The 111,839-nt window shown below is 36.1% G+C and overlaps 1 protein-coding gene across 5 annotated transcripts; it reads right to left on the reverse strand.

The window, feature by feature from the left end:
* Window positions 1-3,748: 3,748 nt before the first annotated feature.
* Window positions 3,749-87,979, reverse strand: LOC149769592 (uncharacterized). Of its 5 annotated transcripts, XM_089949836.1 has the most exons (15): window positions 87,809-87,975; window positions 84,689-84,810; window positions 73,936-75,751; window positions 71,744-71,908; window positions 64,059-64,271; window positions 45,741-45,986; window positions 45,194-45,424; window positions 41,669-42,892; window positions 38,600-38,781; window positions 26,280-26,364; window positions 21,231-21,356; window positions 20,456-20,521; window positions 17,459-17,638; window positions 12,882-13,049; window positions 3,749-5,283 (listed from the first exon to the last, which is right to left on the reverse strand). In XM_089949836.1, the coding sequence occupies exons 2-15, from the start codon at window positions 84,773-84,775 to the stop codon at window positions 5,138-5,140; spliced, it is 4,935 nt and encodes a 1,644-aa protein (XP_089805962.1). In that variant the 5' UTR covers window positions 84,776-84,810; window positions 87,809-87,975; the 3' UTR covers window positions 3,749-5,137. The 5 variants fall into 5 exon arrangements, with proteins under 5 accessions (XP_089805962.1, XP_089805963.1, XP_089805964.1 ...); XM_089949837.1 differs by lacking the exons at window positions 3,749-5,283; window positions 12,882-13,049; window positions 17,459-17,638 and adding an exon at window positions 18,258-19,116 and having other exon boundaries at window positions 87,809-87,979; XM_089949838.1 differs by lacking the exons at window positions 3,749-5,283; window positions 12,882-13,049; window positions 17,459-17,638; window positions 20,456-20,521 and adding an exon at window positions 30,153-30,217 and having other exon boundaries at window positions 21,227-21,356; window positions 87,809-87,979.
* Between the last annotated feature and the right edge of the window lie 23,860 nt (window positions 87,980-111,839).

A 111,839-nucleotide genomic window follows, 5' to 3' on the forward strand; every position in this document is an offset into this window, starting at 1 on the left:
ACTGGTTTCATTAGGTTTTTGAATTGTTAAGCCGAAGTAAACATTATCGGAAGTGTTACTTATTACGGATCCATGAGTAAAACCAGTAAATCATCTTTGTGATTGTCTTCCATGAATTCTGTATACAGTCGTTGCTCAAACAATAGCCGACATGGACTTCTTATTTAACTGCAATCACAGCCAAGCAGCAGACAAAGCTGTGGTTGATACAAGAGTCGCACAATTTAATAAACATCGAAGGACGAAAGCCGCCAACATGTATGCTGTGCTTGGCGGTGTGATCAAACAACAAACAGTTGAAAGTAAATAATATCCACTTTATTATCTGTAAATTAAAAGGGTATGAAATTGTACATCCGTTCAGCTTAATTTTGTTTTACATAAAAAGTGATTCGTAACCATTGCGGGCCTTCATTACTTAGTTATCGAGCTTTATCTGTGTACGTTGTTTGCTTATATAAAAAAATATTTTACTGTTATGGAAAAGCAAGTTCAAAAACCAAGTCGTTGTCTGCTAAAGAGAAACTGTATGCCCTAGATCAACTAAAGAAGGGCAAACAACAAACTCAGCTTGCCAGAGATCTAGGAATCAGCGAGTCCACTTTGCGAGGGTGGAAAACAGATGAAGGAAAGCTCCGTAGTCTACCCAACATTCTTGAAGAGGAAACTGGTTTACAGCGTAAAAGGGTTAAGTTAGCTAATGACAATGTCCTAGATTCAGCTTTGTACCAATGGTTTGTACAAGCTCGCTCAGAAGGTGTTCCAATTTCTGGCCCAATTCTGAAAGCCCAAGCAGAGAAATTTGATCGCCGTATCAATGGAGATGATTCCAAATTTAAGGCGAGTAATGGCTGGCTAGACAGATTCAAGAAAAGGCACGCTATCAGCCAAGTTCTTGTGTCTGGGGAAATCCACTCCGCTGACAAAGAGGCTGCCAATTCCTACCCGATTGGGCTTAAAAAGTTGCTGGAGGACGGTTGCTACACAGCCGACCAAGTTTACAACTGCGATGAGACTGGTTTATGTTATAAAATGTTACCCGATCACACCCTTGCAACCAAGACTGACATTCACAAACGAGAAGGTTTCAAGAAGAGGAAGGACAGAGTGACTCTCTTATTTTGTGTTAACAAGTCTGGCAGCCACAAAGTCAGACCTCTGATGATTGGAAAATCGAAAGCTCCCAGATGTTTTCATCATGTAAATATGAAGGCACTTCCATTTCAGTACACTAACAGCAAGAATGCTTGGATGAATAGCTCCATATTTGACGACTGGTTTCACAAAACATTCGTTCCAGATGTTCAGGCTCATTTACAAAAACTCAAGCTGGAGGAAAAAGCTCTCCTCCTGCTGGATAATTGCCCTGCCCACCCCCCAGCGGAAAATCTTGTCAGCAGTGATGGCAAGATCAAAGTTTCGTACCTCCCAAAAAACACTACGTCAGAAATCCAGCCACTTGACCAAGGCATAATTTCCGTATTTAAACAAAATTATCGCCGTGAAATGATAAAGGGAATGGTAGCAGATAATAACGCATCTGTCGACACATCATTGGCATTACTCAACTTAAAAGAAGTATGTCACCTTGGAGGTAAAGCCTGGGATGCTATCACTGCACGCTGCATTGAACGATGCTGGATAAAGGGTCTTGGGCCAGCTTTTACGCCCTCAACACAAAATGATAGTGACGATGAGCTTGAATTTACAGGATTCACTGAAGACGACGTACGTTTAGCAGAAGAAGCACTCAAAAAATACGAGCACAGTCATCATGATATCCTTAACTGGTATTCAGTAGATGACATCTGCCCTATATACGAACACATATCAGATGACGAAATTGTTACAAATGTCAGCAGGAAGAATGAAGCTGCACAATCAGAACCTGAAACCAGTGACGATAATGATAACGATGACGATGGCACCCCAACTCCGCCACCAAAAGTGTCTGAAGCAGTAGTACATTTAGAAGCAAGTTTAAGGTGGCTGGAAACACAAGATGTTGACAGCGTCAAAGTCCTTCAATTAAGAAACATTCTTGACTTTGCTAGAACCCAATAGTTCGCGGCAAAGAAGCAAACGTCATTGGATACATTTTTCAAGAAATGATGAAATTTAAATTTGGAACCACACTGACTTTGCACTTTGCGCAATGATTAATTTAGCAGTTTTCACATGTTTCTTTTGATGTTCACAAAATCTGAAATAAAAGTTATTTGCACGCTGAAATCATGCGTTGATTGTTAATTATTCTTGCAGTTGTCGCATATGATAAAATTTTAGCGGTATGAAATTTGTACAGACACCGTATGTAGACCCGGGAATAGCTGCATGCAATGACCATACGATATCAGACGGCAAGTAAATGGTTTCAATATTTTGTTCATCCTATATTTTACACGACGAATTCAGACTATTACAAAATTATTGAATATTTTAAATCTGTACGATTTTCAATGAAATTACATCCATTATGGATGAACTGCATGCCACGACGGCACGGTAACATACGGTGTTGATACACTTTTCATGATATAGCGATAGTCTGGTATTATCGGTCAATCTGTATTATCGTTCAAACAAATAAAAATTAGTAAATGTTTTTAATGCACAGTAATAACCTATAAATATATTAGCCATCGATTATTTTGAATATATCTTAATTAATGCATTCCAGTTAATATTCATCTGATGATAAGCCGACTTTTGATCATTGTACATGTATACACGTATATGTTCTCGGAAAAAAAGTTAAATATTGTAAAACCCCGCATTAACGCGACCTCGCTTTTAACGCGATCCGATTTTATGGACCCCGATCATCGCGTTATAGCAGGGTTCCACTGTACATATTTATAATATCACTATAATTATAGATTAGTCTAAATCTTAGCTAATTATTACCACAAAGGTGGAGATCACATAACAGATTATACAATTGCTCCCATGCAAGTAGCATTAAATAAGACAAGTTCATAGTTAAATTTTTACATTTTTATTTTCATTTCTGAAAGTAAGGTAGCGATTCTTTCTCTGAGGTCTTCACGATTTAAATAACTTCGTTTCTTTTTTTAAACAATATGTAAAGTATTTAACATGGATATATATATATATATATATATATATATATATATATATATATATATATATATATATATATATATATACATGGAAGGTGACAAAATAAATTTTCAATCTCTTTCAAGAATGATCATGAATAACATTTAAATATGTTTTGAAGGAAGTGAAGTGATTTTGGAATGGTAAACTAAACATTAAACATTTGCATTGTCTTTTCAAACAGGTAAACAGTAAAAGTTGTGTCCATGTTAAGTAGTACATGTTGCTGTAAGCATACAAGAAATGGGAGAAGATGCAGGATTCTTTGTGGAAGAGATATTTTAGAACAGGTGGTTCATTGTACTTAAAGTCCACTAATTTAACAAATTTAACAAATGGGGGGGGGTCTTCGACTTGGGTTGACAAATCAAGTGATGAAAATACATATGAAGCCACAATGAAAATATTGCGAAGATTTTTCTTCATATCAGAAAATTGGTCTGATAGGTTGTTTATACTGAAAAGTGTGCCCTTGAACAGATTTGCTTGGATTTCTGGAATCTTTCCTTAATAATTCGTTGGATATGATCCAGATGTACACCCACCAAGTCTGCTTTATCTGCTTTTTGTGCAATTAATTTGCAAGGAATGTAGAATGTTTTATTTAAATAAAGACACTGGAAAATCTAATTCAATATATTTTATTATGAAGTACTATTACAAAATACATCTGACAGCATGTCCATAACAAACTGTTAATTGTTATGATATAAACTAATATAAACTATCTAGATATTGCACAATTGTTGAAAGAATGTTTAATTTCGATAAATACTATTTTAGGCAATTATGATAAATACTCTTTGGAGCAATTATGAATTTGTACTCATTTCTTCCACTTTGTTTCCCTTTGTTTATTCACAGATTTTACAGATATCCAGTGAAACTGCATGATTAATAGCTTAATGTTAAAAGTAAACTTAAAGCTGCATAACATCCTTGAGGATATGTAGCTAGTTCTTTAATGTAAAACAAAATAGGTTAAAGCTAGACCCATGCAGTTTGAAAACAGTGACACTGGAAGTGCCCAAAGTCTATGGCCTTTTGTTTGCACAAGAAAAGAAAGGCATGAAGTGTTTCTAATGTTCATCATATAATTATTTTTATGGTCACTGGGCTTATTCACCATTAAAGTTTTCTGCCAACATGCTGGAAACCTACGCTTATCTGCAGCATTGATGACCAGTGTAGTTACTACATGACAGTGTGGACACTTTAGTAAAATGGCTGCCATATTTGTATGGGCAAGTCTACTTTTGCCGACAACAAATGTGATTTAGTTTGCCATTTTCATATGCTATGAACAATTCTATAAATGTCTGTGACTTCTGGAGTTACATCTGTTTGAACACATGTATGTAAGAGTTGCACCATCTAATTTTATTTCAATTTATTTTTAGAAATATTGAAACTGAACATTGCAAATATTGAATGTGGAAGACACAGTTTTCACTGAAAATGAACTGTTCTAGGAACTGGAAGAGGACAATGAGCCTGACAACTTCCATCTGATTTTAAATAAAACAAGACGACAATACAAGGAGCCACCTGGTGACTGAAAAGTTTTTATGGGGAGAGGGAGGTAACCAAAAACTATAGTGTCTATTTTCTGGTTGTAAGTTGTCTTTTACCCTGACAAATAGCTTGATTAACTTGAAATAACAGGAATTTGTTTTTGTAATTTTGTAGTTACCAATAGTTGTCTGATGTATATACAATATAAAAATAAAACTACAATATAAAATAAAACAAATTTGGTATAGGATTGAGATAATTATTTCACAGATAGATGAACCTTTCAAAATGTTTGTGATCATTTTTCTCTAAGATCTTGATAATTTGTACAAAATTATGAAATTCATCCTCATCTGGTACTTTTATATTTTTCATGTAGGCAATGAAATTCTCCTATCTACCAGTCTATATATGAAATTAATTACAAGAACATTTACAAAAAGATATTTAATGTTCCAAATTTTGGCAGTGTTCTCTTTTCCAAATCTTTTCACACTGTTCACATGAATTCATTCTTAATGAAGGCCTCAAGATCTTTGACTGCTGCTTGGAAATTTGACTCTGAATCTGTGGTTATACTAAACACAATGCTGTTTTGTTTGCTCCTTCCCTTAAATAATTTCCCAAATGCTGGAAGTTTACCCTCTGGAAAGAAAGAGATACAGTTATGTACATTCAACATTGCTGACACATTCCATGGAGAATTCAAGTGTTGATAGTGATCTTCAGTCATAAGACAAGAAAGACTATCAACAACAACAACAACAACAAAAGCAACCACACTGGACACATTAGACATCCTACGTTACGTGTTTAGGCTCGAATAAACAGTAACACAAGAAAGAGTGAAAACATCAAGCTCTGAAATATTTAACAAATAATTTATTTCCCTGGAAAAATATTGTAAAAAAGGAAAAAATAAGAACGTATGGTTTCAAGAATTGAATCCAAAATGATCCAAGAATAATCCATGAATAAAATTTTAGAAGTCCTAACAATGAAATGCTCTAATGATTTCAAGTTCGAGAACTGACGAAGAATCCAAGATGGAAGGCGATGACGTATGCTCTAACTTGTACTGTGTTGAAGTCTACAGTTCCTTGTAGAAACACAATAATTAATCCTCCAGTCTTGGAAATCCAAATAAAATTTTCAAGAAATGTCTCTGTTCTAGAACTCTGTATGAGCACAACATATTTCCAGAAAAACAAATTAATTTTATTGAATCTGAAAAATTAAAATAAAACTCAAAAACTCAAAACTAGTCGCAACAGAAGAAAACAACTTGACAGCAAGTGTTTAAAAGTCCCAAAACTCTCATGAGAGATCTCTCTCTAAACCTCACTATTAATGCTAAGTATTTTGCAATTCTGGAAATACCTGATTGCAAAAGTGAGGATCACATGATCATGTTTATATATAAAAATCATGTAGCCCCTGTAAGTCCTTGATAAGAACCAATCATTTTACTCCAAGAAAAAGTTGTTTATTTGACCCTCAATCAAGGTTAGGAACAAAGTCAAAAACTGAAACAAGTGTTTCTATTATTAGGTAGTTATGGAAAGATTCAGGTGAAACTGATATTTCTGGAAAATATAAAAATCCTTGTAAACAAAATTACATTACATTGACATGTAAAGAAAATAAAAAGATTCCCAAACCCCAAAACAATCAAATCAGATCAAACAGAAATTGAATCAAATATAAATTAAAGCAAATATATGTAACAAACACTGCTTACCGTATAGGAATTTTTTGTCTTTTCTGACTGGATTTTATCAGTATATCAAATTACTTCATATATAATGTTAATCATATTTTTATTCTTTTTCTGGGTGAACTCAGAAATAGGACTAATAACACTGAAACATAAGTCCCAAGTGGCCATGCAATCACTCATGTGGCTATCATCTGCATAATAACCAAATGCATGACTGACTGACCAAAATATTTGCATCAGCAATATGCTTTTAAATTGGCAGAAATTTATTTTAATGCTGATGACTGCATATGTTACAAACAGCCATTTCAAGGTTTATCTAACTTTTTTTATGTATTTCCATCCATGTGATGTCAAATCACATTTTTCAAATATTTAAAGGATTTTATTGTCAATATGAATTCTGTCAAAGTTCATCAAATTCTATTAAATGCAGTGCTTTCTATAAAGTTGTTTCAGTGTATTCTGGGTTGGGTTGCGGGGGGTAAATGCAGCCATACTGGGTGGGAGATAGGTATCATTTATACACACTTGAAATGCGCAGTGCCAAATGTGGTAAAATTCACTTGGTATATTTCTGAGAACTTGTTGAAAGGTATTTATATTTCTTGTAACTGCAACCATATTGATTATGGATTGGCATCACTGGTATAAATTTTAAACAACTGAAAGGTTTGAATTCCTGAGCAGTAAAAACATTTGGTCAAATTCTGCCATGCAAATATTTAAAAGTCATACAATTTGTTAAAATTTATTTTGTTTTATTTGTTCCAATGGCAGCCATAATGTATGACAGATCTGCATCTTTTATATATATATATATATATATATATATGAAATCCCTTTACATCAAAGTGCTTTCTGTCATGTTTGTTCTAATAATCTTAAGCAGTTTTTGAAACGTCATTTAAGAAGCCAAATGTCAAATTCTGTTCAGTAGTGTTTGGAGAAAAACTAAAAGTAAAGGCTTTTCTGTTCTGAATAATGGTGGCCATATTTAAAGGCTTTTCTGTTCTGAATAATGGTGGCCATATTTGATGGCAGATCAGCATTATTTGCATAAAGTTGAAATCCTTTGATGCCCGGTTGGTTTAGTTGAATGTGGTCCAGTTCTGTTCAGCATCTTGAAAAACAAGTAATTAATAGATTTATTTTTTTTAATAATAACTTACATACTTGAGAATGGATCTCTGTTGTTTGTACAAAATTGATAGGACATTATGGTAGGATATTTCCTGTCAACCTGATAAATTTCAGTTGACCATTATTTTGATAATATGTCCTTTCATATTTTTGTCTTCCTGTTTGCAGTAATGGAACAAATTACAGATGATGGAACATGCCATGATGCTCACTGCTAAGTGCTAATATTGGTTAAAGTTCATCCTTTGTTGTTGGTGAAGAAGTTTAAAATAAAAGTGTTGATTAATGAACACAAAAGAGATAATGTGCATGCATTGGGATGCCAGGCCATACAGTAAGCTCACTTGGCAATATGGGCAGAAGGAGATCATTTAAGAGAGGATATCTGAACTAAGAGTTTACTGTACTCTTTTTCGTTGACCTGCTGATGCTTAAAATATTGCTTAATATTTGCCCAGTGACTGTGGGCACATCGTTGCTAAATAATATCAAAATAGAATAAGTTGACCTAAATAAATATTTACCGCTAAAATATACAGCTCTTTTAACATAATTAACAAATTTATCTAACTGCTATCATTTACACTATAAATGCAAACAGTCCTGTAAGAATATATCAATCCTAAAAAGTCATTGTATAGAATGTGTACTGTGTCTGCCAAGACAATGAGGTAAATGGAGCAGAGTGCAGTATACTCTGTCAGACACTGAGGCAAATGGAGGAGAGTTCAATCTACTCTGGCAGACACTGAGGAAAATGGAGCAGAGTGCAATATGCTCTGGCAAAAGACACTGACTTAAATGGAGCAGAGTGCTATATACTCTTGCAGACGCTGAGGTAAATGGAACATTGTGGAATATATTCTGACAGACACTGAGGTAAATGGAGCAGAGTGCAACATACTCTAGCAGACACTGAGGTAAACGGAGCAGAGTGCAATATACTCTGCCAAGACCATAAGGTAAATGGAGCAGAGTGCAATATACTCTGGCAGACACTGGGGTGAATAAGCTGAGTGCAATATACTCTAGCAGACACTAAGGTAGATGGAGCAGAGTGCAATATACTCTGACAAGAGACTGAGGTAAATGGAGCAGAGTGCAATATACCCTGACAAGACACTGAGGTAAATGGAGTAGAGTGCATTATACTCTGGCATACACTGAGGTAAGTGGAACAGAGTGCAATATGCTCTGACAAGACACTGAGGTAAATGGAGCAGAGTGCAATATACTCTGTTAGACACTGAGGTAAATGGAGCAGAGTGCCATATACTCTGGCAGATACTGAGTTGAGAAAAACATTTACACACATCCTGTATATTCCATACGAATAAATTACCCACATCATGAAAACCAATTAAACACATCCTGTATTTTCCATAAGAATGAATTACCCACATCATGGAAACCAAATACACACATCCTGTATTTTGCATATGAATGAATTACCCACATCATGGAAACCAATTATAAGCATCCTATATTTTACATATGAATGAATTGCCCACATCATGGAAACCAATTATACACATCCTGTATTTGGCTTATGAATGAATTACCCACATTATGGAAACCAATTAAATGCATCCTGTATTTTACATATGAATGAATTACACACGGCATGGAAACCAATTGCACACATCCTGTATTTTACATATGAATGGATTACCAACATCATGGAATCCAAAAGCATACATCCTGTATTTCACATATGAATGAATTACCCACATCATGGAAACCAAGCAAACATGTTGTGTATTTTACATATGAATGAATTACCCACATCATGAAAACCAAGTACACACATCCTGTATTGTTTATATGAATAAATGAATTATATCATGGAAAATGTAACTGCAAACAGCTGTTGTCAGGCACCACAGTAGCTAAGTGCTTATTATGCTGAAGTCATGATCAAAGATTGTTAGTTAAATTCCTACTAGTGAACCTAAATAAGACTATTATCCACCAGGAATGTATTTTTAAGACAAAAACTTGGTGAAATTTTTATTTAATGACTTTGTGATAATGACTATTTGAGTGTGTGCACATGTGTGTATATGTGTGAGGATGACATTCTACAATACTAAATTACAAACTATATTTAGCGTGTGTATTAAAGTTTCAAACCAAACAGAACTACTTTTTTTATTTTATTCAAATTTGATGACTCAGTCATTTTCTGTAGACTCAAATGAAAAGACAGCTTAGGTATTCTCAAATGGATGATGTCATTTTTTGCGTCTTACACACTTCCACCCAGCCCTCCACAACCCCAATACTTAAAAACAGTTTTCTTTAAAATCCCCAATACTGTCTAGGAAGATGGCAGGTGTAGGTGTAGGTGTGTCTTTGGGCAACACAATTTTCTGTGTGCCTTAGCATGGATTAATCATCAAAGTATTGATGTGCCTTGAAAAGCCAAGCCAAACAATTCCATACAGTAATTGCCATGAAAAGCCAAACCAAACAATTCCATACAGTAATTTTCACTATCATCATGTAAAAGTGTGCCTCAACCATCAAACAATTTAGTGCAAATTAAATGCAAGTAATACACTGCTCCCTCTTTATAATTCCATCCACTGGATCCATAAAGTGACTGGCATTATAAGTGATGGAACTTTATATTGAGGGATGTCCTAAAAAGACTGTCATAAAGGTGTGCAAAAATATAAAAAGGTGCATCATTAGCCAAGAACTAAAAATTAGTGCAGCAAAGTGTGGATTATATTTAAAGTTGAGGAACAGTTAGCAATCTGCTCATTTAAATACACCTCCATCTCTCCAACAACACACCTGTACCCTAAGACACAAAGGTATCAATGGTAAAATAAGGGCATAACTCTCGTGATAATGGAGAGAGTACAATGACTTGCCAGCATGTATGTCATCTAATGATGACCATCAATGGTAGTAAATATCACATCATCCACTAAAATCTAATGATGACCATAACAGGCACTAAGTTTCACAGCATCCACTAAAATCTAATGATGACCCTAAAAGTACTAAGTTTCACAGCGTCCACTAAAATCTAATGATGACCCTAAGAGGTACTAAGTTTCACAGCGTCCACTAAAATCTAATGATGACCCTAAAAGGTACTAAGTTTCACAGCATCCACTAAAATCTAATGATGACCCTAAAAGGTACTAAGTTTCACAGCGTCCATTAAAATCTAATGATGACCCTAAAAGGTACTAAGTTTCACAGCATCCACTAACACATAGTCATGATCATAAAAGGTATCAAGTTTCAAAGCATCCAATAAAAACTAAGATTAGATGCATTCACTATTTTCTGTCATACATTCCATCAGCTGTAAGTCAAGATGGGCAAAAACTACTACAAAAGTCAAGGGACCACAAAGATTTTTGAATATGTGTTGATGATGTCAGTGATATAGACCAGTCTTCACAGGGATCTATAAAAAAAGCTGAGATGAAATCAGCAAGACTAGTTACACTAATGAGATAGTGACATACCATATTTATGTTATATACTAGGACACAATAAAAAATATTCCTGTCTCAGAATTTATGGTGATTTTTTTTTCCCCCTTTGATCACATGTTCTAAGACTTAGTAAATGAAATTTGTGAAATTTGTATGAAATTTGTGTATAAAAAAAACACTGCATGCTACAATAAAATATAAAAATAAAATGCTTATTTGATATTAAAATGAAAGAAATTACACTTGTATTTACTTTTTTGTTCTTCATAAGCAATTTATTAAAGGCAAAAATATATCCACAAATTCGATATATGTAGTGCATGCAACCATAGTGTATGTTGCTTTTGTCAGCTAAAACAACACATTGGTCATTGATGTGAATATCAAGAAACAAATTGTGTTAGGTTCTCCTCAAAGGTTTGAATGTTATAATAGATTGAAAACTGGATCCAGCAAAATCACAAATGAGAGAGAGAAATAGCCATACAGAGAGAGAAATAGCAACCAATTGCTTGAAAGCACTGCCATTCATGCATTACATGGTGTAAGGTGCAAAATAAAAATGAGTATTATTTCCAGGTTAACAATATGACAATATCTCACCAACAAATATCATTATTAGAAAATACATTCATTGTGAATGCAAATGACAATCTTTTTGCCTGCACAAGTTAGAAAAAGTACTATTAAAGTAAGTTAATGCTCTGTACTATTTGCCCTGCAAGTATCAATGTCCATTTGTATCAGTTATGATTACAGATTGCAAAAAAATAGAAGCCTGGATGTTGAATAAACACACCTGGTAGGGAGCAATAAACTCATTGTTGGAACTTACCTGCAGGATATCAAAAAAGAAGGATTTTTTTTTTATCACAAAGCAAGCCGACCTCAGAAGGTGATTTTGGATTCTTTTAAATGAGCTGATTTTATTTTTAAACATACAAGTTTGGCTAATATAGGGAAGCTGTTTGTTCGATTTTATAAGTATTCATGAGAATTTTGAAAATAAACAAACAACAGAACAGTTTTTATAGTGACACTATCTTGCGCTTTGTGCATGGGCATTGGTGACTCAGCATCTCACAGAAGATTGGAAGAGAAAAGAAAACAGTCAATGAATTTGTGAAGGCCAGAAGAAAAGATGATTTTCCCAACAACATAACTGTTAACATTGATGACAGACACTCCAGTGTACTTTGATCTCATTCCTGGACGGACTGTCAATTAGAAGGGGATCAGAAGTGTAATTCACAGGACTGGTGCAGATGAAAAAAATCTAACTTCAGTCCTTGCAGTTTCTGCAGCAAGAGATGTGTTGCCTAAAATAAGCTTTCATGTTGTGAATGAGCTAAGAAATATTCATGGACCAAAAAGATGGATCAGTGTGTGCAGGAGAAGGGTTGGGTTGAGGAGGTGATATTGAAGTGGATAAAAGAGTTTTATCTCAGTTATACAATTTAATATTTTTTAAAAAATAAAATTTAAGTTTGAGCACATTTTCTGACATGCAATTTTTGAATGATATAAATAGTGTCACATATCTTATGACTAAAAGAAAAAAAACAATGTGTCTCAGGATGCACAGTACACAAAAAATTACTTTAAAAATTAATTTATTGTGTCCCAACAAATAGTGTCCCAGTATATACGGTAAATATGGAACACTGCTATTAAGCTAAAGTACAGATATGGCAAAAACATTTTCAGGCTATAATATTTATTGCAATCAAAATAAAAATTAGGGACTAGATGAACTAATTTGATTACGTCATCCACTGTATTAAGCTAAAGTGAATCAGGTGACTCCCTCCCTAAATGACTAACTCAAGTACCAATAAGAATGCCATTTTTCAAATAAACTCATAAATTGATGCCCATGAAAAAATTGACACAATCTCTATAAGAGAAAAATCCCATACTTTTGGATTCCACTTGATCAGAAACATGCTCTTTGATTGCATGAAACACTGCCTCTTGGAATAGGACCAGTCGAATGTTCTTCAGGCAGTTTGGCTCAGATTTGGCAAATTTTCTGCATGCAGAGTACATGGCCTTTGCAATCATCTCTGCTGACAGGCCTCTTCCACCTGAAATCAAAGGTGTGCAATTTTATCACAATAAATGCACTTGATTTTTTTTGGGATTTTTTTATCATTATATTTAAAATTGAAGTTATTATAAAATTCAAAACTTGAACTTTTAATTGGCACCACATAGCAATTATTGTACTGATATATTGAAAAACCACCAACCTACCTACCAATCTAAACAACTTTTGCTAAGATATTATGTTGCCTAGCATTACAGATGGTTTCTTGAAATCAAGAAATTACAGCATCTCTATTGAAGGCCTTTATTGGCATTTCTATAAATAACATTATTTTGTTTTAAAAATCTCACTTGAATGATACTGTAGTCAGCATCATTGCAGTGAAGGCATCTTTGGTCATAACTGGATTATCTGTCAATGAATGTACCTTCAAAAATCAATTTTCATAGACTGAGAGAGATTTGCTGTGTGGGGCTTTTGATAATGAGAGATAATAGGTCTGGCTTTCTATGTTTCTTTTTTTACATACAATTGTCTTGCATCCTACTCCTTCTGGACTCAAGGACTTAGAATAGGCCTCCTGTATGTAGTATTAAGAACAACAAATGGAGACAAGCTTTTGCCTGGGGATACCTCTCCCAGGATAGTGTTGTAGCTGAGAAGACCTTTGACATTTCAAAAATGTGCTGTTAATATGGAAAATCTGAGACTACTGCATTTAAGTATGATACTGGCATGAAAATGTTAGGGAACTGAAACGAGTTGACTGGTTTTAAGTGTGATACTGGCATAAAAATGTTACGGAATTGAAACAACTGCTTTTAAGTGTGATACTGGCATGAAAATGTTAGGAAATTGAAGTGAGTTGACTGTGTAAAGAGGATTTGAACATGTTATTATAAAAAAACATTAGGAAGTGAATTGACTGTTCAAATTCTACTGTTTTAGCAAGGAGGATTTGAGTGATCTGTTGTCATTAACAATTTAGTAACGAGTAGACTGCTTGAAGTCTACTGTTATATCAAACAGGATCTGATCATGCCGCTGATGGAAAACAGTAGGAACTCAGTCTACTGTTTTATTAAGCAGGATGTTAGCATAGCATTTGGCAGGAAAACAGTAGGAACTCAGTCTAATATTTTATTAAGCAGGATGTTAGCACAACATTTGACAGAAAAACAGTTGGAACTCAGTCTACTATCATATCAAGCAGGATCTTATCAATGTGCCACTGATGGAAAACAGTAGGAACTCAGTCTACTGTTTCATTAAGCAGGATGTTAGCATATCATTGGCAGGAAAACAGTAGGAACTCAGTCTACTGTTTCATTAAGCAGGATGTTAGCATATCATTGGCAGGAAAACAGTAGGAACTCAGTCTACTGTTTTATTAAGCAGGATGTTAGCATATCATTGGCAGGAAAACAGTAGGAACTCAGTTTACTGTTTTATTAAGCAGGATGTTAGCATATCAATGGCAGGAAAACAGTAGGAACTCAGTTTACTGTTTTATTAAGCAGGATGTTAGCATATCATTGGCAGGAAAACAGTAGGAACTCAGTCTACTGTTTTATTAAGCAGGATGTTAGCATATCAATGGCAGGAAAACGGTAGGAATTAAGTCTACTGTTTTATTAAGCAGGATGTTAGGTCTCACTGGAGAATTTCATATTTTGACACCCCCCCTAATTTTTAAGGTAGAAGGCATGAGCCTAATTATCACAAGCCTATCATTTATAAATTCACACAGAAGCTAAATCTGTAATGTGGTTGAGATTTACTTTGAGTTAGGCTTGGAAATGGGTTGGCTTCTTGGTGACTGCCTGTCACAGTTAGACGAGCATTGGAGATCAAATGCGTAACTTGGGCTGCAAATGAGCACCCAACTTGGCTTACCTATTAACATGTGTCTGCTACAGAGGTAAATATCTAAAAATCTAGATGGTTGAGGGGTGATGAAAAGTATGCTAATTTATTATAGTACTAGTGAACTTGATTCATGCATAAGGTACATACTGATTCTTTTAGCTGCCTTGTCACATGAAAATATTGAAAATAGCTATTTCCTGTCAAAAATAAATGTAAAAAGGAGGGGTTGGTGGCAGTGTTGGTTCAATATAAAAGCCACCAGCTGCATTAGGAATTAACCTAATTGATGCAGTCAAAATCTCACATGTGTTTTCTACAAAAATCATTAGTTTGTTTTTATTTGTATTTTCAGTGTAAAATTATTCTCATTTTTCTGCAATAGGTCATTGTTGATGAAAATTCACCAGATAAACTGTCCAGTGAGATCTTAGCATAGCATTGGCAGGAAAACAGTAGGAACTCAGTCTACTGTTTTACTAAGCAGGATGTTTAGCATTTGCAGGAAAACAGTAGGAACTCAGTCTACAGTTTTATTAAGCAGGATGTTAGCATAGCATTGGCAGGAAAACAGTAGGAACTCAGTCTACTGTTTTATTAAGCAGGATATTTAGTATTGGCAAGAAAACAGAAGAGGTTGTTTTTCTGTAGGATATTAGTGTGATCTCAAGACAGAGGTACTTTCCTTTGGCATGAGTAGTCATACTGTTGCTTATTTTCTTGTCTATACAAGAATGTAGTAAGAAATGCAAAGTAGAGGAAGGGCTCTAGCACTTCTATGCACCATTGAGTTTTGTCCAAAAAGTGCAGTCATCTTTTTTTTGGCTAAGCATCTGCTTCAGATGCAGGAGGGCTGATTTGAACCATGGTCAAGTCATACCAAAGATTTTAAAAAAATGGTACCAGCAGCTGCCTTCTTGGCACTCAGCATTAAGAGGTTAGCATTAGGACTAGTTGGCCTGATATGAGGATAATGTGACTCGGTGGGTCATGATGCTACATGTCTGTGGCATGATGCCCTAGTGCTAGATGACATCACTATAAACAGCCACACTGCAGACATCATAGCAATATGACTGGAATTATTTTAAAGCTATGTTAAAAGTCCAAAGCACACACACACGCTTCATTTGTTTTTATTTCATATATTGCCAATAAAGATATAATCTAAGAGTAGGGATTGAAACACTCTGAGTAATTAAATAATTCATTAGGCCATTTGTAGAGCTATTACGATTTGGGAATTTCTATATCTATTAGCAATCACTCTTTTAAAAAATATAATAGAAAGAAAAGTGCAACTTTACAGGAGATGAAAACTGATTTTGTGTGGTACTATGAGATATATCATCCATGAAAAAAATCATTAGACTGTACTCATATTTCATCCTGAAATATCGACCAAAAGCATGATTAGCCAATATTAATTCTTATTACAAATTAAAACCAAACATGACTGATAGAACTGAAAAAATGTTGCATTTTAGCTGGCCAGCAAAGCAAGCAACAACATTATGGTTATACTCTAAAAATACACTTTTTTAATGGTAAACTCATGACTCATTCTTTCTCATTTCTATGCAATGTTGTATTGAATTTAACATGATCACAGCTTTTTATCTGAAGTATTATGGGGAATCATCAAAAAGACCTCATTGTTTTAAGTAAGCAGAAAGTTTATTAGGTGTATTTTTCAGTGTATATATTTTACACACATTCTTCTAGCTATTTAAATATACTTGTATACTAAATATGTAAAATTTCTGTTGTTCAGTCAGTGAGAATGGTCATTCATATCATGCTTGATTACACTTAGATTTTTTTATTTCCCACTTAATTGCTTCAATGAACAATTTCACTCCAAATAACAATATATAATGTTTAACTGTGATCAAAGAAAGGACACGAGCTGCCATGGAACAAAGCACACAAATGTGGTTAAAACAAAATGGAGGATGTGTCTTCAAATATACGAGCCAAAAACTAATGATATGCTTTTCTGATGTTCATCGACACAGTTATGACCACTGACCAAAGTAGACCATTAACTCTAAGGTCCATTTATGTTAATGTATACAGCAAATATGGCCTCCAAACAGCATGACTGTACATTTTTGTCTTGTAAGTTTTGATAAATTTTACACTTCTACCTTAATGTAAATTATGTATTTTGTTGGTTCATAAAATAACCATATTATCATCATATGATAACTAACACAGTGGGGCATGATTTATCACGTACCTTCGTGAGATTTATACGTTTCTCCGCTGAATTTCACTGCTATAATCAACCTCTATATGAACACCTTAAATTCCACAAAGACTATATTCTTGTTGTTCCTTTAATGTCCTTTATAAAGAGGTTGCATTGCAGTTTTCTTTCATATAAATAAAGTAAATAATCAGCATTACTTGGGAATAAATGGTGAGAAAAACATTATTAAACTGATTGTGTATCAGTTTTGTTGCTATACCCATGAACTTCTTGGGAACAAAAATTGAGCAAATCTGTACAGCTGCTTTATCATTACTAGGAAACAAAATCTGGATGTATATTTAATTTGCGACTGTTTGTCAAACCTGTTCCAACACCAGGAAAAGAGATGGATTGGAATTTTAACTTGTCAGCATGGAGGAGAACTCGTTTGATCACATCTTCCCATTCCTTTCTTTTATCTTGTGCTAATATGTGAATTATCATTTTGCATGGCAATTTTCCTGCATTTGTGACCACAAATCCATCCTTCTTCAAGTCTGGAACTACAAAAAATGGAAAGAAATACCAGTAATTTATATTTTATTGTAAAATGAAAAACTGTTTACTCCAAGACATAAATATAAGATTCCCTGTCTGATAAGTTCATCAAAAAGGAAGAAAACGTACTTTCTCTTATAATTATATGTAATCAAAACATTAGCTCCATTAAACAAACTCACTGTTTAGACTGTGGTTAATAGTCATCAAGAGACAAAATCAGTATCCTGTGATGAAATAAATTTTTTTACAAAATAAAAATAAATACTGTTGACATCACAATGTGATGTCAAAGAATGGAATAATATACGTGTAATTATATGGTACTCTCTGTAAAAATGCTATAAAAAAAATGGAAGAAAAAAATGCCTGCCTATTCAGATTGTTAAATACCGTATGTACATTGTTCAAAAAAAATTCCTGATGCAACGATTTTGGCAACAATATCTAAGTCATCCACTGTTGGTGCAGGAGTGTATTACTAATCAGAATCAGTATTACCATAATCTGGTTTCATGAAAGTGGAGCCAAAAATATTTGGAATTTTGGACATAAATATTAATTTATCATGCCTTTCTTGAAACTTGTAACTCAAACTGGGTTTTTTTTGGTAGCATGTTTAGGTCATGAAGGGTGGGGGGCTCATTACATGCCATATGTGCAATTGCTGATTCATAATGGATTTAAGAAATTTACATCTAATAGTCATTTCCTGAGAATTACGTATAAATTATGTATAAATATAAATAACAAAATAGTCAATGGTGGAAAAATGTTATGACCTATACTCTATTAAAAGAAATTCACAATAAACAAGTTAAAATACATATTAAATATTTATAGTTAAGATTATATTAATAACACTTCACCTTTATATTTATATTACTTTTATTATACATTAAATACAGAACATTTTTTAATTCATATATTTTCAAATGTAAAAAATATATTTTTATATTTTCACATATGAAAATACAAAGTGTCTACAGAATTTATACTTGAGGCAAGAAAAATTATCACTTTATGAGGTTGACCAATACATGCAAACTGCATTAAAATTTTTGGCATGGAATTTTTTTTTCTGCTGAAAATACTTGACTTATCATTATGTGCATTTTTACAATGTCAAGCTCTATATCCCCTTTGACAGTAATGTTAAAAACACGGTGTGCTACATTGTATCAATCTGACTTGCTTTTGTTGTCACATCAGGTAAAATAGTTTATAAGTAGTCAAAAATCTAGTTTATTGCAACAGGTTTGGTCATGCCAAATCTACTGTTATTTCAAAACTGCTGATATTTTTATTGTATCCAATCAATACAATTGAAACTGTGATAAACTTATGAAAAGTGGGAGAGTGGGTGTTTGCATGCTGAAGAGTGAGTTTAATTCTCTAAGCTTTCATTCAGAGTAGAGTTTCCTGCATAATAAAAAGAAAATGCTACTTTCCTGCATAAATTCCTGATATTTTGCATCTTGTGCTACAAAAAAATTATATAATTCATTGAAATGCCACTAATTAAAATATATTTTTTGTACCACATGATGAAATACATCCAGTAATAATGTAGGAAAAGAATCTATCATCCATATATTTATGTTAGTATTATTTTTATCTTATTTTATTGTATTTTACTATCAGGCATAGACTCAGTTTTATTATAAAAATTATTTTAAAAAACATTTTTGGTCATGCTTTTCTTCTGGGTCAAGTTGTGTCCTTGACCAATATTAAAAGTCCCATCAGTTACATCCCCTACAAACTCTTCTTGATAAAGTTTGCAATATATAAACAGTTCTAAACTTGGTTGTTGTTTGGGGTTTAACAGTATTTTTCAGCACATGATAGGCTTTACATGGCAGCCAGTATAAGTCATGGAAGAATTATACGCAGAAAATCCTTGGAAAAATAAACACCGACCCATGGAAAGCTATTAGCAAGCTTCCTCATGTATGCACATTGGCCAAGCCTGAGACTCAAATCAATGCAGACAGATATCAGATGGCAGTGATTTGAAAACTTTTCATTGGAACATGTCGAAAAGCAACTGTGTCCTAGATTTGGAGCAGTAAGGTCACATCTATATTGATGAATACATGCATGTTTCATGACATGAGAGGAAAACAAAATGCCCTCAATAATTACAATTTGATACAAGCCCTGGTGAGAGTGTATAGTCTATTTCCTTATTTTGTTAAGTCCAATCTAGACATCATATACAGACATATACCTATTATAAAAATACTTTGTTAAATTATTCTTTGTTAAATTATTCTTGCTTCTCCCATTCATTAGCTGGAATCTACAGCTGCCTAATCTTGTATTCTTTCTAAGAAGAGTTGACTTGTCCATCTGTAATGAACACTCTTCTGTAATCCCAAATGTTATAATAATTCTTATTTGTAAATAGCATCTTGTAAACACTGTTAATATAACTAGTGTCCCATGCACAGTCTATATGTAACAGGCAACTATTTCCAATTTAATAAAGGGTTGTATTATGGAAAAAAAGACAAAGAAGAGAAGAAGATGGAGGAAGTAGAAAATGCAGGATGGAGGAGGAGGAGGACATAATACAATCTTAATGTGAAAAATTAAACATTTCAGCATAAGGTCTGTTTCATAATGTGTTGAGGACCTTATTCAAATTCTAAATACTTTACATGACTAATACAATCCTCATAAAGTTCTTTATTTAAACAAAAACATACATGTATATCACTTATGATTTCATTCATAAATTGTTTTTCCTGATAAGGGAATCTTTATAAATACTGAAATAAGACTGAGTTAAATCTATTTGAAATTTATTGTCTTACTTTTACTTTGACATTCTTCTTGGATGGAAATTCCTCCAGCTGTAAGAATGGCTTTTGATACCTGACCTATGAAGCAAATAATTTAAATACAATTTAGCTCTAAACTACAATTAGAACATGATATCAAGTATTATATATTTTGAAAACTGTTTATGTATTTTAATATTATTAAACATACATTAGAAAATTCCTACAAAAGCAATACATGTAATACTATTTAAATTATAAGAATTACTAAAGATATGACATAATCCAACATTGTAAAACCTGCTGATGCATGCAATTTTTAAATAAGTAAAATAATAATCTTTATTTTTCTTATTTAATGTTTCAAATAAATGTTGAAATTCAAATTTTAACAAAAACATGTCATAAAAACAATTATATCATAAAGTTTCTCTATGCTGCATACCCTAAACATATGTGCTAATCTTCAGCCACAGACATTGTGATGGATTTGTGAAAATTTTCTACCAAAATGTTTTAAGAAGCTTTGTCCCGGACAATTTACTTTATTTTTTACATAATTGTCCTTATGCTGAAACAACTTTTTTTTTTATCAGTCTAGTGTAACAAAATGCAAAGTGATTTATGAACTGTGGACTGCTCAAGTCTTTAAAAAGTTATGTTTCTCATTAAGTCAAATACCGCAATGATACACACCCTAAATCAGTTTATGTTCTGACCATTTTTAATACAAATTCATACTCCAACATTAATTGGAAGCCATTATAAGATAGACACAATTTTTCTAAGTAGAAGATAATAAAGTGACCTTGAGTGAGATTCAGATTAGACAGGACACTGTTGACAATTATATCTGTCGTCTCCATGGTGATGTCACCCTGAACTATCTCCAGGACAACTGACTGAGGCAGATTGTACCTGCATGTCCGATCAACTGCAGAAATAAACCAATAATATCATTCAATGTTTTATATTAAGTAGAATCTGGTCTCATAACTATGTCCATACAACCATCTGTAAATGCTTTCCATAACAACACATCTCATGGTACTGCTGTCAAAGTGGATATATTATCAGTGCATAGTTTCTACATCCTGTCAAAGTGGATACATTATCATTGCATAGTTTCTACATCCTGTCAAAGTGGATACATTATCATGGCATAGTTTCTACATCCTGTCAAAGTGGATACATTATCATTGCATAGTTTCTACATCCTGTCAAAGTGGATACATTTATCATTGCATAGTTTCTACATCCTAAAGACGCAACAAAATAGCAGCTGAGTGCTGTAAAAAATAATAATGATTCAAAATAAAATTAAGGTATTAATATATATGAGAACAAAAGCCATTGAATAAGGGCATATCTCCACAGTCCCCAGATTATGTAAAGACTCTTGCTTACCTGATGGTCCCCCACTCTCATTTTGTATGCTACTTATGTTAGTGCTCATGACCCCCCACTCTCATTTTGTATACTACTTATGTTAGTACTGTATGGCCCACACTCTCATTTTGTATACTACTTATGTTAGTACTCTATGGTCCCACCACTCTCAATTTATAAACCACTAATGCTGGTACTCTATGGCCCCCCACCCACAATTTATATACAACTAATGATAGTACTCTCTGGTTCCACACTCTAAATTTATATACTATTAATGCTAGTATTCTATGGTACCCCACTCTCAATTTATAAACCACTAATGCTAGTACTCTATAGTCCCCCACTCTCAATTTATATACTACTAATGCTAGTACCAGGGATCGTCCTGGGCTTCGCCAATGTCGCAAATTGCGATTTTTTTTCCTTATTGGTGAAAAAAATATCCCATCTGGAGATTTTTTTGGCGACATACTTTTTGGTTATTTAATTTGTACATACAATCATGGATTTGGACTGGATAAATTAAAGGCAGAACGAAGTCACAAACTTGACTAAGCAATGCATTGGAATCAATCTGTTACACAAACAATCCTTTGTTCTTATTGACAACCCCATCTTTACAGTGCATTGTTACATCATAATCTGCTTATGCTGACATCTGGGCTGAGTACTGTATGCTGCGATACAGTCAATCATGCTACCGCACTATACCTACAACTGACCGACTTCTGAAGACGTGAATAGAACAGATACAATTAATTGTATGGCTAATCCTTCTGGTTTTTTTTATACATATACCAATACAATAGTTTTGCTGAACCTTCATAGAAAACTGATAACCTTTGAAGTACCGACTACTGTGTATAAATACAAAGCAAATGGAAAAAATCTCAATCACAATTACATCTGTCGCCAGTGCAGCATTTTACTCGTTGATCTTTTCCTTTTGCCATCAGTCCCGTGTTACGGCTGCAGAGACTTAAACTCCGCAACAAGAAATAACAAAAAAAAAAACAGTTTTGCATAATTAATAATAATTATTTATTTCTCAAAATACAGGAGTGAAAGAATCCCTAAATTGGGTGTGAATTTATGCTTATATATACGGTCCAATATTGCCAAGTGTTGACTCGTGTAAGTTTCATTCGTGGGAATGGAGATCCTATTTTTCTTGTCGAGAAAATTTATACAGCATTCAGTGATCATTCTTGGGATTTAGGAAGCAATTCGCTACAAGCTTTGTGAAGCTAGCCATAAAAGGGGGGAGGGGGGAGCGGGCTGCTGAGAGACTACTGGTGTCACCTGTCAGCACTGAGGACTGTGAACGTGGATTCAGTAAGATGAACCTCATAAAAACTGACATCAGAAATAAGCTCTGCATCTCATCTCTCGAGAATTTAATGAGAATCAGCATGTACAGATGTGAAAAATTAGACTTTGAAACTGCATTCAACAAGTGGGCAGCCCTAAAATCGAGACGGATCTTCATGTAACACTTTGTAACATTTTGTTAATGCTTGCTGTAATTAAAGTATTAACTAATCCATCTTTTGTAATTTTCATTGCCTATTACATTAATAGACTAAATTAACACTTGGAAAAATGTACACTACTTTTTTTGGCGACACTTTTTGATAATTGGCAACAATATATTGAGGTTGGCGATTTTTTTGGCGACAGCTTTTTAAAAGCCAGGACTATCCCTGGTGTCCCCCACTCTCAATTTATATACCAATAATGCTAGTAGTTGATGGTCCCCACTCTCAATTTATATACTACTTTTGCTTGCACTCTATGGTCCCCCACTCTGAATTTGTTTAATACTGATGCTAGTACTCTATTGTCCCCCACTCTCAATGTATAAACTACTAATGCTAGTAATCTATGGTCCCCACTCTCAGTTTATATACCACTAATGCTAGTACTCTATGGTCCCCCACTCACAATTTATAAACTAATTATGCTTACATTAAAGCTGAACACCAGGTGAGGCAGCTGCAATTACCATTTTTATAAGTCTTTGGTATGACTTGGCCATGGTTCAAACCTGCAACCTCCCACATCCAAGGCAGATGCTCTAACTACTTAGGCCACCAAAGCAGTCAGCAGTGATGACAATATTATTTACCAAGATCCATGGCTATCCATCAAATAGTTCTTGACTGATTGCATTAATGAGATTATGTGTCATTTGGGAGGATGGCTCAATGGACAAATGGACACAAGGACTTGTATAGTCCCATGTGGTCCATGCTGACATGATTAAAACCTGTACTTCTTGTGCACTTTTTGATGGAATTATTATGGATTCACTGCTATGGATTGAGTGAAATCACAATTTTAACTAGCCCTGCTATACAGTTAGCAATTTTCTTATACATGTCTTGTTCTCTGCAGAAGATTAAATATAGACAAATTTGTCACAGTCTTTTCACTATTGCTCATTTACTGTGTATGAATTTAATTTGGTAAATGTGTCACTTAAGACCTATTTTTTCACTGCTGCCTTTCCCTCACCCAATGTCGTGTATGACACACTGCCTCCCTCCCCCACCAATTGTCCTGTATGACACAGACTATGCACAATCATGCAGCATATTTTTTAATAAAGTGACATGTCTTGACATTACAGGATAGGTGACATAACACAATGGCACAATGTGGAACCATCAAGGTATGGGGTGGCATTCATCAAAACATACTGTTATGTATATTTGATTTAATTATATCTGATTTAATATATATTTATTTAATTTAACTGTTTGTTTGTCAGTTTTTTTTCTTTTTTTTTATTATATGCTATTGTAATGTAAATTTATTAACTAGAGATGATATTTTTTCCAGAAAATAGTTTGATCTTGACTGTTCATTTTATAAACACCAGGTGTTGATCTAAATCCTGACCTTGTTTCAAAATTAGTAGCAACTGCATAAACAAGTTCTATTTTTATTTTAAAATGATTGGTTGTTATCGAGGTCATGATGGGACTACATGTTTAAGATGTAAACAATTTTATTTTTTTTCTTAGAGTAAAATGATTGGTTTTCATCAGGGCCACACTGGGTGGACATGATCTTTAAAAAGTACCTAATTTCTATGTTCTTCTAGAACATTATCACGTAACCCCTTTTTGCATTTGAGAGTACAATATAACCTTTGTTTTGGAGAGAGATTCTCAGTAGAAGTTGGGCTGTTACACTGGAAGTTGTATGTTGTGCTGTTTCAGCATTATTTCAAATTACTTGGATTGGAGCTATTTCAAATTATTTTGATTCAAAAGTATTAATTCTGTTATTTTTCCAGAAAATATTTGTGCTCATTTGAAATTGTTGAACAAGGACAGTTTTATAAAAATTAATTCAAATTTCTGAAACTGGAGTGATAATTTTTTTTCTACAAGGAACTGTAGACTTCAATACTACATATTACAGCATATGCCATCATCTTCCATTTTGGATTCTTCGTTGGGACTCGAACTTGAAATCCATAGAACATTTTGTTATTAGGACTTCAAAACTTTTGTTCTTGGATTATTCTTGGATTATTCTGGATTTGATTCTATAATACTGTAAGTTCATATTTTTTTATTTTTACAGAATTTTTCCAGGGAAATAAATTATTGTATTCTTTTCAAAGCTTGTTTTTTTCACTCTTTCTTGTGTTACTGTTCATTCAAGCCTAAATACGTGATATAAGAATATGCAATGGCAAAGTGCAGAACCATCAGGGCATGGGGTTTGATTCCTCAAACACATACACAATGGCACACTGTGGAACCATCATATTATGAGACTGCATTCATCAAAAACATACAAAATGGCAAAATGTGAAACCATCAAGGTATGGGGTTGCATTCATCAAGAACATACAGAATGGCAAAATGTGAAACCATCAAGGTATGGAGTTTTACATCAAGAACATACAGAATGGCAAAATGTGGAACCATCAGGGTATGGAGTTTTACATCAAAAACATACAGAATGGCAAAATGTGGAACTATCAAGGTATGGAGTTTTACATCAAGAACATACAGAATGGCAAAATGTGGAACTATCAAGGTATGGAGTTTTACATCAAAATCATACAGAATTGCATAATGTGGAACCATCAGAGTATGGGGTTGCATTCATCAAGAACACACAGAATGGCAAAATGTGAAACCATCAAGGTATGGAGTTTTACGTCAAACACATACAGAATGGCAAACTATGGAACCATGAAGGTACGGGGTTGCGTTCATCAAAAACATACAGAATGGCAAACCATGGAACCATGAAGGTATGGGGTTGCGTTCATCAAAAACATACAGAATGGCAAAGAGTGGAACCATCAGGGTATTGGGTTGCATTCATCAAACACAGACAATAGTATATGTTTAATTAATGTGCATGACCTTCAATTACATTTTATATATCAGTAAAATTATTTGTCTTGGGGGAAAAAATTTCCCCATAAATTAATTACCTATGGGTATGTCTGAGGATGACAAAGCACTCCCATGATTGTTGGAGGAAAGCAGTGTATTTCCACCAAGGACAGTAGGAAAAGCCTGAAAAATACAGCATGGGAAATGTTCGTATGTTTGTGATCTTTACATCTATTGTCTTACAAAATCAAACATCAGGATACATACTGAAATTACCATATGGTCTGGATTGTTTCATATGATAATAATTTGTCTATACCAAAACTCATACAAATAATATTTCTTTCATTTTTTTATTACAAGGAGATTGTAATCTATTAGAATTTTGCAAATAATTTTACAAATAAAGAAACAACTGCGAATTATCATTACCTATAATTATTCCTAAGGTAACAAATGATAATTATAAAAGTTGTATGAAAAATTACAGACATTACAAGTTATCTGTAGTTAGAGATGGGTATTAGACACCAAGCATAAATCAATAAGGTATGCATGCCACAAAACAATCACAATATATGTATAAAGTAAAAAATGTATCCATGGGTATTGGGAAGCAAGCATGGATCAATATGGTACATGCCACAACAAAATTACAATATTTGTATATGGTACAAAATGTATCCATGGGTATTAGGAAGCAAGCATGATTCAATATGATACATGCCTCAATACAATTACAATATTAGTATAAAATGTATCCATGGGTATTAGGAAGCAAACATGAATCAGTATGGTACATGCCACAATGCAGTTACAATATCCACCTACAGTAAAAATGTATCCATACTTGTATAAGAGTAGAGAGGTTGAATCTGACAACCTAGCATAACTTCATTAATTAATTTCAGTTTGCAACAACATTCATCAATCTGTGTATTAAGAGTTAAAACCCTTATTTCATTTTTTAATTTAACCTGGACTTTTGCCCTAAAATTTACCATAGAGGGTAACATCATCAATACTGAATATCAAAAACTGTACAATTCATGTTTTAAACCTGATTGTTGTTTGGAGTTTGTTTTAGCATTTTAATGGCACCTTCTTGTGGCCAATATAAATCTAGTGTTGACATAATCTTAAGATGTTCATCCTGATGGACATAAAAAGAAGAAAAATGAATTAGGTATAAATAAGGAAACATAACATATGTATGTGCCAATATATTTCCTAAACAGGAAACAAATGCAGTTTAAGAAGTGATATTGCAACAGTAGCAAAACCACTTTTAACATGATAATTTTCACACACATGCATTTCAATATGTTTAAATCATATTTTTCCTACATACATTTCAATCTCTTTAGCACCACATTTTTTCACACACTTAAAACTCTTTGATACCACATTTTTCACACACATACATTTCAAATTCTTTAGCACCACATTTTTCACACACTTACATTTCAAACTCTTTAGCACCACATTTTTCACACCTACATTTCAAACTCTTTGACACATTTTTCACACACTTACATTTCAAATTCTTTAGCACCACTTTTTTCATGCTTTAAATTCTTTAACACCACATTTTTCACACACTTACATTTCAAACTCTTTGACACATTTTTCACACATACATTTCAAACTCTTTGACACATTTTTCATACACTTACATTCCAAACTCTTTGACACATTTTCACACATACATTTCAAACTCTTTGACACATTTTTCACACACTTACATTCCAAACTCTTTGACACAATTTTCACACACTGACATTTCAAACTCTTTCACACATTTTTCAGACACATTTCATACTCTTTGACACATTTTTCACACACTTACATTTCAAAATCTTTGACACATTTTTCACACACTGACATTTCAAACTCTTTCACACATTTTTCACACATATTTCATACTCTTTGACACATATTTCACACACTTACATTTCAGATTCTTTAGCACCACTTTTTTCATGCTTTAAACTCTTTGGCACCACATTTTTCACACATACATTTCAAACTCTTTGACACATTTTTCACACACCTACATTTCAAACTCTTTGACACATTTTTCATTCAGATATATTTCAATCTCTGTAAAACCACATTTTTCACACATACACATTTCAGTATCTCATTATAATATTCATATCATATGGGGCTTCTTGATCTTTTTATGATCCTCCTTTATATTTACTTCTTCAATGCATCTGTTGTATTGGCAAGAAAATTCTACCTTCCAAGCCAATTAAGAACTAGACCTTAAGAGCCCTGATCTGTACAATTTGATAGCTTGGAAACTAACAGAGAAACTTCTGTTGAGAAATAAAGATAGGATAATATATATTCAGAAGCTATAACTCCTCTAAATCAAAATTCCCAATTTATTTGCAGTCAAAACAGATCTTTGTTATAACACTGTAGTCAGGGTCCATCACCACTGAGCATGTTATGTACTGAACTGTGTGACACACTGCAAAATATATAAAATCTAAATATATTGAAAATATCATAATATATGGAACTGACAACTCAAACACTATCAAAATTTCTTAAATAATGGTGTTTTTAAAAGGAAATGAAGATACAGGATTAATTTTGCCTTTGTTCTCTTTCAACCCTCACATGGTATGATTTTGGACATGGGGTCCATAGCAGTACTGTGTTATATCCAGGATCGTGTTATAATGAAACAGGTTATAATGAGGAAGAGCTGTAAAAAGAAAATAATGATGATGGGTCATGAAGGGGAATAACTCTTCTAAAGGATCAATATCAGTATTACACCCAGGATCCCAAAAGCAATGAACACTCTCTCCCTCTCCTCCAAATCTGGAAGGCAAAAAATTCCAAATGGACCAATAAAATACTAAATAGGACATAATGGTTTTAAAAAATAAGATAACTGAATTTACTTCAACAGCTCTGCTATGTTTACTTTGTCATCTGCACAACACTATGATCTATTCTTTGGACACTAGCATTATTGTAATAATCATTTCATCAAGTGCTCAAGTAATCTATTAAACCAGAAAATCTACTTCACCTGAAAGGAGCTGTAACATGAAATTTACCTCTTGAGATCTAAGTTCTCTCATTTAACTTGTGTATTCACTAATTATCTACCAGCATTTATTCTCACTTTTTTGTTTGATTTTTTTTAAACAATAGGTGGAATTTTCAAGTCTTTCATAAAAAGGTGTACCCAGGGGCCACCTGGTGGTCAAGATCCGGACCACTCTGGAAAGCAATATCCACAGGAAATCTATGACTATATGCATAAGGTACAATATTGTAATGTGGAATGCTGGAAAGTAAATTCATTCAGGGTCTCTTTATATGCTGTAAGCCAAATTTGGTCAAAATCAATGCTATGAAAAAAAAGTTAAGATGACAGAAAAATCGAGACTGCAATAAAATAACAAAGTCAAATGTAGTAATCAAACTAATTCAAAGTCTTAACAATATTCAAGTGCATGCTAAATTTTGGTTTCAATGAAAATTTCTTTTTAAAGTTATGCTACAGAAACCGAAGATAGGGAGATTGAGTATCAGGGTTATAACTCCCCCTAGGTGATTTTGATGTGGAATCAAATGCATTCAATGTTTCATCAATATATAGCTAACAACAAATTAGGTTAAAAGCAGACCATCCTTTGAAAAGTAATACTACAGAAATAAAAGCAAGGAGGATAGAGAACCAAAATCTGGCAGATGATGTGCCCATTCTCCTCCTGAGCTTAATTCCAAAACTTAAGTTCCTTAAACTATTCGAAAGGAGTTTGAAGAACACTAGCCATTGAATTTGTTCAAGGTTCCATTAACATAAGGTAAACACCACATGAAGCTGAAATCCAACAAACTTTGGCAATGTTATGCTGCACAACCCTTTTAATATGAAATCTTGAAATGCTGAAAATCTAAAAGTCTGTCAAGGTCTCATCAATACAAAAGTTGCTTACCTAAATTGCAAAGTTACTCTGTAGAAACCAGTGTGGGGAAGATGGGCAATCAGGGGGCATAATTCCTGCAAATGATACAGTGGAACACTGGAAATCAAACTCAGTCAAGGTCTCCTCAATACAATCTGCATTACTAATAATTTCATATACAATAGCCATGTGTAATATTAAACTACAAAAACAAAGTTATGATAATTGGCATCCAGTGCCATAGCTCTTCTAAATGATGACATAACATGCTGGATATAGAACTTTTTCAAGATCTCATATTTCTGTAAACCACCATCATCAAAATCTGATAAAATCCAACAATTCCCAGTAAAATTATATCACAGAAACCAAATTGTTACAGCAAAACTTGTCTTGAGAGCCTGTTGTTATGAGAGACCATGTGTTTTGAGAGACCAGGATTGACATACACTCATTTATTGATTATATAATGTTGTGATTTGTTATGAGAGACCACCTGTTTTGAAAGACCATTATTTTTTGGCAGAGGGGGTGGACTCTCAAGACAGGTTCTACTGTAATGAGTAGATGGAATGCTGAATAGATTGACAGCTGTCACAGAAAGATGGATGACCAAGTTTTACAGCATCATAAAATTGGCCAAATTTGCTATTATATTAAAATTGGTGAAAAATAACAATTCTGTTTTAAAAAATCATACATACTTCTTTAAGTTTGTTTGTAAGCTAAGGAAGTAACTGTACAACATATTGCAAAAAGGACTTAAGTAATTGTGGTTTTCACACTATGATGTTCTTTTGGATACAATATGGTATTATTCCAACAGATTGAGGCATTCTGCATGTACTTCACTAAGTTCATTATTTTTAACAATAAAATGACTTGTCAGGTCATGTTTGAGTCATGAAATTATAATCCAATTATATACTTTTTCTTCACATTCTAGTTTCAAGCATTTTTATGTTTTAATTCTATTTTATTTCAAAGGAAATATCATTGAACAATATTTTTAAAAAAATCAGAAATATCCATCTGAGAGAATCATATTACTATTATACTATTAAACCCATAGCGACCAAACATGTGCAACCACCTCAATTATTTTTGGTTTGTTTTCACTTCAGCTTACTAAGGATAATCCAATCTTTGACACATTACACAATGAATAACTTCTGGAAGAAGCAATTTTTTTTTACCAATTACACTTTCCACCACCATCATCACCACCAAAAGGCTTGAATGTGAAATGTGTGTACAATGTTGTTATTAAGTCAATCTATAACAATGACTGTAAATACAGAAAAGTCATTATTGTTATTATGAAATTCCACAGCAAAAATATGATCTTGACCAATACAGATATATAGCCTCAAAGCAAATCTGGTTGAAATCAAACAATATAAATGTTAGTGTTGACCCTGGTCAGTGGAATGCATTTTGTAAGTCAATAATTATCAGCACGGCGTGGTCAAAATCAATGTCAAAATCACAAATCATCTTGCAGTAGGGCAAATCTCAGGTAAATTTGAACAAAAAATAGGAATGCTTGTGCTTGACCCATGTTATTGAAATGGGTTTTGCTAGTCAATTACATGTATAGGCAGTAACTCTGCAAAATATGGTCAAAATTTGTATCGATATCATGAGGTATCTTGAAAAATAGATGCTTTATAGCAAGCTTGGGTGAGAACAAACAAAATATAGAAATGACAGTGTTCCCGAACCAGAGGAATACCTATATAAATTTATTATCAAGTCACAACTCTGTGAAATATTGGCAAGATCTGCTCATCCTTGAATACATCCATGATGCTGTCACAGTTTGGATTCATGGATGAGATAAAACAAAAAAAATGATTGAGGTTTTGAAATATATTAAGATGCCTGTTTTGAGAAGATCAATGGTGATTACTATAAAACAAAGTTTAATTTCATCAAAAAATGTAAACCAACAAAATAAATTTCAAACAAAATATGTGAATGCTATAGCATGCACAAGTGGAGGGAGACATTTTCTAAGTCATTAAAGGCCCATAACTCTGTAAAATGTTACCAGCATATGCTTGTTATGAAATTCATGTGTTAAGATGAAGATTAAAAAGCAAAGTTAATTGACATAAAGAAGATGTACATGTTATAGTGTTAACAAGCCATGGATATGTTGATAACAAGTCAATAAGGGCCATAACTTAGTTATATAATGTCAAAATCTGACTATAATGGAACTCAAATAGACCTTTTTAGCTTGATTTAAATTTTTGGTTGAAATTAAATAAAACAGAAGCCTATGTGCATCCAATATAACTCATCTGATTTTACATAATTTAAATTTAACCATTTCAGTTAAGAAGACTAATGTTGTATTGTAAGTGTGTGTGATTTGGATTTTTAACGTAGCTTGAACAACTTTTCAGTCATATCGCTATGATATCTGTAGTATGGCAGTTTATAGTGATGCCTAGCACTGGAGCATCATGTCGCAGACATGTAGCATGATGTCACACCCAGTCATATTATCCTGACACCAGGCCAACCAATCCTAACACTAACCTCTTAATGCTGAGTGCCAAGCGAGGAAGCTGTTAGTACCATTTATGTAAGTCTTTGTATTGTAAGAATACAACCATATGTAAAATATCTCCCAACCTTTATATCCTGTCAGTGTTAAGTACTGCATGAGTTTGATACAAATTATTTCAAAAGATGAAGACAAAAAGACATGATTGATATGTAACAGTCTCATAATCAAATTCATCCAAAACTGTGATGCTATAATCCTATTTACCTAGTTTTATCAAAATTGGAGGAGAAATCATTTCTAATGAGACAATAAACTTAGACAAATTTTATTAATATGCCAAGGTTGCAAATATTACAGAGCCAGTCTAAGACTGTGAGGATAAACTTATTACAGAACCAGTCTAAGACTGTGATGATACAATTATTACATAGCCAGTCTAAGACTGTGATGATACAATTATTACATAGCCAGTCTAAGACTGTGATGATACAGTTATTACAGAGCCAGTCTAAGACTGTGATGATACAAGCTTATTTAAAATTTTGAGCACAATGAGATTCAAATTTGGTTTCTCTTCAGAATGGTAAGAAGTTCGATTATTCAGAGGCATGTACAATTTCGCAAAAAGAATCCCTTGACACTGCAGACAAACTAGTGGTTGAAAAGAATTTCCAGGAGTTCAAGATAAAACCATTTCTTCCTTTTAACTGCTAAACATTGAAACCATCTTTGATATTCTTCAGCAAATAACAAGATTTTCAATCAGTGGCTGTGGTGGATATATGCTGGATGTCAGATTGGCACCATTTTCACTTAAGATAACATGCCATCATAAGAAGTCGACTGGTAGAAACCTTTTGTCAATATGACTTCACATTTTAAAGAGATAGCAACAACATAAATTTGTAAGATGACTGCCATGCTGGGCATGTTGGATATCAGATTAGCACAATAACAACATCACCAGCCATCTGACCATATTGGAAATTCCATCAGTGTAATTTTCATTTATGACTAACTAGACATCATAAAAAGTCTTTTCAGTGAAATCCCCATTTTGATATGATCATTCATTCATAAAACAGTAATAATATGATTTTCAAGAAGGCCATAATGAATGTCTAAGTAGCAGCATTTTAGTTTAGGATGAACTAAACACATTATAAGATGTCTTCTGTAGAAACCAGACCACTAAGTTATTTTTCAGTCTATGATGACAAGTTTTTAAAGATGTTTATGATGGTGGCCATTTTAGACATCAAATTGACCTGCTTTTTGTTTAGGACCTGGACAACAAAAGATTTCTTTTAGTGAAAATCCAATGCTGATATGACCTTCCATTCAGTACCATTTTCATCTTTCCAACTAACTAAATATCATAAGAAGTCTCCTAGTGCAAACCCCCACATTAATATGAATTTCCATTCAGGAAGAGTAGTGATACCAAACCCCACATCAACATGAATTTCCATTCAGGAAGAGTAGTGATACCAAACCCCACATCAACATGAATTTCCATTCAGGAAGAGTAGTGATACCAAGCCCCACATCAACATGAATTTCCATTCAGGAAGAGTAGTGATACCAAGCCCCACGTCAACATGAATTTCCATTCAGGAAGAGTAGTGATACCAAGCCCCACGTCAACATGAATTTCCATTCAGGAAGAGTAGTGATACCAAGCCCCACGTCAACATGAATTTCCATTCAGGAAGAGTAGTGATACCAAGCCCCACATCAACATGAATTTCCATTCAGGAAGAGTAGTGATACCAAGCCCCACGTCAACATGAATTTCCATTCAGGAAGAGTAGTGATACCAAGCCCCACGTCAACATGAATTTCCATTCAGGAAGAGTAGTGATACCAAGCCCCACATCAACATGAATTTCCATTCAGGAAGAGTAGTGATACCAAGCCCCACATCAACATGAATTTCCATTCAGGAAGAGTAGTGATACCAAGCCCCACATCAACATGAATTTCCATTCAGGAAGAGTAGTGATACCAAGCCCCACATCAACATGAATTTCCATTCAGGAAGAGTAGTGATACCAAGCCCCACATCAACATGAATTTCCATTCAGGAAGAGTAGTGATACCAAGCCCCACATCAACATGAATTTCCATTCAGGAAGAGTAGTGATACCAAGCCCCACATCAACATGAATTTCCATTCAGGAAGAGTAGTGATACCAAACCCCACATCAACATGAATTTCCATTCAGGAAGAGTAGTGATACCAAGCCCCACGTCAACTGAATTTCCATTCAGGAAGAGTAGTGATACCAAGCCCCACGTCAACATGAATTTCCATTCAGGAAGAGTAGTGATACCAAGCCCCACGTCAACATGAATTTCCATTCAGGAAGAGTAGTGATACCAAGCCCCACATCAACATGAATTTCCATTCAGGAAGAGTAGTGATACCAAACCCCACGTCAACATGAATTTCCATTCAGGAAGAGTAGTGATACCAAACCCCACGTCAACATGAATTTCCATTCAGGAAGAGTAGTGATACCAAGCCCCACATCAACATGAATTTCCATTCAGGAAGAGTAGTGATACCAAGCCCCACGTCAACATGAATTTCCATTCAGGAAGAGTAGTGATACCAAGCCCCACATCAACATGAATTTCCATTCAGGAAGAGTAGTGATACCAAGCCCCACATCAACATGAATTTCCATTCAGGAAGAGTAGTGATACCAAGCCCCACATCAACATGAATTTCCATTCAGGAAGAGTAGTGATACCAAGCCCCACGTCAACATGAATTTCCATTCAGGAAGAGTAGTGATACCAAGCCCCACGTCAACATGAATTTCCATTCAGGAAGAGTAGTGATACCAAGCCCCACATCAACATGAATTTCCATTCAGGAAGAGTAGTGATACCAAGCCCCACATCAACATGAATTTCCATTCAGGAAGAGTAGTGATACCAAACCCCACGTCAACATGAATTTCCATTCAGGAAGAGTAGTGATACCAAGCCCCACATCAACATGAATTTCCATTCAGGAAGAGTAGTGATACCAAGCCCCACATCAACATGAATTTCCATTCAGGAAGAGTAGTGATACCAAGCCCCACATCAACTGAATTTCCATTCAGGAAGAGTAGTGATACCAAGCCCCACGTCAACATGAATTTCCATTCAGGAAGAGTAGTGATACCAAGCCCCACGTCAACATGAATTTCCATTCAGGAAGAGTAGTGATACCAAGCCCCACGTCAACATGAATTTCCATTCAGGAAGAGTAGTGATACCAAGCCCCACGTCAACATGAATTTCCATTCAGGAAGAGTAGTGATACCAAACCCCACATCAACATGAATTTCCATTCCATTCAGGAAGAGTAGTGATACCAAACCCCACGTCAACATGAATTTCCATTCAGGAAGAGTAGTGATACCAAGCCCCACATCAACATGAATTTCCATTCAGGAAGAGTAGTGATACCAAGCCCCACATCAACATGAATTTCCATTCAGGAAGAGTAGTGATACCAAGCCCCACATCAACATGAATTTCCATTCAGGAAGAGTAGTGATACCAAACCCCACATCAACATGAATTTCCATTCAGGAAGAGTAGTGATACCAAGCCCCACATCAACATGAATTTCCATTCAGGAAGAGTAGTGATACCAAGCCCCACATCAACATGAATTTCCATTCAGGAAGAGTAGTGATACCAAGCCCCACATCAACATGAATTTCCATTCAGGAAGAGTAGTGATACCAAGCCCCACATCAACATGAATTTCCATTCAGGAAGAGTAGTGATACCAAACTTTCAATATAGCCACTGTCGCAACGTACAGGAAGACAATTGACACTATTTTCATTTGGGATCAGCAAGACTTTATGGAAAGTCTTGTAGTAAAACCCCATGTTCTAGCAAGGGTAGTGGCAACAATATATTCACAATTGTCGCTGCACTGAACATATTGGATGTCCAAGATATATCATTTTCATTTAGTGCTAGCTGCATCATGGAATGAATGTGTGTGTCAACATTCAAGACAATCCTAGAAGCAGTTTAGAAGCTATGATAATAAACTTGTGCTAACTGATAGATGAATGTATTGAACCTATTTGTACAATTAATTTTAAATTGATTTATTTAAATAAGAACTAATTTAATCAATATTAAATCTTGTGATAATAATGTAAAACTGTAATGAATAACATAATTCAGTGAAGGGGAAAAAGTGTATAGCCCTATTACTAACATATGAAATGACTCTGCAAATGAAATGTCCCTTTACTAATACAAGGCTCCTGAAACTGGCATGTAGTATATAAACTACTTCAAAACAGTAATATAATCGAGCCATCAGTCTACATGCAGTAAATTCTGTGATAGCAATGTAATATTGTAATGATGTAACATGACGGAATGAATGGAAAATAAGGTGGATAGTTGTTACTGAATTATTAATTGAATCTGTACATTGAATACCCAGCTGACTTGGCAAAAGGGTCCTGAAAATGGCATGCTATCTCTGAACTGCTTTCATAATGCTTACATTATGTAAGCCATCTCTTTGCTTAGATTTTGTGATAACGATGTTAGAAACAACTTGATTCAGTGCAGGGGTACAAAAATGTGCCTAGCTTTTACTGAAATAGGATTGACTCTGCAAATAGAAAATTCACTAACTCTGCAAAAAGGCCCTTAAACATGGCATGCAGATTCTAAACATCTTTGAAACACTAACACAATTTTAGCATTCTCCACACCTGTGATCCATGTCTACCAAATAGTGTAAAATTCCCAAACCAAATAAGGAATTATTCAAAAAAAGTTTCCAATACTTTGGAACTTTGCTCTGGAATAGTGTTCCAGTTGAGATTAGAAATGCCCTAGACTCTTTCCTTCTTCCAAACCCAGTATATCCAGTGTCTTCAAAGATGCAGTTAAAAAAGAAAAAAAAATTCTTTGTATGAGGGCTTCAAGGTAGATTAGTTCTTCAGCTAACTGTGGTACCCTTTCTAAATAAAGTCAACATTATTACTATTATTATTATTATTATTCTTGATACATACATCCATGGTCAAAAAGAAATAAAAATCATGTGAATTAATACTTAATAAGACAAAGATATATTATGCTGTCTGAGTGCTTCCATAGTTAACTGCTTACGAATTTTGCTTTTCCCTAACAACTATGCATAACCAAAACTTACTTCAGTGTTTGCAGAGGGAGAGCAACTCCATTATGACTGAAGGAACTTAACAAATCCTTGACAAAAAAACAAATTGCTCAAACATGCACAATAATTTCTCTAACAAGAAGCTCTGGTCCTATAGTGGATAAAATGCAAGTATGATAGAATAACCAGGAGTTTAAGTGTAGAAAAAGCAGGCATCAGGGATGGCATTATATACTGTACCGTTTATTTTTTTTAGTTGAAAATGTCAAAGCCATATAATTCATTTCCAGCTGTGAAAATGAAAGTAGAAAGGAAATCTTTCAGTATATTATGTTAATCAGAAAATCCTCATCTGATCACGTTAACAGTAAGAAATAACTTCAGCTACCACTGGATCAAGCTTTCCCAAATAAACAATAAACATCTTTTCATTTATATATCATGTACATGAAAGGTGCAAGTCTTACAGATTATCTGCCCTTGCTCCCACTAGTGGCCACCTGTATACCAAATATTTACCGTCTTAATCTTGGATAAAACCTACAACAGGATGCTTGAATTTGTTAGAAAGGATAAGAGTTCCTTGATGATTTCGGCATATATTCTCAAGCTGCCTCAGATGACATCTGAGTGTGCATACCGTGTCCTGCAGCTTTGCTTCTTTCATTAGGCCAACAGAGGATTGGGGGGAGAAAGAGACAAAATAATGTCATCTTGTATAAAAACCAGAAGAAATATGATGTAATCTATAATCAGATTGGAAACTTAAATTAATAGCATAATGCCTACCCTCTGTTTTGCAAGTTCTCCCTGAGCAACAGAAACCTTCGTCCTCTCAGCATCAATACTGGCACCACCTCTGTCCATTGGCTTATCACTCTCAACATCAATACTGACACCACCTCTGTCCATTGTCTCCTCACTCTTACCAATATCATCTTCACTGCCACTGCTGTTGCTACCACTTGCACCTATGACAATAGTACATGTATTTGGTTTAGTTTGTTGCTCTATGGCAAAGCAAAGGTAGGTTTTGTGTGCCAAGTCAACAGGAGTAAGCTTGCCCAAGGGCACACCATAGTAGCTGATCCTGGCTGCTCTGATGGTAAGATACAAACTCACATCCTTTAACCTGGCAAACTAACCATTGAGCCACCACAGCTCCCCATAAACAATAGTAAGTAAGTGTCAAGCAGTATGGATAGATGTTTGTATGTGTATGTCTCTTTTCAATTTGTCATAAATACCAGAAATACCCAAGAGGACTGGTTTTTGACTAACTACTGGCATAAGATGTTCAAATCTGACAGTGAAAATTTCCAATAAAAGAAATCATGATATGGACTTGCACTTCCAGGTAACCTGTTCTGTTCCAATCAAGCTTTGGAGAAGATCATTTAATTTTGTACATAAAGATAGACTGCCAGCAAACAGCTGCGTTAGTTTCTTAATGACATGAAAAAGTTACTTATATATGCTCTGTACAGATTGATGAGGATATTCATATTTATTGCATTATACCAATGTGCAGCCAAAACTGTGAATAACAAGCTTGACTGCTAGTACCTGGCATGTTCTGTGCTGGTCAGCAGTGGGCAAAGTATACCAGGCTGAATTATATGCAAGCTAGCCAATAAAGAGTGCTTAACATGATAAAGTTTCCATGTTTCTGTTTACAAATAAATAAGTCTAGTTGGTGTTTGTTTTTATTTTATTTTCAAAACTATGTCACTTTGTGTACAAGTACAGTAGCCAAATATCCCAAGTGACAGCCATATCTCCAGTGACTGGCCATATCCCCTGTGACTGGCCATATCTCCAGTGACTGGCCATATCCCTAGTGAATGGCCATATCTTCAGTGACTAGCTATATCTCCAGGGACTGGCCATGTCCCCAGTGACTGGAAGGCCAAAATGATAAATTACTTTTACTTCTGTAAACTCTGAGCAAGTTCAAGTCTCCTTTCAGTAGCACTGAGTTTTGACTTTTTTGACCCACAAATCAAAAGGTTTCTTTTAAACCCTATGTGTTGGTAAGTTACAAGCATTAATTTTGGTCACTGTAACCCTGACCAATGACTTTTTCACTGCAAAATCAATAAGCTCGTTCTTTACAAGAAGTGCTAGCCATCAATAGAGTTTAGCCCAGGTCTGAATATTATGTTTAATGTTATTCTGTATAACTCATTTTCTTCTTTCAGGCCATAATAAACTTGACAATTGATCTTGTGTTCTTCAAGCTGAGATACTCTTTTCATGCCCAAAGTCATCCACATAGTTTGAATAGGTCTGTGTAATGGTAATATGCAGAACCTATGTTTTCAAAGTTACATGACTCTTGGTCTTTGACCCAAAACTTTAAATGTTTCTTCTTATCAAAGGACAAGCCATCCACAAAGCTTGGTAACTGTAGATGGAGAAGAATTGAGGTTACTGGGCTGAAGCAAAATTAGTATCAAATGGATGCACAGACAGATGGACATCATAGCTTAAAATGTCTCATATTATGGAGAGTAAATATAAATAATTAGCAATCTTGACACTACAACTCTAAAGATAGTGGGGATTTCCTAGAATACAAAAATGAGCTAAATTACTTGAACTGCTTTAGGAATTTCACTATGGAATGGTTAATTTTATTGCTACTATAGGTCAAGCCAATTACACTCAAAACTGATTGTAATCAATGGTCACATAGGGATGTACCCAAATATGACCAAAAGTATGAATTGACTCCCTTTTTAAGTGCAGTTTCATTAGCTCAAAATGAAAGCACATGACAGATTAACATCATCAACAAGCATCTGAGTAACTAAGACTAAGATGCTGCAGCATTAAGATTAGCTAAGTTGCTTGAATGGTTTGAAAGTGACAAGAAAGAATATGCATACAGATACTGAAGACATGTTTGGTTGAAAAATTTTAAATATCTGAAAGAAATGAATTGTTTTCATGTAGACTTAAACAATATTGTGCTTTTACTGAGCAAGATGTAGATAGGGGTACAAGCCAGAGTAGTTAAGTACCAGTGGCACATCTAAGGATTATTTTTGTGACCAATAAAATATTTAATCAATCACCTGACAAAACAGGACCTTATTGTATGCATTAATATGCTGTTCTGAATTTTAAGTGTTGAAATGGAATGAAATTTGTAATTAGTCTTCCAAAAATTTCAGTACTTGGACTGCACAAAAAAAAGGATTGGTTTGGTGGTTCATACTTATGATGACACTGAAAACCAACCTTTAACTAACCATCCTACTAGAAAAAGATATCATTGCTATGGAAATGTGGAAAATTAAAATCATAATTTTGACATATGATATTTATTGTCATTTTGATTTTTCATTCAATGACAAACTTGGAGACAAATCTGAATTATATTTATGCAGCTTTCCATGTATAGCAGATGTTGGAGATTTAAATATAGTGGAATTTTTGTTTCATGTGTTGGGTTTTCTAATATGCTTGCATTTTTAGGCACACTGAAATAGATTAGGTGAAACTATGCAAGTCTGTGTTTAATTATCAATGTACATTTGAAGTGCAATTCCTTTATTGTATTACTTAATGGGTAGGCTGATATCATATGAATGTATTTGGCTGCTAAGTCCAGGTGATTCTAGGACTTGGAGTTTTCTTTGCTTGATACTTTTTAGAGACTGAATAATTATATACCTTTGTAAGGTTTTGAAGAACAAAAGTATTTATTATTTTATTTTTGCTATCATAAAACAAATAGAAAATACATAAAGAATATATTTTCTAGGGATATGCAACAGCTTCAAAGCAGAACTGTAGATAAATCAAAAGCTATTAACCAATAAACCCAGTGAATAAACTGAAACAAGGTACCTTCTAGCTGCAGGCTACTTGATGTGTCTGAACCCTTCATCACCAAAAGACATTTAAATTTCAACTCAATTGAACTGAGCTGGTTCCCTCTGGAACTCTGAGGGAGCTTTTTAAGTCCTACTTTATCAAACATTACATGCTCCCTAGTCATGAGACTCTTTGCCAGTTTCATCAGTTCAGTTTGGACTGCATTGCACCCATCTTCTGTGCCATTTATTTTTATGCCTTTCTGGTCCCCACAATTAATAATGGAAAGCTTCACATGTGAGTTCTCAAATCTTTTTTCCAAGGCTTTGATATCCTCCATTTTGTATCTTTGGATAAATTTCACCTTTACTGGATCTAATGTCAAAAATAATCCTTGGACATTATACTCTTCAAGGTAAATTTTTATTTCATCAAAGACACCTTGAAATATATCATCTGCAGCAACTATCAAGACTCTCATCCTTTCGGTTTCTATGACAACCTTTTGTTTATGCTTTTCCAGTATCCTCTGAACAAGCTGTGACCACTGTTTCTCTCTCACTTTCTGAACCATGACATCATCCAGTTTTATCTCCTTCTCAACAAGGGAATCCTTGACAAGTTGGATTGCCATTTGGACCTCTCTCTCATCTCGTGCAAACATTTGAACCTCCTCTTTACAATCCAAATCCCAAACTCCAATGACCTTCTGAGACTTCATTTTCTGCTTGATATAGTCAATAATTTCTTTGACAAATAGTAAATCCTTGACTGCTTTAGACACCTGCATACTGCTGCTTACAAAACTTTGAAGCTTTTCATGCATTTGTACAACTGCTTTCTGAACAGCATCAGACTGACCAACAAAAATTGCCCTCATGTCTTTCAAGTTCAGGTCAAAGGATAAGCCATGGTATTTCTCTTCTACGTCTTGTTTAAACTGTGATGCTTTTAGCAAAATCATCTCATATGTCTTCATTTGCTTTACTTCTGTGACACTCTGCTTCTCAGACATATTATTTTCAAACATATGTCTGTGCTTTTCATTTTTTACCAGAAACCTGAGGATCTGAAAGTTCAAATCTTTCACCTCCACTGGATCTGGTAACTTCAACTCGCCCACTGTATCCTCTGTTCCATGGGTTAACTCAGAAAAATCATCTGCATCCAAGTCATCATCCAAGCATTCATGATACAGGCAAACTTGAACATCTTTCTTGTCAATTGTGTGTGGCCTCAGGCATACTCTTTCAGCATCTGTAAGAAGAAAACACTGAAAATATTGTTATCCCATGTTTCCATACTAAGACATACAAAATAATTTTAACTAAATGGTACTTAAAAAATATTGTAGGAAATAATCAGACAAGTTTTAGAAATGGGAACCTTATAAATTATTGCTAGACAAGATCAAGATTTGTCAAACTATTGCCAGACATACTCAAAATAGTTTTAAAAAAGGACTTTTATAAACTATTGCCAGACATACTCAGACTAGTTTTAGAAATGAGGACCATATAAACTATTGCAGGACATATAAGACTAGTTTTAGAAATGGAGACCTTATAAACTATTGGTAGACATATTCAAACTCGTTTTAGAAATGGGGACCTTATAAACTATTGCCAGACATACTCAGACTAGTTTTAGAAATGGGGACCATACAAACTATTGCAAGACATATAAGACTAGTTTTAGAAATGGAGACCTTATAGACTATTGGTAGACATATTCAAACTCATTTTAGAAATGGCAGCCTTATAAACTATTGCCAGACATACTCAGACTAGTTTTAGAAATGGGGACATTATAAACTATTGCCAGACATACTCAGACTAGTTTTAGAAATGGGAACCATATAAACTATTGGTAGACATATTCAAACTCATTTTAGAAATTGGGACCTTATAAACTATTGCCAGACATACTCAGACTAGTTTTAGAAATTGGGACCATATAAAATATTGCAAGACATATAAGACTAGTTTTAGAAATGGGGACCTTATAAACTATTGCCAGATATACTCAGAATAGTTTTAGAAATGAGGACCATATAAACTATTGCAAGACATACATGGCTAGTTTTAGAAATGGGGACCTTATAAACTATTGCAAGACATATTAGACTAGTTTTAGAAATGGGGACCTTATAAACTATTGCAAGACATATTTTATGAAATAAGCACTTTAAAAGCATGATTATTTTCACAAGAAAATCAGTTACTATGCTTAATCTCACGGTCTTTTTGAGCATATTGAGACGTGTGATGAAAAAACCACTCACATCACATCACATCACATGAAAGTGTATAATATATTCAATACTGAAAAACAATGTCCCTAACTTTCATGATTGCATGATGGATAAATTTTCACCTCAGCTGAATGAGGATCACCATCAAAGTACCCAGATGTAAAAACATTCTAATTTTAATACACTGATGTGCTACTAGTACTACTACTACTACTACTACTACTACTACTACTACTTCTACTACTACTACTACTCATACTCGCACTAAGTAGTAGCAGCAGTAATATTTCATGGGTGATGCTCATTTGAAATGAAATGAATACAACCCAATTTCAGTGAGGGAAAATCAATGTGGCTCTGTAAATGTGATGCATAAGCATAAAAATATAATAATAATAATAATAATAATATTATTATTATTATAACAACTAAATGTTTTCAATAAAACCACAAATAGGTGCACTGAAACAACTTTGTAGAATGTTGTTGTGGGTAGCTGTGTTCCTATTGTGAGTATAGCACTTCCTAAAATTGACTTCGAACCTAGCTCTTCCTAACATTGACTTTGAGCCAAGCTCTTCCTAACGTTGACTTCATACCTAGCTCTTCCTAACAATGACCTAGAGCAGTGGTTCTTAATCCATGGGTCATGATCCAAAACTGGGTTGCCATGTTGTTTTGAGCAGGTTGCTGAGATCAACCCTAATAATTTGAAATTTCCTACCCAGTGATTTTTTAGTATTTGATGGATGGCAAGGCTAAAATCACAAACGTAATCTGGGTCACTGCCCAGAAATGTTAAGAACCATTGATCTAGAGGTTTATTATTGAAATTAACACTTTATAACAGACCTAACTCATTTTGTCTTTTTATAATCTTATGAAATGACTTTGGACATCCAACATTGAATATTCACCCATATCATAATATATGGGATGTAATCTTGAAGAAAAAACTGTTAATTTTATGTTAGCATCCTTCCTTAACCATTTTATCTATATTTCTATAATAGAGCTATACCAGTGATATACTTTCTTGCTTTCAAGCACTATTTTCTAATGAGAAATAACAGAAAAATAAATAATCAAATGTGCTATGTTACAAAATCATACCATTAGGAACATAGTCTGTTGGGAGGACTGCAACAAAGCTGAAGTCCTGTTAACATATTCTGATTCTAGAGTGGGATTTTCTCATCTTATATATTGTATTCTATTAGCCTCATGTTTTTAATTAATGAACCATCATACATCTGTCACAATTCAAATTTAAACAAGAATTATACAAATTAATAATGTCTTACCTTTCAAATTCTCAAAGGAAACAATACAAGACTGTTTGTCCCTTCCAAACCTGACATCTGTCACTGGGCCACTGTGTTTTGTATTATTAAAGTACAACTCAATTATGTCCCTTGTGGTTGATGGACGCAATCCACTCAGTCGAACATGGCGAGTGATTGGGACTCTTTCAACCTGGATAAATTGCCCCTCAAATGGTTTCTCCTTTACCCTCACCAGTAACTTCTCAACATCTGAAAATGCAAATCTTTAACATCTGCAGTCACTCAGTTATACTAATTATGCTTTGAAGTGTTTGAGTCAGGTTTTATTCAATTAAACAAGAATCAACACATACTCAACTTGTAAAGTTCTATGCAAGTGGAACCAGATCAAAACCAATGAAAAACAATCAGATCATTTTATAAATGGGCTGTCACCATTATACACACACAAAAATACAACGCCGATTTTTTTGCAAATATATGAAAAGTTTATTCCTGCCTAAATAAAAATGATCCCAGAAACACACGACATGCACTGTACTATAAACATTCACAATTTGCATACCTGGTGGCTCAGAAAAAGTAACTAAAGCTGTTCCTGCTAATCTTCTAAAGAGAATCTCAATTGGTATTGCTTTACAGCAGGGTTCAAGATAGAGAACCAGTAATTCCTGTGTTGTACTGGGGCTGAGATTTTTCAGGAAAAGCCTGATGGGATCTGTAGAGCAAGGAACATACTCCTCAACTGTCAGCCTTGTCTCCTCGAAGTAGAATGATTCTCTCTTTTGTTTCTCCAAGACACTCTGCACAACTGATTTAAAATAAAATAAAATACAAAAACCTGTGATTAAAATTGAGTGTATAATTTTGTCTCTTATATTTTACATTAATTGCCATTAAGGTCAGACAGCTTGTTTCGAAATGTTCCCAGTACCACACTCAACAACATAGTCATATCTATAGATTCAATAGACACTAATCCAATATCTTTGCCAGCTATGTATGATCATTACATAATCAGGTGACTGGATGTGAGCTTGGCCAACTAAGTTGGGTAAACAGAATCATTTTATAATCAGGTGACTGGATGTGAGCTTGGCCAACTAAGTTGGGTAAATGGAATCATTGCATAATCAGGTGACTGGATGTGAGCTTGGCCAACCAAACTGGGTAAATAGAATAATTACATGAGCTTGGCTAACAAAGTTGGGTATATGGAATCATTACATAATCAGGTGACATGATCTGAGTTTGGCAAAAAATTTGGGTAAATGAAATCATTACATAATCAGGTGACATGATCTGAGCTTGGCCAACCATATTGGGTAAACAGAATCAGCAGCAGGGAAGTTTAACAGACCAGAGTTTCCAGCCAAAATAAAGCTTCCTACGCGAACTTTCTCCGTAGAAGCCTCAGAAAGCAGAAATAAAGCCTTCTACGAGAGCTAATTTTCATGCATTTCAGACCGAGTGCATCGGGTGGTCGCGCCGTGTGTGTTAGTAAATATAGCGTCTGAGACAGGAAAAATAAATGTTAGGGAATATTTTTCTGTGTTAATTTTTTTGTTGCATGATGGGGCTGCTTTGGTCCATTTTACGTCGCATTAAAATAATATACTTGAAAATAATATGAGTTCGAAAACTAGTACAGTTGGAGAGCCTCATTCTGCTAGATTAGCGCGAGAACAATTAGCGGCAGTAAGGAAACTTATTCCAGCAAAAGAATTATTCAAGAAAAAGGCCCGAGCACACGAAGATACAGAATTTGGAATTACCGAGATATCGTCGAAATGGTTAAAGCCAGTTACCGAAACAACCGAAAAAGTTTTTCTTGGTGACATAAAAGATCCAGATATTAAGAAACGTGGAATTCTTCCTGTGTTGAGAGATATTGAGGAACATATTCGAATATTACCGGATTTGCCAGCACAAATACAACCGCGTGCACAAAGTCCAGTAGCTACCATAAAAAGAATTGTTCTCGAGGAAATTAAAAAAAATTTTACCGATGGTGGTTGGAATACAATAACAAGAATACCAATTAAAAATACCGATGATCTTGTTAAATTTGGCGCGTTTGCCGAAGATTCTTTCCGTGAGAGAAAATTTTTTTTATCATCGGAAGGACTAAAAAAAATTAAATCGCGTGATACCTGGTATAATACGATATACAGAATTAAATTTGAAAAATCACGGGTAAGTAAGGATGACCCGATTTATAATACATTTTTAGCAGGTGCGGCTGAAAAATTGCGGTATAATAGAGAACAGGCGGGATCATTAGGAAGGCCTAAATCTTCACGAAGAAAAGCAAAACCAAAAGAAAAAATTCAACCACAGGAGTTTGAAGAAGAAATTCAACCACAGGAGTTTGAAGAAGATATTCAACCACAGGAGTTTGAATTTCGACCACAGGTGTTAAAAGAAGATATTCAACCACGGGAATTAGGGGCTAGACCAAAGGAAAAAAGTCAACCTCAGAAAAAAGAGAAAAAACCAAAAAAGAAAAAAGATAAGAGCGACCAGGAACCAATATTTCAACCAAGCGATTACAAGCCACCTGCGGACGAGAGAGTTTGAGCATTAACTGAGGAAGAAATTGCATCTCGTTCAAGAGAGGAGATTGATTATAGTAAATCTGCCGATTATTATTTGAGAGAAGACAATATCGATATGCTCGATGATAAATTTGCAAGATTAGCTGTCGCTGCGAATTATATTCCAGAAAATAGAAAATTATTCTTGCGAGAAAAATTCGTTGATACAATCAGATTAGGGGATTGGTCGGCGATAATTTATTTTGGTAGTTTAAGAAAGCCGATAAATTACTACGATCTCGGATATTCGGATTTTTTACGGGAGGTCAATGAAGAAAGGGAAAGGCAAAAAAAACGATTATCATCGTCACCACCGCAACATCCTGGAAAAAGAACACCATCACCACCAGATTATAGACCAAGCACACCGCCACCGCAAGATCCTAAAATAGGAAGCGGATATACCATTTGTCCTGACAGCGTCGTCAACGATGTATCTCGCCTTGAAATATTAATAGGAGGAAAACGAGCCGGAAATAACTCTTCTGAAATAATCAACGAGGCCTCAGATATTTGTCAGCGATTATTTCGCGGTGGTGTCATTGATTCCCACATTTACAAAGAGCTCGTTGACGAACTCATCGATTAAAACAACATAACTGAAATAACATGATTGTTCACAAACATCAACGCAGACCTAGGCAGGTCCGCATAGTTAACTCTCGATTGCCTGTATATAAATATATTCACGGCAATGGATTCGGCGATATCGTGAAAAGTTTCGTTACAAGAGTAGTCCCTAAAATCGGACCCGCAGCTAAGCAAATTGCATCAAAAGCAATAGGAAAGATCGGCGAGACTGTTATTTCTGGCGTTGGTAATTTGGCCAGTAAAGGCTTCGATGTTGTCAAAGGTAAAATATCGAATTTAATGCGCAAAAAAAGCAGCCTATCAAATTACCTAGCACCAGCGAAATGCCCGCTGATGTCAGTAAAGTTATAAACGACGCAGCAAATAAAAAAATAAATGATCTAGTACAGGAAGTTGCAAATACAAGTTTTATTTCGGGTAGCGGTCTTCGTTTTAGATGAAATTCTTAATAATAAATGTTCGCACAAGTGTCAAACGAAGTGTTCGACATGGATGAGCCTGTAGGCAAGGACACCTCCGTGCGTGATTTTCAGTATTTCTCGTACGTTGCAGTTGAACCAAACACACCCAATCGCTTGGAAATTCAAGTTCACGATACGACAAGATATTTTCTCCCATCTGAGGCATATATCGAAGTTGTCGGGGAAGTTGTTAAAGCAGATAATACCGCCTATGCAGCAGATTTTAGGGTCGGATTTGTTAACAACGGTATTATGGCATTATTCAAGAGTGCCACTTACATGATTGACGGAAGAGAAATTGAGTCAATTACCAATGATACTGACTTAGCAACGATGATTATAGGTCTAGCTAAATACTCGGATGATTTTACTAGATCAGCTGGCCCTAGTATGATGTTTGCCAAGGATAATTCTGATCGTCCCGAAAGTAGGCCGTTTCTTATCAGACAACCCAACGATCGCGCCGCTCCTAATGCTGCTCCCGCTGCTATCGAAGATATGATCATTAAACCTTATCCTGATTATAATCTCGGATTTGCCACGCGAAAGTCTATGTTAACACCAGGTAACAGAAGATTCTCTTGTGCTATTCCGTTATCCCATATATTCGGATTTTGCAGGCATTTCAGGAAAATTATCTACGGAGCAAAACACACCGTTACGTTTGTCAGAAAGGAAAATAGCAACGATGCTATCTGGCGAGAAGGTGCTGTCGATTACGCTACTGGCGTGATAGGTCCCAATGACGCTGCGCAAAATAACGGCATAGTAAGATTACTTAAATTTACCTTGTGGATGCCAGCGATAACTCCATCAATAATCGAGGAAGAAAAATTATTGTCATTCATGAACCAGGGCGGTAAATCTGTTATGTCTTGGCTGACAACAACAACAGATTCCACAACTATCAATATTAATGGTGATTTTACCTGGCGTATTGCATCGCAGCAAGGTACCTCTGCACCTAGGCATATCTTTATCGCTTTTTTGCGTACCAATAGATATAATCAATTATACAGTCACATGATATTTGATCACATTGGAGCAACAAATGTGTCGTTGAGAGTAAATGGCCAACAAGAACCATCCGAGGAAATATCAATTGATTTTGAAAATCATTCGACGGCTCGCGCATATCATCGCTTGTTGTGTTTTATGGGTCGTGATCAAAATATCGATACCGGATTGCAAATATCACAGTTGGATTTTAATACTCACTATCCTATCTACTACTTTTCCCTGGAGCATCTTGATTTGGTAAAACAATCCGTTGTCGATATCCATTTCAAAGCCAGAATTAACACAGGTGGACTTAATCACAAAGCAATCGCGGTTATTCTCAGCGATAGAACAATGATCCTAGAAGGAATTAGTGGCAGAATGAGAGTTATCGACGCACCTGTTGAGAAAATGTAACTTTAAAATCGAAGATTTTTAAGATTTCTAAATTTAGATTAAACGATTATTAATATGCCATACGAACACGTCAGCGTAACTCTGACCCCGGGCCAGATGAAAAAACTCCAAACAGCAACAGCAAAGCGATGCGGTGTGAAATTAACCCTGAAAAATGATCAAATTCAGGGCGGGCCTAACAAACTGTCGCTAACTAAGAATCAACGTGAACGTTTCACCAAAGCCAAATCAGCGAATTCCGGCGTTCATGTGAATCTTAGTATAGGTGCCATCAGAGACATGGTCAAAACGGGCGGAATTTTCCCTTTCCCAGCTGCTATTCCTGGATTATTATCCGGGGCTCTTCCGGCAATTGCAAAAGCGATAGGATTAGGTGCGGCCGGAGCTGTAGGCGACAAACTAGTACACAAAGTAATGGGAGGGCGATATGGTAAAAAAAAGGGAAGCGACCTTTATCTAAGACGCCCCCCATACGGATCCGGCCTAAGATTAGCACGCCCTATTCAAATTTAGATTTATTCAACGAAGCAAAGAAAAAAAAATAAAATTTTTCAGAGGCGTATTTATGCGGGATCAACTACCAGAAAAACCAAACCCCACCGAGACAGGAATAATAAATCTCGATTCAAATACCGGTCCTGGCACACATTGGGTCGCCTACGCGATTAATCCTCGCGAAGTTGTTTACTTTGACTCGTACGGACTAGCTCCACCAAAAGAATTTATCGATTACGTGTCAAAGTTAAATATTCCGATTTGGTATTCGACACTTCCGACGCAGACGTTAATGGATCCACCGATATGCGGTCCTGAATCAATTAATGTCCTTGATGCAATTTCAAAATCATCCGGTCCGTATCATAGAATCGTATTTGAATACGCCGCAGATAAGTATCATGGTTGATATTTACGGAAGGTTCCTGTACAGGAAGAAGGAAGTAGCTGACGTCGATCTATCAAAGTTCGCCACGAGGGAGGATATTAATAATCTTCTGTCGTTGTCAGAAGTAGATCCTGGCGAAGTTGCTATTTTTCAGAACAGCGAAGGAAGATTACAAACAAGCAACATCAAAATAACTGATATAATCAAGCGAGACGAATATAACGATCGTATTGATCAATTTACTCACCTATCAGAGTCGGTATCAAAATCCATCGCTGATATCGCCGATTTTGTAGCGAAGTTACCCCTGAAGGCTAATATCGCGGATGTGGAAAAAAAGGACAACGAGCTATCAGCAACGTTGCTTCTGAAGGCCGATAAAACATTACACGATGATCTTCAGGACAAAGTGACAAAAAGACTTAACAGGCTAAATAACGATCTTAAAAAACTCGACGATACTTTGACTAAATTTAGCAAAAAAATCGAGGAAGATATAAAAACATCCAGCGATACTTCCTCCGCCGCAAACGAACTAGCAAAGAAAAAAGCCGATCAAGCATCGCATGACGATCTTAGCGATAAAGTAAGAAAAATCAACGAGGATATTACTAATATTCTCGCCGATATTACCGAAATAAATATCGTAATGAGTCAGAAAAGCGATAAAACATCGCACGATGATATCAGTGAGAAAACGAAAAAAATCGACGATGATATTACTAAAATTAAAGAGGAAATTGACGTGGTACGTGAATTGGCGAGTCAAAAAGTCGATAGATTTATACACGCCGCACAATTTCGAGAATTAGAAGCAAATCTTCTCGCCGCAACTACAAAAATTGACCAAAAGACCGATACAACATCACATGACGATATCAACAATAAAATAGAAAAAATCAACGAGGATATTAATAAAATCTTTTGTGAAAAGGTCGATACAGACTTGTATATCTCAGAAATTCCAAAATTGGAAAAGCTAATTAGCGATATTAACACAAAAATATCGTCAATGAATCTTGGAAGATTAGCGCGTGTTATTATACCATTCGAAGTGGAAAAAAATAGAAAAACTTCGTTGTTACGTGCCATTTGTGTTAAAAATGCAAATAGTTACATGGACGCCCGAGAATGATACATTTAGCTTTTCTGCGCCAATTGCTGGTATATATCGAATATATTTTATCTCCGTGATAAAATTCAAAATACTAAAATCGGGTCACACCCACGACGGATCCTTAAATATTTTTATGCCTGCAAATACCACGGAAACATTTATACTAGAACCACCAAATAGAACCACCACAGGACCAACACCTTGTTATGCAATTTTCGAATATTTATCCGGAATATATCCAATTGGTTAGATAAATTAACTAATAAATGACCGCATCGGATTACCGATATAATCAGGCGCGTTCATGGCAGGATTCGCTAAAAAAACTTCTTGACGAGTATCAGGTAAAAATAAAGAAATATCAACACAGATTAATTGCCATCGATGTCGCCGTGTACGCGGTAAGTGCAATAGTCGCCGGTGCGGGAATAATCTTATCCGCGGTGACAACAATCGCGCCAATCGTAGCAACGATAGTAATATCATCGACAACAACAATTGCCGGTGTTCTCAATATTATCGCAAAAAAATATCCTCATGCACAAATGAAAAATTGTCCCTGTACACGAGCAAACTATCCCAGGTCAACGAGGCGTATTCGAAATTATCATCGCTGCTTTCTGAGAGTCTCAACGACGGAGTTATATCCGATCTCGAATTTTCCATGATGGTAAATATCTACTCTGAGATTGAACAAATGAATATCAATAATGTCGGAACTAGCTCAAATCGTGACAAACACGACACCGCTGATAACAACGCTGATATCGGCAAGCTCAACCAAGCCAGAATTTAGTATCGATTTTCCAATACCAATTAGCGTCAAGGAAATTGCGCTGTCACAATTACGCATCTATAATAGCTGGCCCAATGTTAGGTCGAAATCATTCGGTAGATTATCATCGAATAATTCGCTTGTTTTTGCCAATAAAAACCGTCCCGATGGAACTCCCGATTGGATCGTTGTTGGCATACCAACAGGCAGTTACGAAATTGAGCAAATCGACAAGGAACTTACCAGTAGAATATCGAATATAACCGGCGATGCTAAGCCAGGAATAAAAATATTAGCACACGAACCAACGCTGTCATCGATAATCGAGGTAAAATCGCCATATGTCGTCGATATTTACCAGTCATCGATTAGGACAGTTCTAGGTTGACCCGAAATCACACCTCTGGCAAAACCAAAAAAACCAGATGTTTTTATTCCAGGTTGGCACGAGGAAGCTCCTCCAGAACTACCGGAGCCAAAAAATCAGATTTTATCACCGACGAAGGATGGTACGGAACTATCAAACACAAGTCTCTAATCCACAATGCCATCAACATCATGAATATCCACAAATTTAACATGTTAATGTTCGCTTTTACTTTTAGGGACGAAAGAATTCTCTCGTGGTTGGTTCTTCCCAAAATTCCCCCCAGCGTGAAAATCTTCGACGCTACTAACATTAACAGGACAATATTCCCCATAGAAGGCATCATGATAAGAAAAACCATCAACGAATTTAATCAAGAACATAAATTACATTTAAATTTTTTGCGGGAATCCTTTCATGAATGCATCTTAAATAAATCAGGTTCATGTAGCGAAATTATCGGACGCGTGAAGATTTTAAATCAACTCGCGAATGATGTTGAATATTATCACAACATGTTCATTCGGGCGATAATTGACGATATATCAATTGCCGATTATGTTCTTCCTATTAGCAGCTTCACGTTGATCAGAAATTCAGGAGAAAAACAAAAATTCATGAGAGTATTTGGATTAACCGAGGAAACGCTACCAAATTTCAAATTTCCCGATTATGATGTTGATAAAATGAGAAAATCTGTTACTGATACCATCGATGATTTATTTCCGAAATTACATGCCGCGTGGACTAAAAAAATACAATCAGAATCAATTCTCAAACATAATAATGATCCTGCCGGGCAAGGGCGGCATATCTCGCCAGGTATCGTTAACATAACGGAGGTTATCGCGATTTATCTTCACGCGGATGTCGTTGAAGGTAGCTACAACGCAGATGCGTCTGTGTCAGAGCAGGTGCAGCAGGGATTTATCTTATATTCGTTTTCACCTAGCGCATCTCTGGGTTTTTTGATAATAAAAGAGCCAGTAAATCCGTTTTATCTGCGATGTCACAATCGATTATTGTCGAGGATAAATTTCAAACTGACGGACCAGAATGGAAATTTGCTTGATATACGCGGGGAAACACTAAGTATCAACTTGCTGGTGAGATCGTAAAAAATCTGCCCGCCAGAGAAAAATAACCAAAAAAAATAAATAAAAACCAGGAAATTTTTCAAAATTAGTAAAATTTCTTAATTTTGATGGGGTAAATACCCGTCAAATTGAGTAATTTATACAATTTAGTAAATTTGTTGGGGTAAATACCCGTTAAATTGAGTAATTTATATAATTTTATGTTTTTGATGGGGTAAATGGTAGTCAGAAACAAGAAAATTGCACAATTTCAGTAAATAAATTAATTCAGTAAAATGAATAAAAAAAATAATAAAAATCAGGGAAATTAAGAAATTTGTGTAATTTTATGTTTTTGATGGGGTAAATACCCGTCAAATTGAGCAATTTACATAATTTTGTGAATCTGCTGGGGTAAATACCCGTCAAATTGTGCAATTTATATAATTTCTTAAATTTGTTGGGGTAAATGGTAGTCAGAAACAAGAAAATTGCACAATTTCAGTAAAATGAATAAAAAAAATAATAAAAATCAGAAATTTTGGTTTTTTTTGTGGCAAGAATCAGGAATCTTCAGAATCTTCGATTCTAATTCTAATTTTGAGAATCTTAAGAATCTTCAGAATCTTCGATTCTAATTCTAATTTCGAGAATCTTAAGAATCTTCGATTCTAATTCTACTCTCATCGACCAGCTTTTTTAGCTGCCTGACGCACGAGCTGGTAATTTTTCTTGACTCATACTCGTCTGATAAACTCGACCTTACTTTTTCTACCAGCGTTGATAATTTAACAAAATCCTCGATTTGATCATCGCTGACGGTCGCAAGTGATTGATACATCGCAATCTGGATTTTCTTTATGAACTTGTATTCGGATGGTAGCGTGTACCTGTATTCGAGTTTTCCTTGGATGATAGTCTCAAATTCGGACCGGATTTTACCTGCGTCCAAATCCGAAGACAAATTTACATTTTTTTTCAGATCCTCGATGGCTTCGATGATATTGTTTACGTTTTCCTCGTTCATTTATATTTATATTTTGTAATATTTAATTAATTTTTAATCTGATATTATTGGAATATAATAAAATTCGAACCATGCACCAAATCGGTAGGAGAATGTCGCGTTTATTATTTTTTCTGTCGCACGTTGCACCGATGCTGGATTAATATCAAAATATTTTGCAGCGGCACTCATCGATGTGAATATAATTTCCTCGTTTGTTTCTCGATTTATTGATTTAACTGCCTTAGATGGTCGCCGTACGCCACCGGTATTACCAAATTTGGAATTTTCACTCGGAGTTACCGCGCGAAGATTGAATATCTTGTTGTTAAGCTTATCTCCGTCGATGTGGTCGATAACAAGACCGACTTTTATTGGTCCGTGAAAACATTCAAATACAAACTTATGACAAAAATAACTTGCGCATCTTCGTTTTTTGTTTTTGTTAATGGTAAAAATAAGATAACCTGAATTACAAACCTTACCGACCCGATTCTTTGTTCTAATATTTCTAACGATACCATCGGACGACGCCTCGTATCCAGTGATCGTTGGGTGAGATTTAAACTCGTGTGTCATTGTTGATTCAGGAATCTCTGATTTCAGGCTCATATATGATAATCTATATGTCTAAATCGTTATTAGCTTGAAATCGATTAATATAATCTTCTTCGCATGTTATCACGGACGAGGATTTTTTTTCGTAATACCGACGCAATTCTCGATAATTCTTTCCTCCACAAGCCAAACACAACCGAGTTTTCCCTCGCGTGCCAACTTGACAAACTAAACATCGCTGTGGTCCTTTGCTACCACGCCGAATCGCATGTATGTGAGCGCCGCAATAATCGCCTCTGCAGGATTTGTCACAATTATTTGTTGAGCCGATTAGTATCCATTTGCAATGCATTATAATTTAAACATATCTCTAAAATATAATCATGGACGCATTTGATCTTGATGAGGCAGAATATATTATTCCTGAGGTTGATCGAGCCAAGAAAGAGTTCTTCGATGATGGAGCGATTCACACTTGGTCGACATGGAAAACAAATTCCATCGATGCCACGATGAACCTGGAGCGAGCTAAGAAAATAATCGAGCATATAAAAACCGAACACAAAGAAGAGCGATTTATCTTTGGAATAAAATTTATCGCACAAATGCCTGATGATACCTGGATTATTCGCGATAAGCGAGATCCTGTGCGTGGTGGCAAGAAAAACGTTGTTTTTGATAAAAATTCTAAACCCAGATTGTTACTGGGAATCGATGGCCCTTATTATGCTAGATCCTATCCAGCCAGCGCTGTTGTTTATGGAATTTATCGGCTGAATAACAATCCGGACGTAAAAAAACATACCTGCGATGAAAGAATCACCGATGATAAATTGCGTGGCTGAGCGTGTTATCGAGCACATGAAAAACGCTCGACGTGGATCTGGTTTGACACAATTAAGGCTAGATAAAATTAACGCGTGGGCAAGTACCGTTGCTGATGGTGCATCGGTGGACGATGTAGCTGCGTTGAGTAAAAAACTTAAATTTCCTATCACGGTGAAAACGTTATCGGGAGAAATATTACACTCGTCGCCGTATAGATCCCGAGGAGCACCAATCGAGATTGTCGATCACAATTCCCATGCGTGGTCGCAATCGGTGATGATATTTCCGCGGGATCGTGTGGTTAAATTTTATCCTGTAGATGCTGCGAAGGATAATTCCGATGATATGTTCAGATTTATCAAAAAATTAAGCGCATCTGATCCAATATCGATATGGTTATTCTCGAGCGAGGAAAGATACGATCAATTTATTCTGCCATGTGGCGATATTTACAGAAACGAAATACTACACGAGTCGATGAGAAAACTCGCGGTGAAATATTCGTCGAATCCCGATCAGTTACTAACGAATTGCTTTACAATTTCGTCTGTCGCCGCTCATGCCGCTAGAGAGAAAAACTCGTGGAAGCCTACAAGGAACGAATTTCTCGCTGATATTCAACTTAGTTGTATCGAATACGGCCATGGTGGATTGTGGAATACCAAGTACGATTTCGAAGATATGATCTCCGTTGACATGAGCGCGTGTTATCCTGGAAGTTTCCTTGGATATGGCGATTGTGCCGATTATTTTGCTAAATTCGGCCATCCTACCAGCGAAATGACAAGGGTAGCAATTAACGGACCGTTGCCTGATTTTGTCATGACCGGATTCGCTTGCGTCACGTCGTTTGAGTTTGCTGAAAATTTGCATAAAATCTGCTATATTTGGTTCGGCAAGCATTTCTCCCAGCGTCGTTGGGTTCCTACGGTGTTATTAAGATATATGCTAGATTCATCGATGTTAGTGTCGTTGACGGTGAGTGAGGCGATTATATCTTACAAAAAACAGATCGAGGTGTGGTTGCCAACAGATTGTGACAACGCGAAAGATATAGGAAGAAAAATAATCGGTAAATTTACTCAAGGTGGATCCGTTGATCACAAACATCGACACGCTAGGTTGTTTATCAACGATGCGGAGATGGATTTTATAATCGCCGATACGGTATCACGAGGAATATTTTGCAACAGAGAGAATATTATCATTGATGGAGTAAAGTTAGGTACCGTGATTAGCTACCTTGACGGAGAATCAGCGCAATATACACATTTGCGATCATCGATGCTCGCTTATGTAAGTATAAATTTGCTATCGATGATAAACAAATTTTCTGATATCGCGGCAAGAGTCGCGACGGATTCATTTTATATCGATAAAAAATACCAAGATAGGTTAGAAAATTTAATTACCGACGGTAGCTCATGGGGAACTTGGAGGATAAAAAACGAGGATATCCTAGATTATTGCGAAGACGCAGATGTTGAAGATCGCGATGAATTTCATCGAGGTAGATTTGGAGAAATTTCGATTCTGGAATCTTCGACAGCCGCATCTGCGTTTGACCCAATTTCACGCAGTAAATTCATTTACCTAAATGGGCCTGGCGGCAGCGGTAAAACAACACGAGCAATAAACTTATTTGCAAATTCTGACATGATTGTATTGACTCCGACACACAGATTAGCGCGAGAAATAAAGCAACGTGGCGTTAATTCGTGCACGTACCATAGCTATTTCAAATACAGCGGTGGATCATGGGACTCGGTGCGTATGGGCGATAAATATATCAACAAAATCATAATATTTGATGAGATTTGCACGGTGAATTTAGATATATTAAAATCGATATTAGCTTGGCTGGAAGGGAAAAATACCGCTGTGATAATGTGCGGCGATCATGGCCAACCTGATCCGATTGATGGCGAATCGCCTCACGAATGGCTCAGAAACTTCGTTGACTATTATGAGGAAATTGACGCTGATTATAGATCGACAGATATTTTGTTGACCGAATTTAAAAAATTGATTCGATTACAACCGAATAAGATTCAGTGCGACGTTATGAGGAAAATAATCGATGAAACTCCGATGAGCAATTTTCTAAATTTGTGGCGTCCCGATCATCTGATCGTTGCTAGTAGGAAAATTGTTCGTGATATTATTCAGGAAATGTTATTCAAGCTGCATTGTGAGAAATTTCCAACACTGCAGGTACCGTTATGCTATAGGCCAGCTAATACTAGGCGACAAAATATTAATATTATTTTGCTATGTGGAAGGGAAAAAAACTTGGTCCTGAACGATATTATCTTTGTTGATATCAACCTTATTAATGAAGCGTTAAATGCAGAAAAATCACCGTGGAAATTAGGCTACGCAACAACGATACACTCATCGCAAGGATTGACCGTAGATGGCCAAGTTTGGATCGTCGATGACAGAATTTCTTGGTCAAATTTGGTATATTTAGCCGTGTCGAGAGTAAGAAAATTATCTCAACTAGGACGAATTCGAGTAAACTACATTAGTGACGCTGGCGGTAGTTGAGTATCTTCGGGTACTATTTGTAATTCTTCTTTGGTAAATCCGCGTTGTGGCGCTAACGAATCTAGGATATAAATTGCTGGTCTTCCAGATGATCTTGTTACGGCGGATATTTTATGTGTTGTAACGCTCCAGGTTGGGTCGGTTGCTCTTTTTCTTCCTCCTTCGGCCTCACCTTCTTTATATAAATACCTGACTGTGACGCTACCTAGTACAGGCTGAATTGTGGAATCTCGTTTTAGGGGTATATTCGATTTTGTGATTGCAATTGCAGGTTTCATTGCTATTGTTCGAGTTGTCTCGTTATTTAACGCGTTAATCACATGAGGCAATCTTGATACCCAATCGTGAGACCGATTATCTTGAATAAATTCACGCGCGTATTGGTATCCAAAAAATCGTTCTGCGAGCGTTTTGTTGAATCTTTCGACGATAGCTTGATTGTGATGAACACCTACAATACCGCGACGGATTTTAACGTTATTCTTTTTCATCAATGAAGTAACCGCGCCAAGAAATTCTCGACCTGGATCAACCTGGAGAAGATTCGGCCATGTTAACGGGGATCGGGAATAAATTTCGTTAAATGCCTTTGCAATTTCCGTTGCTGTTTTATTCGATAATGGCTCTGCTTCTTTATATCTGCTAGCGATATCGACGATGGTCAAAACGTATTTATATGTGACTCCGTCGACGGTATCGTGAGGAAGAAACATAAGATCCGCTTGATGGACCTCATTAGGGACACTGACGGTGAAACTCGCGTATGGTATTTTTTTAGGTGGAGGGAGATATATTTGCCAAATTGCCTGTTTTGATAACCACGATTCAGCGACGGATTGTTTTACTTTAGCGGCTTTAGCGAGTTTGGCAATCGCTGATTTTCCTCGCCAGAATCCTCGCGGAGAATAATATATTTGTTCCATATTATTTACCAGCACCGAATACTAATTTACCTTTCATCGCGCCTTTTATCAACCAGGATGCCAATTTCTCTTTGAAACTTTTATCGGGAATCGCGTCTAGTGCGTGAATTAGCTTGATATCAGCGAGATGTCTTTGTTGTAAATCTCCGCTGCGATATGCGAGATCGTGATAGTAACAAGCTTTATCGATTGCGTTTACCGGATCTTCACCTTGCTTTGGTTGGTCATTATCGTCGAGTCTGATATCGAGCCTCGTTCCGGGTCCACAATAATTATATCCAGGTAGATGCTTTTCTCCGGGATATTTTGCCCAGGGGGTCCCAGGTAGATTTGTCAAGGAGGCTGCGATATCTCCTCCGGTTCTTCTATTTTTTTTTTTACAAATCTAAACTTGCGCGTCTTACAAACTTCGCATTCTCCTGAGATCGCATTCCTGTTGTTGCATGTAACGATTTCGGTTGGATTTATCGTAGCTGTGTGCTTGCGACACTTAACACAATATAGATCCATGTATTTTAGTAACATGAATGTAATTGATTTTTCAGCCACGAAACGACGCGAGCAAGTGAAACATCATGCGGTATTACCGAATTTGATTAGAATGATAATCATTGGTCCATCTGGATCTGGTAAGACACAATTGTTATTGAATTTGATCATGCGATGGCTAAAATGGGACAAGTTGTATTTGGTTGCACCATCCGTGGACGATCAACGTTGTTATCAAGTGTTAAAGGAATTTAGCGACAATACCGACGAAGGCACAATCGAATTTATCACAGACATCAATGAAGCTCCAACCGTGGAGAATTTGGACGGTGATATTAATAATCTTGTTGTTTTCGATGACGTTATGCTGGACAAGCAGACCAACCCGGCTAGGATATTCTCGCGTGGCAGACACAAGAACACCGATGTTATTTACGTAACACAGAGATATACGCAGATTCCCAAGGTGATTAGGGACAATTGCAATAATTTATCGGTATTCAATGGCGTAGATACGCACACGTTGAGAAATATCCATCAGACCTGATGCAACGGTGACATGGATATAAATAAATTTAAAAATTTGTTCAGCCGCGCTCAGGCAACGCCACATGGTTTCATCACGATAAATCTTCATGATCCACGAAGTCGGTATCGAATTGGTCTTGATCAAATTTATTCATGAGAAGGCAGCCCACCATGCAACAAAAAACAAAAAATTATTCCCGATAATTTATTTTTCCTGTCCTGAACGCTATATTTACTAACACACACGGCGCGACCACCCGATGCATCCGGTCTGAAATGCACGAAAATTAGCTTCCGTAGAAGGCTGTAAAAATGAAATCCGAGGCTTCTACGGAGAAAGTTCTCGTAGGAAGCTTTATTTTGGCTGGAAACTCTGGTCTGTTCAACTTCCCTGCTGCTCAGAATCATTACATAATCAGGTGACTGGATGTGAGCTTGGCCAACAAAGTTGGGTAAATGGAATCATTACATAATCAGGTGACTTGATCTGAGCTTGGCCAACAAAGTTGGGTAAATGGAATCATTACATAATCACGTGACTGGATGTGAGTTTGGCCAACAAAGTTGGGTAAATGGAACCATTACATAATCAGGTGACACGATCGAAGCTTGACCAACCAAATTGGGTAAATAGAATCATTACATAATCAGGTGACAGGATGTGAGCTTGGCTAACAAAGTTGGGCAAATGGAACCATTACATAATCAGGTGACTGGATGTGAGCTTGGCCAACCAAATTGGGTAAACAGAATCATTACATAATCAGGTGACTGGATGTGAGCTTGGCCAACAAAGTTGGGTAAATGGAATCATTACATAATCAGGTGACTTGATCTGAGCTTGGCCAACAAAGTTGGGTAAATGGAATCATTACATAATCACGTGACTGGATGTGAGTTTGGCCAACAAAGTTGGGTAAATGGAATCATTACATAATCAGGTGACTGGATCTGAGCTTGGCCAACCAAATTGGGTAAACAGAATCATTACATAATCAGGTGACACAATGTGAGCTTTGCTAACAAAGTTGGGTAAATGGAACCATTACATAATCAGGTGACTGGATGTGAGCTTGGCCAACAAAGTTGGGTAAATGGAACCATTACATAATCAGGTGACTGGATGTGAGTTTGGCCAACCAAATTGGGTAAACAGAATCATTACATAATCAGGTGACACGATCTGAGCTTGGCCAACCAAATTGGGTAAACAGAATCATTACATAATCAGGTGACTGGATGTGAGCTTGGCCAACAAAGTTGGTTAAACAGAATCATTACATAATCAGGTGACTGGATGTGAGCTTGGCCAACCATATTGGGTAAATAGAATCATTACATAATCAGGTGACTGGACATGAGCTTGGCCAACAAAGTTGGGTAAATGGAATCATTACATAATCAGGTGACAGGATCTGAGCTTGGCCAACAAAGTTGGGTAAACAGAAAGAATTTACTATGTAACTAATGCAAACAGAACTCTTTACAGCTGAGATTTTTACAAAAAATTTACCATATATTTATGACTCTTTGTTTCAATATTGAAAATTTGTAGCCTCTATTTCTGTAAATCTGGTATAAATTATAGGGGCTGTACATCTGGCATAGAATTATAGAGGTTGTAAATCTGGCATCTGGCATAGAATTACAGAGGCTATAAATCTAGCATAGAATTATACAGGCTATAAATCTAGCATAGAACTATACAGGCTGTAAATCTGGCATATAATTATATAAGCTGTAATCTGGCATAGAATTTTAGAGGCTGTAAATCTGTTACAGAATTGAAGAGGCTGTAAATATGGCACAGGATTGAACAGGCTGTAAATCTGGCATAGAATTATACAGGCCATAAATCTGATAGAATTACAGAGGCTGTATATCTGGCATAGAATTTTAAAGGCAGTAAATCTGGCATCTGGAATAGAATTACAGGGACTGTAAATCTAGCATAGAATTATACAGGCTGTAAATCTGTCATATAATTATAGAAATTGTAAATCTGGCACAGAATTTTACAGGCCATAAATCTGACATAGAATTATAGAAGCTGTAAAATATGGCATATAATTTTAGAGGCTGTAAATCTGGCATAGATTTACATAGGCTGTAAATCTGGCATATAATTATACAGGCCATAAATCTGACATAGAATTATCGAGGCTGTAAATCTGGCACAGAATTATAGAGGCTGTAAATCTGGCATAGAATTACATAAGGTGTATATCTGGCATCTGGCATAGAATTACAGAGGCTGTAAATCTGGCATAGAATTATACAGGCCATAAATCTGACATAGAATTATAGAGACTGTAAATATAGCATAGAATTATAGAGGCTGTAAATCTGGCATAGAATTACATAAGGTGTAAATCTGGCATCTGGCATAGAATTACAGAGGCTGTAAATCTGGCATAGAATTATACAGGCCATAAATCTGACATAGAATTATAGAGACTGTAAATATGACATAGAATTATAGAGGCTGTAAAACAAGCATCTGGCATAGAATTACAGAGGCTGTAAATCTGGCATAGAATTATACAGGCCATAAATCTGACATAGAATTAAAGAGGCTGTGAATCTAATACATGCTGGTTTCATGGAAATAAATATGAAAATATGTAGGTGAAGCATTCTGCTTTTCTGATGGGTCAATTATGACATAAACTATAATAAACATGATAAAGAAAGTACAAAGAGTGGGAATAACCCTACCTGAGGGATGTTTGAAGGTAATAACAGCCTCTCCCTTATTTTTCTTCCATTCCAGATTCTCTATTTCTCCACCACCACTCTTCTTTTTATTCTCAAAGAACAGCTCCAGAGCATCAAGGGAGAGTGAACTTTTCAGGCCCTTGACTCGGATCATTCTCTGGCTTTCATCAGCCTCTTGATATTTCTCTTGTTTACTTTTAATCTCTTCGGTGACTGATGGGATAATGGACATTAAAATGTTAAGCTTTAAAAATAATTGACTTGACTTATCAAATACTATACAAAATCTATCTTTTACTTGTGTTTCTCCCATATACCATTTTAGGGTGGAACTTTACCATGCTAATATTTCTTGGCATCATGCCATTCTTTACATAGTTCCATGCCTTTCTTTCCAATAACTTGTCTGTTTTTTGGTTGCAAAATACCCCTTTTGTTTGTCACCAATGCAAGCAGTTGGTTAGGTGATCAATTTAATTTCAACAATTTCATGATGATGTGGCACAATTCTCTGGTCAAAGTTTTGATTGGCTTTAAAGGGCCTGTTATGTTACTGTTTATGGTGCATTAGAAGACCTATATACATCTGGTAATAAATATGCTTCCACTAGCCCAAATAATTTGTTTTAGGATCAGAAACAATATAACCGTACCCAAAACACTAAAGAAGTCTTTGTTTATTGGAACTGTACAGCTTGCAGCAGTGTAGGTGCTTCCTGGACAATGTTTCGACATGCAGTTGAGGATATATGATTCAAGGGATTATTTATTATGGCAATAGTTAGATATGGTCATTTAAATGACATTCTAATTACTGTCCACTTATCTAGATAACCACATGGATTTGTATGGGGTTTCAATGCATTGGACTGGAGTGTATCATTAAGACTGTTTTATGACCAATAGATTGACAGGTTTTGATATTCATCAGATAATAATTTACTGGCATTAAAGTGCTGGCCATTTAATTTTACAAATCAAACATTTCCATGATTTTAAAATTTTACATTATAGTAATAATAATATGATTTTTTTAAAAATGTACAACCCACAAATAACTTGAAATAATTAGTCTTGCTCTGATTTATCAACAAAAAAAGCTGTTATATCCAATATAATAGTTGTAAAAAAAATCTTGGGATAAAAGAACAAATATCCTGGCTTGAAAAGATCCTTTAGGAGTACTAGTCCATACATGAAAGGATTAAAGGGCGTACTTAAGGCAAGTCTGGTTAAACCATTCTATTAAAACAGTACATCTAACGAAGTAGAAAGCACACAGATACTGTGTTTTCAATAAATATAATCATAGTTCATCGATGGAATTTAATGTATGCATGAAAGAATAAGAATACATTTAAAGTCTGATTGAATTAGAACATTTCTTATAAGTCACTAGTATTGACATTAATTAATGATTATTATCAGATCATTACTATAAAAAAAAATCAAATTCTGTACATGTGACTAAGTATGCATTCTATATCATCTACTCATAGCATTACTGCTGCTTTTATCATTGTGCTAAGTAAAAAAAATTAATATGAAGAAAGCATGTATCAAGGATTTTACTCCAGCAACATTTGTGAGGAGTACATACAAATCATAGGAATTTGCAAGGTCCACTCCCATTAGATAATAAAACCAATGATAAAAATAAAAATAATGATAAGAATAATAATAATAGCAACAAAATTCATAATGCCACAAGAAACACTTTTGATTATGAGATGCATGCTTGGAGTAAAAATGCCCTTTTGGAAGTATAAAGTGCCCTTTTGGAAGTATAAAATGCCCTTTTGGAAGTATAAAATACCCTTTTGGAAGTATAAAATGTCCTTTTGGGAGCTTAAGGTGCCCTTTTGGGAGCATAAAGTGACCTTTTGGGAGTATAAAATACCCTTTTGGAAGTATAAAATGCCCTTTTGGAAGTATAAAATGCCCTTCTGGAAATATAAAGTGCCCTTTTGGGAGTATAAAGTGCCCTTTTGGGAGTATAATTACCATGCCTTTTTAGATCCTGAGGGAAACACGTTACAGTTCAGATCATTACATAAGAAACAGTAGAACCTTACTTGAGAAACCATTGTTATGAAAGACCAGATTCTAAATACATAAAATTAATCAGTTACATAGAAAATTACTTCCACCTGTCTTAAAAGACCATGATTTATTTGCAAAGAGGTGGTCTCTCGAGACACTTTTTACTCTACATGATCAATACTTGTGTGCTAAGAATAATCTTTAATAAATTAAGTCCATTTACATTTGTTTACTAAAATATAAATTTGATTAAAAATTTACTGCTTAAAAAAAACTTATTTTGAATTTAATTACACATCAATGAAGACAACAAGAAACCCAAGAGGTAATCAGACTACATGGTTAGCCTGCAGACATTTACCCAGAAGCCAAATGCAAAAACAGTGGACCAAATAATCTGAGAAAATATATAATGCTATCTGTCAAACGTGTGCAAAATCTTTTGACTGTTGTTGTAAGAAATAGTTATTCAGGTGTTTCAATCCAAATATTTTATAGCAATGACATATATGAATGAGGATCAACATCATTCTTATCAATTTGAAAGACATTTATGTAAACAAATTGTGTCAAATTGTGTTTAGCAGCTTTTAAGAACTTAGTTAAAGGCTGCACTGTAATCAAATTAAACAAAGTATATGTGAAAAGACTGATGGCTTTACAACAGATACTGCTTATAACAATACCCTGCTTTACATTGCACAACAGACACTGCTTATGACAATACCCTGCTTTACAATGCACAACAGATACTGCTTATGACAATACCCTGCTTTACATTGTACAACAGATACTGCTTATAACAATACCCTGCCTCACACTGCACAACAGACACTGCTTATAACAATACCCTGATTTACATTGCACAACAGATACTGCTTATGACAATACCCTGCTTTACATTGTACAACAGACACTGCTTATGACAATACCCTGCTTTACATTGTACAACAGACACTGCTTATGACAATACCCTGCTTTACACTGCACAACAGATACTGCTTATGACAATACCCTGCTTTACATTGCACAACAGATACTGCTTATAACAATACCCTGCTTTACAATGCACAACAGACACTGCTTATGACAATACCCTGCTTTACATTGCACAACAGATACTGCTTATGACAATACCCTGCCTCACACTGCACAACAGATACTGCTTATAACAATACCCTGCTTTACAATGCACAACAGACACTGCTTATGACAATACCCTGCTTTACATTGCACAACAGACACTGCTTATGACAATACCCTGCTTTACAATGCACAACAGATACTGCTTATAACAATACCCTGCTTTACAATGCACAACAGACACTGCTTATGACAATACCCTGCTTTACATTGTACAACAGACACTGCTTATGACAATACCCTGCTTTACATTGTACAACAGACACTGCTTATGACAATACCCTGCTTTACACTGCACAACAGATACTGCTTATGACAATAACCTGCTTTACATTGCACAACAGATACTGCTTATAACAATACCCTGCTTTACAATGCAAAACAGACACTGCTTATGACAATACCCTGCTTTACATTGCACAACAGACACTGCTTATGACAATACCCTGCCTCACACTGCACAACAGATACTGCTTATGACAATACCCTGCTTTACATTGCACAACAGACACTGCTTATGACAATACCCTGCTTTACATTGTACAACAGACACTGCTTATAACAATACCCTGCCTCACACTGCACAACAGATACTGCTTATAACAATACCCTGCTTTACAATGCACAACAGACACTGCTTATGACAATACCCTGCTTTACATTGCACAACAGATACTGCTTATAACAATACCCTGCTTTACATTGCACAACAGATACTGCTTATGACAATACCCTGCTTTACAATGCAAAACAGACACTGCTTATGACAATACCCTGCTTTACAATGCACAACAGATACTGCTTATGACAATACCCTGCCTCACACTGCACAACAGATACTGCTTATGACAATACCCTGCTTTACATTGCACAACAGACACTGCTTATGACAATACCCTGCTTTACATTGTACAACAGACACAGCTTATGGCAATACCCTGCCTCACACTGCACAACAGATACTGCTTATGACAATACCCTGCCTCACACTGCACAACAGATACTGCTTATGACAATACCCTGCTTTACATTGCACAACAGACACTGCTTATGACAATACCCTGCTTTACATTGTACAACAGACACAGCTTATGACAATACCCTGCCTCACACTGCACAACAGATACTGCTTATGACAATACCCTGCTTTACATTGCACAACAGACACTGCTTATGACAATACCCTGCTTTACATTGTACAACAGACACTGCTTATGACAATACCCTGCTTTACAATGCAAAACAGACACTGCTTATAACAATACCCTGCTTTACAATGCAAAACAGACACTGCTTATGACAATACCCTGCTTTACAATGCACAACAGACACAGCTTATGGCAATACCCTGCTCTTTTACAATGCACAACAGATACTGCTCATGACAATACCCTAAGTTCAACTGGATTTATGGCTAGACGCACTTACAAGCAAAACAAAAATGTTCAATTAGAGGAAAAACTAACACAGAGAAATTACCCCTAGCTGCCATTATGATAATGTTGTACCATATTGTCTGCTAAGACTAGGGTCATCCCTAATGATTGTTTCTAGATGGTAGAGGATAGTCTTATTAGCTGATTAACTGTTGGATAGGCCATTTCAAACAAATAAAAATGGAGAGAGGACATAAATCACAATTCCCATGACAGAAATATTGCTTGCCAGACCAGGGTCATTTTTTAAAATTTATGATCAACTAGACCTAAAAAGTCTTTTACACAAAATCCTGTTTTGATATGACCATCCATTCAGGAGGAGCAGCAACAAGAAGGTTTTAAACATGGCTGCTGTAGAGGCTGACATTTTTACAAGTGTGCAAAATAAAGTGTATCATAACCATAATACCCTGTGTATGTGAATAGCCAGAAATAAAACAAAGGCTGGGCTTGAATACCAATTTTCCTAGTGAAATATGTTTCCTCAATAATTCTTACCTAATTATAATACCACTTAATACAGGAATTAGTGCAAATCCTATTAATACTTCAGTTACCACTTGAGTAGAAGGCATGTTCTCTATACAGATGTATATGCAGGAAGGCTGTGAGGCCATCTGTGATTTATGATTAGGTAAATATTATCACAGATATATATTTTACTTTTAAAAAATTGTTTTTTTTTTCAAAAAATACTTTATCTGATCATAATACCTTAGGAGAACAGGTAAAAAGGTGGAGGGAGATGATTCCCCTTACCCCTGCGAGATTATCTCTTGTCCCCTGTGTTATGTGTGATAGCTTCAAGATAACCAGACTGGAGAGGAGAATCCATCTGTTAGGGATCATTTTAGAAAGGGAAAGATTTTCCCACCTGCAAATCACAACATAAGTTGTGAAGCAGCACCCTTATGCAGCTGCTGAATGATCCAGGTAGCCTGTTGAGCAATGGCTGTTGAGATTTTTAGGATGAAAGATCTCTGCAGTAAAAGCTGGAGAAGTGCACTGAGATCTTCATCCCACAGCATGGATAATAACATTTAGATTACAGTTTCGCTCATATGCAATGTATATGGTGACTATCTAACTTAAAGCAAATTGGTATGGGGTTATTTTCAGATATGCGGAACAAATAACCCACTTTATCTTAAGGATGAAAGTGTCTGTGCTGATATATCATTCATTCCATCTCTGAGTGCAAGAGGAGGCATTATCTCCCTTGATGCAATGGCTCAGTTTCACTTGAGAAGCATTTTACAACTCACACTTGCTCCTGGCAATGACCTTGAGAAGAAGTGTCTCGAGTAGACAGGAATTCACTAAAAAAACTCTGATCCCCCATCAACAATAATGTGTTTTTGGCAATGAAAGCAGGGGCTGCCAAGAGTGGTACAGACCCATATTGTCATGAGTGATACAGACCCATATTGTCATAAGTGATCCAGACCCATATTGTCATGATACAGACCACTATTGTCAGAAATGCATGTAAATGGGTTCACTAACAGAGCATGAATTTAATTGATTCTGCCTGCTATTCACTAATGGAGTGATAGATGTATGAGAGGTGAACATTGAATTAAGCTCTCAAGAATGGTACAAATAGTGTCTTATTTAGCCAGGTTAGTTACCTTAAGTTGATATATAGTCCACTTGAGCAATGATCCAATGTCACTGAACATGTGTAATCAAAGAGAACAGAAGATTGGACAGGTTTTTGATTTGTCCAATATCCTCTCTTCCATACCAGTGACCAATGAACAGCAGGCTTTAATTGTGAGTGGTGCTAACTGTTTCCCATCAAAGAGCCATAGTAAGAAGTTGGCAATTGAGGCATGGATGCCTACAGTGGTAGGAAGTTGGCTATTGACGCATGGAGGCATACAGTGGTAGGAAGTTGGATACTGAGGCATAGATGCCTACAGTGGTATTAAGTTGGCTATTGAGGCATGGATGCCTACAGTGGTAGAAAGCTGGCTATTGAGGTATGGATGCCTACAGTGGTAGAAAGTTGGCTATTGAGGCATGGATGCCTAAAGTGGTAGGAAGTTGGCTATTGAGGCATGGATGCCTACAGTAGTAGGAAGTGTTTTTTGTGCACCAATGAATGAAGATATTATATTGCCTTAATACACCTTTAAAATGGAGACTGTCATCTTAGAAAACTAACATAGCAGAAAGTATACATCTATAGCAATGTTATCTGAGCTTTCTATATCACACCAGACTTGCAACCACTAAATATAGCTATTGCAACCTGAGGGGATACCACTGTGACATTAGTGCAGGTATGTACCTAAGTTGTCAAAGTGTGTGAGGACAGCAAAGTCATAAAACTGAAAAGTCAGAAACTTTGTTGTTGAAGAAGAATGAAGAAAAATGTTGGAAATTTATAGATTGAGTATATATCTCTATGAAGATGAAACTCCTCCAACCTGGTTTACGGTTGTTGTTGTTGTTGTTGTAGGGTTTAACACCATTTTTCAGCACATGATAGGCTATGCATGGCAGCCAGTATTAATGGTGGAGGAAGAAGCTGGGAAAAACCCAGGAAGAACCACCGACCCACAAGAAGCAACTGGCAAGCTTTCTCACATACCCACATTGGCTGAATCCTAGACTCAAACCCACGCAAACACATGCAGACAGAGGTGAGATGGCAGTGATCCGTAACGTAGAGCGCTTTAGACTACTCGGCCACTCGGGAACCCTAGTTTATGGTAGAAAACTTCCAACCCGCTTTAACGGATTGTGATGCATCCCTGTCTGTAGGGAGGATAGAACTCATCACAAGTGGTGGTAGTAACTAAATTATTCATGGGATTTGGCACCAATCCATGTATCAGGGGGAAATCACTAATTGCCACCTAGGTGGGCAGATAACTTTTAGCTTTTAAGCTAAAATGTTTTTACATTGTGAGGGCTGGATTTGTGAGGTAGCAGTAGTTTGCCTAAGGTATTATGATTGGTAACACATCTGAAGAAGAAATATGTTAACATTGTAAACTAATAAAAGACAGATTAATTTCTTTTAATACAAAGAGATGAAGAACGATAAACCTGTCTTAAAAGGTGGCATATCTGTCATCCTTTGATGATCAGCATCAGCTTCACTAAATGGTCTCCTTAGGACTCCTGGGACTGGTGGTAATGGAAACTCTGCTGAGCTCTTTGGACGCACTTTCAAAGGTTTAAAATCATCTCTGAAAACTGGTTTCAAGTAATCTAGGAAAACAAATGCAATAAAACAACTCAAATTTACAAGTACAGTATTTGAGTATCAAGCGCCATAATTATGTAGCATAAATGGAAAAGTGTCTAATCAAATAAAACTAACTTGTGCATAATGAGTGGAGAAGAAAATGAGAGGAAGAGGGGATGGGCACCTGGTCAAATGTTTATTGTGATGCCAACTGTTCATTTGGCTTTCATAAAGTATTCAAATTGATACAACTTTTAAAGAATCAGAAAGGCTTAAAATCTACCTGAACTAAATAAGGACTATAAATAAGTTTTAGCTTTGCACTCATGTCTGAAAATTCTTAAAACATTTATAAAAGTCTTCATTTATTATGTGTAACATATTCTTTGAGAGTTAATTCCCAGTGTACCATATTTGTAAGCCTATAAGTCAATCTGGAGCATAAGCTGAATCAGCAAATATTTTAAATTTTCCGTCCTTCATCCATATATAAGTTGATGCTGAGTATAAAATGAGGCCAGATGAATACCTCGGCTTTGTCTTTTTCACTTCATTCCACACAACGTTGAGAATTTTATCAGATTTGTAACTCTGTAAATTTTCAGGTCAGGATCATTAAATATAACTAAAAGTACCTAATTTGTTTCAAACAAAGTATTTTTAATGAATTATGTACTTTTAGCTATTATTAATTACACTGGCCTGACATCTTTTTAAGTTACAGATAAAATAAAATTCATGATGATGTGTGGAATGAAATTATATTAATGTCCAGTTTCATTAATATTAAATGGTATCACTGTATGCTGTTGCAGATTAACAACAAAATGGAAATTACATCACTGCAGCTTTTTCCAGTTTTGTTTTGGAGAGAGAGAAAGACAGACAGACAGACAGAGGGGCATATGAATTCTATCACATTTTTCTTCTTGTACCTTGTGATCAAATAAAAAATAACCCAACAAGAGAAATAGACTTCAGCCTTCTTCATGTTATTTTCTATTTTACTACCCCTGTTAAGCCAAAGCTTTTGTCAAAGAGAGAAAACAGTGTGTGTGTGTGTGTGTGTGTGTGTGTGTGTGGTTGTGATTCGGACATTTAACATATTTTTTAAAGAAAATTCAGTCAAATCGCTATGATGTCTGCAATGGGATATCATGCTGCAGACATGTAGCATGATGTCCCACCCTGTCACATTATCCTGACACCAGGCCAACTAGTCCTAAGATACCTCCTAATGCTGAGCACCTAGCAAGGCAAATGTTAGTACCACTTTTATAAGTCTTTGGTATGACTTGACCAGGGTTAGAACTCACTCACAACCTTCCACTTCCAAGGCAGATTCTCTAACCACTTAGGCCACTGGAGCAGTGACAGAGAAAACAATAATAAATTAAATAGTAAATGTAAACTTTTAAAATACATACCTTATTCCTTCTGTTTCAAAGTTTAAATATTCACAATATTTATATCCATATAGACTCCTACTTTGTTAAATCCCAAACATACACACTCTCTTCCCTAATATTAACTACTTTTTTACACATTATTTTTTGTGCTTTTGGAGATTTTTTCAGGTACATAAAATTACATGATACAATCCATGTATAAGTTGATTTTAAAGTATGAGATAAAACCCAGAGTTTCTGGTCAAAAACTATTGACTTACAGGTTGGCAAATTCAGTACTGTGGCATGAGTCTGGGTGCAGTAAATGAGAAGAACCTAATGATAATCATTGACAATGTAACAATAGTGCATTTATCATGAAAGGTGATGCCAATTACATGCTGTCAGATTGCTTTGTGCACAAGACAATTGAGTGTAATATTAAAAATCCATTCGACTTAACAGAGATTGAGCATTTTCCAAAGAAGCCATCCAACATCAAATGTAAAATAAAAGTGCTGCGAAGATATATATATACTATCAAATAGATGGCACTATATGATAAGTTTGTGAATCTTTCTAAATATACTCAAAGCAACCATTATATGAATGTATACCATGGATATGCAGCTTAACTTCATACAGTAAATGCACCAACTCACCCACATCATCTATTTCCTTAAATCTTGCATAGCCATCACTATCCACTGAGGAAAACCTCTCAGCATCATCCTCTGATGATAGTCTCTCCACTGTTGAGTGCGAACTTGTGTTCGTTTCACTTTCAGTGGGATCCACTTGGGAATCAGATGAGGCTTTTTTGTGGCTTTTCAATCCCTCTTCTGCATGAAGTTGGCTGTCTTGGGAAATTTGTTGTAATTCCTCAATATTATTTCTTTCCGGATGTACATTGCTGTTCGCAGAATCATTCTTGTATTGAATCTGACCTTCTGTCATGTTCACATAGATTTCATCCTCTTCCAATGGAACAGTTTCTATAAATGCTGTTGACCTAGGTCCAGCTATATCTCTTGGCCCTTTATGTGCAGAGAAAAATCCTTGAGGAGGTTGGAAATCAACTAATGGCCAACAAGGGGTCATACTGTCCATTACTGATAACTGTGGTGGGGCAAACGTAGGCTGTGAGGATATTGGTACATGTTGCATAATTGGCTGGGATACTGCTATACAGGGTACTTCTGCATCCATCTTTGGCTGTGGCATTGTCAATCTCTGCAAACATACCTCTGCTTGTGTTTGGGACATCTTCATATCTGGTATTGGAACAGACATATTTTGTGATGGCACACCTTGAGTAGCTTGGGGTAGAGCATTATCTGGTGAATATTCTCCTATAATTACTTGTTCCTCTGGAATTGACACTGTATGTGAGGACACGCCCGTACTTGATAGATGTACCCCTATCTTTATTGCTTCTTCTTTCACATTTGGTGATGAAAAATGTATTTTTTGTATGAGTGTTTCTGAACATGGAGGCATTTTCACTGGTGAAAGTGGTCTCTTAAACCCCTTCATTGTATCAAGATCTGGGTTAACTGGAGAAGGATGCATTTGACCTTGGCATACATCAGTTTGCCCCACTTCATCTTCATCTTCATCACTACCAACTTTCTCTATACTGGAAAATGGTCCAAGTCCACTTTGGTTTTGATTGGCTATGCTTTGATTAAAAGATTTCTCTGTCATACATTGAATAGCTCGAGAAGATTTCAGCAAAATCAAACCTTTCCTTGTGTGTTCAGTCTTTCTTTGGATGCTGTGATGATCTGCATTGGGATCAGAGTATTCTGTCAGGATCTTATTTTCTCTGGAGCATTCCATTTTCACTGTGATTGGGGAAGCACAACCAGATTTGATATCAGTGCAACCTATGCTTTGAACAACCAATTTTGGTGACTGAGAAATACATGACCCTGACATAGGGATGGTGTCTGGGAAATAGGCAGCTTCAAAAGTGTTGTCTGGGTGTGAATTAGTGTTGTCTCTCAATTTTCCATCAAAGCCTTGTGCTCTAAGTTTCTCTGACAGAGGTTTAACTTGAGGAACATTAACATGTTGACAACTTTCAGCCAAAATGCCGACAGTGTTTTCAGTTACTGGCAGCAACACTTTATCTTGATCATCAATGTCTGTAGTGAGACATTCTACACCAAGGACTGGTGTCAGGCTAAGCTGTTCATTAGATGGGGAATGGAAACTTGCAAATAATTCATCAGAACCTATACTAGCACAGGAATCCAGATCAAATATGGTCATTGTCAAGTCATCCAAACTCCCTCTATTAAAATCTTGCAAGGGTTTTTGGCGGGATTGATATTCTGCTGTTTTATTTTCAGCACCAGAGGCTGCAGGTGGTACATTTGGTTCTTCATCAGAAGGTGAATGGAAACTTCCAAACAAGTAACATGATTTCACTGATGTTGGACACATAAAGTCTGTACTTGCCTTGTCAGTGTCCTGTAAACATGAAATCATAATGGAGAGTACTTTCCCATACAATGCAGGTCTTAAATGGGTTCAAAATTAATAAACATGTACTATACAGGAGAGAATATAATAATTCAAGAGCATTATGATACATTCTTTTACAAATGCAAATAATGATGCAACTATGTCTTTAAGTAATACATGGGATATGTCTGCAGTATAAATATCACACATAAATCCTGTGAAAATATCATATGAACAAATTAACAAAAGTATTGCAAACAGCACATGATAATTCCACATCATGATATTTTCCCTACCAATGACCTTGACCTCTGAGTTAGAAACTTGACTATTGTATGATAAGGTGTGGACCTTGGTAACTAGACTTTCATGAAGATTATACATATATAGGGTTAAAAACAGACAACCTGGATAAGGAAACCGGTCACTGAAATTATTCCTTGTTTTTATCTATGACCTTCAGGTGTGGGGCATGAGCATATATACAAAAGATAAAGTCAGCTCAAGATATATAAAATATCTTCATTGGTTGAAAAGTTATACCCATATATAGATAAATGTCACTGATCTATATTTTCCTTGCTGTGACCTTTACCTTGAAGCAGTGATGCATGGCTATGGTATGTGACATGCTGACTTCTCATGACATTAAGCTGGTTAAAATTTCATCAGAATATCTTTAACAATTAAAACCTTATCCTCTGGACAAAGATTCAAATGATGTTTACCATTACTGCGCCTTTCATCTTGAGGCAGGGTGGATATATATGGTATGTGACATGCTGACTTCTCATGACATTAAGCTGGTTAAAATTTCATCAGGATATCTTTAACAATTAAAACCTTATCCTCTGGACAAAGATTCAAATGATGTTTACCATTACTGCGCCTTTCATCTTGAGGCAGGATGGATATATATGGTATGTGACATGCTGACTTCTCATGACATTAAGCTGGTTAAAATTTCATCAGGATATCTTTAACAATTAAAACCTTATCCTCTGGACAAAGATTCAAATGATGTTTACCATTACTGCGCCTTTCATCTTGAGGCAGGGTGGATATATATGGTATGTGAAACATTGTGTATACATGATATATAAATTAGCATAAGTTTGATTAAATTAGATGCAGTGGTTTAAAATAGTTAACTTCCATGTAAAGACAAAACTCACTGAACTACATTTTCCCTTTCATGACCTTAGCTTGACCTTGTAGCAGAAGGCCTGTCCATGGTATGCAACACATTTAGTCACCTTATAAGCTTACATAAAGTTACAGGAAAATCTCCCCAACCATTACATTAAATGTTGACAGAGGGAGGGAGGGATGGACAGATGGCTACACAGACTGATGACAGCATAAGATACATTATGTCTGGCTTGATACAAGTGTATATAGAAAGGTTTATCATTCATTCAAAAGCTGGACCTTTGCTTGTAATAATAACCTTGTGAAGTAGAAGATGATTAAGTATCTACTATTCAAAACTTTCCAAGGCTATTGCAGAAATATCTAATTCATACAGTTGCTTCATGGCTACTATTTGACTTTTCTTTTCAAACTAATGCAATTCTGTTTAATCATACATTTGTGCACGTATCCTTCCATATACCATTCAAGACAGAAAATCAAAGTTAACTTGGATATGATTAAAGTACATGTAGTCTGTAGGTATACACAACTGGATCTACCCATAATGGGAAAGGGATGTATGGATAGGTGCATGGAAGAAGTGGGAGAAATGTAGGAAGAGTGCTGTTTGTAAGAGATTTTGGTATGTTATTAGATTCCATTATATCCACTATTAGTTGGATCTTGTCAAACATCTTGATGTGTAATCAGATTCCATTCCATTCAGTATTAATCAGTTTGTAAGATATTTTGGCATGCCTTTCCATTCCATCCATTATTAATCAGTTTGTAAGATATTTTGGCATGCCATTAGGTTCCATTCCATCCATTATTAATCAGTTTGTAAGATATTTTGGCATGCCATTAGATTCCATTTCATCCATTATTAATCAGTTTGTAAGATATTTTGGCGTGTCATTAGATTCCATTCCATCCATTATTAATCAGTTTGTAAGATATTTTGGCATGCCATTCCATGTCATCCAGTATTAATCAGTTTGTAAGATATTTTGGCATGCCATTAGATTCCATTCCATCCATTATTTAATCAGTTTGTAAGATATTTTGGCATGCCATTAGATTCCTTTCCATCCAGTATTAACCAGCTTGTAAGATATTTTGGCATGCCATTAGATTCCATTCCATCCAGTATTAACCAGTTTGTCAAACAACATTTTCATATAATTTGATTCTGTTTCATCCAGTATTAATCAGTTTGTAAGTGTTGCCGTCATATTAATGCCTAACACTTCCCTCCAATTTATTTGTATAAATATTGATTATCATTAAGACAAGAGACAGTGGTGTACATGGTAGTGTTAGTTTAAAGGATTTTAAGCGGTCAGATATGGTAATGTTAGAAACAAATTCTACCTAGTTCACATCTGATACTGATAAAGATTCTGACACATAGGAGTTGGAGTCTGCATTTGTCATCACTGTTGTTTTGATAAACTATTGCCCTGGTGTAAAACTAAAGAATTGTTCTCTGTAAAGAGCAGTCGTCTTGAGCCCTAGCTTGGGTGAACATTAAAAATTGGCTGGGAATATACTTTGTGTTGGATGTTATTGTTTGCAACTTTTGTACCCCGTAACAATTTTGGTGGCAGCGGCGGGAAAGCAAAGTTGTTGGAAATTTGACAGTAACATTGAAACAGCACAAGTACCAAAGTTTTGTCTGAGTAGTGTAGCTGTAAATTGCTATTGGATATACTCTGTAACTTTGTGTGGGTGAGATTCCTGTTAAGCCAAGGATAAACAAAATAAGGATTGAAATGACAACCCAAGGTGGCGTTATAGATGAGGAAGTAGGAACGATTGTTGAAGAGCACAGCATCGCAAGGGATAGAACCAGACGGAAACAGCAAACAAATTTGATGCAATTCACAGATATTGAGGGAGACTTCAGTGGTGAAGAACCATATGACATGGAAATAGAGGAAGAGCAGCCGGTAAGAAAACTAAAGAAAACACAGAGCAAACTAAAAACATCCAAAGACATCAAAAAGCAAACTGAACGTGACCGGTTACAGTTAGAGAGGGAATGTGCAATTGAGAGACAAAAATTAGACTTTGAAAGGGAGAAGTTGCGAATGGAGCACAGTCTTAAACTTAAAGAGCTGGAGTTAGAGATCGAGAGGGTGAAACATCAGAAAGACATAGATAAAAGGAATGAGAGCCTCCCATTCAAAGTCAAGCTTCAAACTTACAATCATCAAGCGAATGAAGACATTCTTACATTTCTCTCAGAATTTGACACCGTGGCTGATCACGCCAAATGGGGCGAAGAAATGAAAACCCTGCAACTGAGAACACTGCTAACAGGGGAGGCAAGAGAGGTAGCACAACAAACAAGTAAAAGCTATGTTGAGCTAAGAAAGGCCCTGATAAATAGGTTTGGGAACAGACCTCATGAATATTTCAGCCAGTTAGTTAGCATAAGAAGGGATGCTAATGAAACATACAGAGGTCTGATGGCACGTATAGAGCAGTATTTAACACGGTTCATTGATAGTCGTGATCCACATAGATGTTTAGCAGATGAATACTTCTAGAAGGCTCTCCCACCAGTGCAGGCCCAGTGGATAAGGCGCAATAAAGGCAATGGCTCTGTTGTCGATGCTGCTGAGGATTATGTTTTGCCCATCAGTGACAGCAAGTTCGACCATAAGCACAGCCGACAACAAGTAAATAACCAAGCATCAAGTTCACCTCAGTCCAAGAAAACTGGTTTGATAGAAAAATCCTATGGAGACAAAAAGTGCTATAAATGTCACCAGAAGGGTCATGTTTTGCGTGACTGTCCCAGCAGAAAACAAAATCAAGCAACCTACTTTGTCCAGAATACCATTGGTGAACGGTTAATAAATGTACCGGGAACAGTGAACAACAAGGAAGTATTATTTGTTAAAGATACAGGCGCAGAAATGACCTTGATACGTGACGACCTTGTCGATAAGTCATGTATCCTTGAAGGACAGAACCTGACACTCTACACTGCAATTGGACAGCCTTTTGAGGTGAAATTAGCCATAGTAGAATTAGACACGCCATACTACAAGGGTCATGTCCAGGTTGGACTGGTATCTGACTTGGCAGCACAAGCGCTGCTGGGTATGGACATTCTACGTAGGAAAAAAAGGACTATGGTAGTAACGAGGAACCAGGCAAGAGCACAGAAAGAGGACGCTGAAGAAAGTGAAAGGAAAATAAAAGAATGTGGGGTCCGATCCCATGAATTGGATGATGTGCATCTAGATAGGCTATTTTCGAACGAAAACAGTGATCATGGTCTTGATGAGGATGAGGATGACATCCATTGTGAAGATGAGGCTGATGACAAGAACTTGTCACTTGATCAGCTGCACAATGTTAATGTGGAATTAATTTCTCAGTATCAAAAAAATGACAGCTCGTTGGCTGGAGTGAGAGAAAAGGCCCTGTCATCCGCAAGTGAAGTAGAAGGCATGGACAATGCATTTTTCTGGGAGCATGGAATTTTAAAACGGAAGTGGAAGTCGTCGGATGGAGAAAAATATGGGATCCAATTAGTTTTGCCAAAACAGTTACATCAGCAGTGATAGAGTTGGCACATGATAGACCGCTTGCTGGTCATCTAGGAAGGGAGAAAACGAAAGCAAGAATAACAACCACATTTTATTGGCCAGGAATGTTTGGGGATATTCAGAGGCACTGTCAGGCCTGTGACATCTGTCAAAAGACAGCAAGGAGAACAGGGAAGGAGAAAGCTCCAATGGTGTGTCCAACAATTGTGTCTGACCCTTTTGTCAAGATTGCGATGGATATCGTTGGCCCACTACAGCGCACAAAGGCGGGGAACAAATATATACTAACCATAGTAGATGAAGCTACCAGGTATCCGGAAGCATTTCCTTTGAAGGACATTGATGCCAAAACAGTGGCCAACACCTTAATTGGCCTATTTAGTCGGGTTGGTATACCTAGGATTATCCTTACAGACCAAGGTACCAACTTCACAAGCACACTTCTGAAAGAACTCTACAACATGTTGAACATCAAGGGGATCACAACTTCTCCTTACAGGCCACAATCCAATGGAAAGGTCGAAAGATTGAATGGCACACTCAAAGCTGTCTTGAAGAAACTGTGTTCCACGAACGGTGAAGACTGGGATGTGATGCTGCCTTATGCACTGTTTTGCTATAGGGAGGTACCACATGAAGCAACTGGTTTTTCGCCGTTTGAGCTGCTGTATGGTTGGCCAGTAAGAGGGCCGATGGAGATTCTTAAGGATCTATTCACCGGTGAGGGTGAGACACATAAGTCAGTTGTTGAACATGTGCTTTTGATTCGCCAGAGATTGGTTGATGTAAGTGAGTTAGTGAAAGAAAATCTGACAGAGTGTCACAAGAAAGTTAAATCATGGTATGACAAAAATGCTACCAAACGGGAATTTAGGCCGGGAGATGAGGTCCTAGTTTTGTTGCCATCTGATGCATCAAAGATGAAAGCTCACTGGAAGGGACCTTATCGGGTCATTTGTAAGGTTAATGACGTTAATTACAAGATTAACATTGGTGGTAGGCGAGGACAAGTAACATACCATAGTAACCTATTACGTCAGTACAAGAGAGCTGTACTGTTATCAGCAACTGTGTGTGATGAATTTGATGGAGCAGGACGGGTTGACTTCCCACTCCCGACAACAAAGAAAGAGGTTCGATCCTTTCTAGGAATGAAGGGCTATTATAGAAAATTCATCAGGAATTTCGCTGAGCTCTCGGCTCCGCTTTGTATTTTGACAAGGAAGGGACAGCCAAATCGTGTTACATGGGATGAGACAGCTGTTAAGTCATTCAGTGACTTGAAGAATGCACTTGTAAAGGCACATATCTTGATCAATCCTGTTTTTGAACGCCCATTTGTACTGCAAACGGATGCAAGTGATGTGAGCAATGGAGCTGTTTTGAGCCAGTACAATGACAATAAGGACGAACATCCAATAGCGTATCTCAGCCACAAACTATTGCCCAGGGAGCAGAATTATTCTACAATTGAGAAAGAATGCCTTGCGATAGTATGGGCGATAGAATCTCTTCACTATTACTTGTGTGGTGCTCCATTCAGTGTTGAAACTGACCATAACCCACTAACCTGGCTAAGCCAAAACAAAGGAAAAAATAAACCAACGGCTTCTGAGATGGTCCCTGTGTCTGCAACCATATGAGTTCACGATCAAACACCGTCGGGGAGCAGAGAATGCAAATGCTGATGGATTGTTACGTGCTGGAGTCTAAGACTATGTGTTTTAGTGTTCATTCTTGTTGGACTTATCTGAATTAAGACCCATATGATAATGTGTGTTATAGCTTGTGTACTAATTAAGTACTTTCGTAATGTACATCAGTTTGATTTTAAGTGAATCCAAAATGTTTGTTTTAGATGTTGTGCTAAATGTTGTATTCGGAAAATGGAAATATTTAGTGACTCATTGAATGCTTGCACTGTATGCTATTTGATAGAACTCTAATTGCCAGGGAGATGCTAGAACTTTTAAATTTCTTGAAGGTAATTGCATAGAACTGTATACAGCCAAATATTAACCCTTCGATCTTGCTTATCCATCCTTTATAATTTTGTTCGAAAACTAGTTTTCTCTTAAGGGGGAAGGTGTTGCCGTCATATTAATGCCTAACACTTCCCTCCAATTTATTTGTATAAATATTGATTATCATTAAGACAAGAGACAGTGGTGTACATGGTAGTGTTAGTTTAAAGGATTTTAAGCGGTCAGATATGGTAATGTTAGAAACAAATTCTACCTAGTTCACATCTGATACTGATAAAGATTCTGACACATAGGAGTTGGAGTCTGCATTTGTCATCACTGTTGTTTTGATAAACTATTGCCCTGGTGTAAAACTAAAGAATTGTTCTCTGTAAAGAGCAGTCGTCTTGAGCCCTAGCTTGGGTGAACATTAAAAATTGGCTGGGAATATACTTTGTGTTGGATGTTATTGTTTGCAACTTTTGTACCCCGTAACAGTAAGATATCTTGGTATGCAATTAGATTCCATTCTATCCAGTATTAACTAGGATTGTAACACATCTTGGTATTAGGTTATGTTCCATCCAGTATTAATTAGTTTGTAAGATATCTTGGTATGTCATTAGATTTTGTTCATCCATTATTAATCAATTTGTAAGATATCTTGGTATGTCATAATATTTTTTGTTCCATCCAGTATTAATCAGTTTGTAAGACATCTCTGCATGTCATTAGATTCTGTTACATTCAGCATTAGTTAGTTTGCATGTTATCTTGGTATGTAATTAGATTTCATTCCATCCAGTATTAATCAGTTTGTAAGATATTTTGGTATGTCATTAGATTTTGTTAATCCAGTATTAATTACTTTGTAAGATATCATTTATATATAATTAGATTCTATTCCATCCAGTATTAATCAGTTTGCCAGATATCTCAAAGGAAATTCATATGCAAATTTAAATTTCTTTAATGCCCTGACCTGATTATGACAATGATGGAACATAAAGCAAAAAATCTGCAAAATAGTTTTGTCCAAGTCAAGAAAAATAAAATATTGGGTATAATTTAGGGGCTTTCTCTACCAATTAGCCTAATGACTTATCATGTAAATGAACAAGGATGATTTCCACTTTCAGCTTCTTGACACAACAGGGAGTGGTTTTTATGATAAAACCAAATTGATAAGATAACAAGTGTCACCAGATATAGCAGGGGTGGTTCTTAAAGCATCATTAAGGCACCAAAATATTTATTCTACACTACACATGGTGAAATGATTTTTTTTGTTGATGTTGTATGTTTTAACGCCATTTTTCAGCACAAGATAGGCTATACATGGCGGCCAATATTAATGGTGGAGGAAGAACCCAGGAAATCCCCGGAAAGAACCACCGACCCTCGAGAAGCTACTGGCAAGCTTTCTCACATACCCACATTGGCCGAATCTGAGACTCAAACCTACGCAGACAGAGGTGAGACATGGTGAAATGAACAAAGGGTGAAATGAACAATGGGTGATATGGACAAAGGGTGAAATGAACAATGCAAGGTGCCTACAAAATGAAGGTTAATGCTGCTGGATAAATCTTTTTATCAAGCATAACTGATCCATCCAATAAAACTTTAACTGGACCAGTCATAAGTGAGTGTGATGCATAAAGCTACGTGATTAAATGTCATGGCACTCATATAAAACATTTAGAAATGGTGAAATATACAGAAATGTTGAAGATGGATGTGATTGCTAAAGCTAAATTTTTAATAGTCATATATCAGATAAAAAGCAGCTTATGAGCATAGTGAGAAATTACATAAAAATCTTCTTCCTTAAAGTAGCTCAGTTAATAAAGGTCTAAAAGTAGCAATTAAGCTAACAGAAGAAAGGAGTGCATTTTGCAAAACTGGAGCAAAATGTGTCGTGTATTCTAATTAAATGGGTCTAAATAAGCACTTTAAGAAACAGCTTCTTCTCTTAAACTATGCCTTTTTATGGCACAGTATTAATTGAACCTTCTTTTCAGTTTGAACTACAGTAAAGGCCATTCATTCATTATTTAAAAGGTAACCTTCAGAGGAAAGTGTGGTTTTGAATGTAACCCTATGCATGAAATCTCATAATAGGTATTGTTATTTTCAGCAGGAAAATGTTCATAAAATTTAAAAAGTGTTAGGGCTGTTTGAACAAAATTATGGAACATGCATAAGTACCAACTCCTATCAAAAATGGCATATCCAGGAGGATGGGTGCTTTCTGAAATATTATTGACAAAACTGACCTCCTCTTCCTGTGTCGAATCACTATGCAGCATGTGCTCAGAGTAATGGTTTGGAGTCAAAGTTTTCTTCCCTGGTGACAGGTTCATTCTTCAGATTCTTTGCTTGATGCAATTACTCTTAGCTGGAATTTCAAAAAAAAAGAATATAAATCTGAACTACTTTATGTCTAAATTAAAGTTATAAAATGAACTGACACTTACCTGGCCGCCCTTGCCATAGGTAAGACAATAGAAGAGCATAAATTTGTATGATAACTTACACAAATTGCAGTATAATATAACAAAGTACAGTAAAAAATCTATTCAGCACTTTTTCTGTGCATAGAAATCAATTAATAATTACATATCTAAGCATAAAAAATAGATAGTCCATTTATAGACAATATAATAGTGCAATAAATGATACATTTTCTGCTTACAAGATTCACTTATACTAGTATTTACCTACAATTTGTGAAAATTGTGTCCTTAACTTGAGAGTACTAAATAGTGACACTTGTTGGTGAAAGTTAGTTTAAAGATAGCATTTTGGAAATTCTCAATACAACAGATCAACACTTTTACCTGGCTTAACAAAAAAGCATTTAAAATAATTGTTGTTCAACATTCACAACTAATCGTCAATATATTTTGATTACAACACTCACAAATGAACATTAGACAAGTTTACAAGAAATCTGAATATTGTTCCAAAGAAAATATAAGGAACCTCTTACTGTTAAAAAAATTCCACAGATCTAACAACTTGCCAGTTTGTTTAAGAGGCAAAATCATGTGAGACAAAAAATAATGAACTCTGTAAACACAGAATTATACCATGTTCCAAACAACCATACCAACAGGATAGTGACAGAAATATACCATGTTACAACCAGAAAAGACAGCATTGTAACAGACATTTTGAGTTTTACAGACAAACAGCAATACAGGATTGTAAAAGAATTATAACATCTTACAAAAATAATCATAGGATGATGACAAATAAATAATGTTAAAGACAAATATAAACATAGAATTGTAACAGAAAATACCATATTACAAACTTTACCACCTCTTAAAATTATATTTCATGGAACTTTATCAAGATTCTTTTCAAAGAAAATGTTGTGAATTATTTGATCCTGACCTATCAATATTCCTATCAAAGAAAAGGATGCTGGTGTGGATTTTGTTATCCTGTACTACCAACGCTCATTTTGAAAAACAAGGTGTGGATTCTGTGATCCTGACCTTTCAACATTCGTTTCAAAGCAGAGGTGTGGATTATGTAATCCCAAGTCCTACCCTATTAACACCCTTTTTAAAGAAAAAAGTCTGGATTATTTGATCCTGACCTATAAAAACTTTTTTCAAAGAAAAGGTGTGGATTATGTGACCATGACCTATCCAACAGTGTGGATTATGTGACCATGACCTATCCAACAGAGTGGATTATGTGACCATGACCTATCCAACAGTGTGGATTATGTGACCATGACCTATCCAACAGTGTGAATTGTGTGACCTTGACTTATCAATACTTTTCCAAAAACATTTGTCTAGATCATCTGATCCTGACCATCCATATGTGAATGTTCATGTGATTTTCTGAAACTCCTCATACACCATTTTCAAGAATTCAAACTAATGTGCAGTATTTATAGAATTTAAATCCCTCCCTCAATGATGGAGATGGATGGGAATACATTTTGGTATGCATGTACCTGTAAGGGGAGATTGTCACTAAAGCATGGGAATAATGCTGCTTTGTCACAGAAGATGGGGGAAGGACACTTTAGTATCTATGTATGGAGAGAGAATATAGCGGCAACTGCAAAAAGCCTGGGGATAATGGTTGCTTTGCTTTTACCAATGGATGGGAAGGGAAACATTTTCCTATATGGGTATTTGGGAGAGTACAGAAACAACTGTAAAAAGGATGAGGACAATTATACTCCTTGCTGCAAACTTTTAGATTTACATTGTTGATAACTAGTTCACATTTGGCAGATAGTATATGTGTTCTTCATTTAAAACCACCTGCTGAATTAAAACAATGCCTTTATATGTTGATGCAAGTATTAAAAATGGAAAAAAACATGTGGATCTTGATGCTTGTATATACATATACATATGGATGTCAGAAATTATTATTTCATTTTCAATGGTTCACAGGATCTCATAAAAACAGAAAAGGCACATCATACCATTGTCTGGGTCATATTCAGCTTGTCATACTCATTGACTCAGAACTGATGGCATGTTCTCATTTTCTTGATCATATTTACAGTTCAGCTCTTTCTTGTCAAAAATCAAATTTTGGATATTTCAGTGGTGGCTTCACACCTTGCAAGAATTTCTACATCTTTGCAACTGTCACATGCAGTGAATGTCGTGGTGTACTGCTAAATAATGACGTGAGAGAACATACGAAAGAAGGTGGAACATGTTATTCAGATGTGGAGGTATAACAGCAAGCACAAAAAAGTAAAGGAACACCATTCCCATGTATTCCCACATCACTAAACACATGAGAGAATGTACAACAGCATCATTAAAACATGATATTTGGTATAATTCTACATTAGTTTGTTGCATCAGATAACACAAACTCTTCGGATTTATGCTAAGATTTCGTTTTGGTGTGATACTCTATATCATCCTACAACCTCAATATTAAAATCTGAGCATTTTAGGACCTGGATGCTAGGCTAGTTTGGCATGTGTGATGACTGTCTCAACAGCAGGCACCTTTATTCACTTAACAACATCAATAAACACATAGCCTATTCGGGCATTCATTGTAGCTCATCAAACATACGGTCTTGGAAGGTACTCACCACAATAAACAGGCCAGCCAGTCATCCATGAGATCGCTATATCATGTTTATTACATACATCCAACACAAGACCACTTGCTAACTTATGATTGCTACATGCAGACATCATTTTTACTTTTATGACCGGATTTTTGAGGGTTGTGTCATCCATCCATCCATCCATCCATCTACAAACTTAGAACAGAAATGTTGATACTACAAGTTATGTGATGTGATGGCCCACATTATACGTGTATCATTAACAAAATATCAAGAAAAAGAGGAAGACAGTAGCAAAAAAAAATCTGAAACGAGTTCTTACCTTGTATCATCAGCTGGTAATCCGTTGGTCAAATCACTGCGACCTTTAAATATGCCATTTTCAAAAGTAGCTTTGTTTTCTTAATCTGATCTTTGTGGTTCTATCGTCCAACAATCAACTTCGGTAAAACTTTCGTATCGCTGGGAAATTTTTGTTTGGCCTGTCTTACGAATATTTTCCAAGTTATTTTAAAAACGTAATACAGAAGTAGCTTTTCGCAACCAGTCTCGTAACCGGGAAGAGGAAAGTGAGTGCTGTTTCCAAAAATACATTCTGGGAAACCCAAGCAGCAGTAAGCAAAATATGTCTAATAATAGACTCCATAAAACTAAACACCCAACAAAAGAGGACTTGCTATAAATAGAATGCATTATCGATGCATTTTTACTACACCTAGCAAACAACCTCAGCATATACATGTATATAGTTACGACTCGATGATCTTAACTATCTGTGTGTGTGTGTGTGTGTGATTTGGATTTTTAACGTAACTTTAACAATTTTTCAGTCATATCGCTACGATGTCTGCAGTCTGAAATTTTATTATAATCTCAAGCACTTAGGCATCATGCCGCAGACATGTAGCACGATGTCCCACCCAGTTATTATCCTGACACCAGGCCGACCAGTCTAACACTAACCTCTTACTGCTGAGCGCCAAGCGAGACGGCTAAGTGCCATTTTTGTAAGTCTTTGGTATGACTCAGCCGGGGATCGGACCCACGACCTCCCGCATCCGAGCGGACGCTCTAACCACTAGGCCACCAGAGCGGTAGTCTGAACGAAGTAAGAGATAATAGCGAAAACCAACAAGTTTTGTAAAATTTCAACAAATAATTTCTTTACATTGAATCCGAAAGTGAAAATTTAAAAAGAACTTACAGTATCGTGAATTTAATCCCACATTGTCCTAAAAGTTATATCACAAGTACAAATATACAAGTTCCAATTGAATTCCAGCAGTATTCCAAAATGTTCCAATACTGAATGTGCTGATGTGCCTGTGGTCTTGAACGCGCTAATATGTCAGTGGCCAGGAGTATGTCGGTGTGCTAAGAGCCTTTTGATGTATTACAATAGTATAATCTAAAATGTTCTTTTCTGATTTCACTATTAATAAATGTTCCACTCAAAGATTACTATTGAGTACTTTTTAATTCCATCGAATAATAATTTGAATAAATAAATCCACCCAAATCAAACACTGTACACGACAGTATGAAAGATTCTGCATTAGATGTTAAGGCAATAATGGTTATTTTTTAGATAAAGAAGATTATATAACCATCTAGTTGACCTAGGTCGCAATTATCATTTTCTGAAAGTACTGTCACTTAAGTTAAGTTTCCATTATATCAAATTCTAAAGTAGGAACCAAGACTGTACCTTTAAACTCAAATTCAGGTAAACAAATTTACATTAATAATGATCCGAATATTTAATCGACAATCATAGAGAAAATTCCAGCTATGTCTTCTGTTGTTTACAACATCAATATCACTGGTCAGGTAATGATTTTGGACAAGGTCAAGTACAAAATACAAATCTATATAACATACAACCATTAAGGCTTTCAAATTCAGTATGATACCTTACCTTTAAACACACTAAAGGTTTTGCATAACATACCATCTAAACAAGTACAACCATCAAAATATGTCTTCAAATGTAGTACAACTAACGATATATATATATATATATATATATATATATATATATATATATATATATATATATATATATATATATATATATTCCAGAAATTAGTATGACCTGATTGTTTTGTCGTAAACACCTAAGGCCGAGCCAGTTCCTGACCTTAATTCAAAATTAGTAACAGTTTTAGGAAACAAGTTCTTTTTTCATTTATTATTACTGTGTCGTTTATAGGGTGGAATCGATGCTGACTGGGACTACGTGACTTTAGACGTAAATAGCTTCTGCGATGTTCATGAAATTCTGGTTTTACCGGAGGGTTGACCCTCATCGACAGTGTTCGAGTCCACCACAATACGCGGTACTCTAGGTTGGTATGGAAAATTATTTTAAATGTTTCTAGTCTCAAAGGATTTATAGGGTCAACTGGGTTTTATAGGGTCAAATAGATTTATAGGGTCATAAGGGTTTATATGGTCAAATGGGTTTATGGAGTCACATGGGAAGGCTAATGGGTAAGGGCTTTTAAGTTGAAGATCTCCGCATAAACATAGAAATAAATACATACATACATACAATCTCAAAATCTCTGGTGTAGTCTCCAAAAACACACCCACACACACACACACACATACACACTCACAAACACACACTATCAGACAAAGCGGGGAATAGTTAAAATCAAACTACATCTAATCTCAGAAACCTTATAGCCATAGCACCACTGGTTTAGTCTACACACACACACACAGTGACCATCAGACCAAACGGGGAATGGTTAAAAACAAATCGCATATAATCTCACAAACCTACTATCCATCACATGACAACAACACAAACTATCCATCATACCACTTATACCATCAAAAGTCCTTAAACACACAGTTCCAAACGCCCTGTGATAGCTTAAAGTGTAAGAGTAGGATATTAAATCTTACAAAGATAACATATAAGACATCAACTGTAACATTCAGTACCCCATACACACACTATTGAAACCACCTTGTTTTAGATTAGAATGTAAGCAACGAAGATACTCTCACTCACCTTATATACCATCCCAAACCTATTATACACACTATCAAAACACCTTGTATTAGCAGAGAGTTTAAAATCAGGAGATGAAATCTCACACAAATAATATTTATCACACCACATATATCATTCCACACTCCATACACACACTATCTTAAATTCCTTTTGTTACCTTCGAGTGTAAGAGCGGGAGATGAAATCGCGCACCACTTAAACCACCCAACATCCCAAACACACACTATCCATAACTCCATGGGTTAACTTGAAGAGTAAGACAAGGAGTCGAAATCTCACAAACATACAATCACACACCACCTATTACCATCCCGCACCCCATAACACACAGTATCCAAAACAACTTGTCTTAGCTTAAGTTTTAAAAGCAAAATCAAATCTCACAAACCTACTATCAATCACACCACAACAATACTATCGATCACACCACCTATACCAGGCAGCATCCCATGCACACTATCCCAGATGTCTTGTCCTAGTTTACGGTTTTAAAAATAACAAATCAAATCACTCAAACATGCTACCTATCACACCTAAAACTGCTATTTTTTTCCTTCTCTGTCTCTCCTTTTGAATTCCTTTAGTGACGTGGGTTCTTCCTCGCTGCCACTTTCTTCTCGCGGTCTGGATTTCTTGGATTTCTTGACGGGAAAGGGTTCTTCATCTTTGGAACCACCTCTCCTTCTTCTCCTTCTCATTCATTTACTTTTGTTTCTTTAGTTCCATCTCTTTTTTTCTTAGGGCACTCTGAAGACCAGTGTCTTTTCTCATGACAATGACAACAGGTATCATGACCTTTGTGTCTTTTTTCTCCTGTCGTGTTTTGACGTTTTTTTGTAGTCTGTTGTCTTCTCTAATTTAAAGTTTTGAATGAGACTCTCTAAATTTCTGATCGCAACAGCAGCGGTCTCTTGTGCTAAATCTCTTACCAGAGGGGTAGGCTTTGTTGGCTCATCCATTCTCTTGATCGTTTGATAACTAAATGAATATTCAAACTCTAAGACACTAACATTATATATAGAGACTGCTGCGTGAGAAGCCTAGTCAAGCGAATTTTTTTGCAATCAACATGAAACGGTTCTGGTGATAAAAATATCAGCATCCCAAATATTCCGTGATATCCACAAAATAAAACAAAAAGACCCCCACCCCCAATCAACAAGATAGTTGTCTAATGTAAATTTCTCAAGTTACTCTCTCGCTATCATCCAATTCCTTGAATATCATATATCAGTTCAAGGGATATCTATTATTAAATGCATTTTACAAGTTACACTAATATTTAATATATCATTTATAACAATTAATATACATATCATTATGTCCCCTATAACTATGTGTTTTAAGACTGTCTTCCACGATGCTCAGTGATATCGAAATCCGAGTATTCTTATTAATTTCTTGACTGGAACTAACGTCTAATGAGCCTGATGATCTAAAATATTTACGAGATCAGATCAGCTGCAACCACTAAGTAGAACTAACGCTTTGCACTTGCACATGATCGATCAAAGATCTGGATTTACCATCGGCTAAGAAATAAATAAACTAGAGACCAGTATATGGATCAATTATGAATAGACACATATGTCCTTCACACACGAACTGTTTAAATAACTGCACCTTGCATTTGCTTTAAGCAATTGGTTTTAGAACCAAATAATAAACTTTAATAGTTATTAGGTATCGATTTGGTCCACCGTGCATCACTTTTTACCAAGTCACTGAGGAGAAACAATTTTCTAGACCCTGGCAAATTTTGGCCGCGGGGTGGGGTGATAAGTTGTCATAATAGCATAGCTAGGTGAGATGGGCGACTACAAACACCACCACCAATTAGAGCTGATGTTTGTTTGGATGTTTGTTTGGATATACCATCAACAGCAATGGTATGACGAAGGACAAACATGGACAAATTTGAGACATAAAGCACAGTGTGGACAAATATGCTTTACGAAGGCAGAAAGTTTGTCCCGACAACCACGGTTTCCACAACATATTTTCCACTTAGCCACACCGAGAGCTTTTCGCTACCAGAATTGGAAAAACAACTGCAAACAACAGAGAGCTTCCTAAGACTAGCTTCTAGTTCGACAACCACAGCACGCCGATAGCCATCAGAGACGAGAATAGGTAGTACAATCACTCATTTACATACAGGCTTAACCGACCAGAATTCATCGTGTAGCCTTTAAACGCCCGGACACAGAGAATCCACAACGACTAACAAACATACAACAAAAAGGTGTCCACCCAGGTATCTGATGGTCCCCACGGCTCGCACGCATCTGACAACCAACAAAAGAAGACCGACGGGACAATTAATTGGAGAAACGGTGTTGTTGAAAATACAGAGCTACTCTCACCACCATATAGACGAGGTAACCACTCGCCAACCAGTTGGTGAAAAGTTGTTGTACAAAATAAAGTCCCACATTAGGCGAAAGAAGTACGACATCCAAGACAAGAGGACCGACCCGGCAACCATCTGGATGAACGTTGTTGCAGAAAATCGAGTCACACAAGCAGCAAAGCTATACGACAACCATTGCAAGGAAGGAAACAGTCCGGAAAGCCTCTCGTGAAATGGGGATTCATGCGGAGCAGAGCGCTGCAGTTCACATTCTACGATAAAACGCATACATATGATGGCATTCTTGTAACGGAAAAGTCCACGAAGATCACACAGCGGGCAAAGACGGCGAACTCAGCTTCAATATTATATGCAATATTACAGCAAGTCATCAATACAATTACGCCACGATAAATTAATAACACCATTTGTAAAATACCCGCAACAATTTAAAATCTGCAACGAAGGCATGAATTTAATATTCTTATGTTATCTGCTGTACTTACTGAAGCAGAGTGCGATTTCCACACAATCAAACTCTTGTAAATTATTTTCACCTGTATGGTATTAGTTGATTTGTTTCCTACGTCGCTTTGAATCTGTGAAGCGACCATCGCCAAAAACATGATTTAACTTTGAAACCCTATATTCCTAGAAAATCCTCACTTTAATTATATCATTTGTTTGGCGTACAATCCTCATAGTGGTACATCGTTACGCTCCAGCAAATGACACGAAACTCTTAATACCAAATCGCAAAGACAGGACACTTTAAAACCGATTTATGATGAGCCGTAACAGTCAACAGATCCGGTTACGCACAGTTGATTAAGCGTACTTAGCCAGATTGATTGATTACATGTTCCTTTAATAATCCTTACATTTTCAGCACCTGTAATTCCATTATACGCCATTTTTCAAAGCAGTATAATTCGAGACGTTTTTGCCGGGGTTTTATACATTATTAAAATAACTATTCGTAAATGATACGTTCAAACAGCGAGATTAGTTAGGGCAGTTTTAGCAAATGCAAATAATTCAACATTAGCAGTTATTAAAACTTTGAATTCCTATTATTACAAATGTATTACTTTTAGTGATTCTATTTCAAACCGGGAAAAAATGAATTTGTTTTTTTTTTTGGCCTCGGTACATGTTAACATACATAAACGGCTGTCGAGAGTACTTTCTAATTAATTAATCAGTGTATCATTAAGCAACTCTCTTCTGAGTATTTCATTAATATTACTGCTAATTAAATAAAGATGGATGCATGTTTCGACACAGGACATTGACAAACCTTTGACACATCTTGCCCTCAGCGTAACTGCAAATACTTTTAATTTCATCAAGCTAGAGGGGAAAGATGTGTCAATGAATTCACATATCTAACTAGAGGGGATATATGTGTCAAAGGATTCACGCATCTCACATACTTTAGTAACGGCCAATCTAAACAAAACCTAATTATTTCAAAAATTATCGAGATGATCGAAAATTTGTTTTGATTGCTTAGACTGGACAAATAATTGTGTCTGACGCAAGGCTTTTCTTTAATTTTACAGAAAACTCGATAAATGATATTCTCGTTTCTTTGGATAATTTTCTATTACTCACTTAGATTCCTCTGTCAATTGTTTGCAGACTTTTCCATTTTAATATTTTTGCAAGCAACATCTTATCAAGTCCCACAAAGAAAATAATAAGGAATTATAGTTTTGTATCTAACATTCCATTCTATAATATTCTCTCTTACTCGCTCTGGTGGCCTAGTGGCCTGAGTGTCAGCCATGATGGGACCTTGTCTTTAAAATATAAACAATTATTGTATTTTTTTATTTCTTAGAGTAAAACTGACTGGTTTTCGTCAGGGTCACACTCGGTAAACGTGATCTGTAACTAGTTTGCTTCTATAAACTTCAAGAAGATGATCACGTGGCCCTTGTTTACATTTTAGAAAGCCCATATAACCCATGATTTGGAGAATTAATCTCAGTAGAAGTTGGGCTGGTAAACTGTTAAGTGTATGTTGTGCTGTTTGTAGTTATTTCAAATTACTTGGTTTGGAGTTATTTCAAATTAGCTGGATTCAAAAGGATTCATTCTTTTCTTTTTCTGGAAAATATGTGTGCTCATGTAATATTGTGGAACAAGGATATTTTTTTATATAAAAATTTATTCAGCTATATATAACAGATTGCAGCATACGTCATAGTCTTCCATCTTGGATTCTTCGTCGGGATACGAACTTGAAATCAATAGAACATTTTGTTATTAGGGCTACTAAAATTTTATTCTCGGATTACTTTTGGATCATTTTTGGATCTGATTCTCTAAAACAGCAAGTTTATACTTTTTAATTTTTACAGAATTTTTCGCGAGAAATAAATTATTGTATTTTTAAAAACTTGTTGTTTTCACTCGTTCTTGTGTTACTGTTTATTCCAGCCTAAACAAGTGGAATAAAAAATAGTTAACTTACTGGAATAAGTTAAGACCATATCAAAGTTGTAATGTTATAAATACCTGATACACGAAGCTGCAATTGATTTGTCGTAAATTTAAATTTAAGTTTAAGATTTTGTATCACGAGCACATGAAACGAATTATCAGATATCGTTTAGTACATGTTTGTAACGATGGATTTATGCGGGTAAAGTACACATTAAGAACAAATTCTCGCTGTTAAACTCCAAAATCGAATGCCTATTTTAAATGAAATGAAAAACTGGAAACCAGTGGGATAAAGAAACGGAAATGTATTTTCATTTATTTCTGATACACGAAATGCACCGGAAAAGTCGGTTACAGTGTAGTAAAACAAAAAATAGGGAGATAAATTAAGGCCAAATGGATTATCTAAGGAGTTCGTGAGCAGAGGGCAATGGTTATTAGATAAACAGCACGTGAACGACGTCGAATCGCTGTGAAACTGCGTGCTCTAATCAGACTCTGAACGTGCGATTTTTTAAAAAATTATTTTGAGATGCAGTTATTAGCTTCACTACGCAAAGATGTCACGATTGTTTTGATACTACTTGCTTATACACCCCTTTTCGCTGGATGTGAGAGACATTACAAAATACACATTGATTCAGTGTGATGTGTATTGTTTTCAGCGGTATGTGAGAGATATTACAAATACACAATTATTCAGGGTGGTTTGTAGTATTGGTATATACATGTAGCCAACCGTCATGATTGTAACATCTGCATCTCACATAGCTGGAGATAGCTAGTCTACGTTCATTTCGTTAGTTAAACATGTTACCACTCTATTTAAATCTTCGATATGTTACAAATCAGAAAGACATATCCATCACACACACACACACACACGTACGTACACACACACACACACACACGTACGCACACACACACACGCACACGCACACAAGACATTATCGAAATCCTACAGGCTCGCGTAGTAAGAACCCTATAATTAATTACACACTTATGAAAGATATTTCAACCAAAATAGTCAAATTTCAATAGATGATGATGATGATGAAATTGATGAAAATTTCGATACATTTTACAACTACGCGAATGCTTTGGTTATCATAACAGTTGTAATAACCAATTTAGTAGGAAAGTAGGTCCCCCATCATTTCCGTTTGGTGTGGGCTTCTGTTAAATCTCCCCGACCAAGCCCAAACTTAAAATGTATTTGAAAAACACGAGGTTCAGATTGTTTCCGACACAATATGTTTGGTGTGTACTTACATCACAAAGTTACTTTATACCACACTGAACACATTCAGGGTAACAGAATAGCTGATAAAGAAGGACACATAATTACTAAATACGTTAGCAGAAAGGAAAGCGCAATCGAAAGACGTTCCCATAGGGTTTAGTAAAAATGGTAAAAGCATATGAGAACAGCAGAAGAAGAAAACTTACAGTCTTGATGTATCAAGTGGAATTCCAACCGGAACATAAAAAGACCACGGTTAGTACAATCCATGGTCTTCTTTTCAGAGCAACTACACTCTCTTGGACACGAAGCACATATAACAAAATTTAAACAGAACATAAAAAGAAAAAGTAATGTCAAGTTCGATCGAAATTTAATCCACAGTCGTTCTTTGGCACACATAGTGTGCTCAGTACTCTTGTTTTAAAATATAAGATTACAATTTCTGCATGCAGTATTTAAAACACTATATCCTCAAGTATTGCAGTTCACATTTTTATTTTATTTTTCCCTGCTGAATTATTCATGCCATATTTTACACTACCGATATTTATATTTTTGTTGCCACTATTGATTGGTCTTCAGATAATCCAACTTTTCAAGCGAATACACACACTGTTTTCTCCTCACTGTCAGGTAAATCCGTACTACGAGCCAGTGCATTGCTCGTTTTATACCACACATGCACAGTTCGTGGCCTCTCTAATCACATATAGTTAGTTACCTATAATAGTCGGACTCAACCATTATTTTTCGCAGGGAATGTAGGGTTGTTGTATTGCAAGCAATTTGAAAATTATTATTCTCGTTGCTGAACTCTTTAAAAGAAAAAGAAGAAAAGATAAAGAAACAATATGAAAGAAAGGTTAGTTAAATGTGGCAGACATATATCATGTTGCATGTATATTTTGTAACGTAATTTCTTCATTGATTTAGAGTTATATACCTGCTTTTTGTCACAAATGTACTGATAGTGTGTCAAAAGCATTCCTTCGTTAAACCAAATTGATTAATTCATTGATGGCATTTACCTTTCCTTCTTTAATTCGTCATTAGTTTGAATTATATATTTACCTGGTTTCATTTCTGTCTTTTCATCTTTTTTAACTGGTGTTTTGTAAACCTAACGGACAGGCAAGCAAACAAAAATAAGAAGCAAAGCACTTTCTTGAATAGCGGAGCAACATGTAACAGTTATATAGCATACTGCAAATAACAACTATCTTAACGTTATTACAAAAAATTCTTTTGCGTGCAATTGAAATAAATTTTAGCGGATAACTGATGAACAATATTTCATTTCTGAAAATATTTTTATGCAATGATTTCTTCTTAGAAAAAGAAAACATTAGCAAAAATATATTTTTGTTAAACAGACGATGATTAATTCTTTAAGTTGAAACTGTAACTACTCTCATTTTGTTAGCTTTATTTTATCTTGCCAGTATGATCTAGTCACAAATTACAAGCTAAATCGCGAAAATGTTTTAAGTTGATGTACCGGTAGTTTGTTTTGAGTCTGTTGTTCAGGAGACCTTGGCAGATGTACCACCTAAATTTTTCTCTACTTTCCTGATACAGATCAAGGAAGCATTCTTGTGCAATTTTAATCAAAGTCTGCCTCTTACCTTTGCTTTGCATCGAGTTTTGGCGAAGCCACACCACTGCTAATAACACACACACACACACACACACACATGCCTATGCACATATGCATGCTACTACTAGAGTCAACATTCACGTAACAAAAGTTTTATACATTAACTAATTTCTTTACTCATTTGCCAATGTTTTCACTCTATTATCATTTTCAGTGATTATTTTTTTGTTATTATAAATCTCCCAATAAAATAGGTATATAATTTAGGAGACAAATATTATTTTAACCATTTACTTTGGCGGTTATACGTTCTGGTGGCATTGGCACCCTTTTAAGTGTAAAAACACATCGTAAGCGCCAGAACTTTTTACATACAACGATTGTCATTGCCCAATAACTTTGACTCGAGCAAGTGCGTTCTTGTTGAATAACAGTATAAACCTTTCTTTTCTCACGAGTTGGTAGTAGTAATTGCCCCTTAACTAATGTATGTGATAGTTCATACGAGGGTTTGGTTACACCACTTTGACGGATATATTCCTCGAGAAGTGGAGCAAAAATGGCATCGATGCTAATAGCCGATGCCAGCTGATCCAACACCCCAGTCGGTAAATTCCATAACCACATCACCGCGGCCAGACTCTATACCATTTATCAACATTCCCATTCAACCCCACGTACCTTTATCAAAAACAAGCAGGTTCCGGATTAAGAAACCTTTAAAATGTGAAGTTTATTTGCAGCAAAACTATTTACACCAGAACGGAAAACAATTAGTTTCTCACCTTTTTTAACTAATATTCCCATAATTTGGTACAATGAAGTTACTAAGCGTGGTATGACGGGCACACTAGCGATTTGATTAATTACACATTGTCTTGTTATAATATTGACTATATCAACCTAATCTTTGATAAACGTGACCGACACGCCGTTGTCTCTGATTCCACCGTTGTCAGTGGATTCAGTTAGAATCTTTATGACAAAGTCGCCATTCAACTTGACATTAATATCTTGAATGTTTACATTACACGTTTTCAGTTTGCCAGTATGATCCTCGAAAATCACGAGCTCATCTGGATTGAAACCAATAACAACACATCTTGTAACTCAGACAGATCAGCTTTAGTGGAAAACCTGCGCAAATTTACATTAGCACCGTGTCGTATGGCAGAGTAACGTCCGCAAATGTTAATAGATATTTGTATTATATTAATCAAACTTTAATGTGAAATCAAAAAGAGTTTGCGAGCTTTGCGGGATCCAGTGCACACAACGTTTCAATAAGAAAGTGACCGTATATGGTTCCATCCACCTGTGTTTTTACTGGCATAGTCGAAAAAAACAACGATGGTTTACCGGGCGATGATAAATAATTAACATATTCAACCTACGGTGCAACTCCATACGAATCAAAATACAAACAGTGTTGAGGTGTCATCACTTATACAACCCAGTAAGTGCTAGGGACTTTTTCAAATACACACTGAGGATACCAGTATTACGTGTGTATGGCACCATTGATGCAAATTCATTTCGCATTAAGACAAATAAAACGTCTGATTGCTTTTGCCATCTCGGGTAAATCAAGATTGGTCAATGGACGGGTCAACAGCTTGACCTTCTGCGACCAGGTAATCGAAGATCTTAGCCCGATGGTAATCGACGACTTTTGCCTGGTAATCGAAGGCGTTTTCCATTTTTATACGGCTACCAACTGCCTTATTTAGTGCCATTCCGGCTGCAGGTTCGACAGCCACTAACGCTACAGCTTTTGCAACCGCTGGAGCCGCTGCTGAATTGCTTTAAGGAATGGAAATATTCTACCGGTCTTTTGCATTTGTGTTACCTCTTACTCGGATAATTTTAATGTTACTGAGGTGTGATTGCATATGGCCACCTTAAGATGAGCGAGCTATGTTTGGGCCAATCACACGGGGATATTTCCAGTTAATTTTGCCGAGAAATTGTTAGTGTGACCCCACACTTCTTTTTATTGCGTTTTCTTATTTTTCCAAACTATATCTCACTAAGGCCACATGCACGCTTCAACAAGTGTTTTGTCAGAAAGTATCACACCATAACATTTGCCATTAGCACCATCAGCACCTACCCGTGCATGCGAATACATGTCGACAACGGATTGCCTAACAATTCCAGGTGTTCCAGTCAAAAGCAATAAATCGGATACAGTGTCAAGAAGTCATCTTTGAATATTTGCACACTATTGTAAATGTTTTGATGACTGTCCATATACTACCATATATTGTTATATGCACGAGCAGTAAGACTGGTTTCAATGTTAAGCCGAATTTCTTCACAAGGTTCTTGATGACCGATTAACCGCAACGAAACCTTATTCAATTATAAGTGGCCAAATATTATCTTATTGTATTTGGTCATTGTTGCGATTTGTAAGTTGAAACGCACAAGAACATGTTTAGATGCATTAAGATTATGTTGGGTACACATTTGCCATGTAAATGTTTCCGCAATACCAGCTGTTGGGTGTACATCTGTGGTATGTTTCGAAATGACAGCGTTGAAGCGGTTCCAGATCGCATAAACGATAACAAAAGTGATTCTGTAGAATGTGAAGGGGATAACACGGGCATCCGCAATCCAAATGTTTCTAGTACACCTCTATCATCATCAGCAGCAGCTGCACAACACCAAATTGTATGTTTGGTTTCAAAAATAACCTCCCACAAACCACAAATATGTGCTAGACAGGAATTCCATACGAAATTGTAATGAGGAGACATAAGGTTGTCACTTGCATTGAGCCAGTCCACCATTACAATTTCGTTTACGCATAGACTACAACTTATGCATTTGCATCATCAGCAGGGATGATGTGTAGTTTAGGTTGCCCAACTGCATACTGTTCAAAATCCACATTATCAGATGTATAGATAAACATCTTTGTTGGAACAGCTGTTCTCGTTTGATCAAGTGTGTATGATTCCCCAGCTGTAATATTACAAAAAAAGTCACAGTGAATGTTGGTTTAGTTGATGAGATTGTGTCCATCGAGGTAACGCTATGGGTTGTATTTACAACTTCCAGTTGCATGGTAGTTTATATTTCACGTAGCACAAGAAGTGTTTCCCCACGCATCGTATGAGTACTTTTTTTTCAGTACTCATCATCAGTAAACGAACTTCGTTCTTTGTATATCTCATGAATATCTTCAACAAGTTCATACATCAGCGCACGATATGTGTCTCTGTCTAATATGTCTTTCGTGACCAGTCCCTGACAAATGGACGTGGCCTCATTAATGACCTAAATAATTGATGCGGTGTTCGCATCTCTGAGTTGCATTCTGGTGGCACGTCTTGCATATTGTCACGTGCCTTTCTTACTGCCACATCAAGTACATTGGTACGTTTTGGAAGTACATTAGTAAGCTCTTTGGCTAACAACGTTGTTTTACTTCCTCGTGTGATAGACTCCAGAGTAGCTCTTGTTGCTTTTTTACATCCTTGGTGCTTTTGTCTGTCCTACGAACTGGACCAGGTGCATCTTCTGTTTTCTTTAACGCTGATACTTGTTCAACTTTTGCTTTTGTAGCCTTTTTCAATATCATCGGCACGTTCGGCTATTTCCCTGGTGGGTTTAATCAGCGGAACAGGTAATTGTTCAAACACAGATGTGAGGTCTTCTCGTGCAGTCTGTCGCAACTGTAACATATCTTTTACATTTTGCGGAATTCTGCCACATTTTAAATTAGTTCATGCTGTTCTTGAGCGGCTTTACGGCTTCGCTTCCCATACTCATCTATGACATCACTGACTGCATCAATGGTGAGAAAACTTTGTGATAAGCGGAAACATTTCACGAAGTTCATCGAACGTGTGGAGACCATTCCGGTGGCCTAGTAGTTAGAGCGTCCGCCCCGGATGTGGGAGGTCGTGGGTTCGAACCTCGGCCGAATCATACCAAAGACTTCTAAAAATTGTACTAACAGCTGCCTCGCTAGGCGCTCATCATTAAGAGGTTAGTGTTAGGACTGGTCGGCCTGGATAATGAGACTGGGTGTGACATCAATCTATATGTCTGTAGCACGATGCCCCAGTGCTAGACATCACTTTAAACTGGCACACTGCAGGCATCGTAGCGATATGACTGGACAATTGTTAAAGCTACACTAAAAGTCTAAATCACACACACACACACACACACACACACACACACACATCACGTGTGGTCAGTTGCACAAGAAATCTAATGGATGGTTCGAAGACCATGTGCGTCAATACCACGAGATGTCATCAATGTGTTACATATATCACATATCACATTAGCACATGTGCCTATTGTTGAGTCAAATAGATGAAGTCAGCAGTTCATAACTGGAGGAAAAGAAATCGACAGATGTTTCTCAACGATCATTAACCATTCAATGTGTGTTTTGTTGTGTTTTTTTAAAAATCATTTAAAACATCAGAACACAGTTGATCATCAGCCGAAGGCGTAATCACGTACAACCGATCCCAGCTTAACCATCGTAAAACCATATTCAACAACAGTTGAGTTTTTCCTGATCCATCAGGCCAATGATTGCCGCACTGAGTTTGGAAATACGGTTCTATCACAACGCTTGAATGTTTGTGCAGAGAAGTGAAACAGTGAACAATTTCGACTGTTTCTAAAATCTTTGTTTTTACCAAAATAATCTGCGAATTTTCTTATGCGTGATGCCATTGAATAATGCAGTATTATTACGACGATCATTTCTTCATATTCTGTGATACGTCGCGTAAAAACACGTGTCGCAAATCCAACTAGAGTTCAAACACGTAATGAACGAGCAGCTACTTGTGCTCGATATGGAAAAAAGTTTCCGCCCATCAGGAAAGCCACAAACGCGCAGGGTTTAAATATACGTTGGTGGCAGTGAAATTCTGGCTCCATTAACAAAGTTATTATGGCACCATGGAGTATATATCCAGACAAAAACACCGTCCTGGATACAATTACAGTGGGCCTGGTTTACGGCGAGATATATGACTTGATTCTTACAACCAAACCAAAGCCTGGTGAAGCACTAATCAACCGCGTTGATGCTGCCTGTTACTGGTATGGCCTTGCTTATAAAGCATCCATCAGTATATGTCCTCGTCAACGCGCTGACAGGGATCTCATCTATGACTTAAATGTGATCAATCCAATACTGAGAGAACGAATCGCAAGATGCGTCGATAAATCGAAATGATAGTTAAGATTGCACCTGATGGACAAAAGACCACTCATTAAAAGCAAATTAAACCGATATAAACAAAAAATTGCCACAAAATCCCCATATTATTCAAAATATATTACAGTCGGCGTCGATAATGGAGTGGTGAGGCTTCCGTGGAACAGCTAGCCAATGTAGCCAAAGTCCCTCATGAGATTGCTCGAGAGATGGTTGGCCAAACAAGCGCAGTGGCAAATTTACCTCCCGGTATCAAGAAAGTTTCCATGTGGTTATTTTAATGTCCAAACACCTAATGATATCAGTCACGTTGATTTGTTGTTTCTTCCACATTGTCGAGTCCGTAATGGACAAGGTAAATTACGTTTATACAAGTACGAGCTAACCATTCCTGACGTTGCCAGCAGATACAAATAAACGGATCCATTGGCATCAAAATATTCTGCAAGTGTCGCAAATGCTCTCGAGCGTATTTATGCACGTGGACAACTCCCGTGTCAACGATTGTTAAAAGTGGATCCTGGCAAAGAATATTTTAGATCTGATGTTGCGATGTTGACCAACAGATGCGCTAGTTCGTGTCGGACATGTCAATGGTCTAATCGTACCCTTGCTGAATGGTTATTGGGTAATAAGTACGCACAGGAATTGTTGCTGAGGCCAGAGCGGTCTGATGAATGGGTAGCACGACTTCCATTTTTCATAGCAGCATTGGACAATGAAATCACTCGCACGACTGTGCTAATACAATTCGACAAAAGACTCTCACTGTTACTCGAAAAATCATTTCAAAGCCAACGTTATTACAAATACTCGGTGACACGTTTGTTTGATACTTTGTATACACGTGGATAATTAGAAAGTTGAAAAAGTCGTGATACTGACCCGGTATAGTCGGCAGATGTGTGCATGATCTGGGAACGGACTGATACTCCAAGACAACCAACATGTTACCAGTTTGGACCGTCGCCTGGTGGACCATGTCTCTCAGCAGAGCGTTTGTGTGAGAGGAATTGGAAGTCATTCCAGCACACTCAGAACTGCCACCAGAATTTGTTTTGACACATTAACCAGTATCAGTCCTATATTGCTTCACAACATCACGATGACCAAATGGGTACGTGGTGATTCCAACAGGAAGTATCCATCATTTGTTATCAAACTGGGACAAACTCAACGTGTTACATCGGTAAACACTCTTACGATGTTTTTGACAACGTATTATATTCGCCATGTGCGCGAATGCACGTCAGTCTCGAAGACATTTCAGGTACAAGTCATGTTTGATATATTTTTGCTCAATCACCTGTACAACACCTTTAGCATTTTTATATGCTGCTGGAGACGCGACCGTTCTGCGGTCCAACTACAGTCGAAAACATTTTGGGTCGCTTTCACACATACTCTTCAATTAGTTTACCCGAGCATTAGTCTTTGAACTTGCTAACAATCTTATTTTTAGCGTTACCAAACAACGGATATTCTTTGGGATACCCGCTGGTAGCAAATATGTTGATCAAACGTGGTTTTGCCATGTACGAATACATATCATCGGTGGCGATTTGATAAACAACGAGTCAATGTCTTTGTACATCGTCTTGACCCGATCCTAATAAAACTGTTTGATCTAGTCATAGTTAAACCCATATATGAACAGTTTCAGAAAGATCAGCATGGACAAACCAAACTAAATTAGTTCTGTCAGCGTTAGGTTTGATTGTTTTACTGGGAACGGCCGTAAATCTACCATCACACTTTTTCTGGATTTAAATTCCAGGCTTGAGATGAGCCTTCGAGGTTTGTCCTGCTTATGTACTCGGATTAGTTTGCGCATATTCTACACAGTTTTTCCAAACAATGCATTGGTCATGAGCTTGAAAACGTTATTTTCAAAGTCATTGTTGGCTTTAGTTTTTAAATCCGGATTCATCTGAATGTATCGAGCCATCCATGCTTGCAGGCGAAATCTAATCGCTCGATGGAGTTTGGTTACACGCATACCGAATCGCAAGTACAACTGCAGATTTCGCACGTGTATTACATAATAGTGTTTGGTCTTAAGATTTACTGTCAGTTTGTTGCATTTGTGTCCGGAATAATCTACGATCGCGCACTGATACTGGGACAGCCAAGTAGCGGACACCGACAGCGCTTCTGGTGCCAGCATATATTCGTTGTTTTAGTCATGTAAATGGTCAGTATATTCCAGATCAACTTCAAAGAAGTATACGTGATCATTGTTGATGTTATAATCATGTATGTGTTTTTGTGGATCAATGTGCGCAAGATAGATGTGCTGAAATCCACCAATCGGAAGTGTTTGCATCATGGCCACTTATAAATGTTTTCCACATCTAGGTACACGATGTAACTGTTGGCGTCATACCCGTCCACCCTTGGGCTGTTGGCGCGAGCATGTATATGAAATTGATATTCCGCCACAAAGTGGTCACTTAAAAGAAAAACAGATGCTGGTCAAATAACATGTTGTTGTGCAACCGCTGGTTTTGTGCTGCCCGTTTATTGTCTACGGGCCTAATGGTATTCACGAACAGATCCACAGGGTCGCCAAACTTGATATGTGACCTGACCCCGATTCCACACTTAAGACATTGCTGAGCCCGTGGAATATGGTGTATTTATATTTAATGACATGCTCTTACGCAGTGTTCGTATGTTCCAGTGCAGATAGATCTGCACTTATTACGCCCCAATGTCATGGGACTTTATATGCATACACGCAACCGTTTATCAAATCGGTGATAACGTTGTACTTTCTTGTTTTATCCTGTTATAAGCCTCCAGTTGTAATTTGTCCAAAACACCTGGTGTCTGGGCTAGTACAAGTAACACAAAGCTGAAAATCATACCTTGTAAGTACTTAAGTTCTCCCTTTTAGCCCTTTTCTGGAAGCCCTTTGAGGTACTGCCATCCTTCGTAGACTGAACTCCAACCAGCCATGGTTGGGTCACGGATGCACATAATTAAAATTACTAAACTTGCATGGGTCGCATATGGGCTAAGTAAGTCGGGGGAGAGGTAACGGTTAGGACGGGTAGCTTGGGTCCCAAAGGGGACAAAATGGCAGAACAATCACTTTCATACTACCCATAGAGATATACATGTACAAATGTGATTTTCAACAACACATACCTCATCTACAATATTTCTAACACTTACAAGCATATTCAGTCTATATTCCATTATGCGTACATATGTGGTTTACTAAGATAATTAGCTCATGTAAGGATCTTTTATGTATCATTGAACAGGTACTAAGATCAAAGGACTGACAATACTAGATGATATAAACGTTGGTGGATCAATTTTCGTAGAACTACCAGCATTAAAGAGAGGACAGCAATTACATGTAAACAACCAAATAAGTAATTGTATAATCTTCCATTTCTCAAATGTTTAGGAATTATGTTTGGTATTAACAGTAACTAATACAACTGTACCTTCAGTATTGAAAGTCTGATAGCCATCGGGTTACAGGTAAGTGTTTGAAAAGATTATCAGTCACAGGGCCGGGTTAACTGAAAGAAGACAATATGGCAGACCCATGAATATGACATTGTGCTGTTTGCCGTATGCGTAGTACGCAAATCCCAGTGTATATAAAAAATGTGATGCTTGTTGCATCCTGCTTAGTCTTCATGAGACAAGATGATTACATTGCAATTGATCTGTACTACCTCTATGCATTAATCGATTGCGCGTATAATACAGTATTAAATTTGCTATTTTAGCCTATATTACTGCCTTTTCCGCAGTACTGTTTGCACCTTCACATTTTAATTACAGAGTTTACAGTTAATATCTTATAACGTTTCACTTTTGTACGTACTGTACATGATATTCGGTTAGAAAACACCCACCAATCCAGCTCAGCATATTCGCATGGCGATAGATATTACGTTCGGTGTCTGCGTAACAAACGTAAAGTCCTTTATTATTTCTGAAGTAGGAGATGTGCATATTAGCTAATATATTAACCTTTGTCTTGGTTATTACATACTCTGACATAATGATATTTATACCATATCATTCATGTGAAGTTCAATAAGTGCTGTTATGAATAAAACACAAATCAGAGTTAAAACAATTCATGTCATTCCCTATAAATAATTTGATAGTAAAGCATAAATATGACACGAAAAGTTGAAACAGTTCAATGACATTTACATGCACATTAAAATAAGACATCGTTTGGTACCTCATAAATTTAGTTTTGGGAAGAGACACTAAGTACACTTGTTATTTGTAGGGAACAAGCTATATCATTAATTAATTGAAATAAATTCTTGGTTATATGTATGGCAGCATCGAGTGAGCAATCCCAGGGACGGAGATTAATGTGCATGGAGCATTGGTTTCAGAAATAGCAATAAAACTAGATGAGTTTGTTGCATTATGAGACACATTGTTTAAAATGTTTGTTTTGTGACTGGATAACTCTTGCCCCAGTTTAGTTCAAGCAGAATTATCTCTCTTAAAATCAGTGTATTACCTGGGTCTATCCTTGTGAAATTGACAATCTAACATTGCTCTCTATGACATTGTGCGACATACGTGCTGAAACTGAATATAAGGTATATTTATTTCACCAAACGTTAGCACTGAAGCCTATGGAAAAACAACTGGTTTCATGATACCATCGGACAAACGCGGGGATGCACCTTGATCAATGGCAGTAATTTAAGCGCAAACAACGCTTCAATAAAGGAAATCGATTTTCTCTATTTGATTAATTTTACCCAACATGTAAATCAAATAAATCATTATATTAGAATATGCAAGCAAAGAACTTAACTACTCTATATTGTGATATGGGGACGAAAAACAGTCGAAGACATTCTAGCAACTTCATGATGAAGAGGAGATAAGTCAAGCCGCTTAGACTCATTCAGTATCGAATCATCAGAATTGTGCCCCTTCTGAATTCACACCCGAGAATGTGCAGTTTATCATTCGAAAACGACATCATCATCTTTTTTAACCAATTTTTGAAGAAGCTAATGATGACATTGTATATAATAAAACTGGATAAACGTTGCCAAAAATACTTTGAAATTCAAGGCTTTCCTTCCTCTGAAATACATGATACCACCATATAAATAATTGGTGTTATAGTCCAATTAATGCAATGAATGTATGCAAAAAAATCAATGAATGGTCAATAAAATAGTAACGGTGATTCACCTTATATCATTCATTAACACATGCTTACTTTTTAATTTTCAGTAGTCTTGGTTTCTCTTGACCCTTTTGGAGTTTTTAAATCTCGAATTCATCACGAAAAACTTGGATGATAATTGTACGAACCATAAATTAAGATATACAAGCATTCCCCTTATATGATTTTCTCAGACATAAAATTGCAATACGTCCCTCTTAAATATGGTCACAATATACATTAAAAGCAACTGTATGTATCATGAGACAGTCCAGGAACGATATGAAAACGATGCAATACTTAAAGCATTGGCGTTCTAACCACCCCATGAAAGGGAAATAACCGAAAAACAATCTTACGCTTCAGTCAAAAGCGTCATGTCCCTTAATGTTCTTTCGGCGCTCGAACTCTCTAATGGGCTAATCTTTCTTTAGGAGGATTAAGCAGATTTGTGTGAATTTATTTGATATTCCCATTAATTGCCCAAATCGGTAAAATTCGAAAATACACGAACTCCATGTGCTGATAATATCATTAGAAAACCCAAACATGCATACATGCATAATTAATTTGTATTCTTGTAATTCTTTTGTGTTTTCCTGACATTTTTCCGTCTGAAATACTTACATAGCGAACCCTCAAAAGACGATATCTAAAATTACATCAGCAATAGTATGGTATGCAGTATACGGACATGTAAAATATCATCACATAACATGTGTATGATGCTTAGCATATATTTTCACATAAATATAAGTTTTGTTTTTCTCTACCATGTTGGTACCAGAAACATTTATTTCTGTTATGGCATAATCAAAGAAAGATAACAAAAACCAATATTGCCGCCCTATCAAGAGAGCAAGAATATGGATCTGTCTCTGATTATTGATGATTCCCGCCGTTAAACAGTATTTCCTGACTGGGACAACACATTTTCTTTTTGATCTTGAGATATGCCCTTCCGATAAAGATTAACATTAGAAAATAAACTTGAAAAGAAAGTGCATAAAATGAACACGTAACTGACTGTAAAGTCTAGATAATACATATACTAACTCAACGACGTCAAGAAACTTGAGAAAAAAGTATGTTTAGAAATTGTATTCCTTCGAAATGTAAAGGTTGTCATGTATATATATATATATATATATATATATATATATATATATATATATATATATATATATAGTCACGCATATATATTGACATACATACGTACGTACGTACGTACATGCATACATACATACATACATACATGCGTGCATCCCTACCTACCTACCTACTTACTGTGATAAGTTATCACCTGTGAAATCTGTTGGGATTCACGTAAAGAGAACTATCTGATATAGCATCAACAAATAAGTTGCACACGAGGAAACTAAAGTTGAACAATCATTTACATAAGGTGATTGTCATTTGTTTTTTTTAATGTTTTATCACACTGTATATATTCAATACAAGTGTATGCCTTGTCAAACCTGAGTTGACCATTACTTTAAAGCCAGTATTCTCTGACATGCAACCGAGAAAGAGAAATAACTCCAAATAATAGCATTAACATTATGAGAAGCGTCATGGTAGAGTTGTGCTTCTTATCTGAGGAAGGCTTCACATTCTCATACGGAGAAGACACCAAATGTATAGCATGATGTCGCTAAATAGAAACAAGGGAAATCGACTTCTGTATAATTCCTGAAACTTCAGCATGTTTCGTTTTTGCATAAACGCTCAGCCAATCAGCACACAATTCCTCTTCCCCGTCTAATTCCTTCATGATTGTTTTTCCTTTATGTGCACGAGTGTAAACCGCGTAGGCCTCCATTTGGAACCGTGTTGGATTGGCTATTAAGTTGCTATTCTTGTCTTTGATATACACGCACTGACACGATCACATCTATGTCCTCTATCTACTGACTATAATTATTGGAATTATATACGAAAACTGACCGGACCGTCAGAAGCAGGTTACAACACATTAACATAATTCGTAAAGCGACCGGTCTGCAATCTGGCACAGTATTGTTTAATGTCACCTAAGTATTCTTATGTCAACCGTTTGCCTCTTCTGGACCACTGTTGTTCCATGAAATGATTTAAGAGGTTTGTAGTTAAGTGCCTGGCTACTGCTGAATGTATTGCACATGTTATGAGCTTATGTAATGGTATCACAATATTTTCCTCGGTTGCTAATATTTTTGATCCAGCAATGTTATTTTCTCTTCCACGTAAAAAATTCAGCTACTATTATCTGGAGACTATCAAATATGGAGCTTAAATCGCTTGTCGAAGTCATATGTTTATATTAATTGTCTTAATATTGTTAATTATAGGCGGTATATTTTTCTGATTGACACCAGCTATGTTTACAGCTAGGGAATATTTGATATATGGTGTTATCTGGTTGGGCTAATTCAATATATTTATATATTTTATATTTCAAAAGTAAATAACTCTGTTGGAGAAGCGGAGCGTTCCGTGAACGTTTTACCAGATGACTTTATCTTCGCGCTGAGATCTCTTTGGTGTTTCATTTCAAACAGTAACGTCTTCGGTATGCTGACCGTTTCATATTTTATGGCCATCGAGTACAGTCTGGCAATTATGCTGCGTTTGCCTTGTGCCGCCGAAACGAAATAATATATGACTGTTGGAGTCTTATTTGCGCGTCTGATCGATGATTTAACGAAGGGCGAAATGAAATTGATGTACGACAGTTTCTACACCTACTAAGTATGTGAAACCATCATAGCTGTAGAATAAATATTTAGCTCGAAACTTTGTACATTAGCAAATTTACATGTTTTACATAATATCTTAATTTTTGAATACTTTTTGAAACTATAATCTTATAAATATGAAATTGTTGAATTGAAATCGAGCAAAGATTGTGCAGCAAAGCTGGTCAACGGTTTTATAATCAATTTATCTTAAAGTTATCTACTCTGAGTATTACCCAATCAATACGGACTTGTTAACAAAAAAGGTTTGTATCCATACGAGTACATGAAGGTCTGGGACGAGTTTGCCGAAACTCTCTTGCGACCTATTAAAGGGTTTAATTCATCGCTGACACGCGAAGGTATTTCCGCCAAGGAGTACGAACACGCAAGCAAAGTTTGTTCCGCATTTGAATGCAAAAACGTGGGTAACTATCACGATCTGTATCTGCGCTCCGATGTGTTGCTGCTTGCTTATGTGTTTGAAAAAATTTGGTGACACTGCCATGCACGTGTACTAGCACGATCCCGCACAATACTTCTCATTACCGGGAATGACTTGGGATTGTTGTTGTC

Source organism: Sinohyriopsis cumingii, unplaced genomic scaffold (genome assembly GCF_028554795.1).
Source record: "Sinohyriopsis cumingii isolate HCF-2022 unplaced genomic scaffold, ASM2855479v2 utg003580l, whole genome shotgun sequence".
Classification (NCBI taxonomy): Eukaryota; Metazoa; Mollusca; class Bivalvia; order Unionida; family Unionidae; genus Sinohyriopsis; species Sinohyriopsis cumingii.

Bases quoted from the DNA above. Each gene is read 5' to 3' on its own strand.
- LOC149769592 (XM_089949836.1), bottom strand. From the start codon at position 84,775: ATGAACCTGTCACCAGGGAAGAAAACTTTGACTCCAAACCATTACTCT. The intron at 42,893-45,193 runs GTAAGACATTAT...TTCTTCTTACAG, and splicing joins TTCCTTTGAGAATTTGAAAG to ATGCTGAAAGAGTATGCCTG. The intron at 20,522-21,230 runs GTCACTTTATTA...TTTGCTTCATAG, and splicing joins TAATCTGAATCTCACTCAAG to GTCAGGTATCAAAAGCCATT.